At 42.3% G+C, this 144179-nt stretch overlaps 1 protein-coding gene across 1 annotated transcript; it reads left to right on the top strand.

Annotated features, from left to right (window-relative positions):
* Nucleotides 1-36773: 36773 nt before the first annotated feature.
* EDNRA (endothelin receptor type A) lies at nt 36774-126820 on the top strand. Its single transcript, XM_007528168.3, has 8 exons — nt 36774-37017; nt 41944-42440; nt 87868-87995; nt 106669-106867; nt 113765-113917; nt 120449-120582; nt 121930-122038; nt 125130-126820. Exons 2-8 carry the CDS (start codon nt 42018-42020, stop codon nt 125268-125270), a joined length of 1287 nt encoding a protein of 428 aa, XP_007528230.1. The 5' UTR covers nt 36774-37017; nt 41944-42017; the 3' UTR covers nt 125271-126820.
* The last annotated feature ends 17359 nt before the right edge of the window (nt 126821-144179 follow it).

The raw sequence follows: 144179 nt of genomic DNA, 5'->3' as shown, positions 1-144179 counted from the left end.
GAAGAGGGTTATAGGTAAGTATTTGATCTGGTCAAAGCAAAAGGGGGAGTTAAAGTTCTGAATGTGTTTGTATAATCTTTCTTCAAATTAGTTCCAAATGGAGATCCTTATTACAACTCAAGTGATTTACTAATAAGGTTATCCTTTAAACACATCTCTCTTTATCTATGTATGTGCCTTTGGAGACTCCTTCCCTATTGATAAAATCCTGAGAGTTGACCACAGGCTTGGTAATCTGCTCAGAGGATCTGAACTGCCTGAGCAATTCAGAAGACCCAGTTGAGCTGAGTTCAAAATACTGTGGGTTGGTATTTTGAACAAATACAATGCTTTTGGGGTTCGGGCGGTAGCGCAGCGGGTTAAGCGCACGTGGCACAAAGCACAAGGACCAGTGTAAGGATCCTGGTTTGAGCCCCCAGCTCCCCATCTGCATGGGGAGTCTCTTCACAAGCAGTGAAGCAGGTCTGCAGGTGTCTTTCTTTCTCTCCCCCTCTCTGTCTTCCCCTCCTCTCTCCATTTCTCTGTCCTATCCAACAACGACAACATTAGTTACAACAACAATAACTACAACAACAACAACAAAAAAGAGCAACAAAAGGGAAAATAAATAATAAAAAAATAATAAAAAATTTTTTTAAATACAATGATTTTTCAAACCATTATATTCTGGTCTAGGATTTTTTTATAGCAATGAATAACTAATAAACTATCTTATAAGGGTTTTTGCTAGATGTAACATGAGCATAAGGAATCTAAGATTTATTTAAGAAACTAGTAAATGTCAGGGTTAGGATTCAGAGGGCTATAGCTAGGAATTCTAAGAGTCAGCATTCTTAAAATTCTGTGCTGCTCTCCTCATCATTCATTTCAGTGAAGATGTGAAGTTTAAAAATGGAGTTTAAAAATTGTTTATAATTAACAATATTAACTCTTTACAGGATCCATTTTCCTCGAGTGGCAGAGTATATTGATCCAACCTCCCTTTGGAGAATGGGGCAGTCCCTACCAATGTTGACCCACATTGACCTTGAATGAAAGGTCCTGTAGAGGCCCACAAGAGGGCCCACTATGTTGTTCCTGATGGAGATGACCAGTGATGGCAGAGAAAGGGATTTGTTAGAGGTCTAGACTATTGTTTATAATTAACAATATTAACATACTTTCCCCATATTTGGGAGCTATTCTCTTCCCTGATCCAGCTTTCCAGTCCTGTTTCCAAATCTGACACACTCTCCCCAGACAATACCTTTAGCCCACCTCTATGTTAGCTGCTAGGCTAAGGTCAAAATTATTAAAGTTATGGGCCCCTTGTAATATACCCAAAATAGACCTACTAGCCTTTTCCAAAATGAAGACCCCAAATCTCATCTACTCTATTCTTACCTTTAGGTTCCTGATTATTAAACAATTTGTTCTGCTTTATATCTTAATGCTTTTCTAGCCACCAAGTTACAGATACTACCATGACACTAACCTGAATTTACTAGACAGATGACCTCACCAATGTACCCTGAAACCCCACCTCTCCAGACCCCTGCTCCACTAGGGAGAAATAGAAACAGACAGGGAATATAGATCGACCTGCCAACGCCCATGTCTGGTGGAGAAGCAATTACAAAAGCCAGACCTTCTACCTTCTACACCCATATTGATCCTGGGTTCATGCTTCCAGAGGGATAAAGAACAGAGAAGCTTCCAATGGAGGGGATGGGATACAGAGCTCTGGTGGTGGGAATTATACCCCTTTTATCCTACAGTCTTGTCAATCATTATTAAATTAAAAAAAAAAGTTAAAGTACACTTTCCCTGAGTGTTACCATTGACCAGGCATGATTCTTACATACCGTGTCATTTGCTCCTGACAATAATTACTGTGTAGTTTGTAAACTATTTTATTTGTTATTATTTTCAACTATCTCTGTTTATATGCACATCTGGCTAAAAGATGCAGAATAATGGAATTACTTGCTCAAGGTCACGTAACAAATAAGTGACAAAGCTGAAATGCCAACCCAGGAGGTCTGACCTCCAAGGCCATTTTCCCAACCACAGTATCATGGTGTCTGCTTTTCCCACACACACTTGTAGTTGAGGAAGATCAATTTACATAAAGAATATGTGGTGCTGTTCGATAATGGGAGAATGGAGTGGTTGTGTGTCCTGTGTGCAGGCTCAGGTAGGAAAGAATATGGAGGGATTTCTTCTAAACCTCGTCATTGAAGTTAATCCTGAGCAGTAGGATTGTGAGTGGTGTTTATTTTCTTCTCTGGATATGTCCATTGGATATGTCAGAGCCGAGAACTGCTTTGGCCCTTCTCTCTCTCTCTCATCTTCTTTCTCTGATTCTTTCACATGCATGCTCACTAAAAGATACATGTTTTTAAAAAAGAAAATTCATGATCCACTAAAAGATTCTACCATTGAAGATTCTGTTTTCAGAAAACATTTGAAAATATTAATTATCTCATAATTATTTATTTGCTTATTTGTTTATTTATTATTGTTGTAGTTATTATTGTTGTCGTCCTTGTTGGATAGGACAGAGAGAAATGGAAAGACAGAGAGGGGGAGAGAAAGATAGACACCTGCAGACCTGCCTCACCGCCTGTGAAGCAACTCCCTGCAGGTGGGGGACCTGGGGGCTCAAAACGGGATCCTTACACCAGTCCTTGAGTTTTGTGCCACCTGCACTTAACCCACTGTGCTACCGCCTGACTCCCCATAATACTTTATTTCACATTATTTAAAAAGCAGAATAAGGGCCAAGGAAATAGCACAACAGTTTATGTAACAAACCCTCGTGCCCAAAGTTTACAGGTCCCAAGTTCAATTCCCGGCACTACCATAAGTCAGTGCTCAGCAGTGCTCTGATAAAATATAATTAAGTAGCAATATAATACTAAGTGCTGATAAATTCATAGGAAGTGAATACATGCATTTATGCTTTTATACTTTGTTCCTCTCCAAAATCCTGAATTAGATACACAAGAATATAAGCCTTAATCTCTGAGTAGTGGCATTTCTGATAACTCGATTTGGGGTTAAAAAGTTGTACTGTTGGGAGTTGGGCGGTTACGCAGTGAGTTAAGCACACATGACACAAAGTGCAAGGACTAGCATAAGGATTCTGGTTCAAACCCCACCACCACCACCACCTGCAGGGGAGACGCTTCACAAGTGGTGAAGCAGGTCTGCAGAAGTCTATCTTTCTCTCCCCCTCTTTGTCTTCCCCTCCTCTCTCCATTTCTCTCTGTCCTATCCAACAACGACGACATCAGTAACAACAACAGTAACTACAACAACAATTTAAAAAAACAACAAGGACAACAAAAGGGAAAATAAATATTAAAAAAAATTTATACAAAAAAGTTGTACTGTCCCTGGGTACAGTACATGGGTGGCTCAGGATGGGTGGTCCATCTTGAAATCAGTTGATGTTAAGAGGCATCAAAATCAGAATCTCCAGACTAGCTCAGGGCAGCATCATGCATTCTGGTCATGACACACTGAGTGGAGGAAACCTTGTTGAGGAATATCAGTGGATAAGAGTTGGAGAGAGAAGGAAGGAAGGAAGGAAGGAAGGAAGGAAGGAAGGAAGGAAGGAAGGAAGGAAGGAAGGAAGGAAAATATGACACAGAGTAGTAGAAAGACCATGGGGTCTTGGACATGGGTCCAATCCAGGGGCACTTAAGCAAACCTGTGCTCCTAGAATTGCCTCAGATATCCTATTTTTTCAAGAATAATTCAGTAACTCTGCCACTGAGTCTTCTGTAGTCAAATGAGAAGTGGCAAACTGTGATTATCTCCCACCATGCACTGTAAGAATGTGTCATGTTAGGCCAGGGAGATAGCTCAGTGCTGGAGTCCAGAAATTGAATGCATGAAGCCCCAAGTTTGATACTTGGTATCATACACGCCATAGCTGAGTGGTGTTCTGATTACACTCTTTCATAAAAATAAATGCCAACTGAAAGAAAATAATAAGTGCTAGCCAGGTGACAGCACAGCAGATTAAGCACACATGGCATGAAGCGCAAGGACCAGCCTAAGGATCACAAGTGGTGAAGCAGGTCTGCAGGTATCTTTGTCTCCCCCTCTCTGTCTTATCCTTCTCTCTCAATTTCTCTCTGCCATATCCAACAACAATAACAACAAGAGTAACAAAATGGGAAAAAAAAATGGCCTCTTGGAGCAGTGAATTTGTAGAGCAGGCACAAAGCCCTAGTGATAACCTGGAGGCAGAAAAACAAAGAAAGAAAGAAAGAAAGAAAGAAAGAAAGAAAGAAAGAAAGAAAGAAAGAAAGAAAGAAAGAAAGAAGCTGCATTTAAACTCTGCCACATGCATTGCCATACTCCACTCTTAAGCTAGCTTTCCCTCTCAATTTCTGTCTTTATACAATAAATAAATAAATAAATAAATAAATAAATAAATAATCTTTTAAAGAAAGAAAAGCTGTTGGCTGTGAATAATTAAAAGAATCAGTTAGGAAAAAAAAAAACTCCCCATCTCCTTTCTGATATTAAAATTAAAGTCTTAGTGACAGGGTCCTTGTATGGAGTATATACAGACGTGCATGTTTTAATGCAAAGTTGATATACTGCCAGACAAGTAGAACCTAGAAGCAAACTTTTAGCTCTGGGGAAAAAAGTCAAATTAAATTAAATTTTATCCAGAAAAGTAAATCCACTATAATTTCTATTGTTATTTATTACTTATGGCCACCAGAGTTATGGCTAGGGGGCAGTGTCTGCGTAATGAATCCACAGCTCTGAGTGGCCATTTTTTCCTTTTATTTTTTAATTTGATAGGACAGAGAAAAATTGAGGGGGGAGTACAGAGGGAAAGAGAAAGAGAAACACACACCTGCAGCCCTGCTTCACAGCTATTGAAGCTTCCCCCACCTGCAGATGTGCAGTAGGGGCTTGAATTCAGGTCCCTGCTCATGGTAGCATGTGCATTCAATCAGGTGTGCCACCATCAAGCCCAATTTATTTACCAATACCTCTTGTCTATTTGAAAGGAAAATGGGGTGGGGAACTAGATACAGCTTTTTGTTAAAGTCAGGCATAAATTAACACTGCTGAAATAGAAATTAAAACCAGAAAAGGAAAAAGAAGCAAATATCCTAACCTCAAAGAATAATACAGTCACTGTGATTGAGCTCTGTGCTTGGCCTTGAGCTCCTTGGCAGCCAGACCAAAGGAGAAACACAGAGAGTTATATAATGCCAGTGTAAAAAAGCATACAAGTGCTTCAGGGGACAAAACCTTTGTTTCTGGTCATAAATTTTCCAAAAAGCATTCATCACTAGATTGGATTAAACAATAATTGATAACAGTTGAGGGCTCATGGAAGGAGTTGCTTGCATTTGTATTTCTCAAAGCATGCTATATTGGTTTCTTGGCATAAATGTATTACAGAACTCTTACTTTATAAGATGCTAAGCTCTGTGAGAATGTCATACATCAGAAAAGGTAGCCACAACAAATGCTGGACAGATAGTGGAGTCAAAGGAAACCTCCTTCACTGCCGATGGGAATGTAAATTGGTCCAACCCCTGTGGAGAACAGTCTGGAGAATTCTCAGGAGGCTAGAAATGGACCTACCCTATGATCCTGCAATTTATCTCCTGGGGATATATCCTAAGGAACCCAACACACCCATCCAAAAAGATCTGTGTACACATATGTTCTTGGCAGCACAATTTGTAATAGCCAAAACCTGGAAGCAACCCAGGTGTCCAACAACAGATGAGTGGCTATAAAAAATACTCAGCTATAAAAAATAGTGACTTCACTGTTTTCTGGGGTTTGGGGGGGAGTACAGGTCCAAAAAGTATGACAGAGGACATAGCAGGGGTTGTATTGTTACGTGGAAAACTGAGAGATGTTATGCATGTACAAACTATTGTATTTACTGTCAAATGTAAAACGTTAATCCTCCAATAAAGAAATTTTTAAAAAAGATGCTAATCTGTATGCTAGTGATGGTACAGTTGTATAGCTGGAGGAAAATGTATAAGAACATGGGTTGCATGGTGGGGGGGTGCCTCAGTCGGTAGAGCACAAGAGTTACACCAGCAAGACTCCAGGTGTAATGCCTGGCAGTACATGTGCCGGAGTGGTGCTTTGCTTCATTCTCTCTCTCTCTCTCCCCCAGCAGGTCAGTGCAGATTGGTTGAGTGCACAAATTATTGTGCACAGTGACTAGGATTCACTAGTCCCCAGTCCCCATCTGTAGGAGAGAAACTTCACAAGTAATGAAGCAGTGCTGCAGGTGTCTCTCTTACTCTCTCCTTCTCTAGCTCTTCCTTCCCTCTCAATTTCTCTCTGTCTCTGGAAAAAAGGAAGGGATGGGATGGGAAAAGCACTCAGAAGTGGTGGATTTGTCACTCCTTGGGCATTGAGCCCCAGAAATAACTCTGTTGACAAAATAAAAGGACTGGATGGTGCTGGAGAGACAGCTCAATGAGAAGGGGGCAATACCTGACCAGGTTTGAGCTCCGGCAGCACATTAAATGCATTTTATATGAGGACAAGAATACATATGTGCACATGAGAATTCGAAGCCTTATAAGAATTATTACCACGTGCAGACAAAGTAAAAAAGAGAATTATTACCACGTGCAGACAAAGTAAAAAAGAAAAGGACGCTAGAGATTCATACAGAAATGAGCAAAGATAGGAGAGAGCTGAAAAGCAGCTGCCAGACAAAGCATGAATTGGAGGTGGAATTTACTTGGATGTGAACCACTTGCTGGTTCTATAAAATGGAACAAGTCGGGAGTCGGGGGGTAGCACAGCGGGTTAAGCTCACATGGCACAAAGCGCAAGGACTGGTGTAAAGATCCCAGTTTGAGCCCCTGACTCACCACACCTGCAGGGGAGTCACTTCACAGGCAGTGAAGCAGGTCTGCAGGTGTCTTTCTCTCCCCCTCTCTGTCTTCCCCTCCTCTCTCCATTTCTCTCTACCCTATCCAACAACAATGACATCAATACAACAACAATAATAACTACAACAATAAAAAAACAAGGACAACAAAAGGGAAAACAAATAAATATTAAAAAATATTTTTAAAAATACCCCCATTTAAAAAAAAAAAATGGGACAAGCCACAGAACTTCTCATAGCCTGTTTCCTTATTCACAAACTAAGGAACCATACTGACAGTTAAAATGGAGTAACAGGAAAACAATTATTGTGGTGCTTCCCTTAAAGGTTACTGATGCAAGTATATGGGCTGGGGGTGAGGGATAAGAGTGAAAAGGAGGTACAAAAGGGAGGAGGAACAAGAGAATAAGAAGGAATTCATACTTAGTGAGCCTGTGAGGGAATACAGCCAAATAAAGAAGAGTCCAGGCTATTGTATACCACTAGATAGCCCTTAGAGATCATTGAATTCCACTCCAATGTATAGGTAGTTAAACTAAGACTGACGTGCTATTAATTCAAGGCCACACTACGAGCTTCCAGTGGGAAAAATCAACCATGGCTATTTTAGAGAGGAAAATTAATACCAGGCAAGATCACACTTCATTGTGACCATCAACAAAGGACAAACATTAACACTGCCTGCAGCCATGATAGCCTACATTTATTACTGATTTGTTATTTTACCTGCTTTTGGTCTTGTCACTTAAAGATTTTTCTCCTAAATTTAATGAACAGTGCTTTGTATTCTACTTAAATAGAAACCTAAAAGGTCTATTGAACATTTTATTCATTATAAAACTGCCAAGACCAAGCATGTAGCTCTTTGGAGTAAATAATTACTACCTTGCTGTTACTTTAACCACTGTCTCTGAAGACAATTTAGTCCAGACATGCCAATTAATACCAGAATCATTAGTTCCTGGCAGCCAGTGAATCTTGATACCTTTGTCTTACTCTAGCCAAATCCTGGCAGCTGTAATCACGGAGATGCTTTTCCATGTCCTATAACCTGGTGGTTGTTTTTTAATTATAGGCAGAAAGAGTAGTTCTCAAAGGAAAAAATATTATTTTCTAAGGGAAATGAAATTATATGTTTCACCAAATAAAGCACAATATTGGATGTTTATAGAGAGTGGGGCTGTGTTCCACTTTTTTGTTTCAAAACCCAAATCACTGAAAATTACTTGGACTGGGATTTTGGTTGGTGTGTATTTTCCACATGAGCATACACTATTGAATCCAGTCAGATTGACTTCATCCTTGGAGAAAGAGGTGCTTTAGCCAAATTTCTTGATTTCATACTTGTTGGACACTATTAACTTCATTTTAATCTGCAACTATTCACTTTAGTGTCTTTATAGAAGTATGCCCATCCTTGTGCTATTACAGTTCTCTCACTCACTCCAAAGCTAACCTCATTAAAGCAAGGACTGCAAAAGCTGAATAAGGGCAAGAGATAGGCATACTTTAACGATGACTCTTAATCACTATCAGGCCACCCCATCAGCTGGGGCCCTAATAGGGGAGTCCTGAAATTCCCAAACAGACATGATGGGCCTAGACCTTGATTAAATCCCTCTCTCCATTGTTACTGGTCATTTCTATCAGGAACAACACAATAGACTCCTTTGTAGGCCCCCATAGGACCTTGCCATCAACTTGGATCAACAATGGTAGAGAATGTTCCAGCCTCCAAAGGGAGGCTGGACAATATATTTTATGCTACAACTGAGGAAGATGGGTTCTGATATTGGGGCAGCTTGAAATGTTCCTACTTATGACCACAGAATGTGACCTCAGATCTACAGGGATGCAGAGGTCACATAGGCTCCTAAGCTAAATATGGGGCCCAGATCACATCAAATCTATGAAGTTTACAGTCAATAATATTTATATACCTTTCCCATATTAGGGAGCTACTCTCTTCCCTGTACAGCTTTCTGATCCTTCCACCAGCCATGACATCACCTCCCCAGACAATAATTACGATCCACCTGCATATCAGATTTCAAGCTCAGGCAAAAAAAAAAAAAAAACTAGTATAGCCACGGGCCCTTTGAAATATAACTAAAACATGCCTACTAGCTATCTACAAAATGGAGGACCCCCAACTCTTCATCTGCACTATTCCAGCCTTTAGGTCCATGATTGGTCAACAATTTGTTTGGCTTTGTATGTTAACTCTCTTGTCAACCACCAGGTTCCAGATGCTGGTATGATACCGACCAGACTTCCCTGGACAGACAACCCCACCATTGTGTCCTGGAGCTCCGCTTCCCCAGGGCCCTTCCTCACTAGGGAAAGAGAAGACAGGCTGGGGGTATGGACCGACCAGTCAATGCCCATGTTCAGCGGGGAAGCAATTACAGAAGCCAGACCTTCCACTTTCTGCAGCCCACAATGACCTTGGGTCCATGCTCCCAGAGGGTTAAAGAATAGGAAAACTATCAAGGGAGGGGATGGGATACAGAGTTCTGGTGGTGGGAATTGTGTGGATTTGTACCCCTCTTATCCTATGGTTTAGTCAATGTTTCATTTTTATAAATAAAAATTTAAATTAAAAAATAAATAAATAAAGACTTGTTCATGATCACCCAACTAGTAAGTAGCAGGAGCCAAGATTCAAATCTGCACATTCTCCATTCTAAGAACAATGACATCAATAACAACAACAATAATAACTACAACAACAATAAAAACAACAAGGGCAACAAAAAGGAGAATACATAAATAAATATAAAAAACTATCAAAAGTCAACAACAAGGAAAATTTTTGCTGGCTGCTAGGGAAAGGAAAGAAGTTACATACAAAGGCAGGGCTATAAAACTTTCATCAGATTTCTCTTTACAAACTCTAGAGGCAAGGAGAGAGTAGAATGATAGATTCAAAGTTCTAAAAGAGAGAGAATTCCAGCCACTAATATTGTATCCTGCAAAATTATCCTTCAAATATGAGGGAGAAATAAAGATTTTCTCAAATATTCAAGATCTAAAGGAATTTGCTACAATCAGCCCCACCTCACAAGAACTACTGAACCAAGTCCCGCAAGAAAGGAGAAAGCAAAGGAATACACGTATTTTTTTCCCTTTTGTTGCCCTTATTGTTCATTGTTGTTGTTGTTGCTAGATTTGACAGAGAGAAATAGAGAAAGGAGGAGGAGACAGAGAGGGGGAGAGAAAGATAGACACCTGCAGACCTGCTTCACTGCTTGTGAAGCGACCCCTTGCAGGTGGGGAGCTGGGGGCTTGAACCAGGATCCTTATGCCAGTTCTTGTGCTTAACACCATGTGCACTTAACCGGCTGCGCTACTGTCCAGCCCCAGCAATTTTTGTTTTAACAGATCTTCCAGGAGATTCTGGAGCAACTTAAAATAATAAAGCCCACACCAGAATGGAAGCTGCTAGGATCACTTGGGTCATTTCTACCTCTATCTCGCACCAAAAATCGTGCTTATAATCATGTGAGTGACTGATGGGTTTACATGGGTGATGTTAGTGTCAATGATAACAATGTTCATTGCCTTTAAAAAAAAAAAAAAAGGTCACTTTGGGGTATAGGAGATAGCATAATGGTTATACAGAAAGACTCTCATATCTGAGGCTCCAAGATCTTAGGTTCAGTTCCTCACACTACCATGAGCCAGAGCTGAGCAGTGCTCTGGTAAAAAAAAAATAAAAATTAAATTAAAAAAACACTTTTCTGTGTAAATGGCACTAAGTCGGGTTTGCTCTGTGGCTGGTAGTCTGCTGGGTGGCACCTTGGCCAAGTTCTGTATGTAGCTGGTCCTGTGTTTAGCTTTGAATCCACAAGATTCCAGCTGGCTGGATGATGCCTGTAGAATACTGTCACGTTCAGCTTAACATTTTCTTTTATTTTAATTTCTTTATTGGGGAATTAATGTTTTACATTCAACAGTAAATACAATAGTTTGTACATGCATAAAATTTCCCAGTTTTCCATATAACAATACAGCTGAATGTTTTCAATCAATCCACCAGAACATGCAAAAAGACTGAGAATTGGGACCTTTATACTTCTTTGCCTAGCTGCTAAGTGTCACGTGCATAAGAATTGCTGTCTTTACAACATTGTAGTGACATTAGGGGGGATGCCTCTCTTAGTGGTTACTATTAAATCCAAAAAGAATTAATAATCACAGGGGGCCCGGCGGTGGCACACCAGGTTAAGTGCACATAGTACAAAATGCAAGGATGTGGGTTCCACCCCCTGCTCCCCACCTGAAGGTTGCTTCACAAGTGGTGAAGCAAATCTGGAGGTGTTTATCTTTCTACCTTGCTCTCTATTTCCCCCTCATCTCAATTTCTCTCTGTCCTCTTGAGAGAGAGAGAGAGAGAGAGAGAGAGAGAGAAGGGGTCACAGGAACAGTGGATTTGTAGCGATAACCCTGGAGACAAAAAAAAAAAAAAAAGGAAGGAAAGAAAGAAAGGAAAAATTCATTCACAAACAATGAATTGTCTGAGTTGGTCCACATTAAAAGGTTTTAAAAATGAAAGGATGGGAGAGAGCAGAAGAGAGCTCAGCTGACAGAGGTCCTGGGTCCCATCCCAGGAGCCAGCTGGAAACGCCATACCTTGCCCCCGAGGGGACTCGATGGTGAGGATGTGCTCTGTGGCTTTCTCTCTCTCCCTCTGCCTTCCTCACTCTCTGAGTATGTGGAAGATAACGCTTGTTTCGTGGTTTATTTATTTTTTTTATTTTATGAGCTAGAAAGTCAATTTGGGGGGGGGCAGATTGGGGTGTATCGAATCGGGTTAAGCGCACATGACGCCAAGCGCAAGGACAGTGTAAGGATACTGGTTCAAGCCCCGGGGCTCCCCACCTGCAGGGGGTGGCTTCACAGGCGGTGAAGCAGGTCTGCAGGTGTTTGTCTTTCTCTCCCCCTCTCTGTCTTCCCCTCCTCTCTCCATTTCTCACTGTCCTATCCAACAACGACATCAACAACAACAATAATAACCACAACAGTGTTAAACAACAAGGGCAACAAAAGGGAAAATAAATAAATATTTAAAATATTAAAAAAGAGAGAATATTAAAAAAGAGGAAAGACATATGGGAAATAATTATTCTTTTACAATTCCCTGCCTGGCATAAATCTAAAATCAAAGACTGACTCACACAGACTGTAGATTAGGAATCCTGACTAAAAGACTAAATCTCTTCAAATGGCACTGTTTATTGTAAAGTACTAATCAGGGGAAAGTAAATCCTAAATTTCTATTCTAGAGAATAGACTTAGCCAATATAAATCAGGTGTAAATAAACTAACTAGGAATACTCTAAGCATTTTTACCCCATTATCCATATGTTCCTGTGAGGACATTTCCAAGTTGACTTCTTTTGGGGAAGCACAATTTTGAGACTATGATGAGAATAAACCTCTATTTTTCATCAGATCTAGTGAACTATTCTGCTTTATTAAAGAACTCATTATTTTGCATTTGTCTTTTTCACACAAAAAGGTCTCAATTCAATAATTAAAAATAACACATATTTGAATTCAAATTATCCTTATCTTTTTTTTTTTTTTCCTCCTCCAGGGTTATTGCTGGGCTCAGTGCCTGCACCATGAATCCACCGCTCCTGGAGGCCATTTTTTTTCTTTCCCCCTTTTGTTGCCCTTGTTGTAGCTTCGTTGTGGTTATTATTATTGCCCTTGTTGACGCAATTCGTTGTCGGATAGGACAGAGAGAAATGGAGAGAGGAGGGGAAGACAGAGAAAGGGAGAGAAAGATAGACACCTGCAGACCTGCTTCACCGCCTGTGAAGCGACTCCCCTGCAGGTGGGGAGCCGGGGGCTCGAACCGGGATCCTTACGCCGGTCCCTGCGCTTTGCGCCACATGCGCTTAACCCACTGCGCCACCGCCCGACCCCCTATCCTTATCTTTTATGAAGTCAAAAATTCTATTGACTTTTTAACTATCTTGGAAGGTAGTCACTGGGGCAAGACATAACACTTAAATTTGTTTACCTTTAGTTGAGGTTATTTATTTATTTATTTATTTGATCAGAGCACTGCTTAGCTTTGGCTGATGGTGGTGTGGGAGACTGAACCTGGGACTCTGGAGTCTCAGGCATGAGAGTCTTTTTGCAAACCATTATGCTATCTAGCCCCACCAATACCTTCACATTTATTCTTTTGGTTCCTGAGAGGATAAAGCTGGCAGGTTTTTTTATTGTAGTTTTACAGATTAGGAGACTGAGGTTCAGAAGTTTAAGGTCCAGTTAGGAAGTATAAAGGACAAAGCATAATGATAGGACTTCAGATTCCAAGTCCTACAGTTCTTTCATGCCATCTCTGCTGTCCCATCTGCACATCTTAGCAGAAGACAGCAAACTTGCCAGTGTTGTCCCTGTTTCCAAGAGATTCATCAACCTTCCCCCCTAGCTGATTTAATAATTGAATTGCAGACTGAGCTTACCAAATAGATTATTGCAAAAACCACACAATGTTAATTTAAAAAAAAACTTTCAAATTTCAAGTAAGTGTCTGGTTCAGACATACTAAGAAATCTGAAGAGTTAGAAGTGATTAAAAAATCCTAACCAATATTATAGGCTACATTCACATCACAGTACTAAGCAATTTTAAAAACTCTAATATTAACTCATCAACAGTCAGAGAGCTTGAGTTGAATAAATAATAACAATTGCTATACGGAGATCATAAGCTTTCAGCTCAAGGTGATCAACTAAGCATACATTTACTTTCTATCCCTCCATGACTGCCACTTGAAAATCTTAAGAGGACATTTTTAAAGAAATAAATGCCCAACAACACTAGAAAGAAGAATAAGTATAGTCGGTCTACCAGAAATGTTGAGGAAATAAGAAGCAGATGGGATCAGACTGATGGAAAACTCAAACCAGAGAAATTGCAGTATGCACTCAGAGTGGGAAAGATAGTTATGAAAGAGGCATTTGTGTCTAGGGATTCCATCAGAGAGATGCTGTAAGCCCTAGGTCCAAACATAAGGGGAGCAGAATGAATAAGAAGATCATCGAGATTAGATAGTAAAAAATATCTATAGGCCAACTGAGTCAGCTGTGTCCCTTCTTCTCACAGTCTATGGACATCTTCTGGCTGGGGCCTTTGTTTCCAGAGGATCTAACTGGACAGGGTTCCCATCTCAGACAAGAAATGGGCACACTGTGGAGTTGGAGGTAACTCCAGACATTCAAAACGGACACACACACTCCCAGACATTCCTGTCCTGGAAATTCTGGCATCTCAGTTTGTACAGCACTTAACAGACTCTAAGAGAAGACATCTCTACTACACAGAAATATTCTAATTGCAGATAAAATGCTAAGTTCTCAGGAAACATAAATTTCCATAGTTGTAAACTTAAATTGGGTAGTAACCACAGGAGGAATGAAATATACAGGAAGATCTATACACCCCAAAAGGCCTTGGGCCCAGTTCATTTTATGGACTAATTTGTCTCCATAAAACTCATAGTCTCTATATTAATTGTGCCAAGATATTTTTAAAGCCTCCTAACTCATTTTGTAAGACTAACACAAACATATACATACCAAATGGCATAAGCTGGGTTCTAAGGGTCGGCTCTGTCTGCCCAGTGATTAAGTTCACACAGCATTTTCTAATGCTGAATATAAATGCTATGAGACCTCCAGTCCTTCCTCCTCTGCCCATGAGCAACTCACTTCCTTGTGAGCCTCCATGACTCCATTTTCTGTAAACAAATTCGGTGCCTTTCGACATTTGAGTTTACAGTTACCATAAACCAGTTTCACTGTAAATGTGAACTTTTAAAATTCTTACTAATCTACTAGCAAATAAAACCAAGCACGGACTATGAGGACAAAGATCATAACTCAATAGTGCCAACAATAGGACTATTTTGTCATTAGAAAATTAATTCACTAAACAAGATCAGAAGAGAAAACACTAAGCAGAACTTGGGCTGGAGTTTGTATTGCACCAAAGTAAAAGACTCTGGGTGGGTAGGGAGGAGAGTTCAGGTCCTAGAACAGGATGGCAGAGGATCTAGTGGGGGTTGTAGGTTGTATTGTAGTGTGAAAACTGAGAAATTCGTCTTCTAGCGTTAGCCCTTCTTCCGTAGCCAGTCAACAGCGTCAGGTTGAGCCTGATGTCAAGTTTCGAGACCTCCTTTGAATCTGGAGAGGTGGCAGTCGTTGACTATGTGGGTCATAGTCTGACTGTAGCTGCAGGGGCAGTTCGGGTCGTCTCTGGCTCCCCAGCGATGGAACATAGCGGTGCACCGGCCATGGCCTGTTCGATAGCGATTGAGGAGGGCCCAATCATAACGTGCTAGGTCAAAGCCGGGTTGACGCTTGCAGGGGTCTGTGATGAGGTGTTTGTTCTTGACCTCAGCTGACTGCCAACTCTGTTTCCAAGAGTCTGGAACAGAGAAGCTCAGTGTAGGCGTAGGGGACCAGATTGGGTGACGAGACGTCAAGCGTTGGACAGGGTGGGCGAAGATATCCGCGTATATTGGCAGGTCCGGTCGAGCGTAGACGTGGGAAATGAACTTAGATGATGCCGCATCCCGACGAATATCTGGTGGGGCGATGTTGCTAAGAACTGGCAGCCATGGAACCGGGGTGGAACGGATGGTTCCAGAAATTAACCTCATGGAGGAATATAATTTGGAATCAACCAAGTGGACATGGGGGCTACGGAACCATCCTGGGGCACAGTATTCTGCAGTGGAGTAGCATAATGCCAGAGATGATGATCGTAGTATGGAAGCGCTCGTGCCCCATGAGGAGCTGGCCAGTCTTGCAATGATGTGATTCCTCGCGCCCACCTTTGCTGCAGTTTTTATGAGATGTTCGTGAAATGACACGGTGAGATCGAGAGTAACTACAAGATAGACTGGCTGGGCTTCATGCCGGATTCTTGTATCGTCAAGCTGCACATTAAGCTCACAGGAGGCCGAGGCATGGTGTAGATGGAAAACAGATGATACCGTTTTTTGCAGTGCTAGGGATTAGTCGCCATTTTTTACAGTAATCAGATATCAGAGACATGTCTTTCGTGAGTGTTTCCTCGAGGATGTCAAACTTGGATGCCTGAGTTGCACAGCAGATGTCATCGGCGTAGATGAACTTCCTTGAAGAAGTTTCTGGGAGGTCATTGATGTAAATATTAAATAGCCTAGGAGCCAGAACAGAGCCCTGGGGGAGGCCACTTGAGACAAGTCTCCATCTGCTAGACTTGTCACCCAGATGCACCCGGAATCTTCTGTTTTGGAGAAGAAACGATGTAGTGTTGGCCACCCATGGAGGCAGGCATCTTGAGATCTTGACTAGGAGATCACGGTGCCAGACCGTGTCATAGGCTGCTGTGAGATCAACAAAGACAGCACCCATCTTTAAATTCTTCTGGAATCCATTTTCACTGTAAGTTGAGAGGGCCAGGACTTGTTCGCAGGTAGATCTTCCTGGGCGGAAACCAGCTTGGGTGGGTGATAGGAATTTCTCTGTAAGAGGAGAAATTCATGACAGAAGCAGCCTCTCAAGGAGTTTGTAACACACGGAGAGGAGAGAAATTGGTCTATAGCTGGCGGCCAGTGTTGGGTCTTTCTTTGGTTTCAAAACTGCTATTATCTTTGCACAACGCCAAATTTTGGGCATAGGTTCGGATTCCAAGATGTGGGACAGGAATGTAGTGAGCCACTTCTTTGCCGCGGGGCCCAAGTTAAGAATGAGTTCTGGGGTGATGTTATCATAGCCAGCAGCCGTTCCCGGTTTAACCCTCTTCAAAGTGTCTTCCAGTTCAGACAGTGTAAAGGGAGAGAGTTTTGGAGATGGACAAGATAAACGTAAGTGGGATGACCACTCATGGGAAATTTCTCTTTTCCAGACTGGGTCGATCTTAGCATGTCCAACTTGAGTTAGGTGACTGGCCACTGAGTTTGGAGGTACGGGAGGACGGGAGACGGGAGAGGGTTGGCTACTGGCACCCAGACTATGAAGAAGCTTCCAGGCCTTCCTACTTGAGTGGGTGAAGTTCAGACTTTCCGTGAGTTGTTGCCAGTGGGCTTGGCGTGCTGCATCCAGGGAGGCAATGAGATGGTCGGCCACATCTGGGTCGCCCCACTCATCATACTGCTTTAGTAGTTGCTCACATTCAGCATCAAGACAAGGCATATAGTTAGCATGTCTCCCATGAGGAATAGCTTGGGAAGCTGCTTTGAAGATGGCTTGGCGGAAGCGCCTGTAGGAATCTTCAGAGGGGATAGAGTTAATTGGAATTACAGGAATAGATTTGTTGGTAAGATCACTGAACAGATGCCAGTTTGCTTTCCGAAAGTTCCATCTTAGTTTCTCCGAGCACAGAATCAGTGGGAGCTGGAGAACAATGTGGATGATAGCTGGGCGGTGATGACTGTGCGGGAAGATCTTGAGAACTTGTCTCATAGCGGGAAAGGCTTGGCCGCTGACTGTGCTAATCCAGCACAGGTCGGGTGACGAGTCTTTATTCCATCTAGCACTGTGAAAAGAGTCTGGCTGTTTGGGATAATAGGGAGAGGTCATTCGCTGAAGCCCAGTCGGCTAAGATAGAGCCGTCAGCATGAGTGGAGGAATATCCCCAGTCTTGGTGATGACTATTAAAGTCTCCAACGTAAACGGCTGGGTGATTCGGGCTGGGCAGGACCTCATTATCCCATGAGGCACTGGGAGGCTTATATACGTTGACGAGCTGAATAGTTCCAATAGTAATGGAGTCGTAGAAGGTCGAAGAGGCCATATGGTAAACGTCCGCAAGATACGATTTAGCGTAGATGGCTTGGCCGTGTTTAGGATGGAGATTATAGCATATTAAATTGAATCCACTGATGGTGAATCGAGCAGCTTCATCGACTGCTATATGTGATTCTTGTAGGCAAACTGAGAAATGTTACGCATGAACACACTATTGTATTTACTATCGACTGTAAAACATTAATCCCCAAATAAAATTAAAAATAAATAAATAAAATAAAATTTCTTGCAAAAAATAAAATAATTAATTCACCATTTTAGCATATTAAAGAAGACTTCCAAAAAATCAAACAGTATCATTCTTTTTAAGATCAAAGCAACTAATGTTGGTTTACGAGGCTGTATATACAATTTCACATTTTCATGTTGTGTATTACCACCCAACTCATCACCAATGTACCATATGCCTCCACCAAAGTCTACTCATCATCCCTTTTAGTATAAAAATATTCTATTGGTAAGAATATTGGGGGTTTGTTGTTGTTTGTTTTATTTTGCCCAGTCGATAGCTATAGGTGCACTTCAATCTGGGGGAGGGGGGAATTCAAACTATTCTCAATGAAAATCAAAAAGTTGATTATTGGATTTGCTTGTAATAATAAATGTAACCAGATAAATAAATGTAACCAGATAAAGAGCTTAAGAAATGAAAGGAAACTGCCAGTCCCTGTTCAGGGTGCCATTTGCCGGTCTAGCTAGCTTCGCGGACGGGAGACAGATGACCAGGGACTCATGACTCAGCTGGGAATGCAGTTCAGTCTTTATTGACGAGCGGGGATGCAGTTCAACAATCTAATCTCTTCTAATCTTTCTTCATTTGAAAGTCCTGTCTTTTATGTCTCCTGAGGCGGAAGTGTCAGGAAGAGGAAGTACGTAGGATTAGGGGGGTGGGGAGAAGGAAAATATTGCGTGAACCAGTGGGGATTAAACCAATGCAAACAATGACTATGTAAATAGACTACAACACCAAGCAATGCAACAGAAGGGGTCTTAGAAGCAGAATTTAGAAGCATACCAACATTTCCCCCTTTCTTTTTAACTAGTGGCCATAGAATCAGGAGTGTGGGGTGAACAGAAACCTATATCGTACAGACATTTTCAAAAGAACCAGCACAAGACATGGAAGAACAAGTAAGAGAGCAGCAAGAACCAGTGTAATGCCAAGGGGAGGTCTGAAGGGGCATTTCCTGCCTCAAAGGGTAGTGCCTAGCAGGCAAAAGGGCATTTCTTGCCTCTGGTGGTATCTCTTGCCTCTGGGGGCATTTCATGCCTCAAAGGGCGTTTCCTGCCTCTGTGGGCAGGACCTAGTAAGGAGGGAGAGGTTTTCCTGCTCTGCCAGTCCCTGTTCAGGGCACCATTTGCCGGTCTAGCTAGCTTTGTGGGCGGGAGACAGACGACCAGGGACTCGTGGCTGAGCTGGGAACGCAGTTCAATCTTTATTGACAAGCGGGGATGCAGTTCAGCAATCTAATCTCTTCTAATCTTTCTTCATTCAAAAGCCCTGTCTTTTATGTCTCCTGAGGCGGAAGTGTCAGGAAGAGGGAGTACGTAGGATAGGGGGTGGTGAGAAGGAAAATATCGCGTGAACCAGTGGGGATGATTATGCAAACAATGACTATGTAAATAGACCACAGCCTCAAGCAATGCAACAGAAGGGGTCTTAGAAGCAGAATTTAGAAGCATACCAACGGGAAACGGGAAAAAAAAAGGTTGTTCAGTAGGTGGTGCAGTGTTAAAGCTTTGGACTCTCAAGCATGAGGTCCTGAGTTCGATCCCTGGCAGAAAATGTGCCAGTGTGATGTCTGGTTCTTTCTCTCTCCTCCTATCTTTCTCATTAATAATATCAAACTATGCCATGGAGCCATGAGCATCACCCAGCAGAGAATGAGGACCAGGTTCAACTCCCCTATACCACCTTGGAGCAACATCTACAGGAGAAGTGTAATGAGTGGTGCAGTGGTGATGTTGTAGCTCTTATAATCTTTCTTTGTTGCTCCTCCTCCTCCACCTTGCCTTCTCTCTGAGATCAAAAGGCAAAAAAATCAGTTTAAAAAAAAAAAAAGCAGAAAGAACATTGGGAGTAGTGTAATTGCGCAGGTGGGAAGATCTGGAGGAAAATACAAAACAAAACAGATTTCACATTAAAAATAGAGATACACAAGCACATGTACTCACATCTCCAGAATACTGTCAAGCGATGGAGAAGGAAATACATGAACAAGGGCAGTCTGTAAACTTTGCTGGTTCGAGCATCACGATCAGAATTACCACGGGGCTGCAGCCCGTCATCCCGTGCCATTCACGGCCTTCATTGCTGTGTTCTGTTCACAGTCAGAAGTCTGTGACCTGCAGACAATGGTGCAGAGAAACTTATCACTGTAATATGCTTAAGGGTGAGTCTTCTCTTTTCCTTTTTTTCTTTCCTTTTCCTAACATTTTCTTTAAATATTTATGTATTTATTTTATAGGACAGAGAGAAATTGAGAGGGGAGGAGGACACTGAGATGGAGAGACAGAGAAACGCCTGCAGCACTGAAGCAGCTGGGGACTTAGAGCTTGAACTTCAGTCTTTGTGCATGGCAGTGTGTGCACTCAACGCACATTGTGTGCCACCACCCAGCCCCTTTTCTTTTCAGATTAATCTTATTTATTTCATGGGTGCTGGAGACACACCATTAGCTATTTTTAACCATGGGTCACAGCCATCTTTTCTCCTTCAGAGACACGACTTTAACCAGGTGTCAAGGATCATGGTGAACCTGAGTGCCAGGACTACTCAGCCAACACCACTGGGGATATCCACTCCTCAGCTGTTGGGGCTCTTCCTGAACGGTGTTCAGTAGTGTGGCCTCTGCTAGGGCTCGAGTGACGTCTCTATAAATACTTCCGATCACTGTGGCTGGGGGAATAGTTCAACTGGTATGGCATTGGGCTTACATGCTTGAGGGTCCCAATTCCATCCCCAGCTCTTGATGGACCAGCGTGGTGCTCCGGCTTACCTTGCTCTTTCTCCTTCTCTCGTCTCCTGTGAAACACTGTCAAATGTAATAAATACTTTCTAAAGAAAGAAACAGATGAAGTCATCTCTCTCATTGTCATGCAAAACCCTTTAATGATTTCCTGTAAACTTATAGAAAATCCCCAACTGTGGGGTGGATTTCTGAAGAAGGTCTCACTCAGCTCTAGTCCCCAAATGCCAGTGGACATTGGTGGTGAACAAGTGTCCTCAGACATTTCCAGATATTCCTGCAGCTGAGAACCAGGCTGGTGCACAATCTTCTCAGTTTACTCTGGACAGGACATGTCCTCCTTTTAGGATGGTGAACACAAACCCCTGCCAGGCCTCTGCACTACCCAGTATCTGCCCTCACTCCACCATCCCACCCCCTATTTTTTTAATGCGTCTCCAGGGAATGAACTCAGGCCTTGCACATGTACAATACCTCTGGAAGAGGGAGACACAGACAGAGTGAGGAGCATCACCCCATCATCCACGGTGCCCCCATGTGGTACTGGATCTCAAACCCAGAGGCACAAGCTTGGTAAGGTGTATGGGGTGAACTGTCTCTCGTGTCCACATTCTTACATCACTGCCCGATCAATCACACTGCCACAGCCCACAGTCTAGGGCTAGATACCATCATTTCACCCAAGCCTCCATCACCAAACCCCAAGTCTACCAATATCCCTGTGGCTGTACCCCCACATCCAGCCTTCTTTCTGTCACAATCCCCACCCCAACTCCCTGCTCCCTGACCCTACCCATGCCTTGTGCTCTTAACCTGCTGCGCTACTGCCTGACTTCCGATGGCCCTTAATTTTTAAGATCATTGCAGGTGATAAAAAAATGTAAAAGGCTTTTTATCAGATTTTTAGGGGGATTTCACTGAGGACCTACTATGCTATTTCAGAATAGCTCTAAGACAAGTGGGAACCTAAGACAAGTCGGCTATATAGCCTCCCTTTGGGCAGGATAGGATGTTGTAATGATTCATCTCATGGTACAGAAAAAGAGAATTGCCTCTACCTGCCCCACATTTCTCCTAGAAACCCTGTGAGGTTAAAAAAAAAAATGCCAACCACATATGCAATTGGAAAGAACCAAGTGAGTTAAATGCAAATCATTATTTTAAAAAGTCTAGTTTCTATCCTGGAAATATCTTAGCTCATAATTACTATATATGAATACCCTTTCACCTTCTATTTTGTAGGACCAGGAAGTATATTCTCAATTTTTTTCTCATTATGAAGTCTAAGTAAAGAGAACTGAAAAGGGGTGGCAGGTGAGTGACTGATTAGTCTAACATTTCAATAATCTAGGAGACAGAGTGTCTACATCCTCATCCTAGAGGGATGAGTAGAAATGGATACTGGAATGATGATGAGTAGAATCTGGGAAGTGCTCACTGGTAAGGTGAGTCAGAGGCTACAGATGAGGGATCAGAGGTGTTTCTGAAAAGAAACTGGCAGAGGATTCTGGGCAGGATGAGGGCCATGTATGAAAGTTGGATGGCAGGAAGTTATGAAACTAGATAGTGCTTGCAGAAAAGATGTTTGCCAGAACACAAAACACATCAGGGTAGAGTCTTATCTGTAACAAGTGGATATAGGGCCAGGGTGACAGCTCAGCATTAGGGCCCAAGATATGTATGCCAGAGGATGTTCAGTCTCTGGACGACAGTCTAGCAGAGCTGAGCAGCACTCTGGTCTCTCCCCCCCAAAAGTAAATAAATGTCTTGAAATAAACTGTCAATAAATACAGACTAGCATGATTTCAAATGGCAATGCTGATGGAGCGATAAGACAATGAGGGGCTTGATTTAATGTAGTTCAGGACTGGGGAAATAGCATAATGGTTATGCAAAAAGGCTTTCATGCCGAGGCTCTGAAGTACCAAGTTCAATCCCCAAGCACCATCATAAGTTAGAGCTGAGCAGTGCTCAGGTAAAATAAATAAGTAAATAAATGCAAGTTGATATAGTTCAAGGTAAAATGAAGTGAATATCCTTGCAGGATTCTAGATCAGGAGTTCCCATGCAAGCCAGCTAAACAATGTGCGACAGCTTACAGAATAAAAGCAGAACCAGGAGGTGGGGTGCATCCCTCTCGTGAACGCTCACATTAGTGCCTATCAGGTATTAAAGATGAAGATAAATCTTGGAAAAATAGAAACCACGTGCCAGAACTGAAAAAAGAAAACATCTCCAGAGAACAAAGATACAAAAGAAGTTAACTGTTGTTTTTAAAAAAATGCAATCTAAAACATATTCTCCTTGAGGCTTTTTTTAAAAAGTCTCACATATACAGAAATCATAAAACCCTAACTGAGTAAACTTCACCCGGAGTGAGCAACAGAGCATTGCTGAAATGATGAGTAATGACACACCATCACATCTCTGGGACTCCCCTACATCAGCATTTCCTGGTGTTATTTAGCCAGAGAATTCAGACTTCTTTATGAATTATAAAGTGCTGATGAACACCAGCCTAGAAGATAATAAACACACTTTATGAAAAGGGGACAACAGGAAAACACACACACACACACACACACACACATACACACACACACACACCAGGATCATGTCCATGTTTGAGAAGAAATAAACACTAAAGAAAGTCAGAAGTGAATTTACCAGGGAAATGTTCTCTGCTTAAAGGTAACACAATATATAGAGGTGAATGTTATGATGTCTTTAACTGACTTTCCAATATTTCTGGGGGGAAAAAAAACAACAAGAAAAACATACATTTGTAAGCACATAAAGCCAAATGTGAACTTGTTTTTTAACCATTTAAAGGGCAGTATGTGATGTAGCAAGTTGGAGCAGTGTTGGAACCTGGAATGTAGTCACACGTGCTCAATATGTGTGTGAAACCACGCGGCCATTGCACACCTCCAGCTCTGAGTATTTGCTGTAAGTATGCACTGACCTGTGTCCTTCCGTACAGTTCATATCTTTAGTTCTGACCTCTAGTGCCTCAGCTTGTGGATGATTTAGAGAAAGGACCTTGAAAGGGGTAATTAAAGGAAAACAAAGCCCTGTGGGTGGGCCTTAAGCTGACTGGTGACCTTCTAAAAGGAGGTGATTAGGGAACACACACCTGCACACACAGAGAAGAGCCCATGTGTGGACACAGTGAAGTTGCCATTTGCAAGGCCAGGAGAGGGGCCTCAGAAGAAATTCAATCTGGGGGTACCTTCATCTCCAATTTCCGGCCTGTAAAACTGAGGAGGTTTTGTTGTTGAAGCCCCTGTCCTAACAAAAACAAACAAACAAACAAACAAAAAGCCCCATCCTCACTGTGGTGTTGTGTTGTGGTAGCAGTCTTAGCAATGTAATACAGGGATCCTGCCATTTATATTCAAGCCAGAAGGCCATTAGCAAAGCTCCCTGAGGCGCTGCACAATCTACCCAGCCTCCTTCACGCAAAGCTGCCTCTGAGTCTCCACAAACAGGGGAGGCAGCATCTAGGAAAAACAGCTAATATCCCAGGAGATGCCAGGGATGGTGGAGCTGACACAGAACAGAATTCTGAAATCCTATGTCTGAGTTCTTTACAGCAAGAAGCCTATTAACATGATCTCTATTAGGGGAGTCAGGCGGTAGCAGGGTGGGTTAAGCGCATATGGCGCGAAGTGCAAGGACCGGCGTAAGGATCCCAGGTTCAAGCCCGGCTCCCCACCTGCAGAGGAGCCCCTTCACAGGTGGTGAAGCAGGTCTGCAGGTGTCTGTCTTTCTCTCCCCATCTCCCCATCCTCTCTCCATTTCTCTCTGTTCTATCTAAGAACAATGACATCAATAACAACAATAATAACTACAATAAAAAAACAAGGGTAACAAAAGGGAATATATATATATATATATATAAGATCTATATTAGAACAAAACAGAGTGTTCTTGAAGAACATTTTTGTTCAATGTCACTTCACCATAACACTGATGAGAAAAAAATGAACTCCCAGCCAAAGTCACTTTGTCTTACTTTACACATGCTCCTGATGTCCATAGTTTTCTCCATGGTTTTTATTTCCACCCACATTCCAAAGATGGGTACATGAGATTAACTGGTCTGTCTCAGTGGTTAGAGTGAATGTGGGTGCATATGGTATGGCCCATGAGGGAAAGATCCTCTCCAGAACTGGGTCTCACTTAGAACCTGAACTGCTCCTCAGAGAGGCTTCAACCACCCATAACCCTGAACTAGAAAAATTGGGTTGAAAAATTATTGTTTGGGGGGCCATGCAGTAGCACAGTGGGTTAAGCACATATGGCATGAAGTGCAAGGACCAGAGTAAGGATCCCAGTTCGAGCCCCTGACTCCCCACCTGCAGGGGAGTTGCTTCACAAGTGGTGAAGCAGGTCTGCAGGTGTCTGTCTTTCTCTTCCCCCTCTCTGTCTTCTCCTTCTCTCTCAGTTTCTCTCTGTCTGTCCAACAACAACAGCAGCAATAACAACTATAACAATAATAACAACAACAAGGGCAAAAAAAATGGGGAAAATGGCTTCCAGAAGCATTGGATTCGTAGAGCAGGCACTGAGCCCAAACATAACCCTGGAGCCAAAAAAAAAAGACTGATTGGATGAATAATCACACGACTTCACCATTTTTTTAAGAGAATGAGAGGTAGACACCAATGTGTCTTGAAACCTCACCACTCCAGGGCTGTACCCCGCTAGGCAAAGATAGAAACAGGCTGGGAGTATGGGTCAACCTGCCAATGCCCAATTCCAGTAGATAAACAATTACAGAATCCAGAACTCCTACCTTTTGCACCTGAAGAATAAATTTGATCCATACTCCCAGTGGGGCGAAGTGATAGGGGGAAGATAACCAGAGGGCTCTGAACTCCAACTCCATCAGGAACCAGCAAGGAAGGAGGGTAAATAGAGGAACATCTGGATATAGTAATAGGTGTATGTGTGACTTGGAAAGGAAAAGAAGATGGGACCTTAAAAATGGGCAAATATATACAAATATAGACAGACAGTTGTAGAAGTAATAGCTAACCCATGTCTGCAACGTTGGGGAAACTGTTGTAGCTTACATGGAGGGGTTGGGGATTCAGAACTCCGGCGGTAGAAATTGTGTGAAATTGTACCCTTGTTATTTTTAATTTTGTAAAACAATATTATATCACTAATAAAAAAGAAAGAGCAAATGAGAGGTAGACAGAGGGAGAAAGTAGGAGAGAGAGAGACATCTGCAGTACTACTCCATTATTCATGAAATTTCCCTCCTGGAGGTGGGAACTAAGGGCTTGAACCCAGATACTCATGAATAACATGTATGTTCTACTGGATGTACCACCACTCTGACCCCCGTGTTTTGGACTTTATGTAGAAGTTAGGTGATGTTTCTGTGACTAGAAATATTGTTAGATGATGTTTCTATGACCAGAGGTATGCCATAGAAACTTAATTTTCATTTATAGCAATTAGCCTATGGGAAAATTGACTTAGTTTTATTACACAAAGTCACACTTAAAATTGCAGTTTCCAAAACCCATCTACAATGTTAAGAGAGGACTTACCATAGTCACAAAGCCTTGACTGACAAATCAATGATAAAAACTTCTCAAAGGCTTTGCTATACCTGTATCAGATATTTCTTCGATTGATTAATCTTTAGAACTAAGACTCTCAAATCTTGCTTATTTATGTTGGAATTAAGTAAGGTAAAGGAAAATAGCTTTCTAATTTTAAATAGAAATTAGAAAAGGCCACTATTAGAAACTTTATACATACTCACCTTCTTGTAAAAATACATGAAGAATGTTTTTTCTCAATAACGTTCCTTTTGGTAAAATTTTCACAAAAAATCCTCCAGGAAAAAAACAAAACCCTAACATAGCCCTGATTATTAATGGTGCTGGTTTTATAAAAATAAATCCAGCAAAAATGTTTATGCTCAATACTTAGTGGTGTTTCTGCACGTTTTCTTGCACTGTTTCCAATTACTAAATTATTTCCAATGTGTGTGAAGTGGCAGGTTTTGCCCAGAGGCGAGGCCTGACATCCTCAGAACAATCTCCCCCTTGTTGCCTCTCGCTGTGCCATGGTCTCACTCTGTTCCCTTTGACCTCTCTTGACCACCCCTTCATTCCTGAAGCTCTTTCTTCTCTAGCATCACAAGCACTGCCCTTCCTTGCTGCTTTCTCTGAGGACACTCTTTTTGACAGACGTCTAGTTGTTGCTAATCCTAAATCCTTTGCACATGGCTCACCCTGGTTTCTTTGCACTTTCCTTTTTCGCATTATCTCTCTAAATGAAATGCATCCAAATCATGATTCCAGTTACTGACTACAGTGCTCATATTTCAAACCTGAAGCTCCCCTCTAGATCCAAGCTTACAGTTCCATATCCCCCTAGATATCAACTACATCCACTTTGATATTTTCAAACTGGGGCTGAGAGATAGCTCAGTCAGTAGAACACACATCTTACTATAAACAGGCCCTGGGCTGAAGCCCAAACACCATACAGGAGCACTATGAATGCAGCAGGATGGTGGCACAGTGCTATGATGTCTCTCCTTTCTCTGCATTTGCCTTCCCCCCTCCTCTCTTTCAAAAGAGGAAAAGGAGGCAGAGGAAGAAGAAAAACTCAAACCAGGGAGGCCATTCGTGCAGGTTCCTTTCCAGGTCTCCTAAGGGTTTCACTGCTGATCTTTCTCCTGCAGCCACTTGTTTGCATGGTGCCTATATCTCCTTTTGGGTGATAAGAGCTGAGTTCACTAATTGTGACAGAGACTGTCTGGACCAAATCATAAAAACAAAGAGATTTACTTGACAGTCCTAGGGCCTGGTTGATTTCAGTGAAAGTGCACCAGACTTGCATTCTGAGGTTCCGGAGACCACATGTTCAGTCCCTGGCATGACCACATGATAGAGCTAAACAGTACTCCCCCCCCCCCACCTTGATCTCAAACAAATCTTTTTCTGAGCAGATGACTTTATCCTAATGGGGTTTTGTTTCAAAGTTTCACCCAGCTCTTCTTCCATCAGCCTCAAGCTTTTTCAGGGTAGGGTCATGTCTTAATCACAGCTAGCTATTGTTTTCATCTCCACACCTAATACAGAAACTGGAACATAGTATTTACTCAATAAACACGGAGAAACTGTTTTGAACTCCCTCTAGACTAGTTTAGAGTCATTGTTTACTCTTCTTATTTCATCCCTTTGACTCAATCTGCTCTAATCTCAGAGCAGTTCTTGGTTGCCATAGATTGTCTGCACAAATAGTTGCAGTAATATTCTCTCTCTCTCTCCCCCCCTTAGTCTGTTCCAATACTGACTTTGCACTTGATCGTGTTATTTGCTTTGACCAATGCCATAATAGCAAATATGTTGCAAATAGATTTTGGAAGAGTCCTGGGTCACTAAGGTTCATCCTTTTTGTTCCCTTAGAATCCTGATACCTACAGTGAATGGACTAGTTTCATCTGCTAGATTATGAAAGATCCCAGGCCCTGATAACCAAAAACCAGGCTATGAGTGGGGTCACTGTGAGATGCAGAAGGTGGAAGGTCTGGCTTCTGAATTGCTGCCCTGCTGAACATGGGCGTTGACAGCCTGATCCATACTCCCAGACTGCCTCTATCTTTCCCTAGTGGGGCAGGGTTCTGGGGAATCGGAGCTCCAGGACACATTGGTGGGGTTGTCTGCCCAGGAAAGTCTGGTCAGCATCATGGTAGCATCTACAACCTGGTGGCTGAAAAGAGAGTTAACATATAAAGCCAAACAAATTGTTGACTAATCATAAAGCTAAAGGCTGGAATAGTGCAGATGAAGAGTTGGGGGGGTCTCCGTTTTGTAGGTAGCTAGTAGGCATATTTTAGTTATATTCCAAAGGGCCTGTGGCTATACTAGTTTTTTTTTTTCCCTGAACCTGAAATCTGATATGCAGGTGGATTCAAGTTATTGTCTGGGGAGATGATGTCATAGCTGGATAATTTTTAATAGTATCTGTTATCTAGTCATATATATATATATATATATATATATATATATATATATATATATATTTGCCTCTAGGGTCACCACTGGGGTTCTATGCCTGCACTAAGTATCCACTGTTCCTGGCAGCCATCTTTTTTTCCCATTGTTGTTTTTATTGTTAATGTTGTTGGATAGAACAGATAGAAATTAAGAGAGGAGAGGAAGACAGAGAGGGGGAGAGAAAGACACCTGCAGACCTGCTTCACTGATTGTAAGACGACACCCCTGCAGGTGGGGAGCCTGGTGCTTGAACTGGGATCCTTGCTCGGGTCCTGGCCTTTCACACTATATTCACTTAACCCTGTGCGCCACCATCTGACCCCCCCCTTTTTTTTAGCCAGAGCACTGCTCAACTCTGGTTTATCATGGTGCAGGGGGACTGAATCTGGGACTTTGGAGTCCGAGACATAAAAGTCTCTTTGCTTAACCATTATGCTATCTACCCCCTGCCCCAAAATCTAAATTCTTACACTCTCCAGCTCAATAGTCCTTGACAGTTGATTTATCCTGATTCAATCCAATACAGGATAAGTAGCTGTGGTCCTATTGGGTCTATTTTAACCTAGAGAAAACTATCCATTTATTTATTTATTTATTTATTTATTTATTTTAGATTTTTGTTAGTTGTCCTGTAAAATGTTATACCTTTTATGTTGTCCATTTTCTTCTTCATGAGATTGGATACATTCAACTGTCTCCTGTCTGTCCTGGAAACCAGAATAGCTGCAGTCTTGATGCATGTAAAAGACTTTTTTTTTCCAGATGAAGTACACCTTCAAAAGACACTTCATATCTGCTCACCCTGCCTAAGACTAAGATTAACCTAAATTTCATCTCTCCTCCACAGAAGCCACCAGCATTTAAGGAAAACACTGAACTACAATTTTCTATATGTATATATTTGACCACATGTGCAGCATTTTGCAGTGTGAAAACACTTTAGAATATTCAGCAATCCATCTACACACTAATACTTTTAAATACAGTCCCCTCCTGGGCCAAAAGTAAACTGTTCCTATGAAACCTTCTAAGTCAAAATGTCATTAATTGCAGAGGACCTAGTGGGGTTGTATTGTTATATGGGAATCTGGGGGATGCTATGCATGTACAAACTATTGTATTTACTGTTGAATGTAAAACATTAATTCCCCAATAAAAAATAGTAAAAAATGAATAAATAAATAAATAAATGTCATTAATTGAAGAAGCATTCGGCATTCATTCATGGACATGGACAAAATGGTGAGCATTCTCAGACCCAGCAACAACCTACTAAATTATACCAAGTAACACATAAAACCTAAGGTCACACCAACATATAGTAGACAGAGACAGGAATGCTATGCTATGATAAATGCAATGATAAATTGTGGCTCCCGGGGAAGAGCCACTTTCGCTGCTCAGAATGCAATAGCAAAGCTGCTGGAAAACCACTGCTGAGCCCTGGTTTTAACTTTCATCTGTTGCCATAAAGACAAAAGTCCCCCTTGGTTCTTTTGGTTAGAGACAGTAGGTGCTAAGGTAGGTCTGTAGTAAAAACAAAGAGGCATAATAGAAAGTTTCAAAAAGCAGGAAAACCCCCGAAAACAAACTACCATCAGAGATTGATTGATTGATTGATTGACTGATTGACTGATTTTTTTACCAGAGCACTGTTCAGTTTTGGCTTATAGTGTTGCTAGGGATTGAACCTAGGACTTTAAGAGTCTTAGGCATGCGAGAAACACATGAAAAAATGCTCCAAGTCTCTGATTGTCAGAGAAATGCAAATCAAGACAACAATGAGATACCACTTCACTCCTGTGAGGATGTCACATCAGAAAAGGTAACAGCAGCAAATGCTGGAGAGGGTGTGGGGTCAAAGGAACCCTCCTACACTGCTGGTGGGAATGTAAATTGGTCCAACTTCTGTGGAGAACAATCTGGAGAACTCTCAGAAGGCTAGAAATGGACCTACCCTATGATCCTGCAATTCCTCTCCTGGGGATATATCCTAAGGAACCCAACATATCCATCCAAAAAGACCTGTGTACACATATGTTTTTGGCAGCACAATTTGTAATAGCCAAAACCTGAAGCAATCCAGGTGTCCAACAACAGATGAGTGGCTGAGCAAGTTGTGGTATATATACACAATGGAATACTACTCAGCTATTAAAAATGGTGACTTCATCGTTTTCAGCTGATCTTGGATGGACCTTGAAAAAATCATGTTGAGTGAAATAAGTCAGAAACAGAAGGATGAATATGGGATGATCTCACTCTCAGGCCGAAGCTGAAAAACAAGATCAGAAAAGAAAACACAAGTAGAACCTGAAATGGAATTGGCGTATTGCACCCAAGTAAAAGACTCTGGGGTGGGTGGGTGGGGAGAATACAGGTCCAAGAAGGATTCAGAGGACCTAGTGGGGGTTGTATTGTTATATGGGAAACTGGGGAATGTTATGCATGTACAAACTATTGTACTTACTGTTGAATGTAAAACATTAATTCCCCAATAAAAAAAAAGAGTCTTAGGCATGAAAGTTTTTTGCATAACCATTATGCTACCTTCCCTACCTGCAGACATTTTAAATTTTTTATTTATTTATTGGGTAATTAATATCCTTTTTTAAAAAAAGTAAATACAATAGTTTGTACATACATAAAATTTCCCAGTTTTCCACACAACAATACAACCTCCACTAAGTCCTCTACCATCATGTTCCAGAGAGATTTTTAATTAATGGTGTTTTGTAGACACCTATCATGGGGAGTTGAGAAACTGCACTTATGTCCTGGAAACTGTACTGTAAACCATTAACCACCACCACCACCACCACCCCCAATAAAATGAGGAAAAGAAGGGCAGGGTAGATAGCATAACAGTTACGTAGAGAGACTGTCTTGCCTGAGGCCCCAAGGTCCCGTCACCACCATAAACCAGAGCTAAGAATTACTCTGGGGGAGTCGGGCAGTAGTGCAGTGGGTTAAGCGCACATGGTGCGAAGTGCAGGGACCAGCACAAGGATCCAGGTTTGAGCCCCCGGCTCCCCACCTACAGGGGAGTCACTTCACAGGCGGTGAAGCAGGTCTGCAGGTGTCTATCTTCCTCTCCCCATCTCTGTCTTCCCCTCCTCTATCCATTTCTCTCTGTCCTATCTAACAATGACAACAACAATAATAACTACAACAACAATAAAAACAATAAGGGCAACAAAAGGGAAAATAAATAAAATTTTTTTTTAATTAAAAAAAAGAATTTCTCTGCTCAAAAAAAAAAAAAAGGTGCAGGTAGACAGCATAACGGTTATGCAAAGAGACTTTCATGCCTGAGGCTCTCAAGTTCCAGCCAGGTTCAACCCCCTTGAAGCACCAGAGCTGATCAGTGCTATGGTTAAAAAGAAAAAATATGAACCTCAGAGTCCAGAGACTATGAGAGTCTACTACTAGAAGTCTTGAGTGCTAGCTCCAACAGCACATGGGATCACCATACACAAGGAAAGCTCCACAACTGATGGAGTAATGCCCTTGTATCTCTTCCTCTCACTCATCTCTCTACCTCCCACATTCTATCTAAAAGAAAAAATAAGGGGCCTGGTGATGACGCACCTGGTTGAGTACACATGTTACAATGTGTAAGAATTCAGGTTCAAGCCCCCGGTCCCCACCTACAGGGGGAATCCGCTTTGCAAGTGGTGAAGCAGGGCTGCTGGTGCCTCTCTTTCTCTCCCTATCTCCCCTTTCCCTCTCAGTTTCTGACTGTCTCTATCCAACTAATAAGTAAATATAGTAATATATATATATATATATATTTTTTTTTTAAAAGAGAAGAAAAAAGAAAAAGACTCTCAGGACTGGTGAAATCATGTAGGTGCACCTCACCCCACCCACCCAACCCCCTCAGCCATCTCCCCAACCTTTCTTTATCTTTGTATTTCTTCTCTGAACCCTCATGCTTTCCTTCCTCCAGGGAACCTGAAAATGATCACAGCATTCCTAACAAAAACTGTGAGACAAGAATCCTCTAGTGCTGAAATAGTCTGAGGATCTTAGGAGTTAGAAATGATGAGACAGACTTGCATATTTGAATCAAGAAACTTAAATTCACAAAAAACATTTGCTCTGAGGAATCATGAAAAGTGGGCTTTTAAGTGCTATCTTGAGTACTTCTTAATCCTCAACAATTTTGTTCAAGAAATCAATAATGAGAACATGATTCCCAAAGAGCCATTGTAACTGGCATTATGGTAATGCTTCTTTTAAAGAGCTGCTTGAACCAGTAGTCATGTGTGGGCTTAAAAGTCTTCCTGAAATCCAGACGACTTATAAATCTGAGCCCAAGCCATCTCTGGAAGTCAGTCTGAACAATGTAATCAGATCTAGAAATTAACATGTTGGGGGTTAAGTGCATAGATTATAGTGCACAAGGACCCAGGTTCAAGCCCCTGGTCCCCACCTGCAGGGAAAGCTTCATGAGTGGTGAAGCAGGGATGCAGGTGTCTCTCTGTCTCTTTTCCTGTCTATCTCCCCCTCCTTACTCAATTTCTCTCTGTGCCTACCTATAAATAAACATTTTTTTAAAAAAAATAGAAATTATTATGTATTTCAGAAGTACAAAATGGGGGGTGGGACCCAAGGAGTTTAGAGCACATTATTTGCATGCCCAAGGCCCCATGCATGCCAGGTTCAATTCCCAGCACCATTATATACCAAAGCTGAGCAATGTTCTTGTCTCTTTTTTTTTCCCTCTCTATTAAAAAAAAAAAAAAACACCTTTTTTTTTTTAAAGCAAAGATAATAAACTCGTTCTGTGAAATTAAAGGGAAGATAAACAGAAAATATTGTATGGAGACAGGTTTCATCCTCTATTCAGGAAGAATCTCTCATTATGGTAAACAGTATAAAATATGTTTTCATTGTTTTAGCTATGTTAAGTGTACAGTTTAGTGGCATTAAACACATTCAGTTTGTTGTGCAGACAATGTCATCACTATTTATCTCCAGAATTTTTTCATCTTCCCCAACTTAAACTCTGGAACACACTGAACAGTAAACCCATATTTTTTTTCTCCTCCCAGTGCCTTGCAACTGCCTTTCTACTTCTCATCTCTGTGATTTTTACTGTGTGATTTTTCCAAGCACCTGATACAGGCAGAATCAAACGATACCTTTCCTTCTGCATCAGACTTCATTCACTTAGCACAGTGTCTTCAACCCTCATGTGTGTTGTAGTGTGTCAGAATTCCACTCTTCTTTTGCCTAAATGTTATATTGCATGTATATGCTATACTCTGTTTACCCATTCATTCCTAGATAGGCATTTTGTTTCTCTCTTTTGGCTCTTGTGAATAATGCAGCTATGGACATAAGTAAAAAGTTTCTGAGTACCTACTTTCAATCACTTGGAGCATATACCCAAAAGGAGACTTGCTGAATCATAGTGATTTTATATTCAGTTCCTTGAGGAGTTGCCCTACTTTCCCCACAGCTGCTGTTCTACTTTGAATCTCCATCAGCAATAGACAGCAATATTCCTCCATGAGGATAATTTCTGGAACCATCCGTTCCACCCTGGTTCCATGGCTGCCAGTTCTTAGCAACATCGCCCCGCCAGATATTCGTCGGGATGCGGCTTCATCTAAGTTCATTTCCCACGTCTACGCTCGACCAGACCTGCCAATATACGCGGATATCTTCGCCCACCCTGTCCAACGCTTGACGTCTCGTCACCCAATCTGGTCCCCTACGCCTACACTGAACTTCTCTGTTCCAGACTCTTGGAAACAGAGCTGGCAGTCAGCTGAGGTAAAGAACAAACACCTCATCACAGACCCCTGCAAGCGTCAACCCGGCTTTGACCTAGCACGTTATGATTGGGCCCTCCTCAATCGCTATCGAACAGGCCATGGCCGGTGTGCCACTATGTTCCATCGCTGGGGAGCCAGAGACGACCCGAACTGCCCCTGCGGCTCCAGACAGACTATGACCCACATAGTCAATGACTGCCACCTCTCCAGATTCAAAGGAGGTCTCGAAACTTGACATCAGGCTCAACCTGACGCTGTTGACTGGCTACGGAAGAAGGGTAAACGCTAGAAGAAGAAGCAATAGACAATGATTTCAATTTCTCCGTGTCCTTGCCAATACTTGTTGCCCTCTTCCTTTTTGATAATAGTTATCCTAATGGATGTGGTGAAAGAAGAATTCAAATGATTAAACCTGTACCATAGTGGGATAAGCTGTCTCAAGAGGTAGGAGTTGATAGATGTGGTTTATCAATGACTGAGACAGCTTGCCATGTCCAGATGCATTGTCCAAGAGTGTCTGGTCACCAAATGTAACAGGTAAGACCCAGGAGCACATGCTTTTCACGTGCCAAGGTATGAACCAAGGTATAGATAGAACTGCCTTTCTGGAAAGAGGAAATAAAGTTTTTTTCCCTGAAAATATTTTTAACTGGACAGGATAGGTGCTGGAAGGAGCACTTTTAAATTGAGAAATATGGCATGAAGTGCAAGGACCAGCATAAGGATCCTGGTTCAAGCTCCTGGCTCCCCACCTGCAGGGGGGGTCGCTTCACAAGTGGTGAAGCAGGTCTGCAGGTGTCTGTCTTTCTCACCCCCTCTCTGTCTTCCCCTCCTCTCTCCATTTCTCTCTGTCCTACCCAACAACAATGACAGCAATAACAACAATAATAATAACAATGATAAACAAGGGTGACAAAAGGGGAAAAAATGGCCTCCAGGAGCAGTGGATTCGTAGTGCAGGCACAGAACCCCAGCAATAACCCTGGAGGCAAAAAAAAATGTGAAATATGGAACTTAAACAAGCTACTGGTTATCACAGCCGACAGATTCTTCATCGTGGCGGTAGCTGGGGAGAGAATATTCTTGCACAGAGAAATACCTAGTGCAACTGAACTATTTAGGTTTCTTCCAGGAGTAGGTTGTGGGTCTCTTTGATGGTTTTGCAAAATGCCTCCTCATCTTCTTGGACAAGGTTGGCAATATAGCTCACTTGGATAGCGAGCTGCTTTGTCATGTGCATGGCCTAGTTCTGGGCCTAGCTCCACTGTATTTGAAGGAAGTTTTGATGCTATAGTCTCTGTCTCTCATTCTCTGTCTTTATCTTAAAGGAGAGAGTGAAAGAGAGAAAAGAAAGAAAAAAAAATTCCCGGATACTCCTTGCATTTACAGGTGGAATCTACATCTCTGAATGACTGCTGGACTTAGCACAGATGAGTCTGTGAGCCCATTCTCCCACCTACTTTCTACTACTTTCCACTTCCTGTCTCTGGGGACACTCTCTGGAACTCAGTCGCCATGCTCTGAGGAAGCCTGGACCACTTTGCTGAGAGACACCCCAGGAGACAAACCAATGCTCCTCACCAAGCCAGAGTAGGCTGGAGGGTGGGGCTCCAGAGGAGTCCTCTGGCCTCCAAGGCAAACTGGTGAGAAAGGGCTTGTTGCCTGAGGCTGTTTTCCAGAGATTTGCATTGTCCAGAATTCCAAATTCACATTTCCACAGCTGACCTGGAGGACTCGAGGAAGATTTTCTCAAAGTCCTCAACTTCTCAACCTTTATTTATTTATTTATTTATTTGTCACGGGACTTCGTCCTTTAACAGCTCTCACCTTCCCTAATTTAGAATAAAATCTGAGGGCTTGCACCTAATTGACTGAATGGCTGAAGGAACCATGAGGCTCTCTGGCCTTTTCCATGGGACAAGATAGCACCAAAGCGCGCATAATCTAGTGAATGGGAAGGTTCTTTAACAGGAGAACAGGATTTGGACTGGGATTCCGTCTGCAGGGGGTTCCCCAAGGCCTACCTCCTAGTTTACTCTCCTGCAGGAGCTCTCCAAGACCCTCCTCGCAGCTGAGTTCCTGCACGGAACTCCCCTCCCCACGACTCCCCGCACCCTCCCCTGCAGAGAGGAATGAGTTAAAAGGCTCCGGGCCCCCGGGGCCTGGGAGGGAGGGGGGCGGCATCTAGAGCTTTACAGCGTGGCCGCAGCCGGGGGCGGGCGGCTGGGCTGGGACGTCCCGGCGGTCCCGGCGGGGGCTCCGCTCTGCGCGGGGGGAGGAGCCGACGAGGGAGGCGGGGTCCCGGGGCGCTCTGCCCGAGACCTCCGCGCGGACTGGACACTCAGCCCTGGGCTCGGGCGACTGTGTCTCGGCCTTGGAGCGGCTCCATCCCAGCCGGCGGCGGGAGGCTGGAGGCTGGAGCTGGGGAGACTTCCCCGGAGAAGCCGAGCCCAGAAAGTCCCCCGGCTGTGCGGCAAGACTGCACGCCGGGGCGCCGGGACACCCAGCTCCACGGTGGGTGCGGGTCTGTTCTTTTAGGGCCGGGGCGGGGGTGGTATCCTGGGGCCCCTGGATTGAAGAGGAGGAGGAGGGCAAGGAGCCAGCCTCCTCACCCCTCGGTTGGGTGAGACCCTCTGCACCCACCTGCCTAAGGGCGCGGTGGGACCGGCGCCTTCCTGGCAGAGGGTGCGCCCTGGTAACGCTTGGGATTTGGGGACACTAATGGGGGCTATCCAGGTGGGATGGGGACCTATAGTTCAAAGGAAAAGCAACGGTTCTTGCTGGGGCGCTCTTTCAATTCCAGCTTTGCGAGAACTTGGTGGCACATCAGTGGCTTTGTCGTTGGCTCCAAAGTTTTCCCGAACAGACTTTGGCTTCCTCTCCTGCTTCTTCCCGCCGCACCCCTGGGGGCCAGGGCAAGGGTGGCCAAGGGTTCTGGGTGCGAGGGACTGGTGTGTTCTGGGAAAACCCCAGCGCAGCCAGCCTTGAAGCTCTGCCTTTGGAGGTCTGGGCGCCCTGTTCTGGGAACACTTGTTGCCTTCATGTGCAGACAACAAGGGCGGTTTATAGAAGGTAGAAGGCTATTTACACCATCCTGGGGGAGTTCTGGGGCAGAGCTACTGGTGAAGCTGGGGAGTGAGAGACATATTGAAGTTGCTAGATTCTTATCCAGTGGGCAGAACCCCCAGAGAAAACTGTAAACCGTTCCTAGGTTTGTTTATTGTTTTCTTCCCTCCTCTGGTGGATGTTTGTGATTCCACACACACAACACATATCTATGCACACCCTTTGTTTTAGGTGCTGATTGAGAAACACGTTGGCAAACATTTCAGGTGAATTACCTGCTCTAAGCTCTTGCCATTTTGATGAGGCTGGAATTTCCAAATTACTGATTACAGGTGAACTTTGATCCCCAAAGCCTGAAAAGTTTAAATGGTTAAAGTGTAAGCATAAGGTTTTCGCCCTCTTCCTGAATAATCATTTCAGAACACCTCAGATATGATGAAAACTGAATCTAGAAACCACACCTTCCAGGTTTGAGCCCTAAAGTTATGACTATAACTGATGATGATTCAGAATACAATGTCGATAGAAGTGAGCTACAGACCCAAACTTAGAGGAACCTGCATTGTGTCTGGCTGTTTCAGTGGTTCTGTGTTTCCCATTCCACAACTGTTATGCACATGCCTTGGCCAAGGACCTACCAGTTCTGTAGCTTCCTACATGCAAAGGGCTAATGGAGATGGCATCAGGAATGATTTTTATGCTTCTGTCACTTTTGGAGAAGAAGGGCAGATGGTTTCAGTGGTGCTGGCTCAGACTTTGATAAGGGCCCACAATCTTGGCCCCCTTGGCTCCTGCTCCAGCCAACAAAACCTTCAATATATGGGGTGATGGCCCATGGCAGCCAGGCCAGTTCACTAAATGGCTTCCTCACAAACTTTGATGGGCAAAGAGCTACTCTGTTTCTGGAAAAGGCTCTCTCTTGTTTTTAAGAAAACTGTTCTTGGAGAATTATTTCATTCCTACAGGAAAGAATAGACTTTCATCACTAAATAGCACACACAAGCTATTGAAGAATCCTTTTCTCCTAACATCTGGGATTAGAGCTGAGGTGACAATATGCTTCCTTTTTAGAGTACCTCGTGGAATGGAAATAGTGGCATTTAGGAGGTTTGTCAGTATTTGGTGAAATATTCATTCTACACTGTAAGAAATAGGGGGAAGGGCAAGCAAAATAGCTCACTTTTGGATCACTTTGTCGTGTACACAACTTGGGATTTAGCGTGGGCCCACCACACTCACGGAAGCTTCACTGCTGTCATGTCTTTCCTTGTGTCTCTCTCTATCTCTCTATGTGAAAGTCACTCTGAAGCACCGAAGCCTCAGTGACAACAAAAAAAGAAAAAGGGGAGGGAGGAAAGCAGGAAGCGGAAACTGCTGATAATGAAGTGTAGGCAGAACTGACAGGTATCGAACATGTTCCCCTTTTTGTTTGTTTGTTTGTTTGTTTGTTTATGATTAGTCAGATTCAGTCAAGTCCTTTGTGTGAGCAAGTAAAACCAAGCATTACATTTGTCCTGTCACTTTTTGACCAAGAAATTTTGACCAAGTTCCCTCTTGAAAAACAAACAAACAAACAAACATTTTTTTTACAGAGAAGGCAAAGAAGAGAAAGACAGAGCACAGCATCAGCACCAAAGCTTCCTCCAAGGGTGCCAGGTGGTGGTGTACCTGGTTGAGTGTACATATTACAGTGCACAAGGACCTGGGTTCAGATCCTCCCAGTTCCCACCTGCAGGGGGAAAACTTTATGAATGGTGAAGCAGTATTGCAGGTGTCTCTCTTTCTATATCTCCCCTTACCCTCTTGATTTCTGGATGCCTCTATCCAATAAATAAAAATAATAAAATAATTTTTAAAAACTTTTTTAAAAAGCCAAAAAGAAAAAAAAAAAAAAAGGCTTCCTTCAGTGTGGTGGGGGCGAGGCTTGAACCTGGGTCACACACAGAACAGAGTATGGCGCTATCCAATTTTTTTCAATTAAGGTATTGTTAGCCCTCAAAGGACCATGGGTACTCTAGAAGTACTGTTTCACACCTCTTTAAATCTGTGTCACCACATCTGCCTCACAGTCAACATACAATTTCCCTCCACCACAAACCACAACCCTTTTCCCACCCATCTCCCTTTGGTAAGCTCAGTTCTGTTGTCAGGATCCAAAGGTTTGTTTTGGTTGCCTTTGTTTGTCTGTCCCCTTGCTTTCTTTCTTGATATGCCTCTTCTGAGTGAGATTATCCAGTATTTGTCTTTCTGCTTCTGACTTATTTTGCTTAGTATGACCCCCTACGGTTCCATCCTTGTTGCCACAGATAGCAAGATTTTATATTTCCTGAGAGCTGAGTGGTATTTCTTTGTTCATACGTTCCACTTACCTGTCCTTGGGCACTTGGGTCATTCCCATGGCTATTGTAAAGCAAGCTACAATTAACACAGAAGTGTAAATGTCTTTTTAGATGAGTGTTTTTGTTTTCTTTGGACAGATTGCTAGGAGGATAATCACTGAATTATATGCGGTAGATCTGTTTTTAATATTTCAAGAAACTTCCATACTGTTTTCCACAAAACTAGACCAATTCACACTTCCTTCCCTGGAAGTTTAACAATGTCTAAGCTTGACCAACTGACTTATGTCTTTAAGATTTGGTTTTCAGGAGTAAATGGAACTACTTCCCCTACCTATTTCTAGTCATAAAATTCAAGCCAGATAAATAAACATATTAATTACTTTTTTGTAAAATAAAGTATTACTAAATAAAATATTACTTCAGGTTCCTGGAAAAAAATCTCTGGAGAAGGCAAACATATATGATATTTTTAAAGGCTTTATTTATTTATTTATTTATTTATGAGAAAGATGAGAAAGAACCAGACATCACTCTGATACATGTGCTGCTGGGGATCAAACTCAGGACCTCATACATGAGAGTCCCTGGCCTTATCCGCTTCACCACCTCCCAGACCACAAAGTATATATTTGTACCTGTATTTACTTTATACATTTTACAGAACTTGAATAAGTCTTATTTCATCCACATACTGACTAACCCAAGTTTTATTAATTTCCCAAAGTGTCAAAATTCCTTGAAAGTAGTTAATTACAACTATGAGCAGAAAAGGAAAGGTGCAATTATAAACATTTTAATTATGACTTGAGTTCATGTGATTAAAAAAGAAAGAAAAAGGTCATCTGAAAATGTCTAACTACCCTTCTGATATAATAAGAAGCACTAATAGTCTAGTCACTGAGCTCAGTCTAACCTGAAGAATCAATGTCCTGCCCCACTACCACCAGCTGTGACCTAGACAAACTACCTCTGTTTCCCTGTTTAGAGGGAAGTGTGTCCACCTCAGAGTTCCATGACATGAATTAGATTGCCCCATGCACATGGAATGCTTAGCACAGTGACTGTGGCTCTGTTGGCTGTTTAAAGAACAAGACTAGCAGCCCGTGGACTGCCAGATGGTTTGCCTGGCCTAGGAAAGTCTTCTCCCAGCATTATCCACTGGCAAGTAGCATGACAATCATTTCTGAGTTAAAAAAAAAAAAAAAAAGATATTTATTATGCACATTTATTATCAAGACTTTCAATAAAAAATAACTTACCAATTGCCTGCTTTCTAATTGTGGCTAAAGTTGCTAAGTGTCTGGAGGGTATTCACCAGAGTTTTGATGTTAAATTAACATTTTGTGATGCTTGCACTGGTTGGTTACTGATGCTGCTGCATTTTAGTCCCATGGTAATTGTTTCCTCCACAGAACGGCACACATTTGGGAGTCTTGAATCATTTTGGAATATTGAATCGTTCATTACAAAATTTGGTAACTTTATACCTTAACATTACATAACTTTTATGCAATATATAATGCCTATAAGCACATTTTATTCCTTAACATTACATAACTTTTCATGCAATATATAATGCCGATAAGCACATTTTATGTCAACTCTTGATGATAGATTTTATAGTTTGGTTACTAATCAGCCTAGGTGTAGTAGAGGGGAAAAAAACCATAACTTATTCTCTGCTACATGATATATCTTAATCCGAACTGTTACCTAGAAACAAGTATAGTATGGATAAAGAGTTGAGAGAGGCAAACAGAATTAGAGAAGGAGCCAGACTCACCATGAGAGAGCCTTGACCTTTTCTATATTAGCCTGGCCATGATGCAGCTTGGCGTAGATATATCTTTTTTTTTTTTAATTTCTTTATTGGGGAATTACTGTTTCACATTCGACAGTAAATACAACTAGATACATCTTATTACCAAATCAATTCTGCTTTTTCACTGAATGGGGAGATAATTACTCCTTACAGTCTTCTTGGTGGCTGGACTTTGTCATCAAAGTTATATTTACTCCTTTTCTCTTTCAGGTAGAAAACCAGAGTGGAGAGAGGGTACGAGCCACCCAGTAAGAGAGACCTTCTTTGCTCAACAGCCCAACAAGATGGGAACCTATTGCCTCAGGCTGCCCTTCTGGGCACTGCTGATTGGCTGTGTCCTGGGTGATAATCCCGAGAGCCACAACACAAACCTGAGCATTCGTGGGGATGAGGAATTCACCACATTTCTGGGGACAGAACCAAACCTCCTAGCCACCACCCACCGACCCACAAATTTGGTGCTCCCCAGCAATGGCTCAATGCACAACTACTGCCCCCAGCAGACTAAGATCACCTCTGCTTTCAAATACATCAACACCGTGATCTCCTGTACTATTTTCATTGTGGGCATGGTGGGCAATGCCACGCTGCTCAGGATCATTTACCAGAACAAGTGTATGCGAAACGGCCCCAACGCGCTAATTGCCAGCCTGGCCCTCGGGGACCTCATCTATGTGGTCATCGACCTCCCTATCAACGTCTTCAAGGTAGGCGACACCCCGAAATGTGTTTGCAGGTGTGAACAGAAGGTGCTCTGATTCCACTGGGAGGGAGTTGCTGCAGGCTTTCCTAATCTTTGAAATTTTACTGTGATTTGGGGGTATTTTCTGTTGTTGTTTGTTTGTTGCTGAGAAACATTTCTGTTGTCTTAAAACTCTAGGTGGCATTTTACAGTGTTATCTGTTGAGTGTTAGACTTATTTTCTGAATCATTAGCAAAAGCGTATTTCAGGTGTAACTTCATAGGTGTGCTCTGTTGTGAATGAGATTCACATGCCAGGTCTGAGCTTGCTGGCTGGCTGAGCAATCTTGTGGAGATCACTGGATTTTTCTGAGATTCAGCTTCCTGAGTGAGAGCTATTAAGTTCCTTAAATTACTTAGAGTAGCGGTGTCTTTAGTGTCAGTTACCGGTTTCAATGTGATGCCATTTGGAAGCCAGATAATCACAGTGTGAATTGAATGGAAAGTACCTGATTTATTTTGACTGGATTGATGCCGGAAACCATAAAGGCAGGCTCAGTTATCTTGATGGCAGTGATAAGGGGTCCACTTGATGGTATCAAGGGGCAGGAGATAATCCAGGAGAGAAAGCACCTGCTTTACTGTGTATGAGGTCTTAGGTTCAAGCCTTGGAACTATGGACAACACCAAGGGGGCCTCATATGAATAGTGAATTGGTACGCTGATAGCTCTCTCTCTCCTCTCTCTCTCTCTCTCTCTCTCTCTCTCTCTCTCTCACTCTCTGTGTATAGAGTGGAGAAGCTGTACCTGGTAAGCTGTTATGCAAGATCAGGCATGTTTGAGACCCTCAGTGGATTCCTTGGTGCTGCATAAAAAGAGAGTCCAGTAGATAAATAAATGGGTATTACTTTTCTGGTGTCTCCTTGGTTTCTGTTTCCCATTAGAAGTGCCCCTATCTGCCTTCCCTTGAAATAGACTCTTAGGATTCAGAGATAAGTTAGACCAAGTTTGTGCCTAAGTGGGAGAGGTATCTAACCCACTGTTGCCAGGATCACCTTGCTAAAAGGACTAGTTAGTCCTCAGACTAAAGAGGAACTAAATATTCTATATTTGGTCTAGTGGTTAGGAGGGGGAAATTACTGTAAGAATTCAACTGAACAAAAATTCAAGTGAAATTACATGATCTATGCCAGATGTTTTGGAATGTCTTTATTCAAAACCCAGGGAAGCACTTTTCTCAGCTTTTGTTTTCTATCTGTTGTTCAAACTAACACAATCGCTTTTAACAGTAATGTTCTGAAATGTAACTTTAATGGCAAGTATTTTTCACTTGAAAGCATAATCAATTTTAGCTAGGACAGTAGCCTCACGGTTTCCAGTGGCCATGCTTTAATCATGGTGAAATTGGGAGTCGGGCGGTAGTGCAGAGGGTTAAGCGCAGGACCAGCGTAAGGATCCCGGCTTGAGCCCCCAACTCCCCAGCTGCAGGGGAGTCACATCACAAGTGGTGAAGCAGGTCTGCAGGTGTCTATCTTTCTCTCCCCCTCTGTCTTCCCCTCCTTTCCATTTCTCTCTGTCCTGTCCAACAACAACGACATCAGTAACAACAATAATAAAACAACAAGGACAACAAAAGGGAATGAATAAATAAATAAATATTTTAAACAAATAAATAAATCATGGTGCAATAATCCTAGCCTACCAGAAAAATTAGTGGTCTAATAATAGAGATGAAAACAATGATTGCAGCCTGGAACACTGAAAATAAAAAGCATTTCGAATTTGCTTCATTATACTGCTTGCAAAAAAATGGAGAAATTAGACAACAAATAATCAAAGCAATAATCACACACCATTGATTTCCACAAAATGGCATGAATACATGTGCTTTCCATTTGACTTAAAATGGTATTTCAGAACCAAGCTCTATGCAAAATTGAAGATGGGTAATTAATTTTAAATGTTTAGCATATGCTACAGAGCTTTTTTTTTTCCTTTTAAAAAGTTCTTTATTTTTTCTCTTTACAAAAGAATGATGTCTACCCAGAACTTGAGTCTCATGACATCATTCTTTAATGATAGATTTGAAAATGTGGACATGACTGGTAGCTTGAAACTTGAACTGTGGCAGCATGGAGTGTTAAGCATCGGCCATTCAGACTTGCTTACTAGCTAACCAACCAAGGTGGCTCAGGAGAATAATGAACCAGGTCTGAATTAACAGTTCCCACTCAGCCATGTGAAAAGCAGCCTCTTAAAAAATGGTATCCACAGCTACTGGGAAGGAGACTTGCTTATCTCCCGAGTTGCTACAAGCCAACCAACAGCCTAAATCTCACGTCTATCCCATACCAAGCTTTAAGTCACACCATCTGGAATTTTTTAGAATTTGGTGAAGTTTCAAAAAACAGTTACTTTTTTTTATATTTGTCTAGCAATGGATAAAAAAAAATGAGCATTTCATTTCATAGGGGGCTGGGCAGTAGCGCAGCAGGTTGAACTCACATGGTGCAAAGCGCATGGACCAGTGTAAGGATCCTAGTTCAAGCCCCCACTTCTCACCTGCGGGGGTGGAGGGGTCGCCTCACAGGCGATGAAGCAGGTCTGCAGGTGTCTGTCTTTCTCTCCCCCCTCTGTCTTCCCCTCCTCTCTCCATTTCTCTCTGTCCTATCCAACATCAATGACAGCAATAATAATAACAACAATGATAAACAACAAGGGCAACAAAAAGGGAGAAAGGGAGCAGTGGATTCATCATGCAGGCACCGAGCCCCAGCAATAACCCTGGAGACCAAAAAAAATTAACATGTCTTCATTTGACTACACAGGCCTTCCCTTTGGAAAAGCAACACAGTGTATGCCTTGTTGTTCTAAATGATGTGGACAGTTGGACGATGAAGTTTTAACATCACAAGACTCTCTTTGCTTGATCCCTCGCTTTCGAGTACTCATGCAAGGAGTCATTCAACCAACGTTCATTTAAGAAAGTACATCTTTTAGGGTAAACTAATAAATATTTTTTAGTGATTACAAGCTCTTTTTGAAGAGTGAAGTATTGAATTGGGCTAAAGAAAGAAAAAACTGACAGTGTGTAGAAGTTTTTTCAACTTTTTTCTCTCACTTTTCTTCTAGAGGTTAGGAGAAAAGTTGTTCTGTTTCTGATTTCCATCCAGGATGGTCTAGAGAAGTCTTCCTAAACTGTGTGAGATCATTTCTCTCTGTCTGTCTGTCTGTCTGTCTCTCTCTCTCTGTCTGTCTCTCTCCCCATCTCTCTCAAAAATAAAAAAATTAAAAAAAAAACTGTGTGAGATGAGGGTTCCATGTCTTTCCTCCTGCTAGTAGTCTGATGCCTTGGAGTTTCACTTACCAGACTATGGACAATGGCACCATTAGCAAGCCCACTCTACTTAGAAGCTAAACAGCAGCCATCAATGTCACTTTCCCATTAGATTCCAGTACCTGTAACATCATAAGCAAAAGCTTACAGCATACCACCCTAAACACACCATCTCACCTCTGAAGATAAAAGGTAAGTTGTAGAGCATTCTAAAAGTCACAAAGTCTTTATATTCCCCACTATTAGAAGAATGAACTAAAAGAAGAATGACCAGGGTGGTGGAGTTGGGGAGGAGGTAGAATAGATGAAAAGATCTGCTTGCTGTAGGCTTGGAAGAAGCATGAGCTCTCAAATCATGCAGGTCCCTGGGTTTAACGAGTCTGTCAGTGGGATATACCCAGTTCTAACGTGTATCTATTCCAGGATCTTGTGCTGAGTCAGAGCAGAGTCAAGAGGAAGTAGAGAGAGCAAAGTCAGTGTCTTAGACCAGCTAGACCTTACAGATCAAACTGTAGCAATGTTACCAGGGAAAGCGGAGGACTGAGAATGTATTCTCTCTGCCCACGTGTTAGTCCTTTTTTCTTCCTTAGATCAAAATTGTACTGAGAGTGTTTGCTATAGCCTCATGATATACAACACTTCTAGAGAGCAGTGTGGCAGGTGCTGGGCTGCTGGGCACTTTCTGATCATCATTGTCCTGTGTAGCTGGTCCTGTTTGGACATAGATGTGAGGGGCACTCCACACCTGAGGTTCCCATCCTCCCCTGATTGACCCATTTGTCTCCAGAGCCCCCACCATCCCATGTGGAACTTCACCTCTGGTTCTGGAATGTCACTCTGCTCATAAGCATCTGGGAGTTCCTACTAGTTAGTGTCTAAGGTTCTTCTGACACTGGCCCTACCTTATTTCTTCCCAGCTGTCAATATGCCATCTTAGCAGGCTCAGCTCTTAGCAGAATGCCAATGTAGACTGTAAATCTAGAATTTAGTAATTATATTCTTGAATGATTTGTGAAGTTATGTTTATGTCATGGTGTGATTTTTTTTTTTTTAAATACAGAGTCAGGGAATGAAGCAAGTGCCTCACAAGTGAAAGATACTGCTGAGGATCCATCCTGGTCTAATTTTTTAAAAATGTATTCTATAAATATAATTACTGAACACACTGAGTCCTTTAGCAGGTTAGGTTACACCTATGGGCATTTAGAGAGTCTTCTAACTCACCTTTCTTCCTCTTCCCTGCTTTTGTCAGCCTTCTCTTGCAATTGTTCTGGATTCTGAGCAATTAAAAATTAATTTTGCCAGGGAGGGAGGGTAGGAGGGATGGTGGGAAGGATAGAAGAGAGGAAAGAAAGAGAGCAGATAGAAAGGGGAGACCCCAAAGGACTGATGCATGGATTTCCCTCTATGGTATCCAGTGTACCATGACATGATCTCAGGGATCAGACCTAGGGCCTCACATATGTTACAATATGTGCTCTACCTACCAGGCCCCATGAAGTTGTGTTGATATGAAAATGGCCTTTATAATCTTGAACACACTAGAAAGCCTAAAAGAATTGTTTGTGATGGGTGGGTCAAGGCTTGGGGCCATGTGCCTTCAGGATGACATTTCACCCACTTGTGTACACAGATGTTCCCAGAATCCACCGAACCTTGGCCTCTTAAGTAGAACAGGAATGTGGGAAGATATGTGGTTAAGGGAAGTCAAGAAATTTAGAGTGGTGGTCATAGGTAAGAGAAGTCAAGGACTGGGGAGACAGCATAGTGGTTATGCAAAAGACTTTCAGCTTTGAGCCTCTGAGGGCCCAGGTTCAACCCCCAGCACCTCCATAAGCCAGAGTTGAGCAGTGGTCTTATCTTTCTCTCTGTGTCTTTTGTATCTGTCATTAAAGTAAAACAAATAAAATATTAAAAAGAAGTCAAATTTCATGACTTCTAAAAATCTCTGGCATGTACCGTGGGCAGTTAAAACCAGTGATGCTATTGACTATACTTGGGTGATTATCTGTCTCTATTTAGCAAGGAGAATAAAGTAGATCTGTGAGAACAAGCTTAACAACCACTGATCAAATCCAGCCACTGTCAATTACTAACTCAGTTCCCTTAGAAGCAACCGTCTCTTGCTGAGGACAGTGAAAAATAAACGAATATTATTTCTGTATGAAATTATCAGGAATCTTTTGCAACAGAAAGTTAAGATCCCAACATGTTGTCCTGGCAGTGGATCTGAGCAATGTGGAAATCAGAAATGCTCTCCCGAGCCAGTTATCTCTGTATTCACACAGCCTTTGACATCTGATGCAAGTGGGACCCATCCTGCTGGGCTACCCAAACAGAAGTTGTTTCTTGACACATCGCATCACCAAGGCAATTTCTGATCCAGAAAGAAGTCACCATGATCTGTGGGCTGTGTCCAGTACCAGAGTCTTGCACTATGTGTGCTTATGACTAGGACCTGACTTGGTGAAGGTCTTTGCTATTAAAGTTCACTTCTAATCCCATCTCTCAGAGACTGTTAGATGGAAAAATGAGTGATGAGGATGATGACAGTGTGTCAGAAGGATTCACCATTTGTGGTCGAGGTACAGGAGATTGTGCTCTACACCTGCTAATTCCCAAAAACGATCAAGTTATGAGTCAAATTCCATATGTGAAAAGGATGTAATTTCTCTTTTACTCATCATAAAGCAAATATCAGCCCTTTCTCTTTTTAAAATTTTTTTACTATCTTTACTTATTGGATAGAGACAGCCAGAAATCGAGAAGGAAAGGGGTTTTAGAGAGGGAGAGAGAGAGAGACATCTGCAAGACTGCTTGACCACTTGAAAAACTTTCCCTCTTCAGGTGGGGACTGGGGGCTCGAACCTGGGTCCTTGTGTATTGTAACATGTGTGCTCAACCAGGTGTGCCACCACCGGGTCCCGATAAAAGCCCTTTCTCATATACTCCAGTCAAGATGCTGTAATCTCAGAATTTGCATAGAGTGATATTCCCCAAATCTGAAAATGTGTCCCTTGACCAAGAACTTCACTATTGGAGCATTCCCTGTCAGATAGGTGTTTTCCTCTTACAGAACCATGTCTGCCTCCTTCCTCTCCAGGGACTCTCTTCTGGCTTCCTTTTCCTTTAATCGACTCCTGTCCATCTGGTCTACCTAAGACTATCAAAATGCTCCTCCCTGGGATATTTTTCCTTCATGCTTCTTTTGGCTCATTCCACTTTATTCTTCTGGTTGTTCAGCCTAAACATCTTTCTGTCTGGCAAGGATCCATCACCTAGACTGGGTGAGTGCTTTTCTCATGTAGTCTCCCAATGATAGCATTGCACACACAGACACAAACGCACAATCATATTCACTGGTGCGTTCTTCACCAGGCTGCATGTTCCTTGAGTCGTACCGCCCTCAGTCTCACCTAGCATTGTTTCCTGCATCCATGTCTGCACCAAATTAAAAAAAAAAAAAAAATCTGACTAACTTGGACTGGAGTTGGTGCATTGTACCAAAGCAAAATACTCTGGTCAGGGAGAGGGTTTAGGTCTTGGAACATGATGACAGAGAAGGACCTAGTGGGGGTTGAAATGTTATGTGGAACTGTTACACATGCTCTGTATTTTTACTATCGACTATAAACCATTAGTCCCCCAATAAATTAAAAAAAAAACTGACTAATGAGTAAAGTGAGACAATGCACTTTTGCAGTGGTAGATAGCATAATTATTATGCAAAGAGACTCTCATGCCTGAGGTTCCAAAGTCCTAGGTTCAGTCCCCTGCACCAAGGTAAACCAGAGCTGAGTAGTGCTCTGGTAATAAGTTAATTAAAAAGAAAGAAAAGTGGACCAGATGGTGGCAGACCTGGTTGAGCGCACATGTTACAGTGCACAGGGACCTGGGTTCAAGCCCCTGCCCCCACCTGCAGAGGGAAAGCTCCGCAAGTGGTGAAGCAGGGCTGCAGGTGTCTCTCTGTCTCTCTTCCTCTCTGTCTCCCCCTTCCCTCTCAAGTTCTCTCTTGTCTATATCCAATAAGAAATAAAGAAATAAAGAAATGTAAAAACATTTTAAAAAAAAAAAAAAGGAAGGAAGGAGAAGAAAAAAGAAAAGGCACTTTTGTCTCTTCAGCAATATTTTTCTCCCATGTAATTTCATATCTAAATGCAGACTTGCTTTTTGAATTGACTTAATTTCTGCTTTTCTCTCTCACCAATTAGAGCTATCGCAGGGTCTGTAAATCTGAGAAAAACACTTGCAGAAAGCAGAGAGTACTTGATATCATAATGGGATTATTCACCCCCTTCCCTTTGTCTTTGAGGTCAAGCGTATTTTTCTCTGTGGCTCATTCATTCTGTCTCCATCCATCTCTGTTCCTCCCACATAAAGAGTAGAATAGTCTTTTACTAAGATTTCTGTGCAATATGCATTCTTTGAGTGTGGTTGTAATTATGGTTTCAATTGAAATAGCAATATCAAAGTGAACGTCAGATCATGTCACACTGCGTTTGCTCTTTAGAAAGTAGGAAATGGGTTCGTTTCTCGGAGTTGCTAAAGCCCGTGCACAGCGCACAAGTTCATTATCCTAACACACTGGTTTGAGTACATATGCACATGTAAAACGACAGTGATAAATGACAGGGTGACAAATTGATGACTTGGTTAGCTGTTTATTATGAGGAAGTTGCTGTCTGGAAAGGTTCCAGAACCGTCTCCAGCTCTGCCTCCCCTTCTGGCTCCTTGTTTCCTGTGTCTGGGAACCTTACTGCTTGCTCTCGTGGGCATGTTAAGTAATTACTCTCATGTGAGATTCCCTTGCTGACTCTCGGCATTTGACTCACAGGACAGTTATTCCCATGTCAGCAATGGGCGGAGGCATGGGAGATGGAACCATCCAGAAACAGGCCTTCCTTCCTTCATGTGAGGAAGGTGTTGAGGTAGTCAGAGCATCATAGCTGATGATATTCCCTCATCAAGCAGGTCATCTCATGGAAACTTCCTCTGCACCTATGATGCATACATTGTCCTTTTGAAAAAGTAAGTCCCATGGTGCATAGAGTGTACATTGACTAAGGCACTGATGCTCTGGCTATTTTATTCGGGAGTGTTTCTGTAGTACTGTTATTTTATGAGCTGCTGGGCTGTGAGCGTTTTTCTTTATCATAATACAAAATGTATGCCCTTGGAATCAAGAATGTATGAACCGAAGTGAAAGGGAGTAAGGAATCAAGTTTACTGACTCAGAAGTGGAGTCAAAGGCTAGAATGGTTAAATAAGGAATGCTCTAGGAGATTATATTTGAATAAATGTGGTCTACTGCCAGAAACTTTACAGCTGCCTCCTAGAGCTGCCATGTCCTCCTGGGAGTTGGAAACACAGCTTTCTATAGCAACAGTTTTATTTTTAACTAGGTCTAGTTTCCCTTGGAAAAACTTTGCTGCATTATAAAGCTAATAGCTGAAAGAAAATTCAGCCGTAGAGCTAAACACAAACATCATTCAGTGTTGATTTCTGGTAGCCTGGTTTTAAAATTTGGACATCAAAACTTTTACAAAACCATGTGCTCTAGAATGTCTACTTAAATGTGGAAGGTTTAGGTCTGGGTCATAGCCTAGCAGGTAGAGCACAGGGCTTGTATGTGTGCGGTTCTGGGTTCAATCCGCTGTGCCGCATATGCCAGACTCACACTCTGTATTCTCTCATTTCCCCTCCCTCATCTTATGAAAATAAATAAGTAAATTTCTTATTTTATTTATTATTGGATAACAACAGAGAGAAACTGGGAGGGGAGGGGAAAAGAGACAGAGAGGCACCTGCAGACCTGCTTCAATACTCACAAAGCTTTCTCCTACAGATGGGGACCAGGGACTTGAACCTGGGTCCTTGTGCACTGTAATGTGTGCACTTAACCAGGTGTGCCAACCGCCTGGCCCCAAGTAAATCTTTATTTATTTATTTATTCCCTTTTGTTGCCCTTGTTGTTTTATTGTTGTAGTTATTATTGTTGTTGTTAATGTCATCGTTGTTGGATAGGACAGAGAGAAATGGAGAGAGAAGGGGAAGACAGAGAGGGGGAGAGAAAGACAGACACCTGCAGACCTGCTTCACCACTTGTGAAGTGACTCCCCTGCATGTGGAGAGCCAGGGGCTCAAACCAGGATCCTTCCGCTGGTTTTTGAGCTTTGCGCCATCTGCACTTAACCTGCTATGCTATCGCCTGACTCCTGTAAATCTTTTTAAATGATAAGTAGTTTTAGCAGGTTTGAAGTCCCCAATGTGCCTGTGCTCATGTAGCAAAATTCAAGTGTGTCCTCAGAATGATTTCATGTTCGTTTTGATTGTACAAATTTTTTTTATTTTTTATTTAAGAAAGGATTAATTAACAAAACCATAGGGAAGGAGGGGTACAATTCCACACAATTCCCACCGCCCAATCTCCATATCCCATCCCCTCCCCAGTAGCTTTCCCATTCTCTATCCCTCTGGGAGCATGGACCCAGGGTCATTGAGGGTTGCAGAAGGTGGAAGGTCTGGCTTCTGTAATTGCTTCCCCGCTGAACACGGGTGTTGACTGGTCGGTCCATACTCCCAGTCTGCCTCTCTCTTTCCCTAGTAGGGTGGGTCTCTGGGGAAGCTGAGCTCCAGGACACATTGGTGGGGGATTGTACAAATTTTAAGGTTACTTTTCAGAGTTGAAACATCTCGGAGACCTTCACTGACCTCATATGCCATCATACTTTTTTTTTTTTTTGCCTCCAGGGTTATTGCTGGGGCTCGGTGTCTGCACTATGAATCCACTGCTCCTGGAGGCTATTTTTCCCATTTTGTTGCCCTTGTTGTTATGCTTGTGGTAGTTGTTATTGTTGTCATAGCTGTTGTCGTTGTTGGATAGGACAGAGAGAAATGGATAGAGGAGGGGAAGACAGAGAGGGAGAGAAAGACAGACACCTGCAGACCTGCTTCACCACTTGCGAAGCGACCTCCTGCAGGTGGGGAGCCGGGGGCTCGAACCGAGATCCTTACGCCGGCCCTTGCGGCCATCATACTTTTTTAAACAACTCATTTGGAGACTAGCAATCAACCATAGATGCTAGCCAAGCCACTGCTCTTTATAACGTTTATCTTATTCAGGGGAGCCCTGTTATCTAGGTGAAAGTTTATAGCTAGAAAATAATGGGGAGCAAATGGGGAGCATTGATTGACCCTTGGGTTGCTTGCTTCTGTGAGATCCTTCCTTCTCTGAATAATTTTCCATTTATTCATTTAACAATTTCTATTACATGTCAGTTAATAGGGGGATATCAGAGGCAAATACCTTCACTGTCATGGGCTTACATTCTAGAAAGGAAAAAAAAAAAAAAACCAACCAGTAATCCAGTTAAATAAATAGAACAGTATGGGCCATGGCATAGCTCATGTGGTAGAACACACACCTTACTGTGCACGAAACCCTGGGTTTGAACCCCGGCAGCATTTGGGAGGACCAGAGAGCCGGAGGCGGCTCTACTAATAGTGATGTGATGCTGCATGAGTCTCTGTTCCTCTTTGCCTTTCTTTTCCTCTATCTGACATAAGAATAATGGGGGCAGTGGGGACCGTGGGTCCGCACTCCCAGTGGATCAATGGAGGGGACGGGATGTGGAACTCTGGTAGTAGAAATTATGTGGAATTCTTCCCCTCTTATCCTATGGTCTTGTTAATATTTTTATTTTATAAATAAAAAAAAAAAATAGGAGGGAAATTGGACCGGGAGCAGTGGAGTCCCATGGCCTGGCACCATGAAGAGGAAAAGTGTCTAAATATTATCTAAGAGGAGTGCTTAGGAGAGGCAGGAAGAGAAAGAATGGGAAGAGATTATTAATTCTATAGTATGTGGCTGAAAAGGACCCTGGGTGACAGGTGAATATAAACTTACAGGTGACAGTTGAGTATAAACTAACAAGAAGATGAAAACGATGCCACTAGTAAGATAAGGACTCTGCAGCCAGAGGAAGCTGCAAGTGCAAAGGCACTGTGGCAGGAGTGCCCGGATGGTTGAAGGAACAGTAGGGAGGTCACAGAAGTTGAGTGAAGAGAGATAGTAGTGACGGATGAAGCCAGGAGAGAGCGAAGCAGATCATATAGGACCTTGGGATAGGGTGACTGTTTAATTTGTGTTCAAACCAGGAAATACAGTCATCTACCTATACACCTTTATAAACCATTTCTTTTTTCTTTCTTTCTTCCTTTCTTTTTTTTCCCCCCTCTGAGTGAGATAGGAAACTTTTTAAAGTATCTGAGGAGACAAGGGACACAATCTGGTTTACGATTTAACAAGTGCCTTCTGGCCTCTGCGCCAAGTAACATTCCCTAGCTCGATAAAGGAAAGTAGGCGGCCTTAAATTATGTTTCATATACTGTGTATAACATGAGAGTAATATCATCCAAAGCCCAGTCAGTGTTCATCCTGTGCCAAGCTAACCCATTTAAGGTTGACAACACATCTGCCACCGCCCGCATTCTGAAATTGGGAAAACTGAGGCATGGTGCTTTAAGAATTTCCTCAAGGCTCATGGCTCCCACGGGCTGAGCCTGGCCTCAGAGGCCAAGCGTTAACCCTGCTGCCACACTGCTTCCTTCCCACAGTGCTTTAAAGACAAACCTAGTAGTTGAAAGTGTCATCCCTCTTAAGATAAACTTCACTGTTACACAATCTCATCTCTAGTATATATATATATATATATATATATATATATATATATATATATATAGCCTTTAAAGTTATCACTAGGCTCTACATATATATATATTGCCTTTAAGGTTATCACTAGGGCTCTACAAATGCCAAGACTACAAATCCACCATTCCTGGAGGCCAATTTTTTTTTTTTGCCTCCAGGGTTATTGCTGGGGCTCAGTGCCTGCACCACGAATCCACTGCTCCTGGAGGCCATCTTTTCCCCCTTTTGTTGCCCTTGTTGTTGTAGCCTTGTTATGGTTATTATTGTTATTTTTGATGCTGAATAGGACAGAGAGAAGTCAAGAGTGGAGGGGAAGATAGACACTTGCAGACCTGCTTCACTGCCCGTGAAGTGACTCCCCTGCAGGTGGAGAGCCGGGGGCTGGAACTGGGATCCTTACACCAGTCCTTGTGCTTTGCGCCACATGCGCTTAACCCACTGTGCCATCGCCCGACCCCCTCCATTTTTTTTAATTGGCTAAGACAGAAAAATTGAGAGGGGAGGGGAAGATAGAGGAAGAGAAGGATAGACACCTGCAGACCTGTTTCACTGCTTATGAAGCTGGCAGGTGAGGAATTGGGGGGAGGGAGGGCACAGCTCGAACCTGGATCCTTGTGCAGGGCCTTGCACTTTGTACTATATGCTTTTAACCTGGTGTGCCACCACCCAGAAATACATTTCAAAGACTGAAAAATGATTCACTGGGTAGGCTATGTGCCTTGTCATGTGTGGCTCAGGTTTGAACCCGGGCACTACATGGAAGGGGACATTTCTCTGGGGAAAACTCCACTGCTGTGGTGTCTCTCCCTGTCTCTCTATTTCTCTCTCTCTCTCTCTCTGGATGCCGAAGTCAGCTGCTGAGAGTGGTAAGATCACACGTGTGCAAGGTCCTAGTTCTGAAGATAAAAACCACAAGACTGTGTTCAAAGATGAGAGTCCTTCCCGGCTCTCTCCCCCCATTCAGTGCAGCAACTTCTTCAGATGTTTATTTAAGACACAAGAAACATAGTTCTAGGAAATAATCTGTGCTGTCAGTCTTGCATCTTTGAAGCATCTGGTACCCAGATTTCTGTATTCTATACTCACTGTCATGCTGGCAAGTTCAGATGAGAAAGGAGACAAAATATGCCATCATAAAATAAAAAGGGAGGTTGAGTCCTTTGATGAAGTAATTGCCTACAAACAGACATCTGCTCGTCTGCTCAGAGAAGCACTTGTCACCAAATCAGAAAGTCTCAACTATTTGTGAACAAGATACAGAAAAACGAGTGTCCATGACTAGCCCATACTTTCTTTTCTTTTTTTCTTTTCTTTTTTTTTTTTGCTGGGTAAAGAATCAGATTTGATTGATGAAGTTAAATGGTATATTTCTAGATCTTTCTCCCTAGGGTCTTATCAGATGTCAAAGAGTTGGAGATGAAAAATGGAATGTATCTCAGTGAATATTTAAAACTAACCTAGAAATCCTCAATTTTAAAAGCTCTGCATGTAGAGGGGCTGGGAACAGTTCACGCCATAGTGCAGACACTTGACCAAGCACAAAGACCCAAGTTTGAGTCCCCAGTCACCACATGAGACCTCCATGCAAAGGGGACTCTTCAGGGAGCTCTTCACAAGGGGACTTTTCTCTCTCTCTCTCTCTCTCTTTCTGTTTCTCACCCTATATCTGGAAAAAATGAAGAAAGTCTTGTAATTATACTGGAGCAAAGTTCCAGCTAAGCCTGGTGGCAAAGGAATAAAATACATGTCAGGTAAGTTTTGTCTGTTTTACTTGATAGGCCAGAGAAAATTTGAGGGGTGGGGGCCAGGTGGGGGCTCATCTGGTTGAGCACAAGTTACAACACAAGGGGAAAGCTTCACAAGTCGTGAAGCAGTGCTGCAGGTGTCTCTGTCTCACTCTCTCTCTGTCACTCTCCTTCCCTCTTGATTTCTGGCTGTCTCTATCCAATAAATAAATCAAGATAATTTTTAAAAATTTTTAAAAAGAATTTAAACCTATACACATTTCTGTAATGTTACATTTCAGAGTCAGAATGATTCATACTTTTGTAAGCTTTTTAAACATTTTATGGGAATATGATATGCATATAGAGGAATGTACAATGGCAGCTGTGTGGATTTTCAGAGAATGAGCACATCTGTCTTAAGAGGACCACTAGACAACTCATTACTTGCTCCCCCTAAAGTCCCTCCAACTCTCCAGACTCCCACAGTATCTGTTTTCCTGTCTATCTTAGTGGTCTCCAGAAACAGCATCTTGTTGTTTATCTTCTCTCCTCTCTGACTTCTTTTGCTTAACGTTGTTATTTATTTACTTTTATTTTTGGTCCTCACTGGCGCTTCACTGCTTTAGGCTGAGTTTTTCAGATAGAAAGAGAGAGATTGAGAGAAAGAGAAGAAAACACCACAGGTTTGAAACTTCCTTCAATGCTGTGAGGGCTGGGCAGTGTGCAGGACAAAGCAAACACACTATCTGAGTAAGCCATCTTGCCATCCTGCTTACCATTAATAGTTCTGTGAGAGTAGCCTATGTTGGGTGTGACACACTCGACACACTCCCTACTCCCCCTTATTATTATATAGCACTTCACTGTCTGCTATGATTTACTATTTGCTATAATTTACTATTCTACTGTAGGTAGGCATCAAAAATGTTTCCATTTTTGAATAGCACACCTGTGGATGTTCTTATATGCATATTTTGTGTGCATGTATATTCTGCAAAGCATACATATATATGATCTATGTCCATGTATAAACTGTGTGTAATGGTTACTTATTTATTGAATGCATAATGTAAATCTAAACACAAGTATGAGTGCAATGTATACTTATTGCTCTAGAGACGTGCATGGTTTTTGTATAAACTTTTGCTTATTATAGGTCTTTGTCTTTCAAGAAAATTTATTATTTTCTGCTTTCATAATAAATAATCTTTTAGTCAACTAACACACTTCCCTACTATCTACAGAAAACACACCAAAATCTAAGGTAGTTGTGTCTTTAAGTGGTCCACATTCTTTTTTTTTTAATTTATTTTTTTATTGGGGAATTAATGTTTTACATTCAACAGTAACTACAATAGTTTGTACATGCATAACATTCCCCTGTTTCCCATTTAACAATACAACCCCCACTATGTCATTTATCATCCTTCATGGAAGTGGCCCACATTCTATTTGAGAATATAAATATATGTTCAGTCAGGTTAGTCCAAGTACCAGAAAGCTTTCTTTTTTTTTTTTTTTTTTAAATAACTAAATTTTTTTTTTTTTCGCTGTATCCGGTTGGCTAGAATTTTGTTCAATATTTTCGCATCTATGTTCATCAGAGATATTGGTCTGTAGTTTTCTTTTTTGGTTGTGTCCCTGTCTGCTTTTGGTATCAGGGTGATGTTGGCTTCATAGAAGCTGGCAGGGAGTATTCCAGTGTCTTCAATCTTCTGGAAGACTTATAAAAGTAGAGGTATTAGTTCTTCTTTGAAAGTTTTGTAGAATTCATTTGTAAAACCATCTGGTCCAGGACTTTTATTTTTGGGAAGATTTTTGATAACTGTTTCAATTTCATTAGCTGTGATGGGCCTGTTCATGTTATCCACTTCCTCTTTACTTAGTTTTGGAAGTTGGTAGGTATCTAGGAAATCATTCATTTCTTCCAGGTTCTCTAACTTGGTGGCATATAGTTGTTCATAGAAGCCTCGCATGATATGTTGAATTTCTGCAGTGTCTGTTGTGATATCTCCTCTTTCATTTACTATCCGATTTATTTGGGTCTTCTCCCTTTTTTTTTTTTTGTGAGTCTGGCTAAAGGTTTGTCGATTTTGTTTACTCTTTCGAAGAACCAACATTTACTTTCATTGATCTTTTGTATGGTTTTCTTATTCTCAATGTTATTTATTTCTGCCCTAACTTTAGTAATTTCTGTCCTTCTGGTTGCTTTAGGGTCCCTTTGTTGTTCTTCTTCTAGGTCTTTAAGATGTGCAATCAGGCTGTTTATTTGTACCTTTTCTTGTTTCCTAATGTGTGCTTGTATAGCTAGGAACTTCCCTCTTAGGACTGCTTTAGCTGTGTCCCAAATATTTTGATAGCTTGTGTCTTCATTTTCATTGAAGTCTCAAAACATTTTGATTTCTTCCTTGATTTCCTCTTTGACCCAGAAGTTGTTAAGAAGTGTACTGTTGAGCTTCCACATTTTGGCACTGTTAGTAATCTTTTGTTGATTGTTAAGTGTTAGTTTAATTCCACTGTGGTCTGAGAAGATGCTTGGGATGATTTCAGTGCTCTTGAATAGGCTGATGCTGTCTTTGTGGCCTAACATATGGTCTATCCTTGAGAATGATCCATGTGGATTTGAGTAAAATGTGTATTCCAGTTTCTTGGGATGAATGACTCTGAAAATGTCTAATAGTTCTAGTTTATCTATCTCTTCATTTAGCTCCCTTATGTCTTTACTGATTTTCTTCCTGGATGATCTGTCAAGTTGAGATAGTGGGGTGTTGAAGTCCCCTACTATGATTGTGTTACTGTTAATATATTGCTGTAGCTCTTTCAGTAGAAGTTTGATGTATTTAGATGGCTTCTCATTGGGTGCATAGATATTAATAATTGTTGAGTCCGCTTGATTGACTGATCCTCTGAGCATTAAGTAGTGTCCATTCCTATCTTTTTTAATCTTATGTATTTTAAAGTCTATCATGTCAGATATGAGAATAGCTGTTCCTGCCCTTTTTTGTGGGCCATTGGCTTGAATGATAGTTTTCCATCCTTTCACTTTAAGTCTGTGTTTGTCTTGTTGCGTTAGGTGAGTTTCCTGTAGACAACATATTGTTGGGTTGTGTTTTCTGATCCATCTTCCTACTCTGTGTCTTTTAATAGGTGAATTCAGGCCATTCACATTTATTGATATCAAAGATTGAAGATATTTTAACGCCACTCTTGTAGAGTTTTAGAGTGTTTTGATATATGTTCTATTTGTGGTAGTCTGTTTGTTTATAGGAGACCTTTCAGAACTTCTTTCAAGGCAGGCTTGGTGATGGTTGCTTCCTTCAACTGTTGCTTGTCTGAGAAGGTTTTGATGCTTCCATCTAGTCTGAATGACAATCTAGCAGGATATAGTATTCTTGGCTGAAAGCCTTTCTCATTGAGCACTCAATAGATATCTTGCCATTCTCTTCTGGCCTGTAGTGTTTGTATGGAGAAGTCTGCTGCTAATCTTATGGGTTTTCCTTTGTAGGTGACTCTTTGTTTTTCTCTTGCAGCCTTGAGGATCCTTTCTTTATCCTTATTCCTTTCCAATCTAAGTATGACATGTCTTGGTGTCTTTAGGTCTGGGTTAATTCTGTTTGGGACCCTCTGGGCTTCTTGAATCTTTATGTCTTTGGTGTTGTCTAGACTAGAGAAATTTTCAGCTATTATGGCCTGGAGAATGCTTTCTTCCTCCCCTTCTCTTTCTTCCTCTGGTAAGCCAATAATGCGTATATTGTTTCTTTTGAAGTCATCCCATAGGACTCTGTTGTTGTTTTCAGCATCTCTTAATCTCTTTTTGAGGTCTCTTACTTCTTCTTTAGTTGTCTCTAATTCATCCTCAATCTTGCTAATTCTGTCTTCAGCCTCATTGATTCTATTCTCTCTGCCCTCTACTGCTTTCTGGAGTTCATCTATTTTGTTGCCCTGCTCTGATACTGTTTTAGCTTGTTCAGCTAGTTGCCTTCTTAGCTCAGCAATTTCAGCTTTCAGCTCTCTAATAACCATGAGATTATTAGAATTTTCTTCCATATTCTCATTTGTTGTTCCTGCAGTTCTGATTACAGTTTTTTCAAATTCTTTACTCACTCCTGTTATTATTTCCTTAGCTAATGTTTGGATGTTGAACTCGTTGTTTTGTGCTTCGCCCTCTGGAGGACTTTTAGCTGGACTCTTGTCCTGGTTCGATTCTCCATTATTTTTTCTTGTTGTTTTAACCATTTTATATAAGTTAACAGTTTTTTTAATCCCTGAGTTGGAGTTCAGTGGTGTAAAAGCCTTTTTTTTTCCCCCTGTAGGCTATGGTAGCCTGAGGGCTTTTAAACTATCAATAGGCTTCTTGGCTTAATCAATGACTCCTGACTAAGAGATAAAGCAGGGTGTGGCAGAGATAATCCAGTGGTTATGCAAAGAGACTTTCACAGCCCTTCAGCTATGCCACCGAGGTATAGGTCTTCTCCTGAGTTTCCCGGTTAGATCTCTGTGCCCTGGTGTCCCTCCCTGTTGCTGCTCCAGATTCTGAGGGTAGTAGCAGTGGAGACTCAGAGTTGTACTTGGTGAGTCTCTGGGGAGTCCTTTCCTCCCTTCAGTTGTCCCCTTGTTGGTGGAGCAGACTGGAGGTGGTGTCTCCACTGACAAACTGTCGAACTGTTAGCAGTCACTTAATCTCTCCTTAGGCCCCTCTCTCCTCTCTGTCACCAGCCACGCGTGTTTGTACTCACGGGTGATTTACTGGGTTTCTGTGGTCATTCTAGTGCTGTCTTGTTTCGGTCCGGGTGGTCTCCTTTGGTATTCCTAGTTGATCCGGGAGAGGAGAGGAGAGGAGAGAAAGCGATCTGCTGCTCGTAGCTCCTAACTAAAAATCCAGAAAGCTTTCATACTCCCATATTTTCTTTACACATTTTTGATCCCTGAACACATACCACAGGATATTTTGGACCTAAAACTGTACCTATTAGCATTTGCTTTAAGAGCAGAAAATGTGTCATCTCTTCTCCCACATACATACAGCAAATTAATCAAACTAATCTCAAGAGGTATACAGAAATATTATTAAGATGTCTGCATTTTCTGTTACTGCTATAAGAAATAGTTCTTCAGGAAATCTTCCAGTGGAGGGGATGGGATACGGAACTCTGGTGGTGGGAACTGTGTGGAATTGTACCCCTCTTACTTGACAGTCTTGTTGATCATTATTAAATCAATAATAATAATAATAAAGAAATGGTTCTTTATTTTGAAACTTTAGAGTCCATCATGAGAGGACCAGGAGATCACTCACCTAGCAGTGCACACGTTACTTACCCTGCACAGGGAGGGACCCAGGATTCAGCCCCCAGCCACCACAGAAGCACCTGCAATAGGAAACTTCACAAGCAGTGGAGCAGTGCTGTGGTACTCCCCTCTTTGTCTTTTTGTCCTTCTCTGTCTTTCACCAAACAAATAAACAAAGTCTGCTAGAAACAAAGCAAGGGACTTGTGCAGGTAGTGATAAGCCTAGTGTCAAAAACAAAACAACACATCCTAAGCAACCGTCATGAGCAACTCAAGGGGTGGCATAGCAGCAGAGTGTGGGACTTGCAAGCATGAGGTCCTGAGTTTAATCCTTGGCATTGCATATGCCATTCTGATGTTCTGGTTCTCTTGCTTTCATAAATAAATCTATAAATAAATAGACATCATGGGACAGAAATTGAGGAGCACTGATCACAAGTGTCTTGTGAGTGTTAGAAGTTTTCAGATAACTTCCCTGCAGTTATTGTTGTTAAATGGTATGTTTTAGTCGAGCTAGCAGCTAGGTAAAATTTGGTGGGTATAGTTGTGATCTGGTTACTAGCTAAAATAAGTTTGCTAAGGGAAGGCAGTTACAGAAATTTATTTCTTTATTTTAATATTTATTTAGTTTCCCTTTTGTTGCCCTTATTGTTTTATGGTTGTAGTTATTATTGTTGTTATTGGTGTCGTTGTTGGATAGGACAGAGGGAAATGGAGAGAGGGAGGGGAAGACAGAGAGGAGGAGAGAAAGATAGACACCTGCAGACCTGCTTTACTGCCTGTGAAGCGACTCCCCTGCAGGTGGGGAGCCAGGGGCTCGAACCTCAATTCTTACTCCAGTCCTTGCGCTTCGAGCCATGTGTGCTTAACCTGCTGTGCTACCACCCGAATCCCTATTTATTTATTTTTAACCAGAGCGCTGCTCAGCTCTGATCTATGGTGATGCAGGGGGTTGAACCTGGACCTTTGGAGCCTTGGGCATGCAAGTCTCTTTGATAACCATTATGCTATCTATCCCCACTCCAGTAACAGTTATTTACCAAGCTATAGCACATGGAGATACAGCTAAAAGAAAATGCCCCGTTGGTGCCAGGTGGTGGCACATATGTTGAGGGCACTGGTTGAGAGCACATGCTACAACATTGTATACAAGGACCCAGGTTAGAGCCCCCACTCCTCACCTGCAGAGGGAAAACTTCGTGAATGATGAAGCAGTGCTGCAGGTGTCTCTTTTTCTTTTTCCCTATCTCCCTCCTCCTCTCATTTTCTGACTGTCTCTATCCAATAAATAAAGATTTTTTAAAAAAGTAAAAGAAAAAAATAAAATGACCCTCAACACCAGCAACAAAGTTTGAATTGCAGAACGCCTAAAGTGAATTTTTTAATTTTAATACGTGATTTTTTAAAAAGATTTTATTTATTTATTAATGAGAAACATAGGAGGAGAGAGAAAGAACCAGGCATCACCCTAGTGTATGTGCTGCCGGGGATTGAACTCCGGACCTCATGCTTGAGAGTCCGATGCTTTATCCACTGCACCACCTCCCGGACCACTACATGATTTTTTTAAATTGCATAGCATTTTAAAATAATTTTCATTTGTTATAAATGTAATCTTGTTACAAGATTGTAAGATTATAATGTAAAGTTCCACATCACACCTACCATGAGAATTTATTAATAAAACCACTGACTAGACTTTAAAAACAACTGCCTTACAATGGAATAATCCATATTCCTTAAAAAAAAAAAAAAAGTGTTCAGAGCTAGGTGAGACATCTGAGCAGTGGAGTTTTATGATCTTCTATCTGTGTGTTTAACGTAAATGATTTATTGAAACTTTTCCTGCAGTTGGTTCAGGGGAGCTTCATGGTAATACTCCCATTGGTTTTATGGAGTGGCCAAAAAGCCATCTGTAGTTCTGGTCACCATAGAGGAGGGGAAACATACCTGGAAGTCCAGTTCACAAGGTGATATTTCAGGACCTGGTTTGCAAGCATGAGCAGTCTCATTTTCTAATTTCTCCTGTCTGGTTTCTGAGCCAACAGACAAGCTAAGGCCAGAGACCCAAATCTGGCCCAAAGCCTGTTTCTGCAAATGAAGTTTTACTGGAACACCGCCATTCTCATTGCTTACACGAGGAACTGTGACAGACACCATATGGTCTGCCACACCTAAAATCATTTATTCTTTGGCCATGTACATAAAAAAATGTGTCAATCCCCATCGCATCTCGCCAACTGCCCTGTTTCAGCCTTTCTCCTCTCTCTCATCTACCTCCAATGTAGCCTACAAAATGTCAGAGCTGGGGCCAGGTGGTGGCACACCTAGTTAAGCGCACCTGTTACAGGGCGCAAGGTCCCAGATTCAAGCCCCTGGTCCCCACTTGCAGGGGGAAAGCTTCACAAGTGGTGAAGCAGGGCTGCAGGTGTCTCTCCGTCTCTCCCCCTCTATCTCCCTCTGTTGCTATGCTTCACATTGGTTTGGTCTCATCCCCCCCGCCTCTGGGAGATTTGGTTTAACCCCTGCTAGTTTCGCGCTTCCCCTTCTCCCTGCCTCCTATCCTACGTACTTCCTGAGTTCCTGCCGCAGCCACCGGAGGAGAAGGATGCAGGACAGATCTGTGTGGTGATTAGTTTAGGAGTCCCTCTCTGCCGCTGGAGGAGAAAGATGGAGGAGCACATTGCCCGCTCCTGAATAAAGATTAAACTGCGTCTCAGATCAGCCGTGTGTCTCTGGTCGTCTCTGTTACCCGCCCGTGAAGCCAGCCCGGTTATAACGACATCCCTCCCCTCTCAATTTCTCTGTATCAAATAAATAAATAAAAATAACAAAATTATCAGAGCCTAAGGTCTGAACTTCAAAAATGTGGGTAAGGTTTGATAATCATCACTAATCTAATGGACTAATTCTCCCAGCCCCAAAATATCAACTGGATAAAATTCCAAGAAATAAAAATGCTTCTTTGTAAAAGTGATTTGCAGTTAGTCATAAATAGGTAATTTCATCTAATCTATTATTATTATTTGCCTCCAGAGCTTGGTGCCTGCACCACCAAATCCACAGCTCCTGGGGCCCATTTTTTTCCATTTCATTGGATAGGACAGAGAGAAACTGAGAGAAGAGAGAAGGATAGACAGAAAGAGAGAGAAACACATCTGCAGACCTGCTTCACCACTCTTGAAGCATCCCCCCTGCAGGTGGGGAGCCGGGCTCGAACCAGGATCCTTGCTCTGGTCCTTGCGCTTAGTACTATGGGTGCTTAATCAGGTACACTACCACTCGACCCCCAATTATCTTTTTTTTGTATAAAAAATAACTCAAAGCCCATCAGTTAGGTGCCGACATTATAAGAATATCCAAGAGGTCGAGTGGTAGCACACTGAGTTAAGCACACAGAGTACAAAGCTCAAGGATCCCAGTTTGAGCCCCCAGCTCCCCACCTGCAGGGGGTTGCTTCACAAGCAGTGAAGCAGGTCTACAAGTGTCTATCTTTCTCTCCCCTTCTCTGTGTTCTCCTCTCCTCAGTTTCTCTCGGTTCTATCCAACAACAATAGCAACAACAACAATAATAGCAGTAACAACAACAATGGAAAAAAGACAGCCACCAAGAGCAGTGGATTCATAAGTGCAGGCACAGAGCCCCAGCAATAACCCTGGAGGAAAAAAAAAAAAAAAAAAAGAATATCCAAGAACTGTTAACACTTCTTTGTCTTTCCCACTTATGTTAGTGCATAGCAGAACTTTGTCTTCATTGGGATATTAGCCATCAGGTATCCTGGAAATATCTTGGACAAATCATGCATTTTTTTCTGGCCAAAAATAAACAAGTTTTAAACTTTGTTATGCATTTAGAGATATTCACTTCTGAAAAAACATCAATAATGAATTGGGGGAATCAGCCTCTTAAAACATTGGAAGTTATGAAACCTTGGACATACTTTCGAGTTCCAGTCTTGAACTTTGACCTCCTCTGGGATTCGTTCACTCATTGAAGGACAGTGTTTCAAGGAACAGTACATTCAGGGAGTGTTTAGGAGCAGGACTCAGCCAGACAGCCAGACCTTTGAGCAACTGTTCATGTTTACACTAAGAAAAAAAAAAAAGAAGAAGAAGAAAAGCTGAGGAGGTTAAATAATGGTTATGCAAAGAGACTTTATGCCTGAGGCTCCCGGTGATCCAGAGCTAAGCTGTGCTCTGATCTTTCTCTGTGTCTTTATGAATCTTTTTCTCATTAAATAAAAATATTTTTTAAAAAAAGAAAATAAATTTTATTTTACTATTGATTTTAAGGCAATACCATATTTTTTAAAAGAGCTACTCTCTAAGGAATGAATATATACATATATATATATTACCTTTTAACGTTATTTCATCAGGAAATCACTGCACTTTATATCTCTTTGAATATACCAAAAACATAACTAAGAATAGATTAATTCTCTTATTTGTGCTATAAAATTCAGAAATACTGGGAGTCAGGTGGATCGACCTTCCCGTGGTGCATCCCGTGAGTACCCATTCATTGGGGAAACTGATGATCCTTCCTAGCCTACTGAATCCACATGGATCCCAGTCACTTTCAAAGCCAGCAACAAGCAGCTCCTGACAGCTTTCAAGCTGTTGGTCCTGCTCTTCGAGTCCTCCAACTTAATGTTGAGGGGCTGTCCTTTGCCAAACGCGTTCTTATTGGCCAATTGGCGATACAGCATCAGGCAGATGTCATTTGCCTACAAGAAACACACATAGCAGTCGATGAAGCTGCTCAATTCACCATCAGTGGATTCGATTTAATATGCTATAATCTCCATCCTAAACACGGCCGAGCCATCTACGCCAAATCATATCTTGCGGACATTTACCACACGGCCTCTTCGACCTTCTACGACTCTGTTACTATTGGAACTATTCAGCTCGTCAACGTATATAAGCCTCCCAGTGCCTCATGGGATAATGAGGTCCTGCCTAGCCCGAATCACCCAGCTGTTTACGTTGGAGACTTTAATAGTCATCACCAAGACTGGGGATATTCCTCCACTCGTGATGACGGCTCTATCTTAGCCGACTGGGTGGGCTTCAGCGAATGACCTCTCCCTATTATACGATCCCAAACAGCCAGGCTCTTTTCACAGTGCTAGATGGAATAAAGACTCGTCACCCGACCTGTGCTGGATTAGCACAGTCAACGGCCAAGCCTTTCCCGCTACGAGACAAGTTCTCAAGATCTTCCCGCACAGTCATCACCGCCCAGCTATCATCCACATTGGTCTCCAGCTCCCACTGATTCTGTGCTCGGAGAAACTAAGATGGAACTTTCGGAAAGCAAACTGGCGTCTGTTCAGTGATCTTACCAACAAATCTATTCCTGCAATTCCAATTAACTCTATCCCCTCTGAAGATTCCTACAGGCGCTTCCGCCAAGCCATCTTCAAAGCAGCTTCCCAAGCTATTCCTCGTGGGAGACGTGCTAACTATACGCCTTGTCTTGATGCTGAATGTGAGCAACTACTAAAGCAGTATGATGAGTGGGGTGACCCAGATGTGGCCGACCATCTCATTGCCTCCCTGGATGCAGCACGCCAAGCCCACAGGCAACAACTCACGGAAAGTCTGAACTTCACCCACTCAAGTAGGAAGGCCTGGAAGCTTCTTCATAGTCTGGGTGCCAGTAGCCAACCCTCTCCCGTCTCCCATCCTCCCGTATCTCCAAACTCAGTGGCCAGTCACCTAACTCAAGTTGGACGTGCTAAGATCGACCCAGTCTGGAAAAGAGAAATTTCCCATGAGTGGTCATCCCACTTCCGTTTATCTTGTCCATCTCCAAAACTCTCTCCCTTTACACTGTCTGAACTGGAAGACGCTTTGAAGAGGGTTAAACCGGGAACGGCTGCTGGCTATGATAACATCACCCCAGAACTCATTCTTAACCTGGGTCCCGCGGCAAAGAAGTGGCTCGCTTCATTCCTGTCCCACATCTTGGAATCTGAGTCTATGCCCAAAGTTTGGCATCGTGCAAAGATAATAGCAGTTTTGAAACCAAAGAAAGACCCAACACTGGCCGCCAGCTATAGACCAATTTCTCTCCTCTCCGTGTGTTACAAACTCCTTGAGAGGCTGCTTCTGTCAAGTATTTCTCCTCCTACAGAGAAAATCCTATCACCCGCCCAAGCTGGTTTCCGCCCAGGAAGATCTACCTGCGAACGAGCCCTGGCCCTCTCAACTTACATTGAAAATGGATTCCAGAAGAATTTAAACGGGTGCTGTCTTTGTTGATCTCACAGCAGCCTATGACACGGTCTGGCACCGTGGTCTCCTAGTCAAGATCTCAAGATGCCTGCCTCCATGGGTGGCCAACACTACATCGTTTCTTCTCCAAAACAGAAGATTCCGGGTGCATCTGGGTGACAAGTCTAGTAGATGGAGACTTGTCTCAAGTGGCCTCCCCCAGGGCTCTGTTCTGGCTCCTACGCTATTTAATATTTACATCAATGACCTCCCAGAAACTTCTTCAAGGAAGTTCATCTACGCCGATGACATCTGCTGTGCAACTCAGGCATCCAAGTTCGACATCCTCGAGGAAACACTCACGAAAGACATGTCTCTGATATCTGATTACTGTAAAAAATGGCGACTAATCCCTAGCACTGCAAAAACGGTATCATCTGTTTTCCATCTACACCATGCCTCGGCCTCGCGTGAGCTTAATGTGCAGCTTGGTGATACGAGAATCAAGCCAGTCTATCTTGGCGTTACTCTCGATCGCACTCTGTCATTTCACGAACATCTCATAAAAACTGCAGCAAAGGTGGGCGCGAGGAACAACATCATTGCAAGACTGGCCAGCTCCTCATGGGGCGCGAGCGCTTCCACACTACGATCATCCTCTCTGGCATTATGCTACTCCACTGCAGAATACTGTGCCCCAGGATGGTTCTGTAGCCCCCATGTCCACTTGGTCGATTCCAAATTATATTCCTCCATGAGGATAATTTCTGGAACCATCCGTTCCACCCCGGTTCCATGGCTGCCAGTTCTTAGCAACATCACCCCGCCAGATATTCGTTGGGATGCGGCATCATCTAAGTTCATTTCCCACATCTACGCTCGACTGGACCTGCCAATATACGCAGATATCTTCGCCCACCCTGTCCAACGCTTGACGTCTCGTCACCCAATCTGGTCCCCTATGCCTACACTGAACTTCTCTGTTCCAGACTCTTGGAAACAGAGCTGGCAGTCAGCTGAGGTAAAGAACAAACACCTCATCACAGACCCCTGCAAGCATCAACCCGGCTTTGACCTAGCACATTATGATTGGGCCCTCCTCAATCGCTATCGAACAGGCCATGGCCGGTGCACCGCTATGTTCCATCGCTGGGAAGCCAGAGACGACCCGAACTGCCCCTGCGGCTCCAGACAGACTATGACCCACACAGTCAACGACTGCCACCTCTCCAGATTCAAAGGAGGTCTCGAAACTTTACATCAGGCTCAACCTGACGCTGTTGACTGACTACGGAAGAAGGGCTAATGCTAGAAGAAGAAGGTGGTAGTGCAGCGGGTTAAGCTCACATGGCACAAAGCGCAAAAACCAGCGGAAGGATCCTGGTTCGAGCCCCCGGCTCCCCATCTGCAGGGGAGTTGCTTCACAGGCGGTGAAGAAGGTCTGCAGGTGTCTATCTTTCTCTCCCCTTCTCTACCTTCCCCTCCTCTCTCCATTTCTCTCTGTCCTATCCAACAACAACAACATCAACAAATATAACTACAACAATAAAAACAACAAGGGCAAAAAAAAAGGAAATAAATAAATATATTTTTTTAAAAAATCAGAAATACCTCTTTGGCAGTATGTAGAAATATCATGTCATAAACCAAGCAGGAGCTAGTGGAAAGAATAAATACCTATGTTCCTTTCTGCTGAAGCACTAGTTATATGCATGTATAGTATGTGTAGTTTTCTGGCACAGATACTCTCTTTACCCATCAGGCCTTTCTACAGTGTCAAGGGGTAAGAAGAAAGTTACAGAAGGTGAAGGAAAGAAGACAGGGTTGGATGGTGAAGACCCATCCTCAGTCTCAGACATGATATAATAACTCATCAGACCCATAGAACAGAGTATACATCTACTGTGGAGGGGAAGACTGGGAGGGACAGAGGGCAGAGGGAGAGCTGGAGAGGAAACTTAGAATATGAGGAATCAACATCTATAGTTTCAGCTATGTGAAGCAGAACGCTGAGCTATTTATAATTTTACAGAGGAATTGGTTCAGTTTGGCTCTGCTTGCAGGCTGATAAAATAAAGGCCATCTGTCAGTTTATAGATTAGAGTCCACCTCTCATGTGGTTTTGAAATTCCTTACTTGTTTGCAGTAATTGTAGTGAACGCTCACGAAGTGATAAAATTTAGTTCATGGAAATGACCCAGAAGAGAAAACTGGTACTGGAGTTGAAGGCATATCCAATAACGGACTAGTATCTGAACTAATTTTTGAGAGGGCTCTCAGAAATCAGTGACCCAGGGGCCAGGAAGGAGCATACCAGGTAGAGCACATACACTACCATGTACAAAAATCCAGCTTTAAACCCCCCCCACACACAGGCAACTTCAGAGCAAAAAAAAAGTAGCACTTCAGGTGTCTCTCTTTTTTTTAAAGAATTTATTTATTTGTTCAGGAGAAAAAGAACCAGACATCACTCTAGTACATGGGGATCGAACTCAGGACCTCATGGTTGAGAATCCAATGCTTTATCCACTGCACCACCTTCCGGACCACTTCAGGTGTATCTCTTTCTCCCTCTCTATTTCCTCTATCCCTCTCAATTTCCATCTGCCTCTATTGAAAAAAGAAAAGGCAAATAAAAAGAAGAGAAAAGAACATGGCCATGTACTTATGCAGCTCCAGTGAGAACTCTGGTGGCAATAAAAAATAATAAAAACAAAAAAATCAGTGACCTGAAAACAAATAATTCATGTGGTGAATGGGAAAAATGTGAATAGAAAACTCACAGAAGAGCCTGTGCAGGTGGCATGTGAAAGGATGTCATATCAGCAGCCATTAGGAAACCGCAGACAGCTACAGTGAAATATTACAGGCACATATTAGAAAGGCTTTTAAAAAATAAAGTGAAACTCCTGAACCTGGCAAGTGTGAAGAGAGACTGGTTCACCCCTACATTGTTGATAAGAATGACAAATGCCATTCTAGGAAAGGCTCTGACAATTTGTGATAAAAATCTAACCATACAGTTAATTATTATTAAGTTTCAACAAGTCACTCTTGGGTATTTATGCCAAAGAAATTAAAGTTATGTTCATGCAAAAATCTGTCCATAGAAGTTCACAGTCACTTTTATTTGTAGTAGCCAAAGGCTGGAACAGCCTAGATGTTTCTTCAGTGACTAAGTAGTTGAGCAAACCATGGTATTTCCATCCCAGGGAAGACTACTCAGCAGTGAAAAGGAACCAATTATTGATGTACATAAGCTTGGATGGAGCTTGAGGGAATCATGCTGAATGGAAAATTCACTTTCAAATCTTCCCCTGCTGCAGGTGGGGCCCAGGGTTTGAACCTACATCCTCACAAATGATAATGTGTGTGTTCTCACAAGTGCGCCACCGTCCATCCCTCGATACTATTTTGAACGGAACAGTCTCTTTAATTTCATTTTTGGATTTACCCTTGTTGGTGTCTAGAAATGCAATTTATGCTTGCCTTTGCCCTTGTAATTTGTGACTATGATGCACTCCTTCCTCACCTGTCTTCTCACCAACAGTAGTTTTTTAGCTGGTGTGTGATGAGCAGAATAATGCTTGGTGTCACCATCTTAATTCCCACTACAGACAGCACCAGTTGTTTAGCCACTATTACCTTTGCACTAGGAATGCAAACGTCACCAGTGAAGAAGGCAGTCATCTCTATGTTCACTTAATCTTGCAGACCCCATGGAAGGTTCTCATGGATCCCCAGAGGTCCACTAAGAATGCAACATTTTGTACCACTGATCCTGAAGATTTCTAATCACCTACCCAAGTCTGAAATGCTATACTTTTAAAAATGTAAGATACGGGGCCAGGCAATGATTAATTGATTAACTGCACACACTACAGTGCCCAAAGACCTGGGTTCAAGCCCCTGGTCCCCACCTCCAGGAGGGAGGCTTCATGGCTGATAAAACAAGGCTGCGGGTATATCTCTGACTCTCTCCCTCTCTACCTCCCCCCTCAATTTCTATCTAGTAACTAATTTAGTAATTAAAAAATTAAAATATAGGATAAATGGTGTTTACCAGGCTTATCTAAATAACGTGTCTCAATGACTTATTTTCCTGGCTGGTATCATGGCTACTACCTGTGGAGCACTGTACCGGGCTCTTGAGAGGGATGAAAAGGAAACGGAACTCTGAGCCCAGTCCTGAGGAAATGGTCCCGGCATCTCTGAGCATGGAAGTGTCTAAGAGTGGAAGCATGGCATCACCAGAGGCCAGTGACGTTAGACCCCAAACGTGGTGTTTTCTGTTCTTGTAGCGTCGTTCTGGATATAAACATAATCCTTACACTGGAGAGAACAGCACATGTCAAATATCAAGACTAAAAGGAAAACTATTCACACATTAATCTGATCCACAACAACCTTTTCCTGAACTTTGTTTTTACCACTTCATTGAGGAAAATGGATCTGCAGGACTGTTGTCACAGGGGTAAGGATTACATCTCTCGCGCTGGAAAGACAGCATAATAATCATACAAAAGACTTTCATACCTAAGGCTCTGAGGTCCCAGGTTCAGTCCCCAACGTGACCACAAGCCAGTGCTGAGCATTGTTCTGGCTTCTCTTTCCCTTTGTAGCTCTCATTAAAATAAATAAAAAAATTTAAATTCCATTCTCTTATGAGTTTATTATTAAATACTCAGAATTGCCCCAACTTTATTTACTCACACCAATCCTATTCTTTTTTTGTCTCCAGAAGATGTACATGGTATCATTTAGCTGGGTCACCATTTCCATCTCCACACAGGATAGCATCATTGTGACTACATGACATGCTATATAGTGAGAACAAACTCCAGCTCTTACCATGTTGTACATTAAGTCTCGAAGCCAGCTACATGTCTTCACACTGCCTGTTGCTTTTCCGTCTCTATTACCGCCTTTCTAATAAGTTTTTCAGCAGGGTTGAGGGGTTACTCATTCTATACGTGAGGATCTCTGATTCTGTTAGGCCTTGCTGCAGCCTGCATGTTTTCCTTAAGTATGTTCTCGCGTGTCCTTCCCCAGTGATGGCTGATTAAAGCGAACAGTAAAGCCTTTTCGCTGAATTTGGGGCCTTCTGTGCTTCCATGGCCTAGTGCTGTTTTCAATAATTAACTCTGCTTTGTTCCCATAAAACGCCAGGCTCTGCTTGGAACACATGTGTGAAATCTGTCCTCCTTTCAGCAAAAGCCAGGGCTCTCTCTTTTCCAACATCAACCTCCCCTCCCTTACGAATTCAGTCTTAAAGTATTGGCACATAGAGTTGGCAAGGGCCTGTGAAATTTTGATACAGAATGCATCTTGTGTTTTCTGCTTTGAAGTCTTCTTCTTTCCCATACACTGAGACACTGGTGTGTGCGTGTGCGTGTGCGTGTGCATGCTTATGCATGTGTGTACTAATAAATTTCAAGCCCTTTGCTTCCAGTTTGGCATCCTACGGCAGCTATTAAAAAGAGACTGGCAGTTATTAAAAAGAGACTTTGCAGGAGTCGGGCTGTAGCGCAGCGGGTTAAGCGCACGTGGCGCAAAGCGCAAAGGCTGGCGTTAAGTATCCCAGTTTGAGCCGGCTCCCCACAGGCGGTGAAGCAGGTCTGCAGGTGTCTGTCTTTCTCTCCCCCTCTCTGTCTTCCCCTCCTCTCTCTATTTCTCTCTGTCCTATCCAACAACAAATGGCATCAGTAACAACAACAATAACTACAACAATAAAAAAAACCCAAGGGCAACAAAAGGGAAAAATAAAATTAAAAAAAAGGGAAAAAAAGAAAGAGACTTTACTGGGTGTGGGAGCTGACTCAGTGATGCAATGCAGGACTTGCACGCTGAGGTCCCACACTTGATCACCAGCCCCATATATACCAGAACTGAGGGGGCTCTGCTCTCTCACACAAAAACAAATAAATAAGCCACCTTTAAAAATTGCAGGGACAGGCCAGCCAGACAGCACACTTGGATAGTGTGCTGCTTTTCCATGTACGTATCTCACTGAAGGAAATTTTGGTGCTGTGATCTCTGTCTCTGTCTCTCTCTCTCAACAATGAATAAGTAAATAAAACATAAAATAATAAAATAATGGGCAGGAGGCACCAGGAGAGAGCTCACCCAAAAGAACTCATGCCTTGCCTGTGTGAGACTCTGGGTTTGAGCCCTAGCACCACATGGGAGCACCACCAGGAACACTGGGCCTTCAGTGGTGAGAAATGGCAGAGCAAGTAGCAGCTGCCGTCCCATCATTTCCTACCTAAGTGCAGAAAGCAGGAGGGGTTCTTCCAGCCGCGTCTCTTCTGGGAACTAGCGAGGCCTTGGAGATCCAGGCCTTGTTCTACATGCTTGTGTAGGTTATTTTATTTCACATTCATGTCAACCAGATGGAGTTGGTTCTCTTTCCTTCTGTCTGAGGCCTTTGTCTTCCGTCAGTTGTCAAGCACACAGCTCAGTGGTCCATGCCACTTTCTCCTATTGGCTCCCATGTGGGATGCTACCCAGGGCTTCTTTGGGAACTGGTATTGATGTACCTCTTTGGGCAGGTTCCTTCCTGCAGGACTGGGTTTTTGGTGCCAGTGCAGTCTGCCACCACTCCTCACCAGGCAAAAAGCACCAGGCCCAGAGCTGGGAACCTTTGTGGAGTTCTCTCTCACTTTGTGTCTGTCATACACTTCAGGTGTGTGTGTGTGGTCAGGGGTGAGAGGAACCTCTGGATGGACATGGTGTAAACAGGGCAGAATCCACAGTTTGGGTTTCCTTTAGTTCTCTGAAGGCTCGGCCTCGGTCATGAAGCAGCCAGGCTCAACGGGAGAGCAACATAAGGTTGAATGAGTGCACCCCTAATTAGAATTTAGGGGGTGCAACATTGGGGTTAGATAGTCAGTCCTCACCTGATGTCACAGAAAGAATATAGGATATCTCTAAGTGGAAACACATTTAGTGAAACCCATTTTGCCATAGATTGGCTAAATCATACAGAGGAGAGTTCCCACAGCTTACTCCTGATCACCAAAACATCACGTGCACTTCTCAACAAAGATCCAAATCACTTCCAACAATCAACAACCATCTGTGTGCTTATTCATTCATTCCCCAACCCAGTTATTCCAGATTAGGGTCATGAGTGGGCTGGACCCCATCCTGGTGTCTCAAGGAGCAAGATATAACTCCCTGTAGGACACATCACATCCCCACACTCACTCCTGTAGGGACAAGCGAGGCACGGCCGTGACCCTCACATGCACATCTCTGGGCTATGGGAGGAAGCCTAGGCAGACCCAGGGAGAGGAGGCCAGCTTTGCAGACAGAGGCCTGGCCCACTAGGCATCACTGTTTCTTTTCTCATTCTCATTATAGCAAAATGATGTTGACCACAATGTCATCATTCAAAGGCCTGCTGTGCTAACCAGCTCATGATTACTGAGCTGGGCCTTCAGAGACAGTGCTTCCAGGGCCATGAGGGTGAGAGGTAACGGCACAGGCTGCATACTCCCTAACTGCTGCTAGCTTGGGTGTTTTGTTTGTTTGGATATATTTTTTATTAAAAAGATAGAGAAGGAAGGAGCCGGGCAGTGGCACAGCCAGTTGAGCACACACATTACCATGTGCAAGGACCCTGGTTCAAGTCTGCAGGAGAAAAGCTTTGTTAGTAGTGAAGCAGTGTTCCAGTCTCTCTCTGCCTCTCTCTCCCTCTCTGTCCTCCTCCTCTCTGGTTCTTCTTCCTCTCTCAACTTCTTTCTGCCCTATCAAATAAAAGAAAGGGATTTAAAAAAAGAAAGAAAGAAAGAAATGGGAGTAGTGGATTCATCATGCAGGTACCAAGCCCCAGTGATAACCCTGGTGGCAAAAAAAAAAAAAAAAGAGAGAGAGAGAGAAGGAGAAAGAAATGGAGGAAGAGGAGGAGGAGAAGCAGGAGAAAGAACGAGAACTAGAGCAACATTCTGGCACATTTTATGTCGAGGATCAAACTCACAACCTCATACTTAAAGGTCCAAAGCTCTACCCACTCTGCCACCTCCTGGGATACAGTAGCTTTATTTTATTTATTTATTTGCCTCTAGGGTTATTGCTGGGGCATGGTGCCTGCACTATGAATCTACTGCTTCTGTGGTCTTTCTTAAAGTTTTATTTTTATTATTTTTTTTTGATAGGACAGAAAGAAATTGAGATGGGAGGGGAGGAGAGAGGAGGAGAGAAAGATAGACACCTGCAGACCTGCTTCACCACTTGTGAAGTGACCCCTACCCCCTTCAGGTGGGGAGCCAGGGCCTCGAACCCAGCATTGGTCCTTGAGTTTTGCACTATGTGCGCAACACCAGATTAATGGTGTGCCTCCGCTCGACCCCCTACAGTAGTTTTGATTTCTTTCTTTTTTCAATTCTTTGCCTCCTTTTTAAAATTTTTAAAAGTATTTATTTCCTTTTGTTGCCCTTGTTATTTTATTGTAGTGATTGTTCTTGTTGTTATTGATGTCGTTGTTGTTGGATAGGACAGAGAAAAATAGAGAGAGGAGGGGAAGACAAAGAAGGGGAGAAAGATAGACACATGCAGACCTGCTTCACCGCTTATGAAGCGACTCCCCTGCAGGTGGGGAGCCCGGGGTTGGAATCGGGATCCTTACGCCGCCGCCGGTCCTTGCGCTTTGCGTCACGAGCACTTAACCTGCTGCGCTACCGCCCGACTCCCTAGTTTTGATTTCTTACATCTGTATCATATATGCCCTTTGACTCCTCCTGGCTCTGGGGAGAATATTCATTTTGATGATATTTATTCTTCCACTCCATGAGCATGGGATATCTTTCCATTTCCTGGTATCAGTTTCTATTTCCTTGAGTAGCGACTCATAGTTTTCAGCATACAAGTCTTTCACTTCTTTGGTCAACTTTATTCCTAGGTATTTGATTGATTTTGCTGAAACAGTAAATGGGAGTGATTTCTGGATGTCTTCTTCTTCAGATTTAGTGTTTGCATAAAGAAATGCCACTGATTTTTGTACATTGATTTTGTAGCCTGATACCTTGCTATATTGCCTAATAACTTCCAGTAATTTTCTACTGGATTCTTTAGGTCTTTCTATGTATACTATCATATCATCTGCAAATAGTGAGAGCTTGACTTCTTCCCTTCCAATCTGTATTCCTTTGATTTCTTTCTCTTGCCTGATTGCTATGGCAAGAACTTCCAGTACTATGTTGAAGAGTAACGGTGACAGTGGACAGCCCTGTCTAGTCCCCGAAGGGGGAATGCTTTCATCTTCTGTCCATTGAGTATGATGTTGGCTGTAGGTTTGCTATATATAGACTCCACTATCTTGAGGAATTTCCCATCTATTCCCATTTTTTGTAGAGTTTTGAGCATGAATGGGTGTTGGATTTTGTCAAAGGCTTTCTCTGCATCTATTGAGATAATCATGTGGTTTTTGGCTTTGCTTTTATTGATGTGGTGAATGACATTGATTGACTTACGGATGTTGAACCAGCCTTGCATTCCTGGGATGAATCCCACTTGGTCATGATGAACAATCTTTTTGATGTGTTGCTGTATCCGGTTGGCCAAGATCTTGTTTAATATTTTGGCATCTGTGTTCATCAGAGATATTGGTCTGTAGTTTTCCTTTTTTGTTCTGTCCTTATCAGCTTTTGGTATCAGAGTGATGTTGGCTTCATAAAAGGTGGAAGGGAGTATTCCTGTTTCTTCAGTCTTATGGAATAGCTTAAGAAGTATGGGTATTAACTGTTTCCTGAAAGTTTTGTAGAATTCGTTTGTGAAGCCATCTGGTCCAGGACTTTTGTTGTTGGGGAGATTCTTAATAATGGTTTCAATTTCTTTGTCTGTGATTGGTGCATTAAGATTTTGTAGTTCTTCTTGGTTCAGTTTCGGAAGTGCATAGGTTTCTAGGAATTGTTCCATTTCTTCCAGATTCTCTAGCTTGGTGGCATATAGTTCTTTATAGAAGTTTTGCAGGATTCTCTGGATTTCTGTGTTGTCAGTTGTGATATCTCCTGCATCGTTTACAATTCTATTAATTTGAGTCTTCTCTCTTTTTTTGTTTGGTGAGTCTGGCTAGGGGTTTGTCAATTTTGTTTAATCTTTCAAAGAACCAACATTTGGCTTCATTGATCTTTTGTATGGTTCTTTTATTTTCGATGTTGTTTGTTTCTGCTCGAACTTTAGTGATTTCTGTCCTTCTGGTTGCTTTAGGGTTCCTTTGTTCCTCTTCCTCTAAGTCCTTGAGGTGTGCAGTAAGGTCGTTCATTTGAGCTTCTTCTTGGTGTTTAATATGTGATTGTATGGCTATAAGTTTCCCTCTCAGTACTGCTTTAGCTGTGTCCCAAATATTTTGATAGGTTGTGTCTTCATTTTCATTAGTTTCCAGGAACATTTGAATTTCCTGTTTGAGTGAGTCTCTGACCCAGTGGTTCTTAAGGAGCATGTTGTTTAGTTTCCAAATTCTGTGTCTTTTAATAATCTTCCGTTTGTTGTTAAATATTAGTTTTACTCCACTGTGGTCTGAGAAGATACTTGGGATTATTTCAATGCTCTTGAATTTATTGATGCTGTCTTTGTGGCCTAACATGTGGTCTATCCTTGAGTATGTGTTATGTGGATTTGAAAAGAAGGTGTATTCCAGTTTTTTGGGGTGGAGGATTCTGAAAATGTCCAAGAGGTCTAGTGTGTCAATCTCTTCATTCAATTCTCTTGTATCTTTATTGGTTCTCTGCTTTGTTGATCTGTCTAAGTGTGAGAGTGGGGTATTGAAGTCTCCCACTATTATTGTATTACTATTGATGTATTTTTGAAATTCTTTCAGTAGATGCTTAATGTATTTAGATGGTCCCTCGTTGGGTGCATAGATGTTAATAATTGTTAAGTCTTCTTGGATGATTGATCCTCTAATCATTATGTAATGTCCTTCCCTATCTTTTATTACTTTATTTAATTTAAAATCTATCGTGTCTGAGATGAGAATGGCTGTTCCTGCCCTTTTTTGTGGTCCGTTAGCCTTTATGATAGTTTTCCATCCTTTCACTTTAAGTCTGTGTTTATCTTGTTGTGACAGATGGGATTCTTACAAGCAGCATATGGTTGGGTTATGTTTTCTGATCCATCCCCCCACCCTGTGCCTTTTGATGGGTGAGTTTAAGCCATTGACATTTATTGATATTATGGATTTAATGTATTATAGTGCCATTGTTCTAAAAAAAAAATTTGTTTGCTCTGATATATTGCCAGTATTATAGTGATGTTCTTGTTTATAAGAGGTCTTTTAGTACCTCTTTCAGGGCCGGCTTGGTGATGGTTGCCTCCTTTAACTGTTGTTTATCTAAGAAGGTTTTGATCCCTCCATCTAGTTTGAATGAAAGTCTAGCAGGATATATTATCCTTGGTTGAAACCCTTTTTCATTCAGGGCTCGATAGATATCTTGCCATTCCCTTCTGGCTTTTAGAGTTTGAGTGGAGAAGTCTGCAGATAATCTTATGGGTTTTCCCTTGTATGTGACTTTTTGTTTCTCTCTTGCAGCCTTTAGGATCCTTTCTTTATCCTTACTTCTTCTCATTGTGACTATGATGTGTCTTGGTGTCTTCAGGTCTGGGTTGATTCTGTTTGGTACTCTCTGGGCCTCTTGAACCTTCATATCCTTTCTGTTATTCAGGTCTGGGAAGTTTTCTTGTATTATTTCCTCTAGAATGTTTGCTTCCCCTTCCTCTCTTTCTTCCTCTGGCAGGCCAATTATACGAATGTTACTTCTTTTGAGATCATCCCATATGTCTCTGTTGTTGTTTTCAGTGTCTCTCAATCTCTTTTTAAGCTCTTTAACCTCTTTCTTTGTTTTCTCTAACTCATCCTCTGTCTGACTAATTCTGTTTTCTGCTTCGGTTAGTCTGCTTTCCCTTGCCTCAGCTTCTTTCTTCATTACAGCTATTTCAGCTTTCAGTTCTCTAATTGCCTCAAGATAATCAGTATTTTCCTTGGGGGTCTCAACTGTTGTTTCCCTAATACTGCCATTCCTTTCCTCCAATGTTGTTTTCATTTCTGTGATTAAGTTTATTATTGCTTGCATACTTTTCTTATCTATGGTTACTTCTGGCTGATTTGTAGTTTCTTCTGGGCTCTTGTCTTCATTCATTGGAGTAGCAGTTTTATTTGTTTTTGATCTACCCATTTTTTTTATTTATGTGTTTCTTTCTTCTTTTTTTTTATGCTCTGTTGTTCCTCAGTTGTTGTGTCTTGAGTACAAGTAACACTGTACTAAATACCTTTATGACAATTGCACTCACCAACCTCCGGAATTACAGTAGCAACTGAAGTAAGTATTGAAGTAGTTTAATCGTTACCAGTTAGCCAAACAATCTCTCCAGTCCATGAAAAAATAGTAACCAAATCCCAGTGAAGAAAGAGAAAAGAAAGAGAGGATAGCAAGAATAGACAGTTATGCAAATCTACTATCCACCGTATATTCTAGGGGTAACAAGAGAGGAAAGGGAACTAGAGCAGAGATACACACATAGAGAGTCCGCTCTGAGTCAGATTTCTTCCCCAAAGTAATTCACAAATTCAGAAAGGCAAAGAAGAAGGAAGAAGTATATGACAAGATTAAAAAAAAAGAGAGAGAGAGACAAGAGAGAGAAAAGGAAGAAGATAAGAAAAAGAGTTGTAATTAAAGAGCAGTGCAAGGAACTTCCCAAATGTGTATCAGTGAATTCAAAAAAGCACCCTGTTTGGTGGTGTGGGGTATCCTGCTAGGAGCTGGTCCCCAGGGACTGCTTATGGTGGTGGTGGGGGGGGTATGCTTGAAAATTAAAAGGAAGAAAAGGATTTCTCGAAAATGAAAACTAGCTCCAAGTCCTTTGATCCTATGAAAGCTATACTCAAGAAGTCTTTGGATCCGCCCTCAGGGTCACGGTGGTCCCTGGAGACTCCCAAGAGAAAGCCCCCGAGCTATAGTGCTCCCTCTGGGTCCTCTGCCGGCCCCCAGCAGCGCTCTGCAACCGGCAGAGGAGCCGCCTTCCCGGGCGGAGGACAGTGCCCGGCGCACTCGCCTTGCCCGTCGCCGCCTGGAAGTCTGGAGCCCCGCTAGTCCGTGCCACCTTTACTCTAATTCTTAACCCAAATTAAATTATAATCACCTCTTTGGTGACTATAATTATTGACTGGCCTGCTAAAGGCAGAAAATCCTACCGTTTCCAGATGTGATCAGAGCTCACGCTGCTAGCAGCTTCTCAGTCCGCCATCTTCACCAACAAACCCTTTGACTCCTCCTGAACCATGTTCTTGCTGTCAGCTACCGTGCTTTTGCTGAGCATGAAGTCCCTGTGTTAGTGCTTCTTGAAGTGTGGGTCATAGTCCAGTAACATTAGTGCCACTTAGGAGCTTGTTAGAAATGTACATGCTTGGGCCCCCTTACACCTGCTAAATCAGAATCCTGAGAATGGAGCAATCTGTTTTTACCTGCCCTCCAGGTGACTCCGCTGTAGTTAAAGTGTCAGAACCACAAAGCTCACCTGAGACTGAGGTTAAAATCACCTGGGACATTTAAAAGTAACTGCACCCTTGTGTCCCAGCTCCTGAGACTCTGGTTATATTGATATAGGGCAGGGTTTTGGTTTTTGTCTTAAGCTCCGGCTTATAGCAGTGCTGGGAATTGAACCTGGGACTCAGAGCCTCAGGCAGCCTCATCACTGCTGGCAGATCTTGTCCTGTATACTGCAAGATGTTTTTCAGTGTTGCTGGACCTACCCATTACATGCCAGCAGCTTCCCCACCAATTGCAATAATCAGAATTGTCTCCTGAAATTGCCAAACATCCCCTACGGGAAAAGAGAGGCAAAATCACCCAGATGAGAAACACTAGTCAGAGGGCGTGGCCCAGACACTGGGATTTTTTTTTTTTCAAAGCTCCCATAATCATCCTAATGTACAGCCAAGACTGCAAATTACTGCTCTGCAAGGTTCCTATTAATGAGCAGCTGTGCGTATACAGTGGACCAAAGGACAAGAAAAGCTAAACTTCATAGCACTGGCTGTAAAGTAAGAGTAAATCAAGTCTCAGATGCTTTGCCCATGAGCTTTAGGGCATACATTTTGCATCCAACATTTGGCTTGTTACACTTTCCCTTTACTTTCTGGCTGTCAGGCGTCTCCCAGAAAACTGGCATGAACAGGCCCATTGCACATATCGAAAGGGTCCTGAGCACAAGGGTAGTGCTCTGTACTAAGTAGAGTGCTAGCTGCTGGGGATCTAAACATTCTGGAAACAAGGAACCTAGTGATGCAGCATGTAGTACAAGGCCTTAGTAGATCTGGTTTTGACAGAAATGCAGACTGTAGGTTGAAGGAGGTTGATTCAGCCCAAATCAACCACACAAAGACAGTCCTGCCTTGCCCCATAATGACATTTCTGTCACTGACAACCCATATGTGTGACATGTGCCAACAGACAATATGCCTTATAGCTTAGATGTGTAGGTTTGTATGAGACTATACCCTATGATGTTTACACAATGGCAGAATCACCCAATAATTCCTTTCTCAGAACAAATATTCTCATTATCCCAATGCTAAGCAACACATGACTATTATAGAATCTCTACGTTCATTCACACCCTTCTGTAGTACGTTAGCTTCCCAGTGGGGAGCAGGGACTCTAACACATTCCATTCCGTTGAACTGAGCTGACTCTACATCAGTAGAATCCATAGTTGTAGCTTACTGGGTGTATCTGAGTGAGTGCTCCTTGGAATTCCTCTGTGACCTGTAAATAAAGGTGAAGTGTGGGTGTTTGCAGACCACGGGACAGGCACCAACTCTAAGTGGCTCTTATCAGACTGGGAAGTCACATCCCAAAGTAAGAGACCTCTAACCAAGAGTTTGTGGCCATTGCTCTACAACCTGGACTCCTAAAAGAACTATATTCTCCACTTCCTCAAGCAACTAGTTGGCAGACACAGTGACTTCTTGACATGAAGAATAGAAACACTACAGTTGTCTATGGCCATACCACCCTGAACACGCCCAATCTTGTCTGATCTCGGAAGCTAAGCAGGGTCGGGCCTGGTTAGTACTTGGATGGGAAAAACACTACAATTGACTCTGGAATAATGGAAGGCAGGGGAACTCACCCCATGCAGACAAAATTTACAAATAACTTTGTCTTCCCTAGATCTTAACTTATACAGTTACTCAAGTCCCTTCTTATATACAGGCTTCACATACACAGATTTAACCAAATTCCTGTCTTCATATTAATTTCTGAATCATCTGTGTGTTGGGCCATGGATGAATAGCTTAACTAGAAAGTAAATTATAAGATGAATGCATTTTTCAGGGCAAAGGTTGTACTGAGTTCAGGATACAAAAGTAAGTTGAAATTGTTCATTTATTTAGTACCTAGTTTGTATTAGGTATCATGTAATTTTCTTGGCTGTTATAAATATGAGGGCTGTGTAACAGCATAAGCCCTTTTAGGCAAAAATAAACTATGACTGCATTAAGATGCCAAAGTAACTACTTTAACCAATCCTATCTGTCAGTTTACCAAGCTGAATCATTTTTACTAGTGACTTACAAAATTACAAAATAACAAGGGCACAGTTTCACACCATTCCCACCACCAGAGTTCTGTGTCCCCACTCCCCCATTAGAATTTGCAATAGTTCTCCCAAGGTCACAGATATGGGTTAACTATTATTTCTATATCTAGAGATCTATCTGTGTATTTTTGCCCATTTTTTCTGTGGTCCTGTCTTCTCTTCCTTTTTAAGTCACACCTACAACTATTACTACTTCCAAATATCTCTCCTGGGAGCCGGGCAGTAGTGCAGTGGGTTAAGCGCACATGACGCAAAGCACAAGGACCAGCGTAAGGATCCAAATGTTTCTCCTTTTTTCCTCTTCTCTCTCTGGATCCTGATGGGATTGGCTTTCAGAGCCCTCTGGTCATCTTCCTCTAACATTTCTCCCTCTTTGGGAATATGAGCCAAAAATTTTGGGGGGTGCAGAAAGTAGGAGTTCTGGCTTCTATAATTGCTTCTCCATTGGACATGGGTCTTGGTATGTTGATCCATACCCCCAGTCTCAAACTAGATTGTTCATTGAGCAGAGAGTAGCAGTAACATTAATTCATTTTATTGAATTGACAGTAGTCATTAACATTAATGAAATCAATGAATTATTTTGTCATGGTCTAGATTTAGTCTAGCAGTTATTTATCTTTTCCTCTCCTACTCTAAATCCTTCTACTAATGGGCTTTGAAAAATCAAACCTTTTAATTAAGCAGCAGAACTGCTTCCCAGCAAATCCAGGAAAATAAAAAGACCATAACAGTTTGCAATATGATTGTTAATACTGAGCAAGGATCAAAAAGTTTGTTTTATTTCCATATGTTTCCACTTGTTTTTTAAAAGGGCATGTATTTTTATGTACCTAGGAAGTTTTCTGAAGGAAAATAATTAACAGCAGTTGCCTTTGGGCAGAGTATTTGGAGCCTTGATTAAAAGACTTACTTTTCGTTCTGTTTTTGTATATCTTAATATTTGTCCTTTTAAATATTCTATTCTCAACTTTCAATGCCATTAAATAACAGAAACAATACATTCCCCACTGCCCCCAAAGTACCTCTTCTGAACAAGAGAAAAAGGCGAACTGCATTCTGTACCTCTTTGATGTCCTCTGTCCTTCATAGATTTTATTGCTAAACCAAAGTCAGTTGAAAGAAGGGTGCCAGGCAGTAGCACAGCAGGTTAAGCACACATGGCACGAAGCGCAAGGACCAGCAAAAGGATCTCGGTTTGAGCCCCCAGCTCCCCACCTGCAGGGGGTTGTTTCACAAGTGGTGAAGCGGGTCTGCAGGTGTCTATCTTTCTCTCCCCCTCTGTCTTCCCCTCTTCTCTCTGTTTTTCTTTGTACTATCCAACAACAGCAATAATAATGACAACAACAATGATGAACAACAAGGGCAACAAAGGGGGGGGATGAGTATCCAAAGTCAGTTGAAAGAAGACTGTGTAGAAGATTAACCCAACTGTGGTTCCATGAAAGGGATTCAAAAGCAGGTCCCACTTACAACAGAGCAGTTAGTGAGAGCCTTTTAAGAAAGTCACCTGTGTGTGGTCCGGGAGGTAGCACAGTGGATAAAGCGCTTGATTCTCAAGCGTGAGGTCCTGACTTCAAGCCCTGGCAGCACATGCCCATGATGTCTTGCTCTTTCTCTCTCTCCTCCTGTCTTTCTCATCAATCAATAAATAAAATCTTTAAAAAAAGAAAAAAAGGGAAAAAAAGAAAGCCACCTTTAACCAAAGAGGGGCAATTGTCTGCAGGTAGGAACCTAATTTCCTCCTGGCAACCTTGAAATGTTCGACATCCAAACATATTTTCAAGATGAAGCCATAGCAGTTGGTGAAATGCCTTTTTCCCCCCTTTGTCAATAAGTCTCATGAAGAGTCAATACTTAACCTCTTACGGAAAAGAAAAATGACAACAAAAGCAAAGCACCTATGTGTGTCAAAGAAAGACAACTCTGATTGTTTTGTGGCCTGTCAATTGCATAATGTTTTTCCCTTCTGTTCTTTATTTACACCAACCAAATGAAAAGTTTTAGGAAACATGAAAACGGAAAAATTCAGTTGGGGATGGAAAGGTCTAAAACACTATGTGCTCAGTTGTGGGTTTCTCTGAGTCATTGGTCTTAGCATATGTCACTTCACAGGACTCTCCAGAGAGAAAGAGAGAGAGGGACTCCCTTGTTAAGCAAGAAGCATCCTTCTTCTCTTTCATGGTTGGATGAAAGATTGTGAAACCTGCCTGTGTAGATTTCAGGGTCCTGCCTCTGGGAAGAAGCCAATGGCTCAGTTATTCCAAAGTGTGTCCCAAACAACCTCTGTCCATTGTAATTACAGCTCTGTAGTCTTTCATGGAGGCTAACCGGTGTGAGCCAAAATACTAAGGTTTCATTCTATTGAAAAATAGTTTTCATGTTTTCTTTACTTTATAGTAGATAACTCACTCCAGAAATAATGGTTTATGTCTTTACTTGCTTTAATAACAGCAAACAGCAATATTATCATTGTTAGTTTAATGAAAACTACCACAGTTTAGGGCAGTATATCTGTGCAAAAATTCACCAATTCTCTTTGGATAAAACTATTTCTGGGAATTCTGAAAAGATCCAAACCAACACTGGTTAGAGTACAAGCAAGAAGAGGCCAGAGACTGGATTGGATGGAAGAGAAAGTCTTTTAGAAAATGAGTGGGCCAGCAAGATAGCTCATCTGGATAGTGTTCCTGCTTTGTCACAGAGACAGCCCAGGTTCAAGCCCTGCCCCCACCACACGCTTTCCCTCTCTCCCTGTCTCTCTGTCTCTGTCTTTCTATTTCTAGCTGAAAAAGTATGCCCAGAGCAGTGAAGCCTCATGATGATGGAAGGAAGGAAAGAAGGGAGGAAAAGGGGAGGGGGAGAAAGGGAAAGAGAAGAAAACTACTGAAAACAAACAGTTGTTTCAAAACTGGAAAGAGGAGCAGAGGGTAGATAGCATAATGGTTATGCAAACAGACTCTCATGCCTGAGACTCCAATGTCCCAGGTTCAGTCTCTGCACCACCATGAGCCAGAACTGAACAGTGTTCTGGTAAACAAAAAAAAAAAAAAGGAGTCGGGCGGTAGCACAGTGGGTTAAGCACATGTGGTGCAAAGTGCAAGGACTGGCGTAAGGATCCCGGTTCGAGTCCCCGGCTCCCCACCTGCAGGGGAGTCGCTTCACAGGCAGTGAGGCAGGTCTGCAGGTGTCTATCTTTCTCTCCCCTTCTCTGTCTTCCCCTCCTCTCTCCATTTCTCTCTGCCCTATCCAACAACAACGACATTACTAACTACAACAATAAAACAATAAGGGCAACAAAAGGGAATAAATAAATAAATATTAAAATAATAATAAAACTATAATGTTTAAAAAAAGAAAAAAGTTTAAAAAACTGGAAAGAGAAAACTTTTAGAATTGAGTCATATAGGGTCTTAGCTATAAAAATTGAATTATAGAGCATCCTATATTGCTATTCTTATTTTACATCTAGAGGCCACTGGGCTCTCCCCATCTTCTAATGGGCTTATGATACCAGCCATAAAATTAAACCTCACATAATCTTTTAGGAACAGTAGAACCGAAATTCAAAGTTCAACCTAGAGTGACTGTGACAATAAGCACTTTACAGAAGGAAGAAATGGAGGAAGGGGGAAAAGAAGGGAGGTGGAAGAAAAGCAGAGAAGGAAAGAAAGGACAGTCAGCCAGCTTGTCCAGTATTTCTTACTGAGTGGAACAAGTTTAGAGTCTGAGTCACAAAACAAAAAATTAGGGCATCGATCCCATTTTTGCTCTTGAAAAGACACCATGTTCTCACAGGGACTTTCTTCTCCCTTTGAGGTAGCCGAGCTCTTATCTAAGCCCAAACTCCTCGTATTATACCTAGTTAAATAAATCTCAGCAACCTACAAGATGGTATGTTTATATTCTCACTACAGTTACGAAAAGGTGTTCATCCTTTCCTTGCTAGATTGTCAACATGTAAGACCAGAATTCCCTGCAAATACTACACAGTGATTCCAGTTGCCATGCTTTTCTGGATGATAAAGAAGCATCGGAGCCTTAGTGTAAGCCACTGTGTTTCCCATCCAGTGCAGTATGATCAGCTTCTAGGCACAGTAGGAATTAGCCTGCCAGCCAAATCAGGGCATCCTGAAACCCTTTGTTTCCCGGTGTTTGGGTCCAAGCTCTGACTGTCTGTCAGGAGAGAATAAATAGCATCTTTGAGCAGCTAGTTGAACGTGACTTGCTTATTAACTTGTGGTTTAGAGAGAGTGACAAGAGCTGACTGCCAGGCTGTCACCCAAACCACAAACTTTGCTGCTGCTCTTGGAAAAGTTGGTGCTAGGACTACCCTAACGAATGCCAAAGGTTTGTCTGTTTATTATTCTGTGTATCTTTCCTACATCTTCCCAGCTAAGACCAATTCTGAGGCTTTAAACTATGACAAAGTGCGACTATAGTCCTGTGGTGCTTCCATGCTAAACGGAAAACGTTCAGGAGCGTGACTGGAAATGCACGTGCTCCGGGTCCCGTGGCAGCTATGCCATTTCTTAGCTTGGTGCCTCCTTTTTTTTTTTTTCCAGCTATTGGCCGGGCGTTGGCCTTTTGACCACAATGACTTTGGCGTATTCCTCTGCAAGTTGTTCCCCTTCCTGCAGAAGTCCTCGGTAGGGATCACCGTACTCAATCTCTGTGCTCTCAGCGTTGACAGGTAATGGCTTCCCTTTGTTTTACTCTTCCTTTTTAAATTCTTGTCACCAGGGTTATTGCTGAGGTTCTGTACCTGCATAGCTTCACTACTCCTAGCACCATTTCTTTTAAAACTCTCAAACAGTGAGAGACAGAAGTAGAGAGAGAGGGAAACAGAGAGAGAAGGAAAGAGACTACAGCTCCACTTCTGATGCTTCCCCTGTGCAGGTGCTCCCATGTGGTGTGGCCTGGGGTTGAACCAAGTCCTCTTGTGTGGTAATGTGTGCACTCTACCTGGTGAGCTGCCTCCCAGCCCCCTCCGTGCTTCCCCCCTTTACTCGTTCATTAGGTTTAGAAAATCATTTTTTCTAAAAAAAATTTAAAAATTAAAAAAAAAAAGTCAGAGAGCCTTTAGAGTTGGTGTCCACGGCAATTATTTGTTCAGTTGAGTGAATGTGCTCATAGTCTTGCTCTACTGTTTAGAATCACATTACACATTTGGTGACTATTAGCCATCTTTGGCTCAGGTCAATTTTGTCTCTAAAGCATCATACCAAGTAAGTCTATTTGGCACTTGAAGACAGCATATTCCATGGGATGAACTTAAGAAAAAGATTCTAGATCGTGCAATTCCTGTATTTTCAATGACAGATTTCTAATGAGGAAAAGAAAAGATACCATACAATTGTGTTTATAATGTTCAATGACTTTGAGCTGAATGGTAAGTATGCAACACAGTTGTGTTTCTAACTGTACTTTTTAAATGCTTGAAATGTTTTTGTTGGTTTGGTTTCAAAGAAAGAGTAACAGCAAAAGCACACCTGAATATCACACCAAGGGTTCTTTGTCATTCCAGAATCCCCCTCAAATGTGAATGTTAAGACCTCTAAAGGTGTCCTATTGAATTATGTTCTTTATTTACCTTTTAATTTTCATAGCAGGAAATAAAATTGAAATTAGGGATTTGATTTTAGATTATGTGTACTCTTCTTACAGAATGTAAGCTTTTTTTTTTAATTTATTTATTTATTTTTTTTTATTTATTTTTTTTTTGAATAGGCTGATGCTGTCTTTGTGGCCTAACATATGGTCTATTCTTTTTTTTTTTTATTTTTATTTAAGAAAGGATTAATTAACAAAACCATAGGGTAGGAGGGGTACAACCCCACACAATTCCCACCGCCCAATCTCCATATCCCACCCCCTCCCCCGATAGCTTTCCCATTCTCTATCCCTCTGGGAGCATGGACCCAGGGTCATTGAGGGTTGCAGAAGGTAGAAGGTCTGGCTTCTGTAATTGCTTCCTCGCTGAACATGGGCGTTGACTGGTCGGTCCATACTCCCAGTCTGCCTCTCTCTTTCCCTAGTAGGATGGGTCTCTGGGAAGCTGAGCTCCAGGACACATTGGTGGGGTCTTCAATCCAGGGAAGTCTGGCCGGCATCCTGATGACACCTGGAACCTGGTGACTAAAAAGAGAGTTAACATACAAAGCCAAACAAATTGTTGAGCAATCATGGACCCAAAGCTTGGAAAAGTGGAGAGGAAGTATTAGGGAGGTACTCACTGCAAACTCTAGTATACTTCTGCTTTCTTACTTTGGTGCCATACTCCAAACTCAGTCAATTTCTGCTTTGTGTTTCTACTTCTTTTTTTTTTACATGCATAACATTCCCCAGATTCCCATTTAGCAATACAACCCCCACTATTTCATTCATCATTTTTCATGGACCTGTATTCTCCCCACCCACCCACCCACCCCAGAGTCTTTTACTTTGGTGTAATACTCCAATTCCATTTTAGGTTCGACTTGTGTTTTCTTTTCTAATCTTGTTTTTCAACTTCAGCCTGAGAGTGAGATCATCCCATATTCATCCTTCTGTTTCTGACTTATTTCACTCAACATGATTTTTTCAAGGTCCATCCAAGATCGGCTGAAAACGGTGAAGTCACCATTTTTTACAGCTGAGTAGTATTCCATTGTGTATATATACCACAGCTTGCTCAGCCACTCATCTGTTGTTGGACACCTGGGTTGCTTCCAGGTTTTGGCTATTACAAATTGTGCTGCCAAGAACATATGTGTACACAGATCTTTTTGGATGGATGTGTTGGGTTCCTTAGGATATATCCCCAGGAGGGGAATTGCAGGGTCATAGGGTAGGTCCATTTCTAGCCTTCTGAGAGTTCTCCAGACTGTTCTCCACAAAGGTTGGACCAATTGACATTCCCACCAGCAGTGCAGGAGGGTTCCTTTGACCCCACACCCTCTCCAGCATTTGCTGCTGTTACCTTTTCTGATGTGTGACATTCTCACAGGAGTGAAGTGATATCTCATTATTGTCTTGATTTGCATTTCTCTGACAATCAGAGACTTGGAGCATTTTTTCATGTGTTTCTCGGCCTTTTGGATCTCTTCTGTGGTGAATATTCTGTCCAAGTCCTCCCCCCATTTTTGGATGGGGTTATTTGTTGTCTTGTTGTTGAGTCTGGTAAGCTCTTTATATATGTTGGTTATTAAACTCTTATCTGATGTATGGCATGTAAAGATCTTCTCCCATTCTGTGAGGGGTCTCTTGATTTGGGTAGTGGTTTCTTTTGCTGTGAAGAAGCTTTTTAATTTGATGTAGTCCCATAGGTTTATACTTGCCTTAGTCTTCCTTGTAATTGGATTCGTTTCATTGAAAATGTCTTTAAAATTTATGCGGAAAAAAGTTCTGCCAATATTTTCCTCTAAGTATCTGATAGTTTCTGGTCTAACATCCAAGTCCTTGATCCACTTGGAATTTACTTTTGTATTTGGTGAAATACAGTGATTCAGCTTCATTCTTCTGCATGTTTCAACCCATTGTTTCCAACACCATTTGTTGAAGAGACTCTGCTTTCCCCATGTAATAGTCTGGGCCCCTTTGTCAAAGATTAGATGTCCATAGGTGTGGGGCCTCATTTCTGGGCTCTCAATTCTATTCCACTGGTCAGTGTGTCTGTTCATGTTCCAGTACCAAGCAGTTTTGATGACAATGGCCCTATAATATAGTTTGAGATCTGGCAGTGTGATGCCTCCGGTTCTGTTCTTTTTTCTCAAGATTGTTTTGGCAATTCTAGGTCTTTTCTGGTTCCAGATAAACATTTGTAGCATTTGTTCTATTCTCCTAAAAAATGTGCTTGGGATCTTGATGGGGATAGCATTAAATTTGTAGATGGCTCTGGGTAATATATTCATTTTGATGATGTTAATTCTTCCAACCCATGAGCATGGAATATCTTTCCATTTCTTTGTGTCTTTTTCAATTTCTTTGAGTAGTGACTCATAATTTTCAGTATACAAGTCTTTCACTTCTTTGGTTAGGTTTATTCCTAGATATTTTATTGTTTTTGTTGCTATAGAAAAAGGAACTGATTTCTGGATTTCAATTACTTCTTAGTGTTTGCATAGAGGAATGCCACTGACTTTTGAATGTTAATTTTATAACCTGACACATTACTGTATTGCCTGATGATTTCCAAAAGCTTCTTGCTAGATTCCTTAGGTTTTTCCATGTATACTATCATGTCATCTGCAAATAAGGAGAGTTTGACTTCTTCTCTTCCAATCTGTATTCCTTTAATTCCTTGCTCCTGCCTGATTGCTATGGCAAGAACTTCCAACACTATGTTGAATAGTAATGGTGATAGTGGGCAGCCCTATCTAGTACCTGATCTGAGGGGAAATGCTTCCAGTTTTTCACCATTGAGTATGATGTTGGCTGTAGGTTTGCTATATATAGACTCCACTATCTTCAGGAATTTTCCATCTATTCCTATTTTTTGTAGTGTTTTGATCATAAAGGGATGTTGTATTTTGTCAAAGGCTTTCTCTGCATCTATTGATATGACCATGTGGTTTTTGGTCTTGCTTTTGTTGATGTGGTGGATCACATTGATTGATTTACGTATATTAAACCAACCTTGCATGCCTGGGATAAACCCCACTTGGTCATGATGGACAATCTTTTTGATATACTGCTGTATCCGGTTGGCTAGAATTTTGTTCAATATTTTCGCATCTATGTTCATCAGAGATATTGGTCTGTAGTTTTCTTTTTTGGTTGTGTCCCTGTCTGCTTTTGGTATCAGGGTGATGTTGGCTTCATAGAAGCTGGCAGGGAGTATTCCAGTGTCTTCAATCTTCTGGAAGACTTTTAAAAGTAGAGGTATTAGTTCTTCTTTGAAAGTTTTGTAGAATTCATTTGTAAAACCATCTGGTCCAGGACTTTTATTTTTGGGAAGATTTTTGATAACTGTTTCAATTTCGTTAGCTGTGATGGGCCTGTTCATGTTATCCACTTCCTCTTTACTTAGTTTTGGAAGTTGGTAGGTATCTAGGAAATCATTCATTTCTTCCAGGTTCTCTAACTTGGTGGCATATAGTTGTTCATAGAAGCCTCGCATGATATGTTGAATTTCTGCAGTGTCTGTTGTGATATCTCCTCTTTCATTTACTATCCGATTTATTTGGGTCTTCTCCCTTTTTTGTTTTGTGAGTCTGGCTAAAGGTTTGTCGATTTTGTTTACTCTTTCGAAGAACCAACATTTACTTTCATTGATCTTTTGTATGGTTTTCCTATTCTCAATGTTATTTATTTCTGCCCTAACTTTAGTAATTTCTGTCCTTCTGGTTGCTTTAGGGTTCCTTTGTTGTTCTTCTTCAAGGTCTTTAAGATGTGCAATCAGGCTGTTTATTTGTGCCTTTTCTTGTTTCCTAATGTGTGATTGTATAGCTATGAACTTCCCTCTTAGGACTGCTTTAGCTGTGTCCCAAATATTTTGATAGCTTGTGTCTTCATTTTCATTGAACTCTCGAAACATTTTGATTTCTTCCTTGATTTCCTCTTTGACCCAGAAGTTGTTAAGAAGTGTACTGTTGAGCTTCCACATTTTGGCACTGTTACTAATCTTTTGTTGATTGTTAAGTGTTAGTTTAATTCCACTGTGGTCTGAGAAGATGCTTGGGATGATTTCAGTGCTCTTGAATAGGCTGATGCTGTCTTTGTGGCCTAACATATGGTCTATCCTTGAGAATGATCCATGTGGATTTGAGTAAAATGTGTATTCCAGTTTCTTGGGATGAATGACTCTGAAAATGTCCAATAGTTCTAGTTTATCTATCTCTTCATTTAGCTCCCTTATGTCTTTACTGATTTTCTGCCTGGATGATCTGTCAAGTTGAGATAGTGGGGTGTTGAAGTCCCCTACTATGATTGTGTTACTGTTAATATATTGCTGTAGCTCTTTCAGTAGAAGTTTGATGTATTTAGATGGCTTCTCATTGGGTGCATAGATATTAATAATTGTTAAGTCCTCTTGATTGACTGATCCTCTGAGCATTAAGTAGTGTCCATTCCTATCTTTTTTAATCTTATCTATTTTAAAGTCTATCATGTCAGATATGAGAATAGCTGTTCCTGCCCTTTTTTGTGGGCCATTGGCTTGAATGATAGTTTTCCATCCTTTCACTTTAAGTCTGTGTTTGTCTTGTTGCGTTAGGTGAGTTTCCTGTAGACAACATATTGTTGGGTTGTGTTTTCTGATCCATCTTCCTACTCTGTGTCTTTTAATAGGTGAATTCAGGCCATTCACATTTATTGATATCAAAGATTGAAGATATTTTAACGCCATTCTTGTAGAGTTTTAGAGTGTTTTGATATATGTTCTATTTGTGGTGGTCTGGTTGTTTATAGGAAACCTTTCAGAACTTCTTTCAAGGCAGGCTTGGTGATGGTTGCTTCCTTCAACTGTTGCTTGTCTGAGAAGGTTTTGATGCTTCCATCTAGTCTGAATGACAATCTAGCAGGATATAGTATTCTTGGCTGAAAGCCTTTCTCATTGAGCACTCGATAGATATCTTGCCATTCTCTTCTGGCCTGTAGTGTTTGTATGGAGAAGTCCGCTGCTAATCTTATGGGTTTTCCTTTGTAGGTGACTCTTTGTTTTTCTCTTGCAGCCTTGAGGATCCTTTCTTTATCCTTATTCCTTTCCAATCTAAGTATGACATGTCTTGGTGTCTTTAGGTCTGGGTTAATTCTGTTTGGGACCCTCTGGGCTTCTTGAATCTTTATGTCTTTGGTGTTGTCTAGACTAGAGAAATTTTCAGCTATTATGGCCTGGAGAACGCTTTCTTCCTCCCCTTCTCTTTCTTCCTCTGGTAAGCCAACAATGCGTATATTGTTTCTTTTGAAGTCATCCCATAGGACTCTGTTGTTGTTTTCAGCATCTCTTAATCTCTTTTTGAGGTCTCTTACTTCTTCTTTAGTTGTCTCTAATTCATCCTCAATCTTGCTAATTCTGTCTTCAGCCTCATTGATTCTATTCTCTCTGCCCTCTACTGCTTTCTGGAGTTCATCTATTTTGTTGCCCTGCTCTGATACTGTTTTAGCTTGTTCAGCTAGTTGCCTTCTTAGCTCAGCAGTTTCAGCTTTCAGCTCTCTAATAACCATGCGATTATTAGAATTTTCTTCCATATTCTCATTTGTTGTTCCTGCAGTTCTGATTACAATTTTTTCAAATTCTTTACTCACTCCTGTTATTATTTCCTTAGCTAATGTTTGGATGTTGAACTCGTTGTTTTGTGCTTCGCCCTCTGGAGGACTTTTAGCTGGACTCTTGTCCTGGTTCGAGTCTCCATTATTTTTTCTTGTTGTTTTAACCATTTTATATAAGTTAACAGTTTTTTCAATCCCTGAGTTGGAGTTCAGTGGTGTAAAAGCCTTTTTTTTTTTCCCCTTTAGGCTATGGTAGCCTGAGGGCTTTTAAACTATCAATAGGCTTCTTGGCTTAATCAATGACTCCTGACCAAGAGATAAAGCAGGGTGTGGCAGAGATAATCCAGTGGTTATGCAAAGAGACTTTCACAGCCCTTCAGCTATGCCACCGAGGTATAGGTCTTTCCCAAGTTTCCCGGTTAGATCTCTGTGCCCTGGTGTCCCTCCCTGTTGCTGCTCCAGATTCTGAGGGTAGTAGCAATGGAGACTCAGAGTTGTACTTGGTGAGTCTCTGGGGAGTCCTTTCCTCCCTTCAGCTGTCCCCTTGTTGGTGGAGCAGACTGGAGGTGGTGTCTCCACTGACAAACTGTCGAACTGTTAGCAGTCACTTAATCTCTCCTTAGGCCCCTCTCTCCTCTCTGTCACCAGCCACGCGTGTTTGTACTCACGGGTGATTTACTGGGTTTCTGTGGTCATTCTAGTCCTGTCTTGTTTCGGTCCGGGTGGTCTCCTTTGGTATTCCTAGTTGATCCGGGAGAGGAGAGGAGAGGAGAGAAAGCGATCTGCTGCTCGTAGCTCCGCCTCCCGAAGTCGAATCCCCAGAATGTAAGCTTTTACATGTGTTTTTTAGTGCTCATTTTGGTTGACCTCTACAGTTTAGAAGCAGTTTCCATTTTTTTCTGTATCACATTCTGACAATCTGATTTTATCAGAAAGGGCTTGTTTTCTTAAAGAACTTGTAATAGTTCACAAATATTCTAGTACTTAACACAATTTGGGGGAGAAAATTTGCTACTGTTAAGACATAGAAATACTCATTCTGCTGGAAACTATAATGATATCCTTGCTGTAAGTTTAAAGTAATAAGTATGAGATACAAAACAAAATTTTAGTCATGTTATTAAAAACAAGTATATTGCTAAAATTAAAACAAATTTAATTCCATTAGTCTAAAATAATAGTGATGCAACTAGCAAAAACACTGTCACTTCAGTGGTAAACACAAAATTCAGAAAAAATCTCTATAAGCAGAATTCTCCATAATTCTTAAGAAATCTTGGTGTGTGTGTGTGTGTGTGTGTATGTGTGTGTGTGTGTGTGTGTGTGTGTGTGTGGTGTGGTTTTCTTCTACATCATATTAAAGGTTAAGAGCACCACAGAAAAGCTTTACCAAACAAGTCTTCCGCTTGATTAAATAGGAGATAAGTGACCATTCCTTAGAAAACTGAATAGTGGGAGTTGGGCAGTAGTGCAGTGGGTTAAGTACACAAGCTTGTACCAAGCACAAGGACTGGTGTAAGGATCCCTTTTCAAGTAGCCGGCTCCCCACCGGCAGGGGAGTCGCTTCACAGGTGGTGAAGCAGGTCTGCAGGTGTCTATCTTTCTCTCCCCCTCTCTGTCTTCCCCTCCTCTCTCCATTTCTCTCTGTCCTATCTAACAATTATTACATCAAGAACTACAACAACAATAAAAAAACAAGGGCAACAAAAGGAAAAATAAAATTTAAAAAAATGAACTGAATATTTAAAATATATATTTATTCATTAATGAATTCTCATTTCATTTTCTCTAGTTCTGGCATCCCAGTAATCCCACTTTTCCTTATGTCCAAAGCATTATATTATCAAAACCCTTTTAGTTATGTATCTGTTACATTAGTAAACTGCTCCGTTGTTTATCAAGCTGCATATGTAAAGATGTGACTGTGTCTCCTTGTGAAAATATCAAAATACACTTTTTATTATAACAGAGTTATTAAGAAGTCTGTGTGAGGAAAGGAAGAAAATCATGACAATCTAAGAAAGAAATACCAGGAAATGTGTATAATGGCTTTGTAAAGGACTTTTACGCCTGAATCTGCAAGATCCTAGGTTCAATGCTCAGTACCACCATAATTCCTGAAGATAAGAAGTCACTTGTTTAGAGTCCTGATTTTGTTGCATTATAATCCACTAAAAATAAGAAAAGTGTCCCCCCTTTTCTTTTTCAATAAAAGAAGGAGCAAAAAGAGAAATACTGGGTTAAGCGCATGTGGCGCAAGGCGCAAGGACCGGCGTGAGGATTTCTGTTCGAGCCCCCGGCTCCCCACCTGCAGGGGAGTCGCTTCACAGGCGGTGAAGCAGGTCTGAAGGTATCTGTCTTTTTCCCCCCTCTGTGTCTTCCCCTCCTCTCTCTATTTCTCTCTGTCCTAACAACGACATCAGTAATAACAATAATAACTAAAACAACAATAATAAAAAAAGACAACAAAGGCAACAAAAGGGAAAATAAATAATGAAATAAAATTTTTTTTAAAAAAAACTTTATCAAAAAGAGAGAGAGAAACACTGGAACCTGTTAAAAAAACTATTTGCAGCTCAGGACTGATTCCCTGTTTCCCCTTTAAAATTGAATCAAGTTATTACTCAAGGACTGGTCTCATACTTTTTATATAGGTTTAAAAAAACATATAATAGGGGGGCCGGGCAGTAGCTCAGCAGGTTAAGTGCACATGGTGTGAAGCCCAAGGACCTGAGTAGGGATCCCAGTTGGAGCTCCCAGCCCCCAACCTGTAGGAGGAGGAGTCTCTTCACAAGCGGTGAAGCAGGTCTGCAGGTGTCTGTCTTCCTCTCCTCCTCTCTGTCTTTCCCTCCTCTGGATTTCTCTCTGTCTTATCCAACAGCAGTAACAACAATAACAACAAAGGCAACATAAATGGGGGGGAAAATGGCCTCCAGCAGCAGTGAATTTGTAATGCAGGCACTGAGCCCCAGTGAGAATCCTGTAGGCAAAACAAAAACAATATTATAGATATAATTTGTTGTTTCCAAAGGAAAGATTATGAAAATATCCACATGTCCAAGTCCTATTAATTTCTCTACTGTTTTATTGACTGCTCAATGAATATGGAATACTGTGAGATGAAGGAAAGGGTCTAGTTCTCTCCCTATCAACTTCAACCTTAGTGAGGTAAAGGAAAATGTGAGAGAAAGCACTGGACTTGTCTCAGGTTAACATTTTCATCAATTCTTCTTCCAGTCCAAGTTTTACATGTTTATTTTTATTTCACCTCTTCAGTCACTTAAGAAACTAATAAAACTGAAAAAAAAATGAAGGAAATTTAAAAACAAATTTGATCTGTACCCAGTTGAATTAGCCAAATAATTTCATAATGCTACATTCTAAAAGGAATGCTCTATTCTAAAAGGAATACGGCTTCCCTAGCAAAGTAGGAGTAACCAGCCATCAACAACAACCTCAGTAAGCATTCTTGCACATGATAAAAGGAACAGGCTTTATACATTACTTGAGGTTTGTTTGGGGTCAGGAGAAGGGAAAGAGGTGGGATTCATTGCTGTTCTTTGTAAAGTTAGATAGCTTTCCTGTTAAAAGTGAAAAATGATGTGAGTAAGAGCAGTTTAAAAAAAAGAAGAAGAAGAGAGAAGTCTGAGTACAGGGTCATTTGTAGTTAAAAGTTGCCTGGGGAAGAAGGCTATAAAGATAAAAAACTCTTTAAACAGCTACTCCAGGATTGATGTGTAATTAGGCACCTGGGAACTTTGCAAAGATCTATTAGGAAGGCAACTTGGATTTATTTCAGACTGAACAGCTAGTGTCAGGGCTACATCCCAGCATTTGTTTATTCATTTGTGATTTAACATTAATTTACAAAATTATGAGACAACAAAGGTATAATTCCACACTGTCCCCACCACCAGAGTTCTGTGTTGCTGTTCCCTCCACTAGAAACTGTGGTAGTTCTCCCAAAGTCATGGATATGGGTTGACGATTATTTCTATAACTTTATTTATATATACTTGCCCGTTTTTGCTATGGTCCTGCCCTCCCTTTCTTTCTAAATCACACCTATACCTGTTGCTACTTCTGAATTTCCTTCCCTTTTTCCCCTTTTCTCTCTGAGTCTTGGTGGAATTGGATTTCAGAACCCTCTGGTCATCTTGCCCTAACATTGCCAGCCCCCTCTAGGACTATGTACCAACATTATTTTAGGGTTCAGAAGATGGGAGTTCTGGCGCCTGCGTTTGCTTTTCTGCTGGACATGGGCATTGGCAGGTCAGTCCATAAACCCGGCCTGTTTCTGTCTTTCCCCAGTGGGGTAGGGCTCTGGAGACATGAGGTTCTGGGACACATTGATGAGACTGTCTGCCCAGGGAAGTCAAGATGATATAGTAGCATCTGCAACTTGGTGGCTGAAAGGTGGCAAGAAGCAAAGAAAGGTAAAACAATAAACAGGAACCAAAAAAGTAGAACTAGAGCTAATGAGAATAGAGAACCTTAAAGTGGAGAGAAGCTCGGAAGTCTATTTTAGGTATGTTCCTAAGGGCCAACAACTTCAGCTATTTTTTATTGAGTTTGATATCTAACATATTGTCTGGGAAAATGTAGTCAGAGTTGAGAATAGGGGTAGGAAGCTGGGTCAGGTCAGAGAGTATCTCCCAAACTTGAAGAAAGTATATAAATATAATTAGATGTTTACCACATCTACCTGACCCATATATATCCCAGCATTTAAATCACTGCTTAGTGAGCTCTCTGATTATCTCAAAGGCTTATCATAGTACAAAAAAAAAAAAAAAAGAAGAAGTGATTTAAAAAGAAACAACTGGTTTTTATCTTTGGAAGTGGTTTTATTCTCCTTGAAGACATGAAAGGAGTGACTGAGCACAAGGAGAATCTGGGGACAGACAGAAAGTAAAACAACATCTGGGAGACAACTTGGATAATCTTCATTCAATAGTCAAAATTAGGTGGTTGGTCAATTCTGCCACCTCATTTTTTTTTTTAATAATAAACTACCCCCTGAACTTAGCAGTTTGAAACAACAGTCATTTTTATTATGAACTCATCATGTTGAGGAGGGCAGGAATGTGTACAGTTCTGCTCCTTGTCACTTTGACCCAGACTCCCAAAGGACATCAGCTGGCAGCTGAATTCATCCCAAGGGGCCAGCTCTCACATGACTGTCCCCTTGGCAGGAACAGCTGGAAGTCTGAATTCTCTCATAGAGTCCATGCCCCTCTGTACATCCTCCATAGCAGTCTCAGGACTGTGGGGGGAGAGGGACTGTGAAGGATGAGGGAGGCCTGTAGTGCCTCTAGAGAGACCAGACCTGAGGCACAGGCCCAGCGCTCATCCAACTGAAGTCAATTTGTCTGGGTAGACTCAAGCCCACCCAGCTGAAGCACTCAGCCAAATATCTGCAGCTGTCTCATAATCCATCATGCCTGGTTTCTCTCTCTTAAGAGGGAGGTCAGGGGGGCCAGGTGGTTGCGCACCTGGTTGAGCACACATATTACTATGTGGAAAGACCTGGGTTCAAGTCCCCATCTCCTTCTGCAGGGGAGAATCTTCATGAGCAGTGAAGCAGGTCTGCATGTGTCTCTTGCTCTCTCCCTATCTCTCCCTCCCTTCTCAATTTCTCTCTGATTTATCAAATAAGATAGATAAAAGGGAGGAATGGCCCCCAACATCAGTGGATTCATAGTGCCGGCACCAAGCCCCAGCAATAACCCTGACGGCAATATAAAGAAAAGAATTATTGGGGCCAGGTGGTGGCGCACCTGGTTGGCGCACGTGTTACAGTGTGCAAGGACCCAGGTTCGAGCCCCCAGACCCCACCTGCAGGGGGGAAGCTTCACAAGTGGTGAAGCAGTGCTGCAGGTGTCTCTCTGTCTCTCTCCCTCTCTGTCACCCCCTTCCCTCTCAATTTCTGACTGTCTCTATCCAACAAATAAATTTTTTTAAAAAAAAATTTAAAAAGAAAAGAAGAAAAGATTTATTTTTATGAACGGGGCTGGGAGGTAGTAAACCAGGTTGAATGAGCATGTTACTATGCACAGGGACCCAGGTTCAAGCCCCCAAACACCACAGGAAGCTTCGCAAGTGCTGAAGCAATGCTGTTAGAGATCCTCGGTCCATTACTGTTTTCTCTTTGAAATTCTTCCTGCTGCAATTTTTGCCTCCAAGTCTCTGTGTGTCAGTTGGCTTGTTTATCACATGGGAGCCCAGAGAGTGCAGCAAGCTTTCCAGACGGGCCTGTCTGTGTTCAGGGTGAACAGAGGTGAAGCCCAAGTGCAGCTTTATCTCATCAAGGGCAACACTGGCATTAAAACCTTCCAGTCTAAGGTAGGCAGGCTTTGACAGGCACTCGGTAGAAATATCACTAAGGGGGCTGAGCAGTGGCACACATTAAACACACATAGTTCGAAGCGCAGGAATAATCATTGCAAGGATCCTAGTTCAAATCCCCGGCTCCCCACCTGCAGGGCTTGGGGGGGGGGAGGGGGGTATCTGCTTCACAAGTGATAAAGCAGGTCTGCAGGCGTCTTTCTCTCCCCCTCTCTATCTTCCCCTCCCCTCTCAATTTCTCTCTGTCCTGTGTAATAAAATGGGAAAAAATGGCCACCAGGAGCAGTGGACTTGTGGTGTAGGTATCAAGCCCCTGTGAATAACCCTGGAAGCAAAAAAAAGAAAGAAAGAAAGAGAGAGAGAGGGAGAAAGGAAGGAAGGAAGGAAGGAAGGAAGGAAGGAAGGAAGGAAGGAAGGAAGGAAGGAAGGAAGATTAAGGTACTTAAACTACTTTTCATTCCTTTGATTCAGCAGTCCCACTTGAGATAATTAATTCAGGAAAATCTTTCAAAAGGAGAAAAAAAATAAGTATGTACAAACATTTATAAGCATGTTCACAGCCTTGATACACTAGGAACTATGTGAGTATAGGAGGAAGACTTAAGCAGATCGATGCCATGCCTACAATAGAAAAATTAGGGTTTTTAATAAAAAATGAATGCAGCTGAAATAAAATTGTAGCGAACAGAAGTGGGGGAGGGCAGTGGCACACTCAGCAGGGAGCACATGCACAAGAACCTGAGTTCAAATCCCCACACCTCACCTGCAAGAGGGAGGCTTCACAAGTGAAGTGCTGCAGGTCTCTCTCTTTCACTCTCCCTCTCTGTCTTTCCCACCCTCATATCTCTCTAGCCTATCAAATAATTAAAAAAAGAAAAGAAAAGAAAAAATGGCCACCAGAAACTGTATTCATAGTGCAGGCACCAAGTGACAAAGATAGCCGTGGTGGTAAGAGAGAGAGACAGAGAGATAGACAAGAGAGAAGAAATGGGCAAAGAAAATATAAAAGTAGATCTTGCTGTAGTAATGGGAATGGTGTGGAATTATACCCCTGTCATCTTATGATTAAATCACTAATAAAATTTTTTAAATAGGAAAAAAAAGTAGATCTTGCTAAAATAATGTTTTGAATTTAATTTTTGCCTGTGCGCTTCCAAAGTGTATATGATAATAACTTCTGCCTTAATGGCTGTCCTCTATGGGTATGAAAACATGCATTGGGAGTCCGGCGGTTTAGCAGCGGATTAAGCACACGTGGCGCAAGGCACAAGGACCAGTGTAAGGATCCCGGTTCCAGGCCCCGGTTCCCCACCTGCAGGGGTGTCGCTTCACTGGCGGTGAAGCAGGGGTGCAGGTGTCTATCTTTCTCTCCCCCTCTCTGTCTTCCCCTCCTCTCTCCATTTCTCTCTGGCCTACCCAACAATGAACAACATTAACAACAACTACAATGACCACAACAAGGCTACAACAACAAGGGCAACAAAAGGTAATAAATAAATAAACAAATAAATAAATAAGCATTAAGTGGCTTTGGCCTTGAAGACATGTAAAACTCTCTTTGTAGAAATATGCAGTTAAAAGCATCTCTATGTAAATAAAACAAATAATTTATTGTTGTGTTTTGGACAAGGTGATGTCATGGGAAGAGCATCCCATGGGAGGTGGAAGGCCATAGCCCTGGCTCAGTCTCCCCAAATTCACTGAGGACCAGAAGACTTGGTCTCATGCCAGTCAGTGTTTATGTTCCCAAGTTGAATAAAAAGGGAGAAAGATCAGCCCAGAGGTTCCCCCTGGCTTATAAATCATGTGGTTCTCAGATTCTAAAAGTATTAGCTTTATAAATCAGTTGCTTAACTTGGGATGGCTTGAAAAATTGAATTGAAAAAAAACAAAATGTTCGTGGCCCGGGAGGTGGCGCAGTGGACAAAGCATTGGACTCTCAAGCGTGAGGTCCTAAGTTCAATCCCCCAGCAGCACATGTACCAAAGTAATGTCTGGTTCTGTCTCCCTCTTCTGATCTTTCTCATTAATAAATAAATAAATAAATAAATCTTTTTAAAAAATGTTCAAAGTGCAGTGTGCTGTTGGCTTGGGCCTGTAGAAACAAATGCATGGATGAAGAAATAATCAGACACAAGGCGCAGTCCTACATATATTTATTTACTCGACACCTGTGGCAGGGGTGGACATAGATTATAACTAAAATAAATCGATATTTGCACTGTAACGTGCACTCAACCAAGTGTACCACCACCTGACTCCAATAAGTAAAATCTTAAAAAAAAAAAAAAGTTCAAGTTCAGTGGTGGGCCCGACTGTGGTGCATCTGATAGGGCACACACGTGTTCCTGGTTCTCACCTACAGGCATAAGCAGTGAATTAATGCTGCAAGTGTCTTTCTCTTTCTCTTTTCCCCTCTTCACCCCCTCTTCCCTCTCAATTTCTTTCTGTCTTTGTCAAAAAAAGGAAAACAAAATGGTCACCAGGGGTGATGGATTTGCCATGCAGAGACATCAGTCTTCAGCAATAACTCTGGCAAACGCTAGAAGAAGAAGAAGCAATAACCCTGGTGGAAATGAAAAATTATAAATATTTTTTGTTTGTTTAAGAAATTCAATGACTAAAGGGAAACCCATTAATTTGCTAATATGAACAGTGGGCAGAATCCAGCCAAGTATATAAGAAGGGACCTAAAGACAGAGGGAAACCCAGAGAATGTGACAGAATCCAGTGAAGAAAGCATTTCAAAGAGGACTGTTTCTGGAATATCTACTTGTGGTTATTTCAACATTACAGATTTTCCAGGAGGACAAGAGAGACCAGATGTATACACACACTGGCTTGCTTGCAGGCTGTCTATAATCACCCTAGTGAGGAGAGCATATTGGTGTGTGTGTGTGTGTGTGTGTGTGTGTGTGTGTGTGTGTGTGTGTGTGTGTGTGTGTGTGTGTGTGTTATTGTTATATTCCAGATAAAACCACTTTGGGACTTCCTGATATTTGTTACTGGAAATCCTACTGATTGTTACATTTGCATCTATGTCTGCAAAGGACATTCTCACTCTCCTCCCTCCCCCCACCCCCACCCCCACCCCCAGTCATCACAGAGAATGGTTTCTCCTTGACTTTGTAGCTGCTCTCTCTTCTCATGGAGACACTGGCAAGATCAGTGTGATTGCAAACGGGAAGTGTCCTCAATCCTGGCCATATGACTTCATGAAGGAGCAAGCTAGTCATGAATCACCTGCTAAACTAGGCACTAAAAATGACTTCACTTTACTTGAAATGTTGAGTTTACATTTGATTATAAATACTAAATATTCTGGGGAACTCGTGGCTCATGATGAAATAAAGTTGTTCTCTGAATATATCCATCCTAAGAGCCTGTCAACATTTTCTTACTTAAACCACCTTCTATCTCCAATCTTGCCTGTGATGGAAAAGAAAGTCTTCTTACACTCTTAAGAGGTTGTGTTTCATTTCAGGCACCTCTCCTGATAACTGAACCAAGAAAAAGCAGATACAATCCACTAACAGCCTTGGGGTAGAGACATCCGTCTCCATTCCTTTTAGCTCTTACTGGACCTCAGGCTACCAGGCTAATCAGGCAACAAAGAAAAGCAAACAGAAATGGAAAGCAAAATAAATAGCAGCCTTTCTCCCACTGGAAATAACCATAACTTTTATAATGCAATCTTGGCTGTATTGGAAAAAGATTTTCTTGGTCTGTTTGCATAGCTGTATTTTATTCCCTTTGGAATGAATCTGGACTTTAAAAAAAAAAAAAAAAAAGATTCTCAGTGTTCACCTATTTCATTTAACCTATCGAGCTTTTGCAAACATTTCTCCAGTATACTATGCTATGTATATGCCAAGTGGCCCCATTGTGCATGCCCAATCTGTTGGTTCTGCTCTGCCGGCCGTGGCAGTGAAGAAGCAGGTAGTGTGATTTCTGCAGTTGGACTTACACAGGTGTTCCTTATCATGTACTGGGACAGAGCACTGAGTGTGAGTGTGAGTGTGAGTGTGAGTGTGAGTGGTAGGGGCTCACCTTGGAGGATGTGGACCACGTGTTTCTTGCCATAGACTACAGACAGCTCTTCCACATTAAATGCATGTCTGCGAATCCACATGCACCTGTCTTCCATGGCTTTCTCTGCTTTATAGTCTTCTTTTTTTGTTTTTGTTTTTGCCTCCAGAGTTATTTCTGAGGCTCTGTGCCAGCACTATAAATCCACTGTTCTTAGAGGCCTTTTTTTTTTTTTTTGATTGGAAAGAAAGAAAGTGAGAAGTAAGCAGAGATAGGGAGAAAATAGATACCTGCGGACCTGCTTCACTGCCTGTGAAAATACATCCCCCTGCAGATGGGGAGCCGGGGGCTTGACCAGATTCTCGCAGGGGTCCTTGTGCCTTACCAGGTGCACCACCACACAGCCCCTCTTTATGGCCTTGTGCTGCCACTAGTGATAGCCAAAAGAGAATGCTTCCTTCCATTACTACAGCAACAAAAATCTCAAGAATAAAGGCACAAAAAAACACCATGCCACATCACAGGTCTCTTCTTAACAGTAAGTCTAGTGCAGTTGGCACCAGAGCATAGAGCTCCTGAAGCCGAATGTCCTTTAGTCTTGACGCTTAAATGTGGTCATTATCAGAGAAGTGTGAAGGCACAAGGTGAGCACACTCTTAGTGACACTTTGTGTCACTTATGATTAAAATCCTTATTCAGATACATTGATGGCGCCTGCTTCACTTCTTTCTATACTAGATGGTAAACCCTAAAGAGAAGGAACCAAGGTATCTTTGGCTCAGTTTTGCGTAATCTAGCACAAGACCATACGTGAGAGAGGTATAGCTGTTCTTTGCCATTTACCAATATTATTTACTTACTAAAAATGCCACTTGGGCTGGGCGGTAGCACCTCAGGTTAAGCGCGTATGGCGCAAAGCGCAAGGACCGGCATAAGGATCCAGTTCGATTCCCCAGCTCTCCACCTGCAGGAAGGTTGCTTCAAAAGCGGTGAAGCAGGTCTGCAGGTGTCTATCATTCTCTCCTCCTCTCTGTCTTCCCCTCCTCTCTCCATTTCTCTCTGTCCTATCCAACAAAACAGCTATAACATTAATAACAATAACAACCACAACAAGGGCAACAAAATGAGAAAAATAGCCTCCAGGAGCAGTGTATTCATAGTGCTGGCACTGAGCCCCAGCGATAGCCCTGGAGGCAAAATAAATTAAAAAAAAAAAAAAAAAAAAGAAGAAGACGAAAGAAAGAAAGAAAATACCACTTGGTACAAGCCTGCCATGATCATATTGTGAGGCTGGAAGAGATATGATGGAAGGTTTATGGCCAATATTCATTTAAGGATAGCTACATCCTCCTCATAGGCATTCAGGGTTTTTTTTAATATATGGAAAATAATAAGCTACTTTTAATATTTTATTTATTTACTGCTGACTTATTTTAGATAGAGACAGAGAAATTGAGAGGGAAAGGGGAGAGAGGAGGAAGAGAGAGTGAGGGAGGAAGAGTAAGAGAGAGATGTACAGCATTGTTTCACCACTTGTGAAGTTTCCTCTATGCAGGTAGGGACCAGGGACTTGAACCCAGGTCCTTACTCACTGTAATGTGTGTTCTCTATCAGATGTGCCACCACCTGGCCCCAAAGGATTGTTTTTCCACCAGACTCATAGGAAGTTCCTTTTAAAAGTCAATAGTTGGTTGCTGGTCGAGGAAAAATGCTCCCTAAGATTCCTAATTTATATTCAGTTGAAATAAACTTTAAGTTTCCTAGCAACTTGGTGCCATCAGCCTCTTCTGTCTTTCCAGGTACAGAGCAGTAGCTTCCTGGAGCCGGGTTCAGGGAATCGGGATCCCCTTGGTCACTGCCATTGAGATCGTCTCCATCTGGATCCTCTCTTTCATCCTGGCCATCCCTGAAGCCATTGGCTTTGTCATGGTGCCCTTTGAATACAGGGGAGAACAGCACAAAACCTGCATGCTCAATGCCACGTCGAAATTCATGGAGGTACTAATGATACAGAGGGGATAGTCTTCATTTATACCACCCAGACTTGCTGGCTTATTCTGGTAGTTCAGACGAAGGTTCCACAATGACTTGAGAGACAGAGAGATGTCGCACCAAGGGTTAGTCTTACAAACACAAAGGTTGCGTTTTCACTCTTGCAAAATTATTGTCCAATGCCAAATAATTCAGAGTAATTAGAGGGAAGTAGATAGATAGATGATAGACAGATTGCTGATGTGTGTTATCATGGTGAGGAAGAAATGAACCCAGAATTTTGAGTGTGCCTCTCCAAACCAAAACAAACCATAGTCTATGTTTTATTAGTATTATCATTCTAGAGAAAATGGAAATACAGCGGGTTCAGGACAGTAGCTCACCTGTCAGAGTGCACATTTTACCATACGAGAAGATACCAAGCCCCAAGCAACCAAGTGGGGGTGCCATACAAAGGGACTGCTTCAGAAGAGGTGGGGCAGTGCTATGGTGTTTTTCCTTCTCTCTTAGTTGCTCACCCCTCTTTTTCTTACCGTCTATCTGAAAGAAGGAGAGAAAGAAAGGAAAGGAAAGGAGGGGAGGGGAGGGGAGGGGAGGGGAGGGGAGGGGAGGGGAGGGGACACCAGGAACAATGACATGAAACCCCAGCAAAATTTGCCTAGCTGGAAAAAAAAAAAAAAAGGAGAAGGGAAAGGAGAGAAAAAGGGAGAGGGAGGAGAAGAAATTGGAGGAGGAGAGACGTCACAACATAGCAGCACCATCCATAGAGCTTCCCCAGTGCTATGCATGGTGTTCTCATGTGGTGCTAGGGCTTAAACCCAGATTCTCACACACTGTTGGGCAAGTGCTCAGCCTGGTGAACTACCCCCTAGTTCCATTTTTTCCCCCTAAAATATCGTTCTCTCACACAATGCAGAATTTAATATTGGGCCAGAGAGGAGGGTGTCATCCATGACCCTCAGTTCATTCATGGTACTGCATTAAAAAAAAAAAGGCTTCCAGTTTAATATAGTCACTTGTTGTTTGATACACCTGCCCCCACTCTTGTTTCTCTGAAAAGCTTTATTGCCTGCCTGAATAGATTCGAAAATGTTAAAAGGGCGTGTTTCCTTGGTAATCCTAGCCACGTGTGGACTGAGGAGGAAAACCAAAAAAAGGCATTTCTCTTCAATCAGCATATTAGTACTTTGATTAAGTTTACTGCTGCTCAGATTTCACCTTGAATTATTTACAGATATCTCAAGGTATGCTTTCCTAGCTAGAAAAATTCTCTGAAAAAAAAAAAAAAAGATTGGTTTTTTGGAAACTTGTTTTGAGATGAAAAATGCCATGAAACCAGCGCACCAGTAAAATTTACGTCTTTTACTAATCTACTGAGTTTTAGTGGAAAACAAAGTAAAGTGGTCCAGGAGGTGGCACAGTGGATAAAGCATTGGACTCTCAAACATGAGGTCCTGAGTTCAATCCCTGGCAGCACATGTACCAGAGTGAGGTCTGGTTCTTTCTCCCTCCCCTCCTTTATTTATTTTCTTTATTTATTTTTAATAAATAAAATATTTTTTAAAAGAAAGAAAGAAAACAAAGTAAACAGCTGTGAGAATCTCGTCGATGTGAATAAAGAATCCAGATGTCCTTGATGAAAATATTAAAGGGAAGAGGCTTAATGTTAGAAGGAGGCCCAGGAGAGAGCTCAGCTGGTGAGCCCATGGACTGCTGTGATAAGGCTCTGGGTTCAAGCCAAGGTGTCACATGAGAGCTCCACAGAGGTGGATTTCACTGGGGGGGCTCCACGGATGGTGGACCAGTCCTCTGGTTTCTTCTCTTCTTCTCTCCCTCCCTCTGTGTTTCTCTAACACAAAAAATGAAACAATGTGCTGTTTATGTGTATGTTTATGGATATATACATATACATATACATATACATATACATATACATATACATATACATATACATATACATATACATATACATATACATATCCAGGAGATAGCACAGAACTTCATTCTAGAGATCCCAAGTTTAATACCTGGCACCACCAATAGCCAGAGCTGAACAATGCTTTGGTCAATATGTATGTATTAAAAAAAAAAAAAAACTTATTCAAGCTAGACAAAATGAAGAGGGTTATTTCATAGCAATTGAGTTTCCTTTAGAGAGTGGGTAAGCAGGGGCCAGGCGGTGTTGCACCTTGTTAAGTGCTCACACTACAGTGCATGAAGATCCAGGCTCAAGCCCCTGGTCCCCACCTGCAGGGGGAAAGCTTCACAAGTGGTGGTGCAGGGCTGCAGGTGTTTCTCTGTCTCTCTCCCTCTCCATCTCCCCCACTCCTCTCAATTTCTCCCTGTCTGTATCCAATGAGGGAGTGAGAGAGAGAGAGAGAGAGAAAGGGAAGCAGAGGGTGCCTTCCCCCTTCAGGCAGGGCTAGTAATGGGTGTGAGTTTGAACAGACAGCATTTTAGATTGCATTCCAAGTTTAAAGGTTCAACATTCTCTTTCTCCTCCTGATCTATTTTTGTCTTCTAATTTTGTGCACACACTCCCATTGCTCCACTCTGTTCTCCTCTACTTTACTTTAGCCAGGGTGGCCATAAACCCTCCTCCATACACTTACTGATGACATGAACCCAAAAGAAATGGGTGGCCTCGGGAGTCAGGTGGCAGCACAGAGGGTTAAGTGCAGGTGGCACAAAGCCTAAGGATCCCGGTTCGAGCCCCCGGCTCCCCACCTGCAGGGGAGTCACTTCACAAGCGGTGAAGCAGGTCTGCAGGTGTCTATCTTTCTCTCCCCCCTCTGTCTTCCCTTCCTCTCTCCATTTCTCTCTGTCCTATCCAACAACAATGACATCAATAATAACTACAACAATAAAACAACAAAGGCAACAAAAGGGAATAAATAAATATTTTTTAAAAAATGGATGACCTCTGTCACAGGTGGTTGGGGACTTTGTGCTGTCCCCTCATGGGTCATCTTCCAGTCCCTCTGTATCCTCTGTGGGTACGAACCCCAGCTTACAGTGCACTGAAAGACAGGCTTCTCTAGACGAATGTTTGCGATGCACTGAAGCAAAGAGTTCAGCACCAAACTTTCTCTGCAGTGTGATACAGATGGGAAAATAACTATGTAAATGCATCTGACTAAACCAGCTTCTCTGGGAGTCCATGCTTAACCCAAGGCTAGAATCCAGAGTCCTATCAGTTTGAATGAGAAAGAAATTACATGAGGGCTAGAGAAATAGTACAGTGGCTCTGCAGGAGAATTCATGCATGAGGCTCTGAGGTCTCAGGTTGATTGAACCTGCTGGATTCCCAGCACTAGCACAAGTCAGAACTGTGTAGTGCTGCAAGAAAGGAAAAAAAAAAAAAAAAAAAAGAGGGGGGGATCAAAAAGGAAATTACATGGTTTTTTCACTTATATAGAACTGAAACTTATTTTCTCCTACTACACATGTAAGCAACAAACCACAATAGTACTTAACTATGTGCCCTTTTTTTCACTGATTGAAATAGCAGGCATTTTCTTTTTTTTTATTTCTTTATTGGGGAATTAATGTTTTATATTCGACAGTAAATACAATAGTTTGTACATGCATAACATTTCCCAGTTTTCCATATAACAATACAACCCCACTAGGTCCTCTGTCATCCTTTTTGGACCTGTACTCTCCCCCTACCCACCCCAGAGTCTTTTATTTTGGTGCAACATGCCAATTCCAGTTCAAGTTCTACTTGTGTTTTCTCTTCTGATCTTATTTTTCAACTTCTGTGAGAGAATGATATCATCCCATAGTCATCCTTCTGTTTCTGACTTATTTCACTTAACATGAATTTTTCAAGATCCATCCAAGATCAGGTGAAAATGGTGAAGTCACCATTTTTTACAGCTGAGTAGTATTCCATTGTGTATATAGACAACAACTTGCTCAGCCACTCATCTGTTGTTGGACACCTGGGTTGCTTCCAGGTTTTGTCTATTATAAATTGTGCATAGCAGGCATTTTCATACTATGGAATAGTTGTATGATCTTGAAACATTAATTATTCTTTTTTTTTTTTCTGCCTCCAGGACTATCACTGGGACTCAGAGCTGGCGCTCTGAATCTATTGCTCCTGATGGCCATCCCCCCCACACACAATTGGATAGGACAGAGAGAAATAGAGAGGGAGAGAGAAAGAGACCTGCTTTGCCACTTGTGAAGTGTCCCCCCTACAGGTGGGGAGGGAGCTGGGGGCTCAAACCCAGATCATGTCTGTCTGGGTCCTAGCACTTCTTACTTTGTGCGCCACCAGCCAGCCCTGAAACATCTTTGTCCTCATTGCTTCAGTATTCAGTATTAGAACTGATTTTTAATATGTTGATGACTGTTTCATGTCTGCTGTGATCTTACTTTTTTCTGTGATCTTACTTTTTTCTTCGTCCATGTGAAAATATTCTTAGGAGGAAATTTTAGACTTAAGCAGGAGCCCATGACATAAAAATAGTGAAGAACCCCTGCCCAGAACGTTTTTCCTGAGATGCCATTTATAGATCGCTTTCCTAGACATGTTCTAAATGGAGCCCACTAGGCCTCTTTCTATATTCAGACACTGAGCAGCAAGGTCGTTTTTACTGTGGGAACTGAACTATTGCAGACAGATGCATTACCCTGAGTAAATAAACAAGCTGGAGAAACTGAGGAAGGAACAGAAAAGCCTGGCTCCCCACACTGGTGATGGATTGAGTGGGAGGAAGAATTTGGGTACAATTTCCCAATTTCCATTTTTATAGGGAGCGAGCTATTCTCCTTCACAAAGACACAGCACGAATCAGCCCACTATTTACAATCCCTGCCCACAGGGAGATAATGCTAAACAGCCATCGGATGAGACACTGCACCTCAATAGTTTCCAGGTGGTGGTGGTTAAAAGCTGGAGGGAGGAGATGGTTATTGATGACTCACACTGGCTGCTTCCAAGGTCACTTAGCAGGCATTCCAGGCAAAGGGTTACCTCACAAGTCACCGAAGTGACACTGACAAGCCATTCCTGGCCTTCCTGTTTCCAAAAAAGACGTTGACATTAAGGACCGCTTTAACCACAACAGTAGGAGGAGTGGTGGTGGTGGTGGTGGTGGTGTATTAGCAGTAAACCAGACCCTGGCAGACTTTTGAGGCTCATTCATAGAGATACACATAACTGTGTAATCTGTATCAAAATCATATTTTATGAGCTTTGAGAACTCTTTGTATTGATTTGGGCTCTTCCACTGTGTTGTTTATTTTTTTAAAAAAGATGTCAGGATACTATTTTTACTGAATTAACATTAGTTTACAATATAAAGTGTTATGAGTACAGTTTACACTGGTGATGCATGTGTCTAGGATCACCCAAGTCCAGTGCCACCACACTAAGCAGAATCCACTGCTGATGTCCCCAACTTATCCCTCCTGTTATTCCTCTGATAACCTCTGTAGTCTTCACAATTATTATCTTTTGCAAGTGTGTTTGTCGTGGTTATCTATGATCCCCAAGTGAGACCGTGTAGTGGCTACTTTTCACTTCCTAACTTCCTTCACTGAGCATAATCACTTCCAGTTCCATCCATTCTGCTCTAAAAGGCACAATGACATTTTTTTTTTTTGTTAATGGCAGAGTGACATTCCATTGAGTGTATATCCCTCAACTTCTTTACCCAGCCATCTGTTGATGGGCACTTAGCTTGAATCCATATTTGTCTTGTGCTGCTGTGGACATAGGGATTCATATAGGCTAACTTTTTTTTTTCCTTTTGTTGCCCTTGTTGTTTTATTGTTGTCATCGTTGTTGTTGGATAGGAGAGAAAGAAATGGAGAGAGGAAGGGAAGACAGAAAGGAGGAGAGAAAGATAGACACCTACAGACCTGCTTCACCACTCCCCTGCAGGTGGGTCCTTGAGCTTTGCACCACGTGGCTTACCCCGCTGGGCTCCCTTTTTTTTGTTTGTTTTTAACTAGAGCACTGTTCAGCTTTGGTTTATGGTGGTGCAGGGGATTGAACCTAGGACTTGACAGAGCCTCAGGCATGAGAGTCTGTTTGCATAGCTATTATGCTATCTATCCCCGCTCTAGGATAACTTCTTAATGTAGGTTATTCATGGTCTACTAAGAAGCCTGGAGAATTTCTGGCATTTCCAGTTTAAGTGAACCACCCCTGAGCCTCTTACCACAGCCAGAGTGGAAAGATACCAACACAGAAAAGAAACAGCCAAGGAGCTGCCAGTGGCGCACTCGGTTAAGCACGCATAGTATGGGAGTCACATGGTAGCACAGCGGGTTAAGCGCACGTGGTGCAAAACGCAAAGACGCGCAAAAGGATACTGGCTGGAGCCCCCGGCTCCCCACCTGCAATGACGGCACTTCACAGGCAGTGAAGCAGGTCTGCAGGAGTCTTTCTCTCCCTCCTCTCTGTCTTCCTCTCCTCTCTCCATTTCTCTCTGTCCTGTCCAACAACAACGGCATCAATAACTACAAGGGCAACAAAAGGGAATAAATAAATAAATAAATAAATATTTTTTTTAAAAAGCACACATAGTACAAAGTGGAAGGACCAACACACGGATGCGGGTTCGAGCCCCCGCTCCCCACCTGCAGGAGGGATGCTTTGCAAGCAGCAAAGCAGGTCTGCAGGTGTCTATCTCCCCCTACTCTCAATTTCTCTCTGTCATATCCAGTAAAATGGAGAAAATGGCCACCCGCCAGGAGAGTAGATTTGAAGTGCCGGCGCCGAGCCCCACAAATAGCCCTGAAGGCAAAAAGTAAAATAAAATAATAAAAAAAGATTTGGAGCTACCGGGGCTCTGAACCAACCATTCATTCCCATCCTAAAGCCCTTCCTTTTTTTTTTTTTTTTTTCTCTCTCTCTCTCTGTCTCTTTTCTTCACTTGACAGTTCTACCAGGACGTGAAGGACTGGTGGTTGTTTGGGTTCTATTTCTGCATGCCCTTGGTGTGTACCGCCATCTTCTACACCCTCATGACTTGTGAGATGTTAAACCGAAGGAACGGCAGCTTGAGAATTGCCCTCAGTGAACACCTTAAACAGGTAAGCCAATTAAAATCTGTAAACCCACAAAAGCCTAGGAAAATCTGACCAAGACTGAGTTGTCCTTGACAGCAGAAGACCTGCAAGTACTCTATTGAGTAGATTTGGCCTAAAATGTAAAACTCCTGTCTCTGGCTATTTTCTTTACAAGGACAATATTGGGAATTTCATCTCTGAAACAGGGAGCCTGCCCATAAAACAGGTAAAGGCCAAAAGAGAGAAGAACTATCCATTTATTTTGCCAAGAGTACATGTGTATTTTTACACTGAAGTAGACTTAAAAGGATACAAAGAGGAAAAAGAAGCATATGGCTTTCTTCCCTAGCAGGCTTTGTAGTCTTGTGGAAATAAAATACACATATGAAACAATTGGGAAATAGAATCACAAGGTGTGGTGAAAGTAGCCTATGCTATATAGAAAGCCAACAATCATAGAAGATAAAATCATGGAGAAACTGTTCTTAGATGAGGAAGCATTGACTTGTTTGTGAGGTGGAAAAGGAGTGGGTAAGGAGAGTAAAAGAGAGAGTATTTTTATTACCTTTATTTATTTATTGGATAGAGACACGCAAAATTAAGAGGGTAGGGGGTACTAGAGAGGGAGGGAGACAGAGAGACATCTGCAATACTGCTTCACCACTCTCAAAGCTTTCTCCCTGCAAGTGGGGACTGGGGGCTCGAACCTGGGTCCTTGCACATTGTAACATGTGCACTCAACCAGGTGTGCTACCACCCGGGCCCTAAAGAGAAAGTATTTCAGGGGGCCAGGCAGTAGCACAGCAGGTTAAGCGCAAGTGGAGCAAAGCGCAAGGACTGGCATAAAGATCCTGGTTTGAGCCCCTGGATCCCCACCGGCAGGGGAGTCACTTCACAGGCAGTGAAGCAGGTCTACAGGTGTCTATCTCTCCCCATCTCTGTCTTCCCCTCCTCTCTCCATTTCTGTCCTATCCAACAACGACGACATCAATAAAACTACAACAGTAACTACAACAATAAAAAACAACAAAGGCAACAAAAGGGAAAATAAATAAACATTTAAAAAGAGAGAGAAAAAATATTTCCAATGGGCAAACAGGAATGTAGTTGAAACCTGAAATGAGGGCCGTGAGTCTGGGGAGTGGGATAAGATGAGCAGCCTCACTAGAGCAACGTCAAAAGTAAGAATCATTGTTGGAAATGGGGCCGGGCACAGAGATCAGAGTTTTAGAAGGAATTTGAGAATGTCATAAGGAAGCTGCTATTGGTCCCTCCCAGGCAGCAAAGAGAAAAGATACAGCTGTGGGCTTCAGAGGGTAAGACCTGACACTGAAGATAAGCTCACTGTAGCACTGAGCAAATCACTCTTTCTCCCTGAGCTCCTAGCTCCTCATACAAATGTTTACAATCATACAGCAAGAGGATTGCCCGATCACATAAAGTGTCTAATGGAAGATACTCAGAAAATGTGCCATGTTAACTCAGAGAGTAGAACTAGTCCTGCAGGTAGGCCCTTGGTCTCAACACAGCGTAAGGACCCACCCACACCAAAGTTCTTGTGAGTGGTTAATAGAGCCTATAAATGTGCCTGATAGCCTCCAGACACAAGCATCATTTTTCATCTGCAAATCTTTTCAACTACTGTGTTGATTTTTTTCTGAACTTTGCTTTCTTATCTGTAAATCGGACATAATAATATATGAATCAATTCGAATGTAAAACATAGTTTCCCAATAAAGAAAAAATAATATATATATATGAATCGATGTTATTATGAAAATCAAAGGAATTAACATGCATACATGTACTTTGTAAGACCCACCTTCTGTACAAATGGTAGCTATTATCTTTTATAGAAACTGAACAGGAGCATTATGCTAAGAAACTTCAGCTTGGCTTTGTGTAGACACGAATGTTTCAGATACTACAGCTGAGAAATATATTGGGCAATTGTTACCTCCCATTCTTGTAATGGAGGTAATTAGAATAAATTTTGTTTTTTTAAAAAAGAAGTGTTTAGGAGCTGCCTGGCTGAGTGCGCGTTATCATCCATAAGGACCAAGGTTCAAACCCCCAGTCCCCACCTGTGGGGGGGGAATGCTTCACAAGTGGTGAAGCAATGCTGCAGGTGTCTCTCTTTCTCACTATCTCCCCCTTCCACTTCCGTTTCTTTCTGTCTCTATGCAACAGGTGAATAAATAAATTAATGAATTTTAAAAGATATTAAAAATAAATTTAAAAAGAAGTGTTTTTAACTGTTTAATTAAGCTTATGAGTGAGCATAATATATCCATATGTGGGATGGGGGTATAGCATAATGGCGATGCAAAGAGACTTTCATGCCTGAGGCTCTCAAATCCCAGGTTCAATCCCCCACACTGCCATAAACCAGAGCTGAGCAGTGCTCTGGTAAAAAATTAATTAATTAATTAATTATTAATAAATATATCAATATATGGTAACTGCTCTGAAAATAAATGATAATATTAGGGTGATGCTTCACAGTTATCTTTTTTATTTGTTAGGTCAGAGAAACTGAGAGGGGAGGAGAAGGGAAAGAGGAAGGTAGAGAGAGAGACACATGCAGACATGCTTCACCATTCATAAAGCTTCCCCCATGTAGATGGGGACCAGGGACTTTGAACCCGGGTCCTTAAGCATGGTGTCATGTGTTCCCAACTGGATGTGCCACCAGCCAGCCCTGCTGCTTCACGTTAGCAAAACATTTTTTAACTTGCTTTTTTTTTTTTGCCTCCAGGGTTATTGCTGGGGGGAGGGGAGAGAGAAAAAGAGCGTTTATTTGAAATGCAACAATGGAAAAGCAAAAGTCTGTCAATTTCTTTCTATCTGGGAAATCAAAAGCAAGGTCCTCTATAGGCCAAGAAATGAGCTTCAGGAAGAAAGAAAAAAATAATAAATAACAAAAAAATTTTTTTAAAGAAAAGGTAATCTACATCATCTTTTTTATTATCTTCCTTTTAATATTTATTTTTCATTTGATAGGACAGAGAGAAATTAAGAGGAGAAGGGAAGATAGAAGGAGACAGACCAGCAGCACTGCTTCACCGCTTATGAAGCTCCCCCTGCAGGTCCTGGCACAGGGTAGCGTGTGCACTCAGCCTGGCCCACCACCGCCCAGCCCCCAATCTCCATCATCTAGTTCAGTCAGATTTGACATCTGCAACCACTGGAATGAAGCTGTAGGCTATTAATATGAGTATATAGAAAGGCCTCGTGGTCCAGGAGGTGGCGCAGTGATGAGGCTTTGGACTCTCAAGTATGAGGTCCTGAGTTTGATCCCCAGCAGCACATGTGCCAGAGTGATGTCTGGTTCTTTCTCTCTCCTCCTATCTTTCTCATTAATAAATAAATAAAATCTTGAAGAAGGAGAAGAAGAAGAAAAAAGGAGGTCCTCAACTATATATACTTCTTTAGCCTAGGATTCTGTAGAGCCCTTGGTCTAGCTTTTTGCATGGTTTCCTTGAATCCGTCACCTATATAGGACAACTTTTTTCACCTGGTAATCATGTTTGGATGCTGGTAGCAGGAAACCTAAATAGCATGGGGTAGACCAAGTAGGGACTTATCTTTCTCCCACAATAGCAAGTCCAGATGTCATTGGCTCAGCGGTCAGTGAACTTGAGGCCAGGGGTCTGCGTCGTTGCTGGCTTTTTCCTTGGCTTTAGAAGGCAGCAGCAGCCAAAGGCTCTACCCTCAGATCTTATTCACGGGCAGCAAGAAAGGAAGACCATAGCTCACATGAGCGTGTGCACAGCCAAAACACATCCTCTGCTTTTAAGTAGCTCTTCTAGAACTCCCACACAATGATAAGTAATGATTCGGATTGGTGGACCTGTGTGGCGTAGAACATGAAAACTCCCCACCTCTACCCCTGGCCGCTGCAGTAATAAAATCAGAGATCTGATTGACAGGAGGGAAAGCAAGAGAAAGCACATTGGTTAAGCAAGCCTCAGACTGGCATAGCAGCCTATCAACATTATCTTTAAAAAAAAAGATATTCATTTGTATATTGATTTTATTATGTTATTGGGAGTTAATGGTAGACAGTGTAATTGTTGGCACATGGGTCATTTTCTCATCTCCCCATGATAGGTGTCCACAGAACACACTCACCCCAATAGGTCCTTTTCTACCAGCATGCACCAGAACCTCAATACCCACTCTACCCCCTCCCTTCTGTTCCTTCCCCAGAGTCCTTTGCTTTGGTGTAATGCGCCACACCAAGTACAAACAACAACACCTTTTTAAAAAGCTGTCCTCGGGAGTCGGGTGGTATCGCGGCGGCTTAAGCGCACATGGTGCAAAGCGCAAGGACCAACATAAGGATCTCAGTTCCAGCCCCCGGCTCCCCACCTGCAGGGGAGTCACTTCACAGGCGGTGAAGCAGGTCTGCAGGTGTCTATCTTTCTCTCCCCTTCTCTGTCTTCCCCTTCTCTCTCCATTTCTCTCTAAAAAATTTTAAAAAGCTATCCTCTCTGAGGATTTATTTAGGAAACATAACCTCTCCCACCAATTCTCTTATTTTTTCTTTTTCTGGACACACTGTTTTTCTGTCTATACAAAATGACCCTTTACACTGATACCTCACATCCTGCATATCCTGGATACCCATCAGTCATTGTTCAGTTAATATTTCCTCAGAAGCCATATCCCTGTGGTGAGGACATTCAACTACCCTGACATCTTTTTAAATGGCTCTCTGGTGAACACATGGGCTTACAGTAGACTTGCCATACTTAATGTTACATGTTGCAGATTGAACCAGCATTCCTCTTCCAAACCCTGTTTTCAGTCAGTTTTATTTTGATGGTAACTGATTGCACTTACAGACAAGTTGCATATGACGTTCCTAGTTAGACTTCCAAATGCGTGCACTCCAAAGCTCAAACACAGTGCACTCAAGTGACTGGTGCTGGAGAATTCCTAACTTATGTTTCTCTGATCCTGTGCAGACTCAAAAGCCTGCAAACCTTCCCCCGACACCAGGCCAGGGTCAACATGTACCAGTTTCTCTAATTGCCGTTGCTGATAATCTCTTACCCTCATCCCTCCATTTGCAAGCAATGTAGCTTTGGAAACTAGAGCATCATTAGCGAAAGAATTTTCAAAGAAAAACATCTCAGTGCTAGCTACTGCTTCCTTCAGTAATCAGGAGATGGAGACAGTGTGTTTCCGGATTTTCTTTTCTTGTCTTATGTTCTGTTCCTTTGTTTTCTCAATGCCTTGCAGAGCTGCCCTTTCTTTATAATGCTGACTTGAGTCACCTTACTGCCCTGCTGTCACTAATGCTGATGAATTTCCTGTGATCGAGATTTTTAGCAATTTCTTCTATCCCTTCCCACCAAACATTTCTCTTTCTCCCTCTCCCTCTTCTTCTCCCTTTCCCTCTCCTCCCTTTCTCACTTTCTCCCTCTCTCCCTCTCTGTCTCTCTCTCTCACACATACACACACACAAACACACACCAGAGAGAGAGAGAGGTTGTTGACTTTACTCTAGCCAGTCCCTACTTCTGCCCTGCCCTCACCCTGATAACTACCTTGAAGCTACCATCCATCGCGGCAGCTACCCGGATTATTTTACAGTGACTGCAAATATGTGATGTCATATACCTGAGACTAACATTCTGTGTCCATCACACTTCAATTGAAAAGGCCTCATTACCTGGGCCGGGCAGTGGCGCACTTGATTGAGCACACTTGTAATGCACATGGACCCAGGTTCAAGCCCCTGATCCCCACCTGCAGAGGAAAAGCTTCACAAGTGCTGAAGCAGTGCTGCAGGTGTCTCTCTGTCTCTCTCCCTCTCTATCTCCCCCTTCCCTCTCAGTCTCTGACTGTTTCTATCAAATAAATAAAGATAATTAAAACATTAAATAAATAAATAAAAGGCCTCATTACCCACTCCTTGATCAGACAGTTGGACTCTGAGGGCTGGGGAGATAGCATAATGTTTATGTAAAAAGATTCATGCCTAAGGCTCTGAGGTCCCAGGTTCAATCCCCAGTACTACCATAAGCCAGAGTTGAACAGTGTTCAGGTCCTTTCCTTCCTCTCTCTCTCCCTCCCTCCCTTTCCCTCCCTTTCTCCCTCCACTAAAATATGTAAATAAAATATATCCAAAAAATTATTAAAAAAAAGAAGCAAGTCGGACTCTGACTCTTGACAAAGAAGAGATGCTGTGAGCAAGTGGTTCTAGCTCTTCTTGGAGTATTACCCTGCTTCTGCCTCCTTAGGCAGTTCCCAGCTAGTTGAGAAACACTGGACTGCACCGGGTGGTGGTGCACCTGGTTGAGCGCACACATTACAGTGTGCAAGGACCCAAGTTCAAGCCCCTGGTCCCCACCCACAGGGGGAAGAAGCTTCACTAGTGGTGAAGCAGAGCTGCAGGTGTCTCTCTGTCTCTCTCCCTCTCTATCTCCCCCTTCCCTCTCAATTTGTGGCTGTCTCTATCCAATAAATAAAGATAATTTTTTAAAAAAAAATTTTAAAAAGGAACACTGAACTTACTGTACTTTCCCCCTTCCCGTATTTTAGCGTCGGGAAGTGGCAAAAACAGTTTTCTGTTTGGTCGTCATCTTTGCTCTTTGCTGGTTCCCTCTGCATTTAAGCCGAATTTTGAAGAAAACCGTGTATGATGAGATGGACAAGAACCGATGTGAACTACTGAGGTAGGATCCTGTGTATTGTAGGGGAGCAAACATCTATCAACAACGACAACACACCCCCCCCAAAAAAAAAAAAGTCTTGTTGGCAAAGGGTTCATCTGCAAGGAGAGGCCCTAGATTCAGAGTGAAGGTTAGATTTGAGACAGGCTCCCCCTGGGGAGGGTCTGGCTGCAGACTGAAATGGCATCTTGCCATTTTTCAGTGACTTCTCTGCCGGGCTCAACGACCTCCTTCTTTTTCCTGGAGAATGTGGAACTTAGAGGGCAGGCAGTGGCACACCTGGTTAAGCACTCACATTACAGTGCTCAAGGCCCTGGGTTCAAGTCCCTGGTCCCCACCTGTAGGGGAAAAGCTTCATGAGTGGTGAAGCAGGGCTACAGGTGTCTACCTCTCTATCTCTCTCCTCTATCTCCCCTCCCCCTTTCAATTTCTCTTTCTCTATCCAATATTAAATAAATAAAAATATTTTTAAAAGGGGGGGGGGCCGGGTTGTGGTGCACCTGGTTGAGCGCACACGTTACAATGTTCAAGGACCCAGGTTCGAGCCCCCAGTCCCCACCTGCAGGGGGAAAGCTTCCCAAGTGGTGAAGCAGGGCTGCAGGTGTCTGTCTGTCTCTCCTCTCTGTCCCTTCCTTCCCTCTCGATTTCTGACTGTCTCTATCCAATAAATAAATAAAGATAACTAAATTTAAAAAAGAGAGAGCACGCGCGAAAAGGTGGAACTTGAGAGAGTCCCTTTAACTGGCCCTTCTTCCCAAAGTCCTCTATATTCAAAAGCTGCCTAAGATGAGATCTAAAGCCAGCTGATGGGTGAATTTCTCAGAATTTCTGGGTCTCTCCCATGTATATAGAAGTTATATATATCTCACATCACATTCCTCTTTTTTTTTTTTTGGTCAGCCTTGAAGAACCTATCCTGAGAGGACAGGATGATTTTCTCTACTCTGCAGGCCCCCTTAGAAAACTGGAGATTCTCCAATTCTCAGCATTTCTGTTCCCCCAAACAGATCTATCTAGTCTGCATTCTCAGTAGCCTGAAACACTAAAACTGCAGGGTTGATTCTTTTTCCTTAGCTAGCCTAGCCTATAACTGACCCCTAAATCTGTGCAAGCCACATCTACAATCTCACCACCCCTCTTCTGCAAGGGGGTGAGCTAGCCAAGTAGCAGATGGATATGGAGCTGTTCTTCAGAGCTGAAACTACTATATAAACAAGCATCTGCAAAACACACACTACGAAGATAGGACTTGTGGGCAAGAAAAAAAATGTTTATTCTATGGAAAAGCGCTAGTTAGCAGATTTTAAAACATTCTGGTCTTAATTATCCAACTCTTCCCTCTTCTTCTAGTTTCTTGCTGCTCATGGATTACATCGGAATTAACCTGGCAACCATGAACTCATGCATAAACCCAATAGCTCTGTATTTTGTGAGCAAGAAATTCAAAAATTGTTTCCAGGTAAGACAATTTTGCAAGTATTTTTGAACATACCCAAATGAGTATATCAAGTATAGTATAGTCAGTCAGCTGGGCTAATTCCAGTTGTAAATGTTAATTTTCAGCAGTTCTTTTCAGTAGAGAAATGAAATCGTTTTGGGGGGACAGGCAGTGGGGCAGCCAGGAGAGAGCACAAGTAACAGTATATAAGGACCTGGGTTTAAGCTCCCAGTCCCCACCTGCAGCAGGGAAGCTTCATGAGCAGTGAAGCAGAGCTTTAGGGGTGTGGGTGTGTCTGTCTGCTTGTCTGTCTATCCCTTTTTAAAAAAAAAAAAAGATTTTATTTATTTATTAATGAGAAAGATAGGAGGAAAGAGAAAGAACCAGATATCACCCTGGTACATGTGCTGCTGGGGCTTGAACTCAGGACCTCATGCTTGACAGTTCAGTGCTTTATCCACTAAGCCATCTCCCAGACCACTCTGTATGCCTCTCTCTATCTTCCCCTTCCTTCTGAATTTCTTTCTGTTTCTATACAAAATAAAATAAAAATACTTTTTGGAGTCGGGCAGTAGTGCAGCGGGTTAAGGATCCTGGTTCGAGCCCCCAGCTCCCCACCTGCATGGGAGTCGCTTCACAGGCGGTGAAGCAGGTCTGCAGGTGTCTATCTTTCTCTCCCCCTCTCTGTCTTCCCCTCCTCTCTCCATTTCTCTCTGTCCTATCCAACAACGACATCAATAACAACAACTACAACAATAAAAAAACAAAGGGCAACAAAAGGGAATAAATAAATAAATAAATATTTTTAAAATAAATAAATAATAAAAATACTTTTAAAGAAAATATTTATAAATGAAATAATATTTTGTTACCCAGAAAGAAAGTCAGATAGTCAGGATAGCAGAAAAGCAGTATCTATTCAGACAAAATATTTAGAGATTACAGAAAAATAAGGGAGTAAAAAGAAGCCACTTAGTGCCAGTTTAATGCCCTGCTTTACAAAGACATGTTCTATGGCATAGGTCAATGTTACTATAACTGAAAGAAAAATGTTTAAAGAAATGCTGAAATGTGAGGTCCAGGCCACAGAGAATGCATCAAGTCTCTTCCTTCCCCATATCACCTTCAACTTTAACCACAGTCTCTAGTTTAGGACTCGCTCTATAAATGTAATCTAATCATGCTTAACAGTAGACTCTGGAGGAAAACATGCTTATTGATCTGGAAATCTGAACTAATGTAACGTTCATTTGGAATCTTCTGGCCTGCAGACTTCTTCCAGCTAAGCTAGTCCATGTCCTCCAGAAGCTGTAAGCACTTCTTGGTGATGTGTCATGTTTCCAGGAATGATTTCAGCATAGAGTTAAGCTTAGCTGGAGTCCGTTATCTTTGGCCAGCATGTTTAACTGTGGTTCGTGGTACATATTAGGAAGAGGAGCATAGAGGTCAAGGGTGCAGCACCAAGAAGCAAACATCCTGATTTACACCCCAGTTCTGCCCTTGCTCACTGTCAACCCCAGATTCCAGCAGGCCCCTCCTGCTTCCTCAGTCTCCCCATCTGTAAGATCAGATAGCAGTATCTCTCTTATAAGAAGGATTCAGTGAATTTATTTGTGGTAAGTCCTTAAAACAGCAGTAAGCATGGGATATGAGTTATAATTATGGAGGATAGAGAAGAAAGGAGAAGCACAGTGACTATCCTCATGGAAGTTATATCTATAAGAAAGAACACAGACTCCAATTAAACAAAGAATCACACAGAGATAAAATTTAGAATAGACATTCTGGATGTCCTACTTTTAGATTCACTTGATATGCACAAGTCACAAAATGTTCTAACCTTAGGAAATGTTGGCTATGGGTAGCCAGTTGGTGGCACCCAGTTGAGCATCCATGTTAACTTGCACAAGAACTCAGGTTCAAGCCTCTGGTCCCTATCTGCAGGGAGGGAGCTTCATAAGTGATGAAGCAACGCTGCAGGTGTCTCTCTGTCTCTTTCTCTCTCTGTGTCACCTTCCCCTCTTGATTTCTGTCTGCCTGTCAAATTAAAAAGGAAAGGGAAAAAATGGTGTTTAGGAGTGATGGATTCATCATGCAGGCCCGGAGCCTCAGGGATAACCTTGGTGGCAATAGAGAAAGCAAGAGAGATTGGCTAATATACAAGTCATTATTAGTACATTAGATAAGCTGGCAGTGATAACGATTATTCATTAATTATTAAAGAGTAGGAAAGGAAACCCTGAGGTACAAACTTTGAGAAATCAAACACTTTGTTTTATGCGGTGCTGGGGAATGAAACCAGGGCCTCATGTATGCATGATACCACCTCTAAATGGCCTCTCTGGGCCAGTTATTTTTTTTCATTCTGTTTCCTGATCAAGAAGGGAGGAGAATTTTGAGAGATAAGCAGACTAAGATGGGGGTAAGCAGTACCACTCTGCCACCCAAAGAGTTTCCCTGATGTCATCCAATGTGCCCCCATGGGTTGCTGGGACTTGAACCCTTAGCCATATGCATGGTAAAGTTTACACTCTTCTCAGTAAGCTCTCTCTTGGCCCTAAAAATATTTCTGAATAATTTTCATAGGAGGCATCATGGCCAGGGGAAAGAACCCTGGCTTCTAATAATACTTCTGCCACTTAATTACTTTCTCTGGGCATCCCTTACCTCATCCTTAAAGGGGAGGACGTTGCACCCACACCCTCGGGCTGTTGAGAGCATCAGATGAGGTGTGCAAGCCAGAGAGCCGTTCTGGTGGTACACACTGAGGGCTGGAGCCGCTCCCAGCCTCCCCCACACCTACTCCAAGTAACAGAGCGCCTTCCCTCCACCCTTCCTCCCCTTCCTTTTTTACTTGAACAAACTAAACTGTGAAACCAAGAATCTTATTTCTTGGCCCCAGGATGAGCAGCCTAACCGTAATTGCCCGCCAGATCCCAGGCTCTGTGCTCTAGGTTTCTGTTAAGATGTTCTTTCTGTTTCCAAAGGCCTATCGGCATCCCCCCTGCTTGGTAGAGACCAAAAACCAGGAGGTTCTGTTGGAAGAGGTTGGGAGGCTTGTGGTGTTAAGACTCTCTTATCACTCACCCCTATCCCCACCCTCAATCCACAGTCTTGCCTCTGCTGCTGCTGCTACCAGTCCAAGAGTCTGATGACTTCTGTCCCCATGAACGGCACGAGCATCCAGTGGAAGAACCACGAGCAGAACAACCACAACACGGAGAGGAGCAGCCATAAGGACAGTATAAACTGAGCACTCACCGTCTGCCTTCGAGTCCTGATGGAGAACAAAGTCACACAGCACCTCTGTCTCGTCTCCAGAAATCTCTCCCTTCCTTCTCCCATAACTCAGTCCCACCCCACCCCCGGAACAAATGCCTTCCACAGCGTCAGAGGGTGGATGGACTATCTTATGCCCACAAACTCTATGAATCTTATTTCTTTAGCTTATCTGACTTAGGTACTCTGCATGTTATATTCAGCACTAAACAATGGTGGGAGTTGGCAGAGGTGAGGAGTCCGTTACAGGACACGGAAAGACATTTTCTACCTGTGTGTGAAAATAGTTTCCATGCACCTAATGGGCTCTCATCGCAGTTCCATCCAGTGATCATTGAGAACTGGTCATCATGAAAGTTTAGAGAGGGTGATAGTGTTTCTATTTTTTAACCTGGAGGGCCAAGTCTGGGTGTAAGTCACCTTTATCTGAAATGGCTAGAGTGCTAGTGACTTTTAAACGCGTAATAGCCTCAACAATGGTGGCTGAAGCTTACTTGCATGGATTTTGCAAGAAAAAAGATAAACAGTATTCACATGAATAATCAAGGTAACATTTCTTATGTCACTATTTTACTTTTTAAAAGTGAATTATCAAGCTGCCACTTTTAAAGTGCAGGCTATGGGTGGGGGAGATAGCATAATGGTTATGCAAACAACTTTTGTGCCTGAGGCTCTGAATTCCCAAGTTCAATCCCTATATCACCATAAACCAGAATTAAATAATCCTCAGATAAGAAAGAAAAAATGCAGACTGACAAGCATATGTGACTGTTCAATACTTGCTCCTTAAAGAAGTTTTCTTTTTTTAATGGTATTTCTTTACAGAAGATCTGGAACATATTTTTATGTTAAAAAAAAAAAGTAATGCTTGAATCAAATAGTTCTATTTTTCACCAGCCCAATCTTTTTTAAAAGTGATTTTTTTTCCTAAAATGAATATCATGTACCCAGATTTAAATGTACATATTAGTGTAACTCTGCCTGTGACTTTCAGTGCAATGTATAGAAGTCTAAAGCACACACCTAGGAGAAAAGGATTACATATTTTTAGAAGATTTGAAATTTCCCAGAGCTTCTGTTGGACACAGTAACATGCATATGCATGTATATGCATATATAGAGAGGTGTGTAATGTATGCATGCATATATTTACATTTTGCATATGGCCCAATATCCCTTTGATCTCTGTGGAAAGATTTACTGACAGTAAGACCCTTTTGGTCAATTCCTTTTCCATAGAGGAAACTATTTCAAAGTGGTTAGCTGAGTCAATCATGCAACAAAGTGTAAATTCCCCCAAAAGATGCCACGGTGAGTTCATGACGCTTCACTCCTCTGTGTTTCCAGCATGAATCTGAACCCCACCCCCAGCCCTCACATGGTCATCATTTCAAAGGGCCCACATTTACTTTCACTGGGCATTTTTCAAGATGTTTACAGACTGTGAGTATAGCAGAAAATCTTGTATTGTGTGTATATAAATATATATATATATATATATAAACAATTGTATATTTCTTTTAACCAATATCTCTGTGATTGTCTCTGTAGATTGTATTGACGTGTGGTACATGAATGTGTGGGGTGGTACACGTGGATTTAATGTCACCTAGTAGCAGTGTCCTATAGTTGTACCAGAGAACACACTTGGAAAGAACTCTAGGTGTTTGTGCATCACGGCAAAGCCACCTCAGTCAGCTTCAATCTATCTGTGTTCATAGTCTTGTATCTGAGTTACCATTACAAGTGGAATATGGGAGATAGCAACAAAGACCAAGAGTCATGTGCTGATGTTAGGGAATTAGCTGCTTGGTTGGTTGGTGACTGACTTGTTTGTTGAGTTGGTTGGGTATTTGGTTGGTTGGTGGTTGATTTATCACTTGGTTGCATGATTGGTTGCTTGATTAGACAAAACAGTATTTGGATTTTTTTTTCCCCCGGTGCTGGAGCAAGTCATTAAGCTTTGAAGTATTATATTATTGTCCCAGTTCTGAACTCAATGTGCTGATGACATTAATAAGTGGTCTGATGTTTCTATCATACTTTATTAGACAGATTGTTAATGATGAATTAAATAAGCTGATGGGTTGGGCCATATTTTTTCAGTAAAATGACATCAGATTCCAGCTGTTCCAGTTGCAAGGCTAAGAATGCTCCACTGTGTATTAGCAGTCAAATTCCTCTACCACTGTGCCTCACACACAGTGACATATGCCTCTAAAATAAGCCTAGGTAACACCATCTTGTCTAGATAGTGCTCATCTGTTTTTAAGATGCTTTATTTATTAATTTCTTTTGCCTCCAGAGTTATTGCTGGGGCTCAGTGCCTGCACTATGAATCCACTGCTCCTGGAGGCCATTTTTTCCATTTTATTGGATAGGATAGGGAAAGATTGAGAGGGGAGGGGAGACAAGGAGGGGAAAAGGGAGACACATACAGACCTGCTTCACCCCTTGTGAAGTGTCCTCCTTGAAGGTGGGGAGCCGGGGGCTCAAGCTGGGATCTTTGCTGGGTGCTTGCACTTCTTACTGTGTGCCGCTTAACCCAGTGCATACTGCCCAGCCCCCAAGATGCTTTCTTTCTTGCATGTGAAAAAAGCATGTTATAAATTCAGAATGTTACAGATTTCTGAATAACCATATAGGCTTCATGTACAGTTTTGTGTATGGACTGGTAAGTAGCTATGGTTTACTAGTAGGAATAATTCCAATTTCTACCTTTAGCACATCTTTCCAAGTCCATTTGTAGAAATGAGCAAGAAGCCAGGGCCCTGTATTAACAGTAGGCCATAAATATAAAATAAAGCTTTACAGAAGCTTTCCAATGTCTCTTTATTTTACATAGCTCTTCAGTGAAAAAAAAGTCATAAATCTTCCCCCAATAACAACCAGCCAAGAATCTTTACTTTCTTTTTTCTTAATATTTATTTATTTATTCTCACTTGTTGCCCTTGTTGTTTTATTGTTGTAGTTATTATTGTTGTCGTCATTGTTGGATAGGACAGAGAGAAATGGAGAGAGGAGGGGAAGACAGAGAGGGGAAGAGAAAGATAGACACCTGCAGACCTGCTTCACCGCCTGTGAAGTGACTCCCCTGCAGGTGGGGAGCCGGGGGCTCAAACCGGGATCCTTAGACTGGTCCTTGCTCTTTACGCCACCTGCGCTTAACCTGCCGCGCTACTGCCCAACTCCTAAAACTTTACTTTCAAACTGATAGTTCCTAGTTGTACTCAATTCTCAACCCATTTTGTTGTGCTGAATGCTTGATTTTTTTTTAAGATTTATCATCATTAGTATTATGTTTTGGATTGAGAGAGAAATTGAGAGGATAGGTGGAGATAGAAAGGGAAAGAGAGACATTTGCAGCACTGCTTCAACAGTTATGAAGATTTACCCCTGCAGGTGGGGACCAGGGGCTTGACCCAGGTTCTCAGGCACTGTATTGTATGCATTCTGCGCTCTCTCTCTCTCTCTCTCTCTCTCTCTCTCACACACACACACTCACTCTTACTCTCTCTCTCTCTTTCTCTTTGCCTTAGTCTCTGACTTTTATAAAAATAAATAAATAAAATAAGTCTTGGGGCCAGGTGGTGATGTGCCTAGTTGAGCACACATGTTACAATGCACAAGACCTGGATTTGAGGCTTTAGAGAACTCACCCCCACTTTTCAACTTGAGCTCCTGCTTGGCCAAGATGGTTAGGGAAAAAAAACATTCTTCCCAACAGGCGGCGGGGGTGGGGGATGGGGGATGGGTAGATAGCATAATGGTAATGGAAACAGCTCTCTTGTCGGAGGCTCCAAAGTCCCAGGTTCAATATTCTCTACCACCCGGAGCCAAGGCTAAGCAGTGCTCTGGTTTAAAAAAAAGAGTAAATTGCCCACTTTCAAGGTGCCTGAGGAGAGCCTGGCTTGCTATTGCAGGCTATTTTCAGTTCTTGATTATTCCCCAATTCCAAGAACGATGATTATTCTCTTTCAGTTGTAGAAACAAACAATCCAAAAAAAAAAGAAGAAGAAGAAGAAAGAAAAAGTCAGAGTATCAGCACTGACCAAATATAGACACTGGTTTGTCTTTGTGGCTGAAAGTGTGAAGGAAGCTTCTCCAAATGTAGGATTATTTTAAAAAAGGCAAACTAGGCATTTTCACTGTGAAGACACCACTGGAACTTCAGATGCCATCAGTGTCCTGGGGTGGGCTTTACCTTTGCTTGTCTGATGAAGGAGAAAAACTGGCCAATGCAGTATTGTTCTAGGTCATATGATACAAAGAGGAGCTGGAGACTCAGAACTTCAGATCTGGAGAGACTTGGGAAGACTAATAGTGCATTTCCCGCATTCCTCATATATTCAGTGTCAGTGTTCAGTGTGAAACTGTGGATCAGTAATACAAGGAAGAATCACAATAGAAGCAACAGACTAGTAGAAGATCCACAACTGTCTTAGCTATTCAGGAAGTTTGTTTTATCTCAAGACTTATTTTACTTAAAAAAAGTTTTAAATAACTTTATTTATTTGCCAGAAATAGCCAGAAATCCAGAGTGAGAGGGATATATATATATACATATACATATGTCTCCATACATCTATGGTCAGTTAATTTATGACAAAGAGGATAAGTATACTCAGAGGAAAGGACAATTTCTTCAGTGAATGGTGGGAAAATCGTAGGGGCACAGAATCTAACTGGATTACTCTCTTGGACCTTGCACAAAAATCAGTTAAAAGTGAATTAAAGACTTGATTGTAAGACCTGAAATCATATGAATTCTACAGGAGTACCTGGGAGAAATAGCTCAGCTGGTAGAGCCCAGGACTTGCATCCTTGAGACCTTTGGTTCCATCCCAGGGGATGCACTTGCCGGACTGATGCTTTGTTTTCTACTTCTCTCTTTCATATGAAACTACCTTTCAAGTGAATTAAATAATAAAATTAACAGTTGGCTACAATGACCAAGACCTAAGATAAATAAAAATCCAGTTATTGTGTGAATGTTTCTTTCTTTTTTTTTTTTTCCCCACATAGTTAACACTGGGGCTTGGCACCTGCACAAAAACTTCACCATTCCCAGTGGCCATTTTTTCCCTTTTATTTGAAGAGGGGGGGAGAGAAACACCTGCAGCACTGCTCCACTGCTCATGAAGCGTCCCCTGAGGGTGGGGACTGGAGGCTGAACCTGAGTCCTTGCACATATGTGCAGTCTGCCAGATGCAAAACCACCTGGCATCCTATGTTTTCTTATAGAACTTACCATGTAAAACAAGTTAAATTTCCAATAAGCTCTCTGCCTTAGAGCCTTTATTTTGCAAACATCTAGCATCTTAGAGCTATTCCACCACAGAGTCTCAGTGCTTCAGAACTATCGACCCAGATGGCTGGCGGAGGTTAGGCCACCTGACATGTGTACCTACCTTTTTTCTGTATGTCCATAGAGAATCTATAAGATAGTAGACTGTCCAATGTCTCCTCTCCACCAAATGTGTCTAAAGGGAGTCTGACTTCATTCAACATGGCAGATTCTCCCATATAATTTTCTGCTGCTTCTTTATAACCTGGTGAGAGAAAAAAAAAAAAAAAAAAAAAAGAGTCCAGGCAGGGTCACTGTCTGAGGGTGTTCTCTGGGGAGTCCAGTCTCTCCCCACATCCCAAAGATGATGTGTGCTCAACATTTTCATTGACATGTTCAATTGTTCCCTTCTCAGTGTGTGTGTGTGTGTGTGTGTGTGTGTGTGATGCACCATGTAATAGTAGGACATCCTGTACCAGCCTTGCACCTATATTACCTGAAGAGGCTGTGGTTACCTGTAGCCTTGAATGGGGGCAGCAGGTGGAAAAATGAACACAAAGGGTTTGGATATTAGAAGTGTTTGGGGGCTATCAAATACTTAGAGGAAAATATTGGCAGAACTCTTTTCCACATAAATTTTAAAGACATTTTCAATGAAACGAATCCAATTACAAAGAAGACTAAGGCAAGTATAAACCTATGGGATTACATCAAATTAAAAAGCTTCTTCATAGCAAACGAAACCACTACCCAAACCAAGAGACCCCTCACAGAATGGGAGAAGATCTTTACATGCCATACATCAGATAAGAGTTTAATAACCAACATATATAAAGAGCTTGCCAGACTCAACAACAAGACAACAACCCCATCCAAAAATGGGGGGAGGACTTGGACAGAATATTCACCACAGAAGAGATCCAAAACGTCGAGAAACACATGAAAAAATGCTCCAAGTCTCTGATTGTCAGAGAAATGCAAATCAAGACAACAATGAGATACCACTTCACTCCTGTGAGAAAGTCATACATCCGAAAAGGTAACAGCAGCAAATGCTAGAGAGGGTGTGGGGTCAAAGGAACCCTCCTACACTGCTGGTGGGAATGTAAATTGGTCCAAACTCTGTGGAGAACAGTCTGGAGAACTCTCAGAAGGCTAGAAATGGACCTACCCTATGACCCTGCAATTCCTCTCCTGGGGATATATCCTAAGGAACCCAACACATTCATCCAAAAAGATCTGTGTACACATATGTTTTTGGCAGCACAATTTGTAATAGCCAAAACCTGGAAGCAACCCAGGTGTCCAACAACAGATGAGTGGCTGAGCAAGTTGTGGACTATATACAATGGAATACTACTCAGCTATAAAAAATGGTGACTTCACCATTTTCAGCCCATCTTGGATGGACCTTGAAAAATTCATGTTGAGTGAAATAAGTCAGAAACAGAAGGATGAATATGGGATGATCTCACTCTCAGGCAGAAGTTGAAAAACAAGATCAGAAGAGAAAACACAAGTAGAACCTGAAATGGAATTGGAGTATTACACCCAAGTAAAAGACTCTGGGGTGGGTGGGTGGGGAGAATACAGGTCCATGAAGGATGATAAATGACATAGTGGGGGTTGTATTGTTAAATGGGAAACTGGGGAATGTTATGCATGTACAAACTATTGTATTTACTGTTGAATGTAAAACATTAATTCCCCAATAAAGAAATAAATTTTAAAAATAAAAAATAAATATTTTTTAAAAATTAAAAAAAAGAAGTGTTTGGGGGACTTTTCTTTAGAAGTTGCTTGATGTTTTTGTGACCATAATTATTCCTTAGGAACTTAACTTTTGTTTCTGTCAGCTAGCCTGTAGTCAAAATGGTTTCATTCAATATCATTCCACTTGCAGTTGTGATTTACACAATGGATTACCACTCAGCTCTAAGAAAAAAAAATGAGATTTTTTTTTTTTTTTTTTGCTAACACCTGGACGGAGCCCTGCTTAGTGAGATAAACCAGATGTAGGACAAGTACTTGATGACCTCACTTAAAGGTGAGGCTTAAGAAACAAAACAAGGGAAAATACAGTGTGAAACATTAATAAACTGTGGTCTGTTTCAGCAGATCCAGAACTCAAAAGGCAATAATTGAGAGGGAGGTGCAAGAGGGCTACAGAACCACTCCCAGGTATCCCCTTTTAGGACTAGAGAACCACTTCCAGGTATTCCCTTTTAGGACTAGAGAACCACTCCCAGGTATTCCCTTTTAGGACTAGAGAACCACTCCCAGGTATTCCCTTTTAGGACTAGAGAACCACTCCCAGGTGTTTCCTTTTAGGACTACAGAACCACTCCCAGGTGTTCCCTTTTAGGGCTACAGAACCACTCCCAGGTATTCCCTTTTAGGGCTAGAGAACCACTCCCAGGTATTCCCTTTTAGGACTAACAGAACCACTCCCAGGTATTCCCTTTTAGGGCTAGAGAACCACTCCCAGGTATTCCCTTTTAGGGCTAGAGAACCACTCCCAGGTATTCCCTTTTAGGACTAGAGAACCACTCCCAGGTGTTTCCTTTTAGGACTACAGAACCACTCCCAGGTATTCCCTTTTAGGGCTAGAGAACCACTCCCAGGTATTCCCTTTTAGGGCTAGAGAACCATTCCCAGGTATTCCCTTTTAGGGCTACAGAACCACTCCCAGGTATTCCCTTTTAGGGCTACAGAACCACTCCCAGGTATTCCCTTTTAGGGCTAGAGAACCACTCCCAGGTATTCCCTTTTAGGGCTACAGAACCATTCCCAGGTATTCCCTTTTAGGACTACAGAACCACTCCCAGGTATTCCCTTTTAGGGCTAGAGAACCACTCCCAGGTATTCCCTTTTAGGGCTACAGAACCACTCCCAGGTATTCCCTTTTAGGGCTACAGAACCACTCCCAGGTATTCCCTTTTAGGACTAGAGAACCACTCCCAGGTATTCCCTTTTAGGACTACAGAACCACTCCCAGGTATTCCCTTTTAGGGCTAGAGAACCACTCCCAGGTGTTTCCTTTTAGGACTACAGAACCACTCCCAGGTGTTCCCTTTTAGGGCTACAGAACCACTCCCAGGTATTCCCTTTTAGGACTACAGAACCACTCCCAGGTATTCCTTTTTAGGGCAAGAGAACCACTCCCAGGTATTCCCTTTTAGGACTACAGAACCACTCCCAGGTATTCCCTTTTAGGGCTACAGAACCACTCCCAGGTATTCCCTTTTAGGGCTAGAGAACCACTCCCAGGTATTCCCTTTTAGAACTAGAGAACCATTCCCAATTATTCCCTTTTGAATTCTACATCTGCTATATGGTAGAGGGGAGAGACAGTTTGTTTGTGGGTGAGGTATACTGACAGCTACCTTAGCAAGATGTGAAACTGTACCCATGTGACAATAACAGTAAATGAACATTTTCTCAATAGAGTTATGTGAAAAATTGCAGTTTCTAAGAACCTACAGGCAGCACTACGTAAGGACTATTTTCTTCCACTTTGGCCATTAGTTTTACTATGTCATCTACAAATGTCCCGCAGTTACATTCCAAACTGCACAAGACCTTGGACAAGGCTAGGTGGTCCAGTCATCGACTTTTGTCATCAGCCTAGCATCTCAGGTTCTCTTTCAAATCAAAAAGTAGAAATGTCATGGGAACTTAAACTCTACTGAATCATAAATTATTTCAGGTAAAATGATGGCGCAACTCCTGACCATGTCTGGTACCACTCATCACCTCCCTTCCCCTGCCCCCCTACCCCCAAGTTGTCATATTATGCGGTTACACTTGAGTGCTCTCACTTAGAAATTACATTGGGTGACATACAATCCTACAAGCTCTTGCCTCTGTCGGTTACACAGCATGTAACAAGTGAGGTTGTCCTAATTTCAATGGAAAGGTCACTTCCTAAGAAAAATCTTTCTGATGCAAATTAAATTAAATGAAATCAAATTCTAATGAAATTTAGTCACTCAGTGACTGTCATATCACTTTGCACAGCACAAGTCACTAATACCTTCCTTGCTCATTTAAAGTTTGTCTAGTTCCTTCACCCGCACATGCAAACACACACTAGAAAAATAATCTGCTATGACTTATTCACTGTCATATCACAAGTGCCCAGAATAATTCTGGATGGCTCATAGTAAGCCCCCAATAAATACACGGCGGGCCCTGGTGTAGCATCATCAATAACACATTCTTGGAAATCACAGCTTCAAGTGAAACAAATAATGAGACCAGTTTGAACTTGGGCCATTGGTAGGAGCAAGAGTTATGCTCCTGCAGCATATTTCTGGTCAAAGAAACATCAACAGAGTTCTAAATAAAGACCCAAGATATTTATACTACTAAACAGACTTTTTTATTCATTCATTCACTTTTTCAACCCTCTTATTCCAGTTCAGAATCTAAACCAGCAGATCAGGGTCAAAGCAGTACCCAACCCTGGATGGACACACACCTTTATTGACTCCAACAGGGACCACTGAAACCCTCCAGTGACCCTCAAGTGTTCATCCCTGCCCATCAGACTGGAACAGAAAGCAGAATGAACGTAGCCTTCAGCATGGAATATATTTTACTATCTTTCTTATAGTAATGTTTTCTGTTTTAACTCTCTTTCCAGATGGGGTGGGGGGAGCATTTGTTAGATCACCAGCCATAAACCAAGTGCCAGGAGGTGGACCTGGACCTGTGATCATGTCCTCTAATAAGATACAGCTTTGAGAAAGACTTTATCTCTCGGTTGTATAGAAGTTGCAATCAATCATTTCCATCCTTCTGATTTTTCCAGGGATGACAGCAGTAAACAGAATGAGGATGTGATGGAGACCACACCTCCACATTCCTTAAATATCCCAAAAGGGCATCAATGACTGTAATTCCACCCAGGATACAAAACTCCATCTGGCTTAGTCTTTGCTGGAAGAAACAATGTAAGGAATGATAGAATTTCAAAACAACAGAAGCCAAGTGGTTGCATTTAATCAATTAGCCCTTTCTATCACCACGGTTCCTACTCCACAGGTCAGGGAAACTATGTGAACATTCTTCCCGTTTCTAAGAATACAGTCCTAATTAGTCACAAAAGTGAGTGGGAAAATGATCACAGGCAGCGTCTGTGGAACATGGGTCCCATGGATCTGGTTTAGGACGCCAACTCCACTTATTACCTGACCCCACATGTCTGTACTCTTAACTCTGGAGCCCCCGAGGGCAGTTCCAGGTTCCCAGGTATGTGTCAATTCAGACTTCATATTCAACAGCTCTCAAATGTCTTTCTCTTTAATGTGCAATGCTCTGTTGGTGACAGTTCTCTTTGAATTGAGGGTGGGGGTAATATAGCATAATTGTTAGGCAGACTCTCATGCCTGAGGCTCCAAAGTCCCATGTTCAATATCCCCTGCACTACCATCAATGAGAGTTGAGTAGTGCTCTGGTTAGAAAAAAAAAAAAAAGGGGGGGAGTCGGGTAGTAGCACAGCGGGTTAAGCACAGGTGGCGCAAAGTGCAAGGACTGGCATAAGGATCCCAGTTGGAGCCCCCAGATCCCCACCTGCAGAGAAGTCGTTTCACAGGCAGTGAAGCAGGTCTGCAGGTGTCTTTCTCTCCCCCTCTGTCTTCCCCTGCTCTCTCCATTTCTCTCTGTCCTATCCAACAATGACATCAACAACAACAACAATAACTACAACAATAAAACAATAAGGGCAATAAAAGGGAATAAATTTTTTTTTAAAAAAAAAGGTTGAATTGAGAAAGTCTGTGTTGTATATCCATGCACTGGTATTTCTTTCAGGAGTCACAGCCAACCAGTATTTGGTGGGCTCAGATATGAGAACTGGTCTTAGATCTGGAGATTGTGATTTCCCAGTCTGATAATTGGTATCAGCATGATTCAAAGAAGCTCAGTTATTATTGTTCTGGCTGGTTCTGTTTCATTCACCTCCAAGAAAATCAGATCTTGGACTTTTTGTCTGGTAGGATAATTATGTTCACTGTGCCTCAAAGAGTTATGAACCACCCCCTAGACTCTACTGGTCTGCAATTCCCTTCTTCTTCTAGCATTTGCGCTTCTTCCGTAGCCAGTTAACAGCATCAGGTTGAGCCTGATGTAAAGTTTCGAGACCTCCTCTGAATCTGGAGAGGTGGCAGTCGTTGACTATGCAATTCCCTCATGATCACTGACACTGCAGACTCTGCTTCTGTGCACATATAGTGAGTGAGTACAGGAAGTACATCATGGGATAGGACCATTCAGATTTCCCTGGGAGAAATTACAGTGAGGAGTGTAGTTAATAGACAACCTCCAGCTGTCTTAACTTTAAGACCTACCGCAGCTTTTATGCCGAGACCACACACTCCTCGGGCTCCTCCCAGTCAAAGACTAAGCATGGCAGAGGTTCTAGAACTGGCTCATTTCTGACCATTACTGCTCTCCTCGAATGAACTGTGTGTACAAGGGGGCTCCGCAGGAGCTTCATCTTGACTTCCTCAGAGATTTTTTTTTAATATTTATTTTATTTATTTATTCCCTTTTGTTGCCCTTGTTGTTTTATTGTTGTAGTTATTATTGTTGTTGTCGTTGTTGGATAGGACAGAGAGAAATGGAGAGAGGAGGGGGAGACAGAGAGGAGGAGAGAAAGACACCTGCAGACCTGCTTCACCGCCTGTGAAGCGACTCCCCTGCAGATGGGGAGCCGGGGTTCGAACCGGGATCCTTATGCCGGTCCTTGTGCTTTGCGCCACCTGCGCTTAACCTGCTGCACTACAGCCTGACTCCCCTCAGAGATTTTTTTAAAAAAATTTTTTACATTTATTTTCCCTTTTGTTGCCCTTCATGTTTTTATTGTTACTGTTGTTATTGATGTTGTCGTTGTTGGATAGGACAGAGAGAAATGGAGAAAAGAGGGGAAGACAGAGGCGGGGAGAGAAAGACACCTGCAGACCTGATTCACCACCTGTGAAGCAACTTCCCTGCAGGTGGGGAGCCGGGGGCTCAAACCCGGATCATTGGTCCTTGCGCTTTGCGCCACGTGCGCTTAACCCCCTGCTCTACCGCCCGACTCCCTTCCTCAGAGATTTTTACTTGTTGTAATGCTACTACCATTCTGTGGCTTGTATGTTTATCATCTCACCCTGCCTCTGTCTCCGTGTAGTGTTCTCCTCTTTGAATGTATGTGTCTAAATTTTCCTTTTCTTATAAGGACAACAATTATTGGGCTAGGGCCCAGTCTGTCCCCTTATAGCTTCATCCTTGACTACAAATGCAAATGCCTTATCTCCATATAAAGGAACATTCTGAAGTTCCTGGTGGACACGAGACTTTTGGGGGAACACTGTTCAAACTCCTACAGTAAAGAACAAGTAACTGACCACATGGCTCTGTCCTTCTGGTGGCGTGTGGCTTCAGGGACCAGCAGAGTAGCTATTACTACACACTTACCATAGGTCACATTATTGTGTAACTGGCTGATCAAAGTCTTTCCCAAGTATGTGTCAGAGTCTAAGTAGATGGTAGACTATGCCAAGAGCCTTCTCCAATTCAGTGTTTCCTAGACCCTCTGCCCATGGAGTCCTTTGTTCAAGTGAAATTTAATTAAGAGCATTCAGACACATAAAATGGATCAAATTTGCCCTGGTGGAAGCAGAACTGGAAAGACCAAGGCCTTCCCTGGTGTGTCAGATTATGAGGAAATGTACTTTGCAGAATATTGCTGAGAACCTACATAGCTGCTCCTCTGTTTAGTTCTGAAAACATTTGTTAACTGCAGTTGTCAAAGCAAACTGGATATGTCAGAGCAAAGAATACAGGCAGATAGTCAACAATTTGTTTGACTCTATATATTAACTCCTTTTTCAGCCACCAGGTTCCAGATGCTAGCATGATGCCAACCATACTTCCCTGGGCAGACAACCCCACCAATATGTCCTGGAGCCCCGCTTCCCTAGAGCCCCACCCCACTAGCAAATGAGACAGGCAGGCTGGGAGTATGGATCCACCTGCCAATGCCCATGTTCAGCGGGGAAGCAATTACAGAAGCCAGACCTTCCACCTTCTGCACCCCATAATGACCCTGGGTCCATACTCCCAGAGGGATAAAGAACAGGAAAGCTATCAGGGAAGGGGATGGGATACGGAGTTCTGGTGGTGGGAATTGTGTGGAGTTGTACCACTCTTATCCTGTGGTTTTTGTCAGTGTTTCCTTTTATAAATAAAGTTTTTAAAAAAACTTTATTTATAAAATTTAAAAATTGAGAAAGAACAGAAAGGGAAACTAAAAGCAGGATCTGATTAAATTGAGAGCAGGGCACCAATGTGAAAACACTATGGTGAAGGGGAGGGTGGCCATTGGACTTCCCGGCACAGCAGAGGGTGGGGGGGTGGGGGGGGTGGTGAGGATGGGACACAGTCTTTTGGTGGTGGGAGTGGTGTTTATGTACAATCCTATTAAAGTGTAAACATTGTATAAACCACTATTTAATTAATATGAGAGGTGAAAAACTGATGATATGTCTAGAACTTCTTAAAACACAGACTGAGCTCAACAATTGGTTTGGCTTCGTATGTTAACTCTCTTTTTCAATCACCACGTTCCAGGTGTCATCAGGATGCCGGCCAGGCTTCCCTGGACTGAAGACCCCACCAATGTGTCCTGGAGCTCCGCTTCCCCAGAGACCCACCCTATTAGGGAAAGAGAGAGGCAGACTGGGAGTATGAACCGACCAGTCAATGCTCATGTTCAGCGGGGAAGCAATTACAGAAGCCAGACCTTCTACCTTCTGCAACCCACAATGACCCTGGGTCCATGCTCCCAGAGGGATAGAGAATGGGAACGCTATGAGGGGAGGGGGTGGGATATGGAGATTGGGTGGTGGGAATTGTGTGGAATTGTACCCCTCCTACCCTATGGTTTTTTTAATTAATCCTTTCTTAAATAAAAAAGAAAAAAAAACACAGACTTAGTCTTTTTAATACATAGGCTGTCTTTGATATGTTCTCTCCCAAAAGCCTAGACCAGGGAGAACAGAAGCAACCGGTAGCACAGCTATATACAAGATGCTGGGTATTATACCCCAAACCCTAACAAAGGGACTTTCCAAAGTTAACCCAGTCACCAAATAATGTGATGATAACTATCCATTGTCTTCTTGAACCCTAAGACAATAGGAACCTCACATTTCCACTATAGAGCCTATATTTCCCCCAGTCCTGAAACCTTAGGGTGGGGCCCACTTTTCTGCATGCTGCTCTCAATTCAAATCAAATAATATTGCATCCGCGGATCGCAACCTAATCAACGCAACGAGTGCCACCCCAACATGCTTCACTTCAGACTGTGACCAGAGGCTTCAGGTGTGGAATGACAACCCTTCAGCTTCATCACTTGGGTGAGACCTTTCCTTTCATAGTATTCTCTAATTCCATTCCAGGTGGTCCACTTCCCAATAAAGTCCCCAAACCTAGATATAGTCCAGGTCCCCTGAGATAGAGCATAGGTTCACCTGTGCCCATAAACTAGGAGAAAAATATATACCTGAAAGCAGAAGTACACAAGAGCATGCAGGGAATACCCCCAACACTTCATCTGCACTATTACAGTTTTTAGGTCCATGATTGTTCAACAATTTGTTTGGCTTTGTATGTTAACTCTCTTTTCAGTCACCAGGTTCCGGATGCTGACCAGACTTCCCTGGACAGACGACCCATCAATGTGTCCTGGAGCGCCACTTCCTCAGAGCCCCACCCACTAGGGAAAGAGAGAGGCAGACTGGGAGTATGGATCAACCAGTCAACGCCCATGTTCAGCAGGGAAGCAATTACAGAAGCCAGACCTTCCACCCTCTGCAACCCACAACGACCCTGGATCCATACTCCCAGAGGGATAGAGAATGGGAAGGCTATCAGGGGAGGAGGTGGGATGTGGAGATCGGGTTATGAGAATTGTGAGGAATTATACCCCTCTCATTCTATGGTTTTGTTAATGTCTCCTTTCTTAAAGAAAGAAAGGAAGGAATGGAGGGAGGGAGAAAATATGTGTCTATTTTATCCAATATAATTGTGATTGTCATATTAAATGATCAATGGCTATCAAAAATAAATAAATAAATATAGAAAAGAATACAGGCAGAGAGGCAAAAATGAATTTAGAAGGGCAGGGGTAGATAGCATAATAGTTATGCAAACAGACTCTCATGCCTGAGGCTTCAGGTTCAATCCCCTGCACCACCATAAGCCAGAGCTGAGCAGTAGTCTGGTAAAAAAAAAAAAAAATTGAAAAAAAAAAAGAATTTAGAAAAAGCTCAAGAGGAGATGGTGTGGTTACCTTAAGTATTATGGATGTAAAAAAAGGGGGGGGAATCATACGATAATGAGCTATGATCTCCTGGTGATGGGGGGGCAGGAGTGAAAGAGTGAAGGAGAAGGAAGGCAGGGCCCCCATATACCATGATGTGGAGTGGCAGTTCATGTTCTTGTGTTCCTATTATGGATTCACAGATGAAGCTCTTAAGGGTTTCCTGGGTCCAGTCTGAGGCAATGAGCTACATAATACCACACGTTTACACCAAATTATTTTGAGATCTTCTGTTTCCCAAATAAGTATATAAACAGAAGACTTTAGTCTCCAGACTCACTAATCTACTACCAAGGCTAAATAAAAGCATTTGATATAAATAAATCAATCATAATTTATATCTTTTGCTCTCTCCAGAGAGAAATGTTTAGATGTGGAGGGGGGGAAAAATAAACTGGCATTTAAAGGAAGAAGTACCCATCCTCACAAACACACAGGACATTGGAGGGGGAGATTGGGACACTAAGTCATTTGATGGATCTCGGAGTGTTTTCCAAAGGGAAGAGGGAGCAAGTATCTGCTGGAACACTAAGTCCTAGTAATCAATGGCTAGTTCAGTTTTTTCAAAATCTTACTTATAAAAAGCATGTTAACATTCTTTAAGATTTATTTTATTTATTTCTGAGAGAAAGGGAAAAAATAGGGCAGCACGCTGGCATAAGAGGTACATGGGGTCAAAGTTAAGAATGTTTGTTTGCAGGGACTGAGCAATATTGCACAGTGGGTTAGGCAAAAGCTCAAGGACTGGCATTAGGGAGCCTGGTTCGAGCCCCGAGCTCCCACCTGCAGGGGGTTGCTTCACAAGCAGTGAAGCAGGTCTGCAGGTGTCTATCTTTCTCTCTACCTCTCTGCTTCCCCCCCCACCACCTCTCAATTTCTCTGTCCCATCCAATGATAATATTAACAAAGACAACAAAATGGAAAAAATGGCCTCTAGGAGCAGATTCGTAGTGCGGGCACTGAGCCCCAGCAATAATCCTGGAGGCAAAAAAAAAAAAAAAGTTTTCTTGAAAGAATTGCTGTGGCTTCCAGTGGAAGGAATGGGGATGTGAAACTCTGGTGGTGGGAACAGTATAGAATTGTGGGTTTTATGGATAAATGTTGAGTCACTAACAAAACTATAAAACTTAACAAAATTTTAAAAAATTGCTTGCAAATTTAGAGCTCTACCACTGTGCCAATATAGATATATAGATAGAGAGAGATATGAAAAAAGAGAGTTATAGAATCTTGGGAGAACTACTTGGGAGTTCTACTTGGAAGAATTACTACAGCTTCCAATGGAGGGTATGGGGACACGGAACTCTGGTGGTGGGAACCGTATGGAAATATACCCATATTGTCTTACAATTTTGTAAATCAATATTAAATCACTAATAAAAAATAAAGAATTACCTGAGTCTGATATGAAGCCAAGTACTAGGGAGGAACACTTCTGATTAAATGTTGCAAAGCAGTGTTTTGGTTGGTTGGTTGGTTGGTTGGTTGGTTTGCATGATGCTGAGGCCTCAATAATGCACTGCTTCCAGGCTGACTTTTTCTTTATTTCGGCTGGGAGACCATAAGATAACTCCATTGTCAGGAGTCGGGCTGTAGCGCAGCGGGTTAAGCGCAGGTGGCGCAAAGCACAAGGACCGGCATAAGGATCCCGGTTCGAACCCCGGCTCCCCACCTGCAGGGGAGTCGCTTCACAGGCGGTGAAGCAGGTCTGCAGGTGTCTTTCTCTCCTCCTCTCTGTCTTCCCCTCCTCTCTCCATTTCTCTCTGTCCTATCCAGCAACGACAACAACAATAAAACAACAAGGGCAACAAAAGGGAATAAATAAAATAAATATTTAAAAAAAAAAGATAACTCGATTGTCTATGGAGATTCCCTTGGCTCTCCCATAGAATTTCAGGCTTCTTTTTTTTAATTATCTTTATTTATTGGATAGAGACAGCCAGAAATCAAGAAGGAAGGGGGAGATAGAGAGGGAGAGAGACAGAGAAACACCTGCAGCCCTGCTTCACCACTCGCAAAGCTTTCCCCCTGCAGGTGAGGACCAGGGGCTCAAACCCTGGTCCCTGAGCACTGTAACATGTGCGCTCAACCAGGTGCACCACTGCCTGGCCTCCCAGAATTTCAGGTTTCAAACAAGGGCCTAGCACATGGTAGGACATACTAGACAGTGTTTTTTAGGAAAGACCTGAATAAAGGGTGCTTTAAAGGTATACTACATCTGCTGATCTCAACCAAAAATGCAGCCAGTGCCACCTCAACATGTTTATTTCGGCTTGTGTCCAGAGATACCAGGCCTGGGATGTCAACCCTCCAGCTCTAATACTCTGACACCAAGTTGCGGATGCTACCATGACAACAACCTGACTTCCCTGAGCAGAGGACCTCACCAATGTGTCCTGGAACCCCACCTCCCCAGAGCCCTACCCAATTAGGGAAAGACAGAGACAGGTGGGGTTGTATGGATCAACCTGTCAGTGCCCATGTCCAGTGGAGAAGCAATTACAGAAGCCAGGCCTTCACCTTCTGACCCCATAGAGATCTTTGGTCCATACTCCCAGAGAGATAAACAATAGGGAAGCTTCCAATAAAGGGCATGGAATATGGCACTCTGGTGGTGGGAATTTTATGGAACCAGACCCCTCATATCCCATTATTTCGTCAATCATTATTAAATCACTAAATAAATAAAAAGAAATTTTCTTTTTTTTTTTTTAACCAGAGCACTGCTCAGCTCTGGTTTATGGTAGTGCGGAGGGGTTGAATGTGGGGACTTTGGAGCATGAAAGTCTCTTTGCATAACCATTATGCTATCTACCCCCTCCTGAGAATTCCCTTCTTCCATTCACACACTCAGACACCCTGATTCAGAGTTCCTCCACAAGGAACTTTGATGTCCCAAGTTCCTCTGCCTCTGGTGTTCCCATGAAGCAGCACACACTGGAAAACCTAGTACTGGTACTTCTCACTCAGAGCTCCTCCAACAGAGATTGTTCATATTTGACCTCCAGTGCTTTGCCTGGGCCCTCTGTGCCATCAGGGCCATGAAGCCTGAGACACAGAGAAGAGTTTATGTGTTCCGGGGGGTGGCACAGTGATAAAGCTTTGGACACTCAAGCATGAGGTCCTGAGTTTGACCCCCAGCAGCACATGTGCCATAGTGATGTCTGGTTCTTTCTCTCTCCTCCTATCTTTCTCATAAATAAGTAAATAATTAAATAAAG

The sequence above is a fragment of the Erinaceus europaeus genome, chromosome 19 (genome assembly GCF_950295315.1).
Source record: "Erinaceus europaeus chromosome 19, mEriEur2.1, whole genome shotgun sequence".
Classification (NCBI taxonomy): Eukaryota; Metazoa; Chordata; class Mammalia; order Eulipotyphla; family Erinaceidae; genus Erinaceus; species Erinaceus europaeus.
Note: the sequence above shows the minus strand (reverse complement) of the source record. Positions and strands in the feature narration are given on the sequence as shown.

Coding starts and splice junctions, on each gene's coding strand:
- EDNRA (XM_007528168.3), top strand. CDS start 42,018: ATGGGAACCTATTGCCTCAGGCTGCCCTTCTGGGCACTGCTGATTGGC. Junction 106,868..113,764: donor CCACGTCGAAATTCATGGAG/GTACTAATGATA, acceptor TTCACTTGACAG/TTCTACCAGGACGTGAAGGA. Junction 113,918..120,448: donor TCAGTGAACACCTTAAACAG/GTAAGCCAATTA, acceptor CCCGTATTTTAG/CGTCGGGAAGTGGCAAAAAC.